The sequence below is a fragment of the Triticum urartu genome, chromosome 1, assembly GCF_003073215.2.
Source record: "Triticum urartu cultivar G1812 chromosome 1, Tu2.1, whole genome shotgun sequence".
Lineage (NCBI taxonomy): Eukaryota > Viridiplantae > Streptophyta > Magnoliopsida > Poales > Poaceae > Triticum > Triticum urartu.
Window position 1 is genome coordinate 465,476,868 of NC_053022.1, and position 144,179 is coordinate 465,621,046.

A 144,179-nucleotide genomic window follows, 5' to 3' on the forward strand; every position below is an offset into this window, starting at 1 on the left:
ATGGGAGGCATGATATAGGAAGTGGTAGGTATCGCGTCATAGCAATAGAACGAGCAACTAGCAAGCAAATATAGAAGTAATTTCGAGGGTATGGTCATCTTCCTGAGATCCCGCAAGGAAGAAGAACGAGTCCATGAAGAAGACAAACAGACGTAGTCGAACGGATCCTCACAAACACGACGTTATCAGAACTAACCTGAAGAAGCAACACCGGAAAGAAGCAAACAACATAGTAAACAACCACCACATAAGCATGGCATGATGCACAACCAAGTATGATGCATGTCCGGATTAATGAGGCATGGCATGGCAAGGTGCACAAGCCAAACTACAAATTAAGTGGAGCTCAATATGCAACGAGTTGCATATTGATGGAACACCACATGTCTTATTTAGTTCTCTCTCGTTTAGGTACCCAACAATATTAAAAGTTGTTAAACATGTCAAGAGATGAAGCATAATAAAACTACCTAACTCGGCAAGTTTAAATGAGGCTAGAAACAACAAGCAACAAGTCCGGAAAACCTCATGTGCATATATTAGGTTTGGTACTGTTCTGCCCTAAATCATATTTTAGGGTTGTTAAACAAGCAAGAAGAGTGCACCATGTTAAACTGGCATTTTTCTACCCCATTTACATATAAAGTTTATTAGATTTGGAGCTACAGTTAATTAGTTATGAATTAAAGCATTTTAACATGGCATAGGAGAAAATTTAACCAAACAACATTTTAAACATGTAAAACATTCATGAAAATTGCAAGTTATTAATCTACAAAAAATTCTAAGCATATTTCATACATAATGTTTTTACATATGATGCACGGTTGTTGAGTTTTAATATGCATGGAGTATGAGGGTTTTTCTGCAAAACTGGAAATCCTGGAATAAAAGATTAAAAACGCAGCGCAGGAAAAAAATCTATGGGCCGAAACTGGCAGGCCCAACTGCACAGGGGAAGGTGGGCAACTGCTCACCACTGGGCCAAGCCCAAGTTGGTGGAGAGGGGAGAGACCGGCAGGCTTCGGCTGGGCCTTGAGGCGCTGCAAGAGGAGGCCCACGCACGGTCAACGCGAGCGCTCTGGCAGCGCAGCTCGATGCAGAAAAGTACTCGCTCATCTTCAGCGGAGAGGAAGCAGGGGCGCAGCGGCTGGGAGCCGAACTCCAACGAGCGGGGCAAAGGGGCGGCGAGACGAGGGACTTGGCGACGGCGGCGGACTACAGGTGCGGCGGCCTGGAGCGGCATCGATCCAGTCATCGCAGCGGGCGTTGGAGCGGCGAGGCTCGATGCAGAGGAGGCGCGCCCTCTGCTCGACAGGAAGCGACGGCGGCAGCGAAAACTGGCAGCGGGCTTGACGCGAGAGGAACCGGGAAGCATGGCGGCGGCGCTCCTCGAGGAAGGGTCTTGCAGCGAAGAACTCCGGTGAAGAAAGGGAACGGGGTGGTTGCGCCATTGCGGGTGACGAACTTGGCGATAGGGACGACGCGGGGACGGCCTGATCCGGGCGGCGGCTCTGCGAGGGACTTGATGCGGGCTTCAACAGGGACGCAGGGTCGAAGACGAAGGCGCGAGCGAGCGAGGATCGAGCTCGTGCATCCGTGACGTCCTGCGGGGCAAAGACAACATAGAGAAATTTGAGCGACATAGAGAGAGAGAACTCGAGGAAGAGGGAAAGAAGCATGGGCACAACCTTGGTTCGGGAGGAGCTCGTCTCCATCAATGGAGGAAGCGAGAGGCGCGAATCCAGGGAGATGGTCGGAGGCGGGAGAGGATCTAGATCGGGTGCGGCTTCGGTTGGTCTGATGCTGCAAACAAGGGAAGGAGAGAGGCTGGCTGCGGGCTTGGATCCCGAGGGGGATTTGGTGGAGTGGCGGCGGCTGCGGGATGGAATGGAATAGATGGATTGGACAGGTAGGGGCTAGGGTTTAGACTGTTATAAATAGCACGTGGGTTTTTGGTTAGGGACTAAATAGGACCCTCCGATCTTAATCAGACAGTCCCGGATAAATAGGCTAGAGAGTCCAAATGAGAAACCGGTGATGTTTTGTAGATGTTTGGGGATGATCCGGACCCGTCGGTAACGACAGAGCGGGTCGGGTTCGGGATAGCTTTCGGACGCGTGCGCGAGGAGGGTCGCGGGCTAACGAGAGAGGTTAGATTGGACATGGCGGTAGGTAGTGGACTGTGCAGAAAGCCTTGGGCTGAGAGAAGAGAAGAGAGAGAGGCCCGGCGACTGTTTTCGGAGACCAAAAACGTCCGACGATAGACCGGCTATACTGCCGCTATAATTATCCGCTCGGTCGTCAAACAGACTCCAAATGCGATGAAACTTGACAGGCGGTCTATCTACGCTATAATAAGACCACACGTCAAATTTCATCCCATTCCGAGAACATTTCCCAGCCACTTATAAAATAAATATTTCGGACGTGCCGCGGGCGCGTGCAAGTGTGTATGGGCTCATAACGGACAACGGGGAGAACTGGGGGACCCGTACGGATGCAAGTTTTGAAAACATGATGATGCAATGCACATGATGACATGGCAAGATGCAACACACAAGCGAAAGACAAGGCAACAACAATGAATAACTGGAAGACACCTGGCACATCGGACTCGGGGCGTCATAGCCATCCTCAGTCTTGGGGGACACGAAGGTCTCTGGCGCTCCCTTAGGACTTCTTATTTGTACTTGGCCAAGTGGGCCCTTTGTAGACATCGAGGCCGGGCTCCCTTGAGAGAGCCACCCCCGGTGCAGGACACTGCCAACGGCCTAGATTGCATATCCTCCCTGTAGAACCCTAGCCTCCAACGCTTATATAAGGGGAGTCAGGGGAACACCTACGGATCCAATATAGAGAAGAACAATTGTTGGTAGCAAACCCGTACTCCATTGTAATTCCTCACACTAGGTTTTCCCATCACCATTAATAACAAGAAGTAGGATGTAGGATATTACTCTCCGAGGGACGGATCTGGGTAACTTGTGCGTGCGGGCACCGTCCCAGTGAAGGAAATATGCCCTAGAGGCAATAATAAAGTTATTATTTATTTCCTTATATCATGATAAATGTTTATTATTCATGCTAGAATTGTATTAACCGGAAACATGATACATGTGTGAATACATAGACAAACAGAGCGTCACTAGTATGCCTCTACTTGACTAGCTCATTAATCAAAGATGGTTATGTTTCCTAGCCATAGACAAAGAGTTGTCATTTGATTAACAGGATCACATCATTAGGAGAATGATGTGATTGACTTGACCCGTTCTGTTAGCTTAGCACTTGATCGTTTAAGTTTGTTGCTATTGCTTTCTTCATGACTTATGCATGTTCCTATGACTATGAGATTATGCAACTCCCGTTTACCGGAGGAACACTTTGTGTGCTACCAAACGTTACAACGTAACTGGGTGATTATAAAGGTGCTCTACAGGTGTCTCCGAAGGTACTTGTTGGGTTGGCGTATTTCGAGATTAGGATTTGTCACTCTGATTGTCAGAGAGGTATCTCTGGGCCCACTCGGTAATACACATCACTCAAGCCTTGCAAGCACTGCAACTAATGAGTTAGTTGCGGGATGATGTATTATGGAACGAGTAAAGAGACTTGCCGATAACGAGACTGAACTAGGTATTGAGATACCGACGATCAAATCTCGGGCAAGTAACATACCGATGACAAAAGGAACAATGTATGTTGTTATGCGGTTTGACCGATAAAGATCTTCGTAGAATATGTAGGAGCCAATGTGAGCATCCAGGTTCCGCTATTGGTTATTAACCGGAGACGTGTCTTGGTCATGTCTACATAGTTCTCGAACTCGTAGGGTCCGCACGCTTTAAAGTTCGATGACAGTTATATTATGAGTTTATGGTTTTTGATGTACCGAAGGTAGTTCGGAGTCCCGGATGTGATCATGGACATGACGAGGAGTCTCGAAATGTTCGATGTAAAGATCGATATATTGGACGACTATATTTGGATACCGGAATGGTTCCGGGTAAGATCGGGATAATACCGAAGCACCGGGAGGTTATCGGAACCCCCCGGGAGGTATATGGGCTTCAACTCCATCCGGGATCAAGTCCAGGTGGGAGACATAGAGATTTGCAAGATACATACGGATCTGAATGTTACAGACCCGTTGATTAAGCCTCTTCCACGAGCAAAACATGATCAGCACCAAGACTCCATGGGTGTTAGAATCATTACCGTGTAATCTAGATTATTGACTCTAGTGCAAGTGGGATACTGAAGGAAATATGCCCTAGAGGCAATAATAAAGTTATTATTTATTTACTTTTATCATGATAAATGTTTATTATTCATGCTAGAATTGTATTAACCGGAAACATGATACATGTGTGAATACATAGACAAACAGAGCGCCACTAGTATGCCTCTACTTGACTGGCTCATTAATCAAAGATGGTTATGTTTCCTAGCCATAGACAAAGAGTTGTCATTTGATTAACAGGATCACATCATTAGGAGAATGATGTGATTGACTTGACCCGTTCTGTTAGCTTAGCACTTGATCGTTTAAGTTTGTTGCTATTGCTTTCTTCATGACTTATGCATGTTCCTATGACTATGAGATTATGCAACTCCCGTTTACCGGAGGAACACTTTGTGTGCTACCAAACGTTACAACGTAACTGGGTGATTATAAAGGTGCTCTACAGGTGTCTCCGAAGGTACTTGTTGGGTTGGCGTATTTCGAGATTAGGATTTGTCACTCTGATTGTCGGAGAGGTATCTCTGGGCCCACTCGGTAATACACATCACTCAAGCCTTGCAAGCATTGCAACTAATGAGTTAGTTGCGGGATGATGTATTATGGAACGAGTAAAGAGACTTGCCGATAACGAGACTGAACTAGGTATTGAGATACCGACGATCAAATCTCGGGCAATGTATTGTGGTGGATTTGTTTTATATAAAATAATGATCTCTCATGCTTCACTTATATTATTTTAAGAATCTTAAATAGCATGGTAATTTGTGTAAATAATCCTAATATGCTAGGTATTCAAGATTAGTAAAAAAATATTATAGTGTTTTGAATACTAAGAGAAGTTTGATGCTTGATGATTGTTTTGAGATATGGAGGTAATAATATCAAAGTCATGCTTGTTGAGTAGTTGTGAATTTAAGAAATGCTTGTGTTTAAGTTTGCAAGTCCCGTAGCATGCACGTATGGTAAACGTTATGTAACAAATTTGAAACATGAGGTGTTCTTTGATTGTCCTCCTTATGAGTGGCGGTCGGGGACGAGCGATGGTATTTTCCTACCAATCTATCCCCCTAGGAGCATGCGCGTAGTGCTTGGTTTTTGATGACTTGTAGATTTTTGCAATAAGTATGTGAGTTCTTTATGACTAATGTTGAGTCCATGGATTATACGCACTCTCACCCTTCCATCATTGCTAGCCTCTTCGGTACCGTGCATTGCCCTTTCTCACATTGAGAGTTGGTGCAAACTTCACCGGTGCATCTAAACTCCGTGATATGATACGCTCTTTCACACATAAACCTCCTTATATCTTCCTCAAAACAGCCACCATACCTACCTATTATGGCATTTCCATAGCCATTCCGAGATATATTGCCATGCAACTTTCCACCATTCCGTTTATCATGACACATTCATCATTGTCATATTGCTTAGCATGATCATGTAGTTGACATAGTATTTGTGGCAAAGCCACCACTCATAATTCTTTCATACATGTCACTCTTGGTTCATTGCATATCCCGGTACACCGCCGGAGGCATTCATATAGAGTCATCTTTTGTTCTAGCATCGAGTTGTAATCATTGAGTTGTAAATAAATATAAGTGTGATGATCATCATTTTCTAGAGCATTGTCCCAAGTGAGGAATTTAAAAAAAGGAGGGAGATAAAGGCCATAAAAAAAGAAGGCCCAAAAGAGAGAGAGAGAGAGAGAAAGAGAGAAGGGACAATGCTACTATCCTTTTCCACGCTTGTGCTTCAAAGTAGCACCACAATCTTCATGATAGAGAGTCTTTTGTTTTGTCACTTTCATATACTAGTGGAAAATTTTCATTATAGAACTTGGCTTGTATATTCCAACAATGGGCCTCCTCAAGTGCCCTAGGTCTTTGTGAGCAAGCAAGTTGGATGCACACCCACTTAGTTTCTTTTGTTGAGCTTTCATACATTTATAGCTCTAGTGCATCTGTTGCATGGCAATCCCTACTCCTTGCATTAACATCAATCGATGGGCATCTCCATAGCCCATTGATTAGCCTCGTTGATGTGAGACTTTCTCCTTTTTTGTCTTCTCCACATAACCCTCATCATCATATTCTATTCCACCCATAGTGCTATGTCCATGGCTCGCGCTCATATATTGCGTGGAAGTTTATAGGTTTGAGATTACTAAAGTATGAAACAATTGCTTGGCTTGTCATCGGGGTTGTGCATGATGAGAGCATTCTTGTGTGAAGAAAATGGAGCATGACTAAACTATATGATTTTATAGGGATGAACTTTCTTTGGCCATGTTATTTTGAGAAGACATAATTTCTTAGTTAGTATGCTTGAAGTATTATTATTTTTATGTCAATATGAACTTTTATCTTGAATCTTTCGGATCTGAATATTCATACCGCAATTAAAAAAGAATTACATTAAAATTATGCCAAGTAGCACTCCGCATCAAGATTATCCTTTTTACCATTTACCTACTCGAGGACGAGCAGGAATTAAGCTTGGGGATGCTTGATACGTCTCCAACGTATCTATAATTTTTGATTGCTCCATGCTATATTATCTACTGTTTTGGACATTATTGGGCTTTATTATCCACTTTTCTATTATTTTTGGGACTAACCTATTAACCGGAGGCCCAGCCCAGAATTGTTGTTTTTGCCTATTTCAGAGTTTCGCAGAAAAGGAATATCAAACGGAGTCCAAAAGGAATGAAACCTTCGGGAACGTGATTTTTGGAACAAACATGATCCAGGAGACTTGGACCCTACGTCAAGAAATAAAGGAGGAAGCCACGAGGTAGGGGGCGCGCCTCCCTCCCTAGGCGCGCCCTCCACCCTCGTGGGCCCCCTGTTGCTCCACCGATGTACTCCTTCCTCCTATATATACCTACATACCCCCAAACGATCAGAGACGGAGCCAAAAACCTAATTCCACCGCCGCAACCTTCTGTATCCACGAGAACCCATATTGGGGCCTGTTCCGGAGCTCAGCCGGAGGAGGCATCCATCACGGAGGGCTTCTACATCAACACCATAGCCTCTCCGATGAAGTGTGAGTAGTTTACCTCAGACCTTCGGGTCCATAGTTATTAGCTAGATGGCTTCTTCTCTCTTTTTGGATCTCAATACAATGTTCTCCCCCTCTCTTGTGGAGATCTATTCGATGTAATCTTCTTTTTGCTGTGTGTTTGTTGAGACCGATGAATTGTGGGTTTATGATCAAGATTATCTATGAACAATATTTTAATCTTCTCTAAATTATTTCATGTATGATTAGTTATCTTTGCAAGTCTGTTCGAATTATCAGTTTGGTTTGGCATACTAGATTGATCTTTCTTGCAATGGGAGAAGTGTTTAGCTTTGGGTTCAATCTTGCGGTGTCCTTTCCCAGTGACAGTAGGGGCAGCAAGGCACGTATTGTATTGTTGCCATTGAGGATAACAAGATGGGGTTTTATCATATTGCATGAATTTATCCCTCTACATCATGTCATCTTGCTTAAGGCGTTACTCTGTTTTCATGAACATAATACTCTAGATGCATGCTGGATAGCGGTCAATGAGTGGAGTAATAGTAGTAGATGCAGGCAGGAGTCGTTCTACTTGTCTCGGACGTGATGCCTATATACATGATCATACCTAGATATTCTCATAACTATGCTCAATTCTGTCAATTGCTCAACAGTAATTCGTTCACCCACTGTAAAATACTTATGCTCTTGAGAGAAGCCACTAGCGAAACCTATGGCCCCCGGGTCTATCTTCATCATATTAATCTTCCAATACTTAGTTATTTCCTTTGCTTTTTTACTTTGTGTTTATTTTACTTTGCATCTTTATCACAAAAATACCAAAAATATTATTCTATCATATCTATCAGATCTCACTCTCGTAAGTGACCGTGAAGGGATTGACAACCCCTTATCGCGTTGGTTGCGAGGAGTTATTTGTTTGTGCAGGTACGAGGGACTCGCGCATAGCCTCCTACTAGATTGATACCTTGGTTCTCAAAAACTGAGGGAAATACTTACGCTACTTTGCTGCATCATCCTTTCCTCTTTAAGGAAATCCAACACAGTGCTCAAGAGGTAGCAAGCCGCTCATACTAGATCTTGTACCAGCTGGCGGCGCCACTGCTTCTTCTAGCCCTCCAACATTCGTGAAGGTACAGAGACATTAGACAGACGAGAGGTGAATAAAACATCACTAGAGCAGAAGAGAAGAGACGAGGGGAGATCCAGAAGGAATTGCTTCACTTGGATCAATCCCGAAGTCCTCTACTGATAAGATCACATAGTCCACCATCAAGAACTCATCAAGAGAGAGCTTCCATCCCGCGAGATTAGTGTTTTTGTAAATTTGATTCATATGTTGACTTGGATATCAAGGTCTAGACAATCGTACCTCTTGTTAGACGAACTACGATATTATAGATATAAAACTAATAATATAAAGATTAGGAGTGAAAAACTCGCTCTAGTATATTCGTTATACCAACTCTCTATCTTTATTTTTGAGTGCACTCCAAAAACTGGGGTGTAGCCTTCGTATTTTTTAGGTTTGGTGAGTGGGGGGTGCCCTCTAAACCCAATCATTTCGACGGAGGGAGCTTGTATATATGCCATCGGGAAACCCATCTATTCATGGCCGGCAACGATGCGTTCCCTACCCTGGCTCGCTTCCCACACGCGTCCGTTTCTGTTTCATAACCGCTAAGAGCATCTCCAGTCGCGCCCCCAACAGGCCCCCCCCAGGCCACTTTTTTGGTGCCGGCGCCAGAAAAACGCCCCAGTCGCGCCCCCAGGACATCGAAAAACACCGGTTCGGCCCTTTTTCCGCCCGGCGGTCACAGGCCGAACCCGGTGCACTTGGAGGCAATTGGGGGCTCCGGCGCAAGGGAAAAGCGCGGCTGGCCCACGCCGTCGGGGGAAAATTCAAGGTTTTCTTCCCCGACTCGCCTCCCACCCCCCGCGCCCTCGGCCGCCAGTAGCTATATCCCGACGCCGCCCGCCGCCTTTCACCGCTAGATAGCCATTCCACGCCGGAAATATAGCAGAGCTTCGCCGCGGCAGCCCCTCCAACAGCAGATGGGCGTTTCCGGCCGCCGTTTCCAGCCACGGAGGGGCGGTTTAGCGGCGGGTACACGCCCACCGGGCGCAAGGTGTTCGGCGATTTGCCTGCCTCGACGATGGACTCGGATGACGAGGAAGCACTCGTCGCGTTGCTGGAGGAGGAAGCCGAGGCCGACGTCCAGGAAGAAGAGCATCTCATGGTGCTCGCGCCCTCGCCCAGCTGCTGGCGAGCAATGAAAAGCAACGGCGAGGTGGCTCGGCACCGGGGCGGGTGAAAGCAAAGAACCGGCATCGTCTCGAAGGCTACTGCATGCTCTACTCTAACTACTTCGCTGATGCTTGATACGTCTCCAACGTATCTATAATTTTTTATTGCTCCATGCTATATTATCTACTGTTTTGGGCAATATTGGGCTTTATTATCCACTTTTATATTACTTTCGGGACTAACCTATTAACCGGAGGCCCAACCCAGATTTGCTGTTTTATGCCTATTTCAGTGTTTTGAAGAAAAGGAATATCAGACGGAGTCGAAATGGAACGAAATCAACTAGAGAAGTTATTTTTGGAACGAAAGCCACCCGATGGACTTGGACCCTACGTCAAGGAAGGAAGGAGGAGCTCACAAGGGTAGGGGGGGCGCCCCCCTGCCTCGTGGGGCCCTCGTGACTCCCCTGATGTACTTCTTCCGCCCATATAACTCCACGTACCCTAAAACTTCCAGAACAGACAATAGATCGGGAGTTCCGCCGCCAGAAGCCTCCGTAGCCACCAAAAACCAATCTAGACCTGTTCCGGCACCCTGCCGGAGGGGGGGAATCCTTCTTCGCTGGCCATCTTCATCATCCCGATGCTCTCCATGATGAGGAGGGAGTAGTTCTCCCTCAGGGCTGAGGGTATGTACCAGTAGCTATGTGTTTGATCTCTCTCTCTCTCATGTTCTTGAGATGATACGATCTTGATGTATCGCGAGCTTTGCTATTATAGTTGGATCCTATGATGTTTTCTTCCCCCTCTTCTCTCTTGTAATGAATCGAGTTTCCCCTTTGAAGTAATCTTATCAGATTGAGTCTTTAAAGATTTGAGAACACCTGATGTATGTCTTGCCGTGGATATCTGTGGTGACAATGGAATATCATGTGATTCACTTGATGTATGTTTTGGTGACCAACTTGCGGGTTTCGTGACATTGGGAACCTATGCATAGGGGTTGGCACACGTTTTCGTCGTGATTCTCCGATATAAACTTTGGGGCACTCTTTGAGGTCCTTTGTGTTGGTTGAATAGATGAATCTGAGATTGTGTGACGCATATCGTATAATCATACCCATGGATACTTGAGGTGACATTGGAGTATCTAGGTGACATTAGGGTTTTGGTTGATTTGTGTCTTAAGGTGTTATTCTAGTACGAACTCTAGGGCTGTTTGTGACACTTATAGGAATAGCCCAACGGATTGATTGGAAAGAATAACTTTGAGGTGGTTTCGTACCCTCCCATAATCTCTTCGTTCGTTTTCTGCTATTAGTGACTTTGGAGTGACTCTTTGTTGCATGTTGAGGGATAGTTTTATGATCCAATTATGTTAGTATTGTTGAGAGGACTTACACTAGTGAAAGTATGAACCCTAGGCCTTGTTTCAACGCATTGCAATACCGTTTACGCTCACTTTTATCATTAGTTACCTTGCTGTTTTTATAATTTCAGATTACAAATACCTTTAGCTACCATCCATATACCACTTGTATCACCATCTCTTCGCCGAACTAGTGCACCTATACAATTTACCATTGTATTGGGTGTGTTGGGGACACATGAGACTCTTTGTTATTTGGTTGCAGGGTTGCTTGAGAGAGACCATCTTCATCCTACGCCTCCTACGGATTGATAAACCTTAGGTCATCCACTTGAGGGAAATTTGCTACTGTCCTACAAACCTCTGCACTTGGAGGCCCAACAACGTCTACAAGAAGAAGGTTGTGTAGTAGACATCAAGCTCTTTTCTGGCGCCGTTGCCGGGGAGGTTAGCGCTTGAAGGTATATCTTTAGATCTTGCAATCGAGTCTTTTAGTTTCTTGTTTTATCACTAGTTTAGTTTATAAAAGAAAATTACAAAAAAAATGGAATTGAGTTTGTCTCATACGCTTCATCTTTTTAATATCTTTCCAGAGTATGATGGAAAGAATAATTGTGCTCAAGTGCTAAAAGAAGAAATATATAAAATGTTTGGCACTAAATATTTGAATGATGAGCATGATTGAAATGTTGTTAGTATGAATTCCTTGAATATCCATGATGCTAATGATATGCAAAGCCACAAGCTTGGGGAAGCTATGTTTGATGAGGATGATATTTTTTGTCCCCCAAGTTTTGATGAGCAAATTTATTATGATGAAAGCATGCCTCCTATCTATGATGATTATTGTGATGACATGTATGCTTTAAAGAATGATGATAACCATGAAACTTGTCATCTTGATCTTAATTTTCAATCACATGATAGTATTTTGTTGAGTTTGCTCCCACTATTATTCATGAGAAGAATTTTGCTTATGTGGAGAGTAATAAATTTTCTATGCTTGTAGATCATGAAAAGAATGCTTTAGGTACTGGTTATATTGTTGAATTCATTCATGATGCTACTTAAAATTATTATGAGGGAGGAACATATGCTTGTAGGAATTGCAATAATATCAAGTTTCCTCTCTATGTGCTTAAAATTTCGAAGTTATGCGTGTTTTACCTTCCTATGCAAGTTGATTCTTGTTCTCACAAGTTGTTTGCTCACAAAATGCATATGCATAGGAAGTGAGTTAGACTTAAATGTGCTAGTTATATTCTTCATGATGCTCTTTTTATGTTACAATTCTTATCTTTTATGTGAGCATCATTGAAATCGTCATGCCTAGCTAGGGGCATTAAACGATAGCGCTTGTTGGGAGGCAACCCAACTTTATTTTTATTCCTTGCTTTTTGTTCCTGTTTAGTAATAAATAATTAATCTAGCCTCTGTTTATATGTGGTTTTATGCTTTTAATTAGTGTTTGTGCCAAGTAGAACCTTTGGGAAGACTTGGGGAAAGTCTTGTTGATCATGCTGTAAAAAACAGAAACTTTAGCGCTCACGAGAATTGCTGTCATTTTTATTTGGAGAGTGCTATTTAGTTAATTCTTTTTGAAGATGATTAATAGATAAATCCTCAGGTCCAGCAATTTATTTGAGAATTTTATGAGTTCCAGAAGTATACGTTTGATCCAGATTACTACAGACTGTTCTGTTTTTGACAGATTCTGTTTTTCGTGTGTTGTTTGCTTATTTTGATGAATCTATGGCTAGTAAAAGAGTTTATAAACCATAGAGAAGTTGGAATACAGTAGGTTTAACACCAATATAAATAAATAATGAGTTCATTACAGTACCTTGAAGTGGTGATTTATTTTCTTATACTAACGGAGTTTACGAGTTCTCTATTAAGTTTTGTGTTGTGAAGTTTTCAAGTTTTAGGTAAGGATTCGATGGACTATGGAATAAGGAGTGGCAAGAGCCTAATCATGGGGATGCTCAAGTCACCCCAAGGTAATATTCAAGGATAGCCAAGAGCCTAAGCTTGGGGATGCCCCCGAAGGCATCCCCTCTTTCGTCTTCGTTCATCGGTAACTTTACTTGGAGCTATATTTTTATTCGCCACATGATATGTGTTTTGCTTGGAGCGTCAATTTATTTTGTTAGGATTTGCTTGCTGTTTGAATAAAATACCAAGATCTGAAATTATTAAATGTTAGAGAGTCTTCACATAGTTGCATAACTATTCAACTACTCATTGATCTTCACTTATATCTTTCGGAGTAGTTTGTCATTTGCTCTAGTGCTTCACTTATATCTTTTAGAGCATGGTGGTAGTTTTATTTTGAATAAATAGATGAACTCTCATGCTTCACTTAGATTATTTTGAGAGTCTTAATAGCATGGTAATTTGCTTAAAATCCTAATATGCTAGGTATTCAAGAATAATAAAATTCTCTTATGAGTGTGTTGAATACTATGAGAAGCTTGATACTTGATAATTGTTTTGAGATATGAAGATGGTGATATTAAAGTCATGCTAGTTGAGTAGTTGTGAATTTTATAAATACTTGTGTTGAAGTTTGTGATTCCCGTAGCATGCACGTATGGTGAACCGTTATGTGATGAAGTCGGAGCATGATTTATTTATTGATTGTCTTCCTTATGAGTGGCGGTCGGGGACGACCGATGGTCTTTTCCTACCAATCTATCCCCCTAGGAGCATGCGCGTAGTACTTTGTTTCGATAATTAATAGATTTTTGCAATAAGTATGTGAGTTCTTTATGACTAATGTTGAGTCCATGGATTATACACACTCTCACCCTTCCACCATTGCTAGCCTCTCTAGTACCGCACAACTTTCGCCGGTACCGTAAACCCACCATATACCTTCCTCAAAACAGCCACCATACCTACCTATTATGGCATTTCCATATCCATTCCGAGATATATTGACATGCAACTTTCCACCATTCCGTTTATTATGACGTGCTTCATCATTGTCATATTTCTTTGCATGATCATGTAGTTGACATCGTATTTGTGGCAAAGTCACCGTTCATAATTCTTTCATACATGTCACTCATGCATCATTGCACATCCCGGTACACCGCCGGAGGCATTCATATAGAGTCATCTTTATTCTAGTATCAAGTTGTATCATCGAGTTGTAAATAAATAGAAGTGTGATGATCATCATTCAGTAGAGCATTGTCCCCAAAAAAAGAAAGGCCAAATAAAAAAGAGAAAGGCAAAATAAAAAAAACAAGAAAAGCCAAATAAAAAAATAAAAAAAGGGACAATGCTACTATCCTTTTACCACACTTGTGCTTCAAAGTAGCACCATGATCTTCATGATAGAGAGTCTCCTATGTTGTCACTTTCATATACTAGTGGGAATCTTTCATTATAGAACTTGGCTTGTATATTCCAATGATGGGCTTCCTCAAAATGCCCTAGGTCTTCGTGAGCAAGCAAGTTGGATGCACACCCACTAGTTTCTTTTGTTGAGCCTTCATACATTTATAGCTCTAGTGCATCCGTTGCATGGCAATCCCTACTCACTCACATTGATATCTATTGATGGGCATCTCCATAGCCCGTTGATACGCCTAGTCGATGTGAGACTATCTTCTCCCTTTTTGTCTTCTCCACAACCACCATTCTATTCCACCCATAGTGCTATGTCCATGGCTCACGCTCATATATTGCGTGAAGATTGAAAAGGTTTGAGAACATCAAAAGTATGAAACAATTGCTTGGCTTGTCATAGGGGTTGTGCATGATTTAAATATTTTGTGTGGTGAAGATAGAGCATAGCTAGACTATATGATTTTGTAGGGATAACTTTCTTTGGCCATGATATTTTGAGAAGACATAATTGCTTAGTTAGTATGCTTGAAGTATTATTATTTTTATGTCAATATGAACTTTTGTCTTGAATCTTTCGGATATGAATATTCATATCACAAGTAAGAAGAATTACATTGAAATTATGCCAACTAGCATTCCACATCAAAAATTATCGTTTTTATCATTTACCTACTTGAGGACGAGCAGGAATTAAGCTTGGGGATGCTTGATACGTCTCCAACATATCAATAATTTTTGATTGCTCCATGCTATATTATCTACTGTTTTGGGCAACATTGGGCTTTATTATCCACTTTTATATTACTTCCGGGACTAACCTATTAACCGGAGGCCCAGCCCAGATTTGCTGTTTTATACCTAAGTGTTTTGAAGAAAAAGGAATATCAGACGGAGTCGAAACGGAACGAAATCAACTAGAGAAGTTATTTTTGGAACGAAATCCACCCGATGGACTTGGACCCTACGTCAAGGAAGGAAGGAGGAGCTCACGAGGGTAGGGGCGCGCCCACCCCCCTAGGGCGCGCCCCCTGCCTCGTGGGGCCCTCGTGACTCCCCTGATGTACTTCTTCCGCCCATATAACTCCACGTACCCTAAAACTTCCAGAACAGACAATAGATCGGGAGTTCCGCCGCCAGAAGCCTCCGTAGCCACCAAAAACCAATCTAGACCCGTTCCGGCACCCTGCCGGCGGGGGGAATCCTTCTCCGGTGGCCTTCTACGATCTTGATGTATCGCGAGCTTTGCTATTATTGTTGGATCCTATGATGTTTTCTTCCCCCTCTTCTCTCTTGTAATGAATCGAGTTTCCCCTTTGAAGTAATCTTATCGGATTGAGTCTTTAAAGATTTGAGAACACCTGATGTATGTCTTGCCGTGGATATCTGTGGTGACAATGGGATATCATGTGATTCACTTGATGTATGTTGTGGTGACCAACTTGCGGGTTTTGTGACATTGGGAACCTATGCATAGGGGTTGGCACACGTTTTCGTCGTGATTCTCCGATAGAAACTTTGGGGCACTCTTTGAGGTCCTTTGTGTTGGTTGAATAGATAAATCTGAGATTGTGTGACGCATATCGTATAATCATACCCACGGATACTTGAGGTGACATTGGAGTATCTAGGTGACATTAGGGTTTTGGTTGATTTGTGTCTTAAGGTGTTATTCTAGTACGAACTCTAGGGCTGTTTGTGACACTTATAGGAATAGCCCAACGGATTGATTGGAAAGAATAACTTTGAGGTGGTTTCATACCCTACCATAATCTCTTCGGTCGTTCTCCGCTATTAGTGACTTTGGAGTGACTCTTTGTTGCATGTTGAGGGATAGTTTTATGATCCAATTATGTTAGTATTGTTGAGAGGACTTACACTAGTGAAAGTATGAACCCTAGGCCTTGTTTCAACGCATTGCAATAACGTTTACACTCACTTTTATCATTAGTTACCTTGCTGTTTTTATAATTTCAGATTACAAATACCTTTATCTACCATCCATATACCACTTGTATCACCATCTCTTCGCCGAACTAGTGCACCTATACAATTTACCATTGTATTGGGTGTGTTGGGGACACAAGAGACTCTTTGTTATTTGGTTGCAGGGTTGCTTGCGAGAGACCATCTTCATCCTACGCCTCCTACGGATTGATAAACCTTAGGTCATCCACTTGAGGGAAATTTGCTACTGTCCTACAAACCTCTGCACTTGGAGGCCCAACAACGTCTACAAGAAGAAGGTTGTGTAGTAGACATCAATGCTCCACTTCACGGCGAGAAAACATTTCGGCACCGTTATCGGATGAGCCGAAAGCTCTTCCTCAGGATTGTGAATTCCATCCGGGAGTTCAACAACTACTTCAAGTGCAAGATGGATTGCAACGGCGCCCTTGGATTCACCTCCATCCAGAAGTGCACGACAGCGATGAGGATGCTTGCATACGAAGCTCCCGGTGATTCACTCAACGACTATGGGCGCATGACCGAGTCCACCAGCATAGAGTGTTTCTACAAGTTCTGTCGGGCAGTGGTGGTAGTGTTTGGACCGCAATACTTGAGAACACCCAATGCGGAAGACACTGCTCGAATCCTAGCACAGAATGCAGCAAGAGGATTTCCTGGGATGCTTGGAAGCATCGACTGCATGCATTGGAAATGGAAGAATTGCCCATTTGCTTGGCAGGGGATGTACAAAGGCGCCAAAGGCGGTTGAAGTGTGGTACTTGAGGCGGTGGCCACATAGGACCTCTGGATTTGGCACTCCTTCTTTGGTATGCCAGGAACTCACAATGACATCAACGTGCTGCAGTGCTCTCCTGTCTTTGCCAAGCTTGTTGAAGGTCATTCTCCTCCGGTGAACTTCGAGATCAATGGGCGGCATTACAACAAGGGGTACTATCTAGCTGATGGCATCTATCTGAGATGGTCGACATTTCTGAAGACGATCTCAAACCCTGTGCCAGGAGGCAAGAACGTCTGGTTTGCGAAGGTTCAGGAGGCTTGTAGGAAGGATGTCGAGCGGGCATTTGGTGTGCTCCAATCTCGATTTGTTGTTGTCTGGTACCCCGCTCAGACCTGGTCGAAAGATCAAATGTGGGAGATTATGACTTGATGTGTCATCTTGCACAACAACATCATCGAGAGCGAGCAAGAAGACCCAGTGTTTGACACTGAACCATACTACAGGTAGGGTCCTCTAGCCGAAGTTGATCACCAGCTACCAGCAACCTGCACTGCCTATCTCAGTATGCGTCAGGAGATCCGAGACCCACAGGTGCATCATCAACTGCAGCAAGATCTAATAGAGCATCTATGGAGGCTCAAGGGCGACGCCGGGCGCGACGTGTGATGAAATATGAGTTTTTATTTATTGAACTATATAACTTGTATCGAACTATTTGTTGTTGTACTATTTTGTTGAAGTGTTTGATATTTCTGTGATGAAATATGTGATAAAAAAATTTATGTGCATAATTGAACGCCGAACAACGACGAACCACGTCGAATATGGGCCTATTGTCACCCATATGGGCCCTTTATTCGTGGGGCTGAAAAGTGGGCCAATATCGATGCCTGCGGCGAGCTGGGGGCGACGACTGGGCGCGAGACCGCCCCCAACGCCGATTGTATCGCCGGCTCGCCCCATCGGGGTGATTTTTATGCGTCCTAGGGGGGCAAACGGCTGGAGATGCTCAAACATCTCTCCTTTCCCCACAGCTCTGCTTCCTTCCCCCTCTCACCCCTCGTCGCTAGATCTCTACCCTAGCCATGTCTCCAAAGGCTTGTTGTGTCGTTAGCCACATGGCCGCGTGATTCAACTGCGCTGTTGAGGCGAGCTCTTCCTCCCGCGATCCCTCTTCTCCTCCAACTGAGAATGAGATTTGGGTGCAACGGGATTGTGCCGCCGCCGCAGATGGCAATGATGACAACAACATGGATGAGGAGGTCGTCCTCCAACTCATTCTTGTTGGCTTAGCCTACGGGCACCGCGCCTAGAGGGACCTTGAGGAGAGGTGAGGATGGTGGCACTCATGATTGTAGAAGAATAGAGAGGAAGGATTGGTGGATTCGTTGTTGTACTATTTGAGCCTCCTGGGCATATATATCTCTACTCTTATAAAAGACTGAGTTGGTAATGATGGTGTGCCTGCCATCCTATAATATAGACCGTCCAATCTATATCTAACTGATAGAAAGCAAACTATGTCAATTTTGCAAAAAGATACCCGTACCTTTCTGCACATTTGCATATAAGGTCTTCCCTCGTTCATCCTTATCTCCCATAACCTCACTGTTGAGCAATTAAAAAAGGAAGCCTCTGGAACAATCTGGCATGGTGGCCGACTGGCCACTATCGGTGTCGTCCATCCCCATGCATCCGCTCAGTCTGAGCTGTTGGGACACGGACGACGCTATCGACGTGCTTGCAGAGCTCAGCATTGTAGAGGATCTGCATTAGCAGTGTACGTATTGAGTTATGTAAACCTGCAAATATCATTAGTTTTTAAACATGAGATTACTCCCGCATGGGTTAATTACAATAGATTTTTTGTAAAGTAAATGCATCTTGGTGTTCCGTGCAATGTACGGGCATCTTGCTAGTAGAAGTACATGATTAATTTGGAGTATAAGACAAGATAGAAATAAATTCTACGCTATCCTATGTTTCCTAAGGCTAGTCATAGTGGAAGTAACTTAGGTAGTAACATAGCGCACCTCGAGAATTTTTTTGCTTATGTGGCAAGTAGTTAATGAGAAGTAGTAACATAATATGTTACTGTAACATAGCGCTTTCCAAGACAACATGAGTCTACAAGCTATTAAATGAGGCCACATATGACATTAGTACTATGTTACTTTGCACTATGAAGGTAGTAACTTAGACTAGTGTCATGCATATGACACTAGTCTAAGTTACTCCCCATTATGACCAGCCTAACTAATCATGATACTCAACAATGATGATGGAGTCCCATGACTCGTTCTGCATTGCCGAGGCTGTATGTGCCTGTGCCCACACCACTGCGTGAGCTCAGGAGGACCACGAGCTCTAGCGGAACCTTGACGAATATCGCACCAAGCACTAGTGTAGAACCGGGCAATAGCACCGGTTCGTAAGGCCCTTTAGTGCCGGTTCGGTAACCGGCACTAAAGTGTGGGCACTAAAGGTCCCCCCTTTAGTACCGGTTCAGCATGAACCGGTGCTAAAGGGCAACCACGTGGCACGAGCCAGCTCCGGGGGCAGGGAGCCCTTTAGTACCGGTTGGTGACACCAACCGTTATTAAAAGGTTGGGTAGTTTTGGGTTTATGATTTCTTTTTCATTTAATTTTGTGTTTTCCATTTAATTCTTTTTCGTTTGCTGGTATTTTACGATACTATGTATTGTACACGTTATGCATATATATAAATAGAATTTCTAGTAGAACCGATCATATATGTATATATATATATATATCATCGAATGTCTCACAACCACCATTAATTAATTCACACATACACACACACACACATATATATATACAATTAGCTAGCTATATACAATTTCTCCTAATTGATGCCTTCGGAGCCAGTGGCATTAGCCTAATTGGTGCCTTCGGAGCACGATAACAATTGGAAGTGGTTCATGGGGGCGGTAGCGGGTAAAAGTATTCTCCTTTGGGATCTATGACCTGGTCGAGCAAAAATCCCGCTATTTCCTCTTGAATTGCTTCTATGTGGTCCTCTGGTAGGAGCTTCTCCCGCACCTCTTTGAACTGTGGATGACCCACAAGTATAGGGGCTCTATCGTAGTCCTTTCAATAAGTACGAGTGTCGAACCCAACGAGGAGCAGAAGGAAATGATAAGCGGTTTTCAGCAAGGTATTCTCTGCAAGTACTGAAATAAGTGGTAATAGATAGTTTTGTGGCAAGATAAATCATAACGAGCAACAAGTAACAAAAGTAAATAAAGTGCAGCAAGGTGGCCCAATCCTTTTTGTAGCAAAGGACAAGCCGGAACAAACTCTTATAATAGGAAAAGCGCTCCCGAGGACACATGGGAATATCGTTAAGCTAGTTTTCATCACGTTCATATGATTCGCGTTCGATACTTTGATAATTTGATATGTGGGTGGACCGGTGCTTGGGTGTTGTTCTTACTTGAACAAGCATCCCACTTATTATTAACCTCTATTGCAAGCATCCGCAACTATAACAAAAGTATTAAGGTAAACCTAACCATAGCATGAAACATGTGGATCCAAATCAGCCCCTTACGAAGCAACGCATAAACTACGGTTTAAGCTTCTATCACTCTAGCAACCCATCATCTACTTATTACTTCCCAATGCCTTCCTCTAGGCCCAATAATGGTGAAGTGTTATGTAGTCGACGTTCACATAACACCACTAGAGGCTAGACAACATACATCTTATCAAAATATCAAACGAATACCAAATTCACATGACTACTAATAGCAAGACTTCTCCCTTGTCCTCAGGAACAAACATAATTACTCACAAAGCATATTCATGTTCATAATCAGAGGGGTAATAATATGCATATAGGATCTGAACATATGATCTTCCACCAAATAAACCAACTAGCATCAACTACAAGGAGTAATCAACACTACTAGCAACCTACTAGCACCAATCCCGGACTTTGAGACAAGAATTGGATACAAGAGATGAACTAGGGTTTGGAGATGAGATGGTGCTGGTGAAGATGTTGATGGAGATTGCCCTCTCCCGATGAGAGGAGCGTTGGTGATGACGATGGTGATGATTTCCCCCTCCCGGAGGGAAGTATCCCCGGCAGGACAGCTCTGCCGGAGCTCTAGATTGGTTCCGCCAAGGTTCCGCCTCGTGGCGGTGGAGTCTCGTCCCGAGAAGTTCCTTCTGATTTTTTTCTCATCGAAAGACTTCATATAGGAGAAGATGGACGTCGGAGAGCCACCAGGGGGCCCACGAGGTAGGGGGCGCGCCCTAGGGGGGGCGCCCCCCACCCTCGTGAGCAGGGTGTGGGTCCCATGGCCTTCATCTTTGGCGTGGATTTCTCTTTATTTATTTTAAGATGTTCCGTGGAGTTTCAGAACTTTTGGAGTTGCGCAGAATAGGTCTCTAATATTTGCTCCTTTTCTAGCCCAGAATTCCAGCTGCCGGCATTCTCCCTCCTTATGTAAACCTTGTAAAATAAGAGAGAATAGCCATAAGTATTGTGACATAAAGTGAAATAACATTCCATAATGCAATAAATATCGATATAAAAGCATGATGCAAAATGGACGTATCAACTCCCCCAAGCTTAGACCTCGCTTGTCCTCAAGAGAAAAGCCGATAACAATAAATATGTCCTCATGTTTAGAGGTAGAGGCGTCGATAAAAATAAAGTATGGACATGAAGGCATCTTGATTATTCTCATAACAGCAACATATATAGCTTTTGTCATATGATTACTTATGTTCAAGTGATGATCTATTCACAATGCAAAAGTATAAATCATAAACCTTATTGGGCTCCGACAAACTATAATCTCAGTCATTGAAGCAATTGCAATTTATCATAACATCGGAAAGAGTCTATGTCAGAGCTAAAAAGCAAGTCCACATACTCAATTATCATTTAGTCCTCCATAATTGCTAACACTCACGCGATACTTGTGGTTACGGAGTTTTAATCGAACACAAAGAAAGATAGGGGCTTATAGTTTTGCCCCACAACCTTTTACCTCAAGGGTAATGTCAACAATAATGGTTCATGCTCCCCTGCATCCAATTAGATATATATATCATGTTCTTTCCAACATGCTAAGCTTGCCAAATGATAAAATGAAAAAGAAAAGGTGAATATCACCATGACTCTTGCATAAGGTAGAAGATAATAATAAAGGATAGGCCCTTCGCAGAGGGAAGCAGAGGTTGCCATGCGCTTTTATGGTTGGATGCATAAAATCTCAATGTGAAAGAACGTCACTTTATATTGCCCCTTGTGATATGAACCTTTATTATGCAGTCCGTCGCTTTTATTACTTCCACATCACAAGATCGTATAAAGTTTATTTCTCCCACACCAATCAATCATACATATTTAGAGCAATTTTTATTGCTTTGCACCGATGACAACTTACTTGAAGGATCTTACTCAATCCATGGGTTGATATGGTGGACTCTCATGGAAAAACTGGTTTAAGGGTATTTGGAAGCACAAGTAGTATTTCTACTTAGTGTTGAGAATTTGGCTAGCATGAGGGGGAAAGGCAGGCTCAACAAGTTAGAGGATCCATGACAACATACTTTATCTCAGATATAAGAAAGACATAACTCATTACGTTGTCTTCCTTGTCCAACATCAACCCTTTAGCATGTCATATTTTAATGAGTGCTCCCAGTCATAAAATATGTCAATGATAATATATCTATATGTGAAAACCTCTCTTTCCTTATTACTTCCTATTAATTGCAACAATGACCAAAGCTATGTCTGCCAACTCCCAACAACTTTTAATCATCATACTCTTTCTATGTGAAGTCATTACTCTCAATAAGATCAATATGAACTCTTTGTTTCTTTTTATTCTTTTTCTCTTTTCTTTTATTCACCCAAGATCATGGCAAAATAATCAAGCCCTTGACTCAACACTAATCTTTATTATATATAACTCATGGACTCGATTACATAGAGAGATAAAAATGCAAAACTCAAAACTAGATCATGCCATAAACTTTATTCCACTAGATCAAGATACTACTAATAGGATCGAACTAAGAAAAACGATAAAGATAGGAGTTGTGATGGTGATACGATACCGGGGCACCTCCCCCAAGCTTGGCAGTTGCCAAGGGGAGTGCCCATACCCATGTGATTATATCTCCTTTGTCGGTGAAGAAGGTGGTGGTGATGTTGGCTTAGTTGATGGCTTAGGCTTCTCCCTTAATTTGCGCTTGAGGACGGCATTTTGATCCCTCAGATCATCAATCTCCCACTCCAGGGTTAATATCTTTTTGCATAGGTCCTGCTTATTTTCCTGCAAGAGACGAAAAGGGATAAACTCGAACTTGGGTTTCTTTACCCTATCAGGGAGACTTGACTTTTTGAACTCCACGTGCATGTCCCCAAGTTGAGGTAATGGTGCTTCATCTTCATCTGAGCTCGTCTCCTCCTTCCCCTTGGGTTCATAGTCCTATTCTTCCTCCGTGGTCCATCCATCGTGTTCCACATCTCCATAGACCTTTGGATTTGCTAAGTAATCATCCACATAGCTTTCTCCTTCCGAATCCTGGGAAGACATGTTGATTTAATCTGCAACGGGACAGCTCGAAACAAAAATAGAGGATATTAGCGTGATACGGGAGTCAAAACCTTCGGGAGGTTATATAATGAATTTTTACCGACCAAAATACGTATCGTGCAAGAAAACGGAGTCCGGAAGGCACACGAGGTGCTCACGAGGTAGGGGGCGCGCCCACCACCCTCGTGGGGCCCTCGTGTCCTTCCCAGACTGCTACTTATTTTTCTATTTTTCTAAATATTCCAAAATGGAGAAATATTGCCTTAAAATTTGTTTTGGAGTCAGTTTACTTACCGTACCACATACCTATTCCTTTTCGGAGTCTGAAATGTTCTGGAAAGTGTCCCTTATGTATTCCTCCGGGGTTACGGTTTCAATAATATTGGTTTCAACATTTATGGGATTACCTGAGATATAATGTTTGATTCTTTGACCGTTTACCACCTTCTGATTTGTGCCCTCGAAGTTGTTGATCTTTATGGCACCGGAACAATAGACCTCTTCGATAACATAGGGGCCTTCCCATTTGGAGAGAAGTTTTCCTGCAAAAAATCTTAAACGAGAGGTGTATAGCAATACATAATCACCTACATTAAACTCACGCTTTTGTATCCTTTTGTCATGCCATCTTTTAACTTTTTCTTTAAACAACTTGGCATTTTCATAAGCTTGGGTTCTCCATTCATCAAGTGAGCTAATATCAAATAACCTCTTCTCACCGGCAAGTTTAAAATCATAGTTGAGCTCTTTAATAGCCCAATACGCCTTATGTTCTAGTTCGAGAGGTAAGTGACATGCTTTTCCATAAACCATTTTATACGGAGACATACCCATAGGATTTTTGTATGCAGTTCTATAAGCCCATAATGCATCATCAAGTTTGTTGGACCAATTCTTTCTAGACCTATTAACAGTCTTTTGCAAAAATAATTTGAGCTCTCTATTGCTCAACTCTACTTGACCACTAGACTGAGGGTGATAAGGAGATGCAATTCTATGATAAACATCATATTTAGCAAGCATTTTACGGAAAGCACCATGAATAAAGTGTGAACCACCATCAGTCATTAAATATCTAGGGACTCCAAACCTCGGGAAAATAACTTCTTTAAGCATTTTAATAGAAGTGTTATGATCAGCACTACTAGTTGGAATAGCTTCTACCCACTTAGTAACGTAATCAACACCAACTAAAATATGTGTGTATCCATTAGAGGCAGGAAAAGGTCCCATATAATCAAAGCCCCAAACATCAAACGGTTCAATAACAAGTGAATAATTCATACTCCCTCCGTCCGGGTTTATTGGGCCTCTTAGCAAACTAGCGACGGACTGTTTTTGTAAGGCCCCGATCGATGTGCGTGTTCACTTTCCTCGATCCCCTCTACTGAACGCGCGCCAGTTGGCTGCAGTTTTTTGTGAGTCGATGCATGCACACATAGAACCAGCTATACGCAATAACTACCGCCTGTGCAGGTGCGCTGATTCGTTGCACGCAAAAGCAAAACCAGCAACCAGCTGCCATGACGCTTGGAAATAACTGCAGACTAATCTAATTGGTTGCAGTTATGCTCAGAAATCATGGGTGCTTGTCAATAATATTCTCCCTTGGTACTCGAGCTTTGGCTAGCAGGCCCAATAAACCCGGACGGAGGGAGTAGGCATTTCTTGACGTCTACTAATATTACCAATTATTTGACATTCATCACAAGACAAGACAAACTTACGGGCGTCCTTGAAGAGAGTAGGCCAATAAAAACCAGATTGCAATACATTATGTGCAGTTCTATCTCCAGCGTGGTATCCTCCATAAGCCTCGGAGTGACACTTGCATAGGATCTGTTCCTGTTCATGCTCAGGTACACAACGTCTAATAACACCATCTACTCCTTCTTTATAAAGATGTGGGTCATCCCAAAAGTAATGTCTTAAATCATAGAAAAACTTTTTCTTTTGTTGGTATGTGAAGCTAGGTGGTATAAATTTAGCAACAATATAATTAGCATAATCAGCATACCAAGGGGTACTATGAGAGGTACTTATAACATTTAATTGTTCATCAGGAAAGGTATCATTAATAGGTAGTGGGTCATCAAGAATATTTTCTAACCTAGACAAGTTGTCTGCAACGGGGTTCTCAGCTCCCTTTCTATCAACAATATGCAAATCAAATTCTTGTACCAAGGGAACCCATCTAATAAGTCTAGGTTTAGCATCTTTCTTTTCCATAAGGTATTTAATAGCAGCATGATCAGTTTGAATAGTTACTTTAGAATCAACAATATAAGGTCTGAACTTATCACAAGAAAATACAATTGCTAAAAGCTCTTTTTTAGTAGTAGCATAATTTCTTTGAGCATTGTATAGAGTCTTACTAGCATAATGAATAACATTTAATTTCTTATCAACTCTTTGCCCTAGAACAGCACCTACAGCATAATCACTAGCATCACACATAATTTCAAAGGGTAAATTCCAATTAGGTGGCTGAACAACAGGTGCAGAGACTAATGCTTTCTTAAGTATTTCAAATGCTTCTACACAATCATCATCAAAGACAAATGGTATATCTTTCTGCAATAAATTAGTCAAAGGCCGAGAAATTTTTGAGAAGTCCTTAATGAACCTCCTGTAAAATCCGGCGTGACCAAGGAAACTTCTTATACCTTTGATGTCCTTGGGACATGGCATATTTTCAATAGCATCGACCTTGGCTTTATCAACTTCAATACCTCTTTCAGAAACTTTGTGCCCCAAGACAATACCTTCATTAACCATAAAGTGGCACTTTTCCCAATTCAAGTCAAGATTAGTTTCTTCACATCTCTACAAAACTCGATCAAGATTGCTCAAGCAATCATCAAAAGAGGAACCATAGACGGAAAAATCGTCCATGAAAACCTCACAAATCTTTTCACAAAAGTCAGAGAATATAGCCATCATGCATCTTTCAAAGGTAGCAGGTGCATTACATAAACCAAAAGGCATACGTCTATAAGAAAAAGTACCAAAAGGGCATGTAAAAGTAGTCTTTGATTGATCTCTAGCCGACACAGGTATTTGAGAGAAACCAGAATAACCATCTAGAAAGCAATAGTGTGTATGTTTGCATAATCTTTCTAGCATTTGATCAATAAAAGGTAAGGGGTAATGATCTTTCTTAGTAGCTTTATTTAATTTGCGGAAATCAATTACCATCCTATAACCTGTGATAATTCTTTGTGGAATCAATTCATCTTTATCATTAGGAACAACAGTAATACCTCCCTTCTTAGGGACACAGTGGACAGGACTTACCCACTCACTATCAGCAACGGGATAGATTATACCTGCCTCCAGAAGCTTGAGTATTTCTTTTCTTACCACTTCTTTCATTTTAGGATTCAGACATCGTTGAGGATCACAAACTGGTTTGGCATCTGCTTCCAAATTTATTTTATGTTGACATAGAGTGGGACTAATGCCCTTAAGATCATCAAGAGTATATCCAATAGCAGCATGATGCTTCTTCAGAGTTTTCAATAATCTTTCTTCTTCATGATCTGGAAGGTTAGCACTAATAATAACAGGATATATCTTCTTTTCATCAAGATAAGCATATTTAAGATTATTAGGCAAAGGTTTAAGCTCAAACACGGGATCACCCTTGGGTGGAGTAGGATCCCCTAAAATTTCAACAGGCAAATTGTGTTACAGAATAGGTTCCTGTTTAAAGAATACTTCATCTATTTTCCTTCTTTCATTCATGAACATATCATTTTCATGGTCTAGCAAATAGTGTTCTAAAGGATCACTAGGAGGTACGGCAATAGAAGCAAGACCAATAATTTCATCCTTACTAGGTAATTCTTCCTCACGATGTTGTTTACTAAATTTAGAGAAATTAAACTCATGAACCATATCATCCAAGCCAATAGTAACAACATTCTTTTTGCAATCTATCCTAGCATTAACAGTGTTCAAGAAGGGTCTACCAAATATAATGGGACAAAAGCTATCTTGTGGGGAACCAAGAACAAGAAAATCAGCAGGATATTTAGTTTTCCCACACAAGACTTCAACATCTCTAACAATTCCCATTGGTGAAATAGTATCTCTATTAGCAAGTTTAATAGTAACATCAATTTCTTCTAACTCAACAGGTGCAATGTCATGCATAATTTCTTTGTATAAGTCAATAGGTATTGCACTAGAACTAGCACCCATATCACATAAGTCATGATAACAATGATCTCCTATTTTAACAGAAATAACATGCATGCCTACCACAGGTCTATGTTTATCTTTAGCACAAGGTTTAGCAATTCTAGCAGTTTCACCTTCGAACTGAATAACATGCCCATCAATATTATCAGACAAGAGATCTTTAACAATAGAAATATTAGGTTCTACTTTAACTTGCTCAAGAGGTGTATAAGTTCTAATATTGCTTTTAGGAACAACAGTTGAAGCTTTAGCATGATCCTTTATTCTAACAGGGAAAGGTGGTTTCTCAACATAAGAAGTAGGAACAATAGGATCATTATAAGTGACAGTCTTTTCTTCAACTTTAATAGGTGCATCTACTTTTACTTCTATGGGAGGATGATATTTAAACCACTTCTCCTTAGGGAGATCAACATAAGTAGCAAAAGATTCACATAAATAAGCCACTATCTCAGAGTCAAGTCCATATTTAGTGCTAAACTTATGGAAAATATCAGTGTCCATAAAAGATTTAACACAATCAAACTTAGGTGTCATACCTGACTCCTTACCTTCGTCGAGGTCCCAATCTTCAGAGTTGCGTTTAATTCTATCCAATAAATTCCATCTGAATTCAATAGTCTTCATCATGAAAGAGCCAGCACAAGAAGTATCGAGTATGGTGCGATTGTTTTCAGAAAGCCGAGCATAAAAGCTTTGCATAATTATTTCTCTCGAGAGCTCATGATTGGGGCATGAATATAGCATTGATTTAAGCCTCCCCCAAGCTTGAGCGATGCTTTCTCCTTCGCGAGGCCAGAAATTGTATATATAATTGCGATCACGATGAACAAGATGCATAGGGTAATACTTTTGATGAAATTCCAACTTCAATCTTTTATAGTTCCATGATTTCATATCATCACATAGCCTATACCATATCAATGCGTCTCCCTTCAAAGATAAAGGGAAGACCTTCTTCTTAGCAACATCATCGGGTATACCTGCAAGCTTAAATAATCCACAAACTTCATCCACATATATTAAGTTCTCATCAGGATGCTTTGTTCCATCTCCTATAAAAGGGTTAGCTAGCAGTTTTGCCATCATACCTAAAGGAAATTCAAAAGGAGTTTCATTTTCAATAGGTTCAGTAGGTTGAGGAGTAACTCTTTGCTCTACTGGACGGGGTGAAGATACCCCGAACAAGCCCCTCAGAGAATTACTTTCCATAGTAGCAAGTGACAGTAAATTTCAGCACACTATATAAATTTTTCCTTACCAAATTCCACCTACCAAAGGCGCTACACTCCTTGGCAACGGCGCCAGAAAAGAGTCTTGATGACCCACAAGTATAGGGGATCTATCGTAGTCCTTTCGATAAGTAAGAGTGTTGAACCCAACGAGGAGCAGAAGGAAATGATAAGCGGTTTTCAGCAAGGTATACTCTGCAAGTACTGAAATAAGTGGTAACAGATAGTTTTGTGACAAGATAAATCGTAACGAGCAACAAGTAACAAAAGTAAATAAAGTGCAGCAAGGTGGCCCAGTCCTTTTTGTAGCAAAGGAAAAGCCGGAACAAACTCTTATAATAGGAAAAGCGCTCCCGAGGACACATGGGAATATCGTCAAGCTAGTTTTCATCACGTTCATATGATTCGCGTTTGATACTTTGATAATTTGATATGTAGGTGGACCGGTGCTTGGGTGCTGTTCTTACTTGAACAAGCATCCCACTTATGATTAACCTCTATTGCAAGCATCTGCAACTACAACAAAATTATTAAGGTAAACCTAACCATAGAATGAAACATGTGGATCCAAATCAGCCCCTTACGAAGCAACGCATAAACTAGGGTTTAAGCTTCTGTCACTCTAGCAACCCATCATCTACTTATTACTTCCCAATGCCTTCCTATAGGCCCAAATAATGGTGAAGTGTTATGTAGTCGACGTTCACATAACACCACTAGAGGCTAGACAACATACATCTTATCAAAATATCAAACGAATACCAAATTCACATGACTACTAATAGCAAGACTTCTCCCTTGTCCTCAGGAACAAACGTAATTACTCACAAAGCATATTCATGTTCATAATCAGAGGGGTAATAATATGCATATAGGATGTGAACATATGATCTTCCACCAAATAAACCAACTAGCATCAACTACAAGGAGTAATCAACACTACTAGCAACCTACTAGCACCAATCCCGGACTTTGAGACAAGAATTGGATACAAGAGATGAACTAGGGTTTGGAGATGAGATGGTGCTGGTGAAGATGTTGATGGAGATTGCCCTCTCCCGATGAGAGGAGCGTTGGTGATGACGATGGTGATGATTTCCCCCTCCCGGAGGGAAGTATCCCCAGCAGGACAGCTCTGCCGGAGCTCTAGATTGGTTCCGCCAAGGTTCCGCCTCGTGGCGGCGGAGTCTCATCCCGAAAAGTTCCTTCTGATTTTTTTCTCATCGAAAAACTTCATATAGGAGAATATGGACGTCAAAGAGCCACCAGGGGGCCCACGAGGTAGGGGCGCGCCCTAGGGGGGCGCGCCCCCCACCCTCATGAGCAGGGTGTGGGTCCCCTGGCCTTCATATTTGGCGTGGATTTCTCTTTATTTATTTTAAAATGTCCCGTGGAGCTTCAGGACTTTTGGAGTTGCGCAGTATAGGTCTCTAATATTTTCTCCTTTTCCAGCCCAGAATTCCAGCTGTTGGCATTCTCCCTCCTTATGTAAACCTTGTAAAATAAGAGAGAATAGCCATAAGTATTGTGACATAAAGTGAAATAACAGTCCATAATGCAATAAATATCGATATCAAAGCATGATGCAAAATGGACGTACCAACTGCTAAGAAGGAGATCAATATGCATGTGTATTAGTTGTGTGACTAGATATCGATAATGGTGTAAAAATTGTGAATAGTGTTCTGACAAACGTACCCACTCATGTCTTTGAGATCTGCTCCTTTCGGACGCCATCATGCGAATGTTCTCGCAAATGTAGTATGCACACAGATTATTCCCCGGCGCCTGCTTCGGGGCCTTTACGAGAATGGAATTTGATCGGATAATAATTAATCAAGCATGATAATTAAAGAGATGGCAGCTAGCTAGTACTACTTAATTACTTACCATGGGTTGATACCATTTCAGATTTCATTTCCATTGGCCTGGAGTGACGCTGATGAACTTTGCTCAAGCCCTGCCCGCCGACAAAGAAAATAAATAAATGGGTTATTAAATAGTTGTTATCAGGAAATGACGAACTAATTAAATAGGCCGAGATATAGTTAATAATGATTGAAATTACCTGTTGACTATCCCCTTCACGATGGTGTAGTCAGTTGGTTTCTTAAGTAGTGAGTCTAGTACTTCAACTGTTCCTTCATCAACTTTAATGATTAACAAGATCCAGTGAAATCTGCATGCACACACGTTTGCATGTCTTAATTAAGCGGGCATATGTAAGCAAAAACATGTAGCTAGCTAGTAGGCAAAAACAGAATTTGTAGTACAAGACAGTGTGACTCACTCGAAGTTGTAAGGAAGTAGTATATCTTCATTGTATTTGAGGCGCTTGAAGAACTCTAGCATGCTTTCCTCTACACTTTTTTCGTAATATGGATCTAATTTTCATGTGTATTCATTAATGGTATTTGGGTCAACGAACCCAATGCCATAGCGTCCACTTTTTTTCATTTCATAAATCTTCATCCTGCATAATACCACAGAAAAGAATATAGTGAGGATAATTGCAGGTAATGATTGATCAAAATGATCACTACAGCTAGCTTGAGACTTAAATTACACTAAGAAAACACTTACAGACAATAGAAACTGATGGTAGATTTGTCGAGTGCGTCTTGATTGTATAACTGAAATAGTTCTGAATACTCAACGGACACAGCTTTCTCATGGTAGTAATGATCCTTCTTGACATTCACCATGAGGGACTCTCGATTGAAAATCTTGGTAATGTCCATGTACCATTGATGCAATTCATACATTCTCGTTGGGAGCTTCTTGACCTCGTCTGGCTCGACCAAAGGTTGGCCCCGGACATATTTCCGTTTTATTTCCTCCTCTCTAGTCGGAGCCATGGGCTCGATATTGAGGAGTTGTCCAACAGTGATCATGAGGATTTTAGCCTGCTCAATATGCTCCTCGGTTATTACCACATCGCCCAACCCGGGAACATAAACGGTTTGCCCACAATAATATTGGGCGCGCCTACTCTCATGTGTTGTTGGCACAACAAGCGAGGGGCACTACAACAAAAATCCCTCTATAGCAACACATATCTAGCAACGGAGATGGCATATGCGTTGACGGGCCCTGGACTCCACCTCCCCACCTCCCCACGAATAGTTAACCTCCTCTCTTAAATCTAAAGAAAAAACCTCCTCTCTCTGCCCACCTCCTCCTTATTATCTACACCTTCTCCACATCACACGGCCAAGCATGTGAAAAAGGGGGGCAACATGAACTTATCTCATTGCGGGCCGCCACCACAAATCCTCCATCGATCTCACCTGATCCATCGCCGCCGCCACCACAAATCCTCCATCTATCTCACTTGATCCACCGTCCCGCCGCCGTTGGCTTGGCACTGCATCTAGGTTTTCCCACTTGATCCTTGAGTTTTCCCTGCCACGATGTGTAGATGAGTAGATCACGGCTGGACAAGAAAACTCTCAGGGCACCACCGGCCATGCCCACCGCCGGCACCATCACGCTCTCCCTAGAAGCCCCACTCCCCCTGCTCCATTTTTACAGTCACCGCCCAGAACAACTACAAGACGAATACACACAAGGTTCTTCTCGCCTTCTTCTGGATTTTCTCTTTGACTTTGTTGCCTTGGGGGCGTTTGTTAATTCCTTCTATGGTGTGTGTATGCGAAGGTGTCGGAGATGCGGTTCAGGGCGACGGGGATGTGGATAGGATGGGGAAGGTCATGCGACGCTATGCTGGGAGGCAGCATCTACTCCGCTAGAAGAACGCTAAGCAAAGTAAGAGGCTCTAAAAGATGATATATGCTTCTTCAGATTATGCACATTTTTTGTTCCTTTTTCAGCTAATCCTTGTTCAGTTATGAGAAGTCAATAAGAATTCAGTACTGCCAGAATTGTCCACGGTCATGCAGTTTGGTTGATGTCATGTTCTGAATGCTTGGTGAGATTTCCAGGGCTTCATTTGTGTTGTGCCTTTCTTTGTACCATCCAGGTTCCGCCAAAATATAGCTTCTCCTTTTTAGTTACTACAAGTTAGGCTTGCTTCTTTCAGTTTCGTATTTAGATCTCCTTGTGCAGGTTGTCACTAGTTGTCTTAATTAATTTAGATAAATGCCACTTTGTTTAGCTGTTGTTTGATAGAAATTTGGATCATATGTCAATAGTGCAAGGGGCAGGGCGCTACTTGATGGGCCGACAAAGCGGAGGTTCTGTTGTGGTTCCCAGATGCACAACAGCGGTGCGGTGACTTCCATATGCACAAGCCTGGGGTGACGACTACGAGATGTACAGAAGTGGCACGGCCGCTCTACAGCGATGTTTTGTAGTGCAGTACGGTCAGTTAGCCATCCACCTCATCCCATCCAATTCAGTACCATAGCTCAGTCACCTAGGCCAATATATGTGTTCATATTTCTAAAGCCACATTGATGCAGGCATCACTTACTGTAGTTTTTTATGGCTCTCTATGGTTTTGCGTTTCTTGTATGTCTATTGATTTATACTTCTTGATACGAACTTAGCCATATTCCTACAGTACAATGCAAGATGCAGCAGCTAGAAGTTTATATGAATATTACTAGGTGTAGTAGCATCTATTAATTTTGTACTAGTATAGTTGTTCAGCCAAGTAGGAAAAGTTAGATGCATGTACATGTATGAAAATGACTATGCAGTATTCAAGTTTCCAACAATTTTTTCGTTGAAAAAAACTAATCACTGTTGAAAAAGTACCTTTCAATTTTGACAGTAATCTTTTACTGGAAACTCTGAACCATCTCGCCTGACAAAAGTTTATCTATTATTAAATATATTGACAATACCAAAGTGCATAAATTTCTTTGTATTTTAGATTATCTTAAGAGAGTTCAAATTTAGAGAACCATTTGGTCTCGAGACCTTTGTGTTAGTAATGATGTTCTCTTGACTTATCCATTCTAACCATGGTATTGGCTTATGGAGATCTTAGTTTGTCTATGGAGTAACTTTAATGTCAGTATACATACATTTGAAATATTGGTTTGTGGTCTTCTAAATTATGAATACATATGTTGTATCTCCAGATTACAGAAACTAGATTATTCCAGGTAGTGACCATGTTACATAGTGACTATGACGTAAGGACAACACATGGTTCAGGTTTGCCACTTGTGTTTTACTACATTTTAGTGTAGGTCGTGTATGTGTAATTTAAATTTATAACTTTGAAACCACAGCTTGTGAATCCTAGCACCACTACTGGTTCGATGTCAATATGCCTGGGACTGAAACATAGAAGATCACTAGTGCCAGACTACAATGTAATTTGTAACTGTAGTTCTATTACTACAAAGGGAAATTGGACTACTAATTGCAATCCTAAATATTATTTCTTATCTACCATATATCTATCTTTGTTCCCACCTAAGTTGTACAAATAACACTTTTCTTGCATGTGAAATCCTCATACTGCTTCTGTGAGACAAGACTTATCATGGCTAGATTAGGTAAAATAATTCATCAAATACTTTGTGTGTAAACTATATTACCTCGCTTCCTATATATAAAACACTATTTCTATTAACATGATGAAACTTAATTATAGAATTAGGTGAGTTAGTTTAGTATGCTAATATCTACTTTTAGCCACAGACGTGTGATACTTTCCAAATCTGACTAGTCTCGGTTTTGTGAGTTTATTCGGTATCAATTAGATATGTATTTTAGTGTTTAAATTATAATTGAAATACGTGCTGCAATATGACATGATATCTAGTTATGGGAGCATATTCTATGTTATCAAGCAATCTCTAGTTAAAAAACTAATGGTAGTTTTTCTTCCTTAGAGTTGTACATGTAGTGCGAGTTGATGCTACATTAGCAAAATCTGACCAGTTGATACGACCACTAAAAAAGGTTCAAATTATTGGTTACGCAGCCGGATTAATTATCGCATAGCCTTCGACCTTTGTTTGTTGCTCTTCTAAATTTTGCTGCTCTATTAACCTTTTTTCTACCGTAAGTTGATCTCATTTCTTTACTTTTGTAGATTCCTGAGATATTTTGTCGATGCATGGCTCGGATGTTGATTACAAGGTCGAGAATGGTGTTGCTGCTAGATAGTCTTATCATCGGATTGCAAGGTCGAGAATGGTGTTGCTGCTAGATAGTCTTATTAAAAATTGTAATTTAGAATAGTTGAGATAATGATTGAAAGGTCCAGAATTGTGCTACAACTAATTGGTATCACAACTTGTAATCTTTCGATCATGTTGTTTGTAATACAACAGAGGAAATTTAATATATTATACCTTTCCCTTAATTATATGGTGCCTCCTAAGTACGATCCCCATTGACCTTATCACTATCAATGGCAATATTTAAATACATGTCATATCCATTTGAATATCCTTTTGTGCAGGGTAGATAGCAACGCATATGAATTGTTGTTAGGCTCTTACTCAATACGTTGCTATCTTGCAGAACTTATTCACATTGTTTACCAACGCGTGTGTATATGTTGTTGTAGACCTTTCCAATGCCACCAACGGCAACACATATTAATCCGTTGGTGTAGGCCGTAGTAACGATTATATGGACATGCAACAACGCATAGATGCGTTGCTGAAGGGGGGTTCTTGTTGTAGTGGGGATTGATTGCGCCGCCTGTTCTCCCAGCTGGGGAACGGTTTTACCGCTCCTTTTGCCAGCTGATTTGCTCGAGCTCGAGCTCGCCTCTTTCTGTAGACGTGCTCGATTTAACTTCCTGAGGTGGCGCTCATAGTCTGTGTCAACAGGCTTGGGAGTTGGTGCTCTAGCCATACGAATGAAGTGGTCAATCTTTTCCTCAGGCACTTTCTCCCTTGGCAGCGGTGGCGGTTTCGGTGCAAAATGGGCTACCACCTTGGCCTTCGATATGGCCGCGTTTTCCTCCTCGGACTCGTCGTAAGGCCTGTGCGGAAGGGGCGCGAGGCTGCTTGGACCATATTGAAATCGCTTGCCTCGGCCTGTACCTCCAGTACTACCTCGACTTGTACCGCTACGCACAATAGCTGAGGCGGCTCTCTTCCATGATTGCTGAGGCGGCGAAGATGGCTGACGTGGCTGAGTTGGAGGAGGAGGAGTGGCCTGAAGCTGTGCCGGACTTGGAGGAGGAGTGGCCTGATGCTTTGCCGGACTTGGAGGAGGAGGAGTGGCCTGAAGCTGTGCCGGACTTGGAGGAGGAGTGGCCTGACGCGTTGGTGGACTTGGAGGAGCGGGAGTCTGCTGACTCGGTGGCGGACTTCGACGAGGAGTCGGATGACGCGGTGTCGGTGGCCTTCGAAAGATGATGCAATCATTTCTCCATAGGATGATACGATGGTTGGCCTCTCCTAGTGTGTGCTCCTCGTCACCTCCAGGAATGTCAAGCTCTAGCCCCGAATATTGGTCCACCACCTCATCAACCAAGACACGAGCATAGCCCGCTGGAATCGGGTTGCAATGGAAGGTTGCCTCGAGGGGGTTTGTAAAAGCAACGGCGTCCGCCACCTTCATGGATATGTTCTTCATTTTGAAGTGTAGCTCACAGTTAGTGTTCTCCATGATGTCATCCACTGGGTAGCTATCCAGCAATGCGTCGCCCGGGGCGGAACCCATGCTGCTTCTCGGCATGGATGGGACAGTGCTATCCAATGCTGGATCATCCGCTAGCTGTTGTAGCTGTTGAGACCCCCTTTGCTGGCTAAGTGAGTCGATCTGCTCCTGCTGCCGCTGGAATTTGACTGCCAAATCCACGTGCACTGATTCTAGGCCTTGAAGGCGTTCATAGTCCAACTTCCTCTGCTCCTCCTCCATCTTCCTCTTCTTCTCCTCTGAAATCTTCTTTCTCGCACGGGTTATGTAGTCGGCGTTCCAGTCTGAAACCCCTCATACCACGGAATAGCGCCCTTGCCTCGTGTTCTTCCCGGGTGTTCAGGATTTCCCAGGGCACACGTAAGCTCGTCGTTCTCTCTGTTGGGCTGGAACACCCCCGATCGAGCATCTTCTATTGCAACAAGTAGCTTATCTTCGGCTCTGTCCAAACATGCCTTCTTCGAAACTTTGCCTGTCTTTGGGTCCAACTCCCCCCATGCGCATAGAACCAAGTCCTGCACCTGGGGGCCAGCTCAATGTTTATGGAGTGACACCTGCATCCTCCATCTCTTTCTCAGACTTATCCCACTTAGGCATTCCCACCACATAGCCACCTGGCCCTAGCTTATGGAACTTATCTTTTTTTGCGGCATTGGCCTTGTTTATTCTCAACCGTTCCTTAGATAATTCCGAATCCTTGAATTTCACGAAATCGTCCCAATGAGCACTTTGCTTGTCTAGTGTTCCCTCGAATACTGGAGTCTTCCTTCCTCCCTTGAAGTACTTGTCCCATTCAAGATTCTTGTGGTTGTTGAATGCAACCGCCATCTTCCTAAGAGCAGCGTCCTTGACTTTCTCCACATCTGCATCTGTGAAATGATCTGGTAGGGTGAAATGTTCCATGAGCGTTTCCCAAAGCAGAAGTTTTTGTCTCTCATCGACAAAAGTAACTCCTGGACGTGGCTTTGCTGGCTCTCTCCATTCTTGAAGGGAGATCGGGAGTTGGTCCTTCACAAGAACTCCGCACTGACGAATGAACTTGTCCGCAATCTTCTTAGGCGCTAATGGTTCGCCATTAGGTTTGATGGCCTCGATATTGTACTTTACGCCCTCCTTCAACTTTTTGGTCAGGCCTCGTTTCATGTTGCCTGAAGATTTGCTCGATCCGGATGGCTAAAATAAGAAAGATCGATTCGTTAATATATCTTCAAGTCATTTAAAACATGTGATGATCACCAGATGCCTGCTTATATAAATATATATACCTCGCCGGTCTTTGTTGTTTCAAGATCAACATTTTCTTCGTCATGTTCGTAGTTCATGACTTCATCAATTCGGTCGTCGCGATCGAATATCATATCACCCTCCCCGGTGTTGTTTAGATATTCGAAGCCGTCATAATCTTCTTCATCCTGATCATCATCTGGCTCGCGAGGATTGCGTATGATATTGAACAGGGCCTCTTCTCCCTCTCTGCCGGTATTGTCCGCCATAGGTTTTATTTAACTAATCCAAAAGAAATATATTCAAATTACAATGCATGGATGCAATCAATTAATAAGGAAAAACTGAATCAATCATAGTACATAATAAGCATCATCGAATATAATCTCGAATACATCATCTTGAATAATAGATATAATCTCGAATACATCGTCTCGAATAATATATATAATCTCGAATAAATCATATCAAATATTATATATCGAATACATCACTAGCTAGCTAGCTAGCTAATAAAGATCGAATACTAGAGAGTAATCTAGGCGGTGGACAACCAAAGTGAAGGAATCATCACTGGATCATAGCTCGGGTGATCTCCCCAAAGAACCTCCCAGGTATTGGAGAACCTGACGTCCATAGCAGCCATGTAGCGATGGACGTGCTCGTCCTCCTCCCTGACACGGCGACGTACCACCTCAGGCGGGGCCGGCTCCCTCCGCACCGAAAGTGGCCCACGCGAACGCCACCAAAGGAGATGAGGGTCGACGACGGGACCCGGGGCCGGGTTCCTCACCAAGCGTCGCGCCCCTGAAGGTAGCACCTCCCAGTGCCATCCCGGCGAAGCCCAGTCCCGAATATGGGTCCTTTGAAGCAGGACGTCGTCGCGAACGGGTCGACGGCGAGGATGCGGGCCGGGCATCGTCGACAACAAATACTATATGCCGCAAAAGTAAAGTAACATTTTTTAAATGATGGATTGTGATTTCATATATGGAAATTCTAAATTTTATAACAAAAACTAACATTTCTAGTATTTCTATAACTAAAACTAACATTTCTAGTATTTCTATAACTAAAACTAACATTTCTAATATTTCTATAACTAAAAAACATTTCTATATAACTAACATTTCTATATAACTAACATTTCTAATATAACTAACATTTCTATATAACTAACATTTCTAATTTTTCTATATAATTAACATTTCTATATAAATAACTTTCTAATATAACTAACATTTCTATATAACTAACATTTCTAATATTTCTATATAACTAACATTTCTATATAACTAACATTTCTAATATTTCTATAACTAAAAAACATTTCTATATAACTAACATTTCTAATAATTCTATAACTAAAAAACAGAAAGATTGCTAACATTTCTATAACAATGTGTGTGCGTGTGGTACATGGCGGCCGGGGCAGGAGCTCACCGGCGAGGCGCGACAATGGGGGTGGCGATGGGGACGGGGAAGGAGATGGAGACGGCGACGGGGACGGGGCGGCGACGATGGGGACGGGGCGGCGACGACGGGGACGGGGACGGGCCGGGCGGGGACGACAGGAGGACGGGGCGCGGCGCGGCAACGGGGACGGCGACGGCGACGGACGGCGACGGGGACGGTGACGAGGGGCGGCGGCGACGGGGCAGAGGAGAAAGAAGCAGAGGGAGAGATGAGAAACTGACAAATTTTTTGAAGTATTTTCTTATATAGAACAACCTTTAGTACCGGTTGGAGCCACAAACCGGTACTAAAGGTTTGTTTTGGCCAGGCCAAGCGGCGGGAACGGCACCCCTTTAGTACCGGGTGGTGGCTCCAACCGGTACTAAAGACCCCCCCCCTTTAGTACCAGTTTGAGCCACCACCCGGTACTAAAGGGGGTGCACTGGCGTGGGTGCGGTGCGTCATGTTTAATCCCACCTCGCTAGCCGAGGGGCGTCCGCACTGGTTTATAAGCCCCAGTGCGGTAGCTCCCTCGAGCTCCTCTCCAAAGCAGGCCTACTAGGCCTAAACGTTCTATGCTGCCCTGTGGGCCTACTGGGCCTTTGCGGGCCTGCATCCTGGCTCAACAACAGGTTGGGTTTCTAGTCGTATGCAGGCCGCTGTGGCGCAATAGGTGGGCTTTTTTTCTTATTTTTTGCTTTATTTATTTTTGTTTTATTTATTTTTGAGTTGTTTTTTGTTGTATTTAGAGTTTCTTTGTGAATATTTTTGCTTTAGGTACAAAAAATTACGAACTTTCTGTTAGTACCGATAGTTTACAAATTTGAATAGTTTAAATTTTGAATTATTTGAAATTTGTGTGAATCACTAGTTTATGAATAACTTAACTTTGAAAATAGATTTTTCAGTGATTCTTTTTTCTTATGTTTAATATTAGTGTGTTTTATAATTATATTCAATTTGGTAATGCTTAGGTTATTTAAAAAATGAAATGCCTTTGTAACGGATGAGTTTTCGTCCGAAACCCTGATACTTCGAAAGAGATTGTCCATTTTGTACACGAAGTGCATCCAATTTTTGCGGTAACCCTCTCTACTTTTTTGCACATGCTATGTGGGTGAAATTATGATACCATGCGAACTTTCAACCTTTTCTGAGTTCATTTGAAATGCTTTTCAATTTCAGGGCCATTTAGCTGAAAAAATCAGTAAATGCATGAAAGAATTTGCTTGCACATAAAATTTCTTCGTGTTTCAAATGCCAAAACACATAACTAGCTACCCTAACTATTGCAGAGATTCCCTCCTGGGTGTGAAACACAGAAGAAAGTGATGATAGTGAAGCCGATCACATCCCAGATCTTTGGGTGTGAAACTTTTTCTTCATGTGTGTCCCTTTGCGCCGTAGCCATGGAAAATCTTCATCATTTAACTGGATGCTCGGGTCAATATTAACTGTGAATGGAGCAATTTAATCAAACTTTTCATAATCTCCTGACATGTCTGTCTTGTCATCCACTCCCATGATGTTTCTCTTCCCAGAAAGAACTATGTGCCGCTTTGGCTCATCGTACGATGCATTCGCTTCCTTATCTTTTCTTTTTCTCGGCTTGGTAGACATGTCCTTCACATAGAAAACCTGTGACACATCATTGGCTAGGACGAATGGTTCCTCTGCATACGCAAGATTGTTGAGATCCACTGTTGTCATTCCGTACTGCGGGTCTTCTGTTACCCCGCCTCGTGTCATATTGACCCATTTGCACCGAAACAAAGGGACCTTCAAACCACGTCGATAGTCAAGTTCCCATATGTCTTGTATATAACCATAATATGTTTCCTTTCCCGTCTTGGTTTCTGCATCAAAGCGGACACCACTGTTTTGGTTGGTGCTCTTCTTATCTTGGGCGATCGTGTAAAATGTATTACCATTTATCTCGTACCCTTTGAAAGTCATTATATTTGAATATGGTAACTGGGACAGCAAGTACAGGTCATCTTCAATAGAGGCGTCATGCATGGTATGTGTCTGCAACCAGCTGGCAAAACTCCTGGTTTGTTCACGTGTAATCTAGTGATCAGACCGCTCTGGGTGTTTGGAGCGTAGCAAATTCTTGTGTTCATCCATATACGGAGCCACCAAGGCGGAATTCTGTAGAACTGTGTAGTGTGCTCCAGTGCGAGAATGTCCGTCCATACATATTATTTGTTCCCCTCCTAGCGTGTCTTTTCCATCCAGTCTGCCCTTATGCCGCGATTCAGGAACACCAACCGGCTTAAGGTCAGGAATAAAGTCAATACAAAACTCAATGACCTCCTCATTTTCATGGCCCTTGGAGATGCTTCCTTCTGGCCTAGCACGGTTATGAACATATTTCTTTAAGACTCCCATGAACCTCTCGAAGGGGAACATATTGTGTAGAAATACAGGACCCAAAACGTTAATCTCTTCGCATAGGTGAACTAGGACGTGCGTCATGATGTTGAAGAAGGATGGTGGGAACACCAACTTGAAACTGACAAGACATTGCACCAAATCATTCTCTAACCTTGGTATGATTTCTGGATCGATTACCTTCTGAGAGATTGCATTGAGGAATGCACATAGCTTCACAATGGCTAATCGAACGTTTTCCGGTAGAAGCCCCCTCAATGCAACCGGAAGCAGTTGCGTCATAATCATGTGGCAGTCATGAGACTTTAGGTTCTGGAACTTTTTCTCTGCCATGTTTATTATTCCCTTTATATTCGACGAGAAGCCAGACGATACCTTAATACTGAGCAGGCATTCAAAGAAGATTTCCTTCTCTTCTTTGGTAAGAGCGTAGCTTGCATGACCCTGATGTATGCCGTCTTTTCCGTGCATACGTTGCTGGTCCTCCCGTGCCTCAGGTGTATCTTTTGTCTTCCCATACACGCCCAAGAAGCCAAGCAGTGTCACACAAAGATTCTTCGTCACGTGCATCACGTCGATTGCGGAGCGGACCTCTAGGTCTTTCCAATAGAGCAGGTCCCAAAATATAAATTTCTTCTTCCACATGGGTGCGCGTCAGTCAGCGTCATTCGGAACAGGTTGTCCACCAGGACCCTTTCCAAAGACCACCTTCAAATCTTGACCATATCATGTACATCAGCACCAGTACGGTGGCGAGGCTTCGTCCGGTGATCCACCTCACCTTTGAAATGCTTGCCTTTCTTTCTTACGGGATGCCTGCTCGGAAGAAATCGACGATGTCCCAGGTGCACACTCTTCTTACAATTAGCCAAATATATATTGTCGGTATCGTCCAAACAGTGCGTGCATGCGCGGTATCCCTTGTTTGTCTGTCCTAAAAGGTTACTGAGAGCAGGCCAATCATTGATGATCACGAACAGCAACGCCTTTAGGTCAAATTCTTCCCCCATGTTCTCATCCCACACACGTACACCTGTTCCATTCCACAGTTGTAAGAGTTCTTCAACTAATGGCCTTAGGTACACATCAATGTCGTTGTCGGGTTGCTTAGGGCCTTGGATGAGCACTGGCATCATAATGAACTTCCGCTTCATGCATAATCAAGGAGGAAGGTTATACAAATATAGAGTCACAGGCCAGGTGCTATGGTTGCTGCTCTGCTCCCAAAAGGAATAATGCCATCTGCGCTTAGACCAAACCATACGTTCCTTGCATCATCTGCAAACTCCTTCCCGTACTTTCTTTCGATTTTTCTCCACTGCGACTCGTCAGCGGGTACTCTCAACTTTCCGTCTTTCTTACGGTCTTCTCTGTGCCATCGCATCGCCTTGGCATGCTCTTTGTTTTGGAACAAACATTTCAACCGTGGTATTATAGGAGCATACCACATCACCTTGGCAGGAATCTTCTTCCTGGGGCGCTCGCCCTCGACATCACCAGGGTCATCGCGGCTGATTTTATAGCGCAATGCACCGCATATCGGGCAAGCGTTCAAATCCTCGTACTCGCCGCGGTAGAGGATGCAATCATTAGGGCATGCATGTATCTTCTGCACCTCTAACCCTAGAGGGCAGAGAACCTTCTTTGCTTAGTACGTACTCTCAGGCAATTCGTTGTCCTTTGGAAGCATATTCTTTATCATTACCAGCAACTTTCCAAATCCCTTGTCAGATACACCATTCTCTGCCTTCCATTGTAGCAATTCCAGTGTGGTGCCCAGCTTTTTCTTGTCACCTACGCAATTCGGGTACAACAATTTTTTGTGATCCTCTAACGTGCGCTGCAACTTCTTCTCCAAATCACTTGCGCAGTTTCTCTTTGCATCGGCAATGGCCCGACCTAGATCATCAACAGGCTCATCCGATGCCTCTTCTTCAGCTTCTTCCCGCATTGCCGGCTCAGCTTCTTCCCGCATTACCGGCTCAGCTTCTTCCCTCATTGTTGTATCATTGTATTCAGGGAACCCATGGCCAGGATAGCTGTCGTCGTCCTCTTCTTCTTCATTGTCTTCCATCATAACCCTTCTTTCTCCATGCTTGGTCCAAACATTGTAGTGGGGCATGAAACCGGACTCAAATAGGTGGACGTGAATGGTTCTTGACATAGAGTAATTGTGACCATTCTTACAGCCGGCACATGGACAAGGCATAAAACCATCCGCCCGCTTGTTTGCCTCAGCCGCAAGCAGAAAAGTACGCACGCCATTAATGAACTCGGGAGAGCATCGGTCATCGTACATCCATTGTCGGCTCATCTTCAATACACAGCACCGAAAACACCAAATTAATACAATACATAAAGTTCATACATAAAGATCATACAACACTTAAATGCAACAAACAAATAACTCTCTAGCTAAAGAATTTAAATGCAACAACAAATGCGATCAAGATCGCAACTAAGGTAACAATTGATCCAACAGCATAATGATACCAAGCCTCACTATGAATGGCATATTTTCTAATCTTTCTAATCTTCAAGCGCATTTTGTCCATCTTAATCTTGTGATCATCGACGACATTGGCAACATGCAACTCCAATTCCATCTTCTCCCCCTCAATTCTTTTCAATTTTTCCTTCAAATCCTCGTTTTCTCTTTCAACTAAATTTAACCTCTTGACAATAGGGTCGGTTGGAATTTCCGGTTCAACTACCTCCTACATACAAATATCTATGTCAACTTGATGGGCATAATTTGTCATAAACACAAAATGCAATGAATAGTTTTAAAAGAGAATATACCACATCCGAATCATAACCCGAACGAGGGCCGACGGGGACGGATATCAAAACCATGGCACTATGTATAACAAACAACGTATGGGTAAGATAATTATACGAGTAACTATATATCCAAATCACAAAAACATCAATTTTTTATATAAAACTTCATGAACAAGAGGCTCACCACAAGGTGGTGCCGGCGACGGGACGTTGCGGGCGATTGACGGTGGTTACGACGGAGATTTAGAAGGCACTAAGTAAACTACACCTACATATGCAAACTAAGTGTTATTTTTGACCTCAAATTGCATATAAATCAAATACTAGCACATATATATAATTCCTCCCAAATTACTAAACTCGAAAATCAATCACTATTTAAAGCATTGCACGAGCTAATCTAGCAATAAGAGATGAAAGGACAAAGTTGCTAACCTTTGTGATCATTTGAATGGATGGGGGCCATCAAATCTTGACAAATTTTGGCCAAAATGTGTGATGAGCTTGAGAGGAAGAGGGAAAAGAATAGAGAGGAGAAGGGAAAGGGGAAGAACAGAGCGAGCTTGGGTGGACGAAGGGTCTATGTAGGACGACCTTTAGTACCGGTTCGTGATACGACCCGGTACTAAAGGTGCTGGAGGGGCCCCGGACTGACAACATCCTGCCACCACTCACTTTAGTACCGATTCGTGGCATGAACCGGTGCTAAAGGTTCACCACGAACTGGTACTAATGATGTCCGCCCGCCTAGCCATTGGAACCGGCACTAATGGACACATTATTGCTGGCTCAAATTCAAACTGGCACTAATGTGCTTCACATTTGACCCTTTTTCTACTAATGAAGGCCCGCCGCTATGCCATATAGGAGGAGGTTCCCTTCGACCTTGGATACTGCTGACTATGAACTAGTACTAGTGGTAGGGGCGCGCCCTGGGCGCGCCTCCTGTGCCGTCACTGTGCGCACCAACCTTGCTGGTGCAATTGTTAGCATGTAATGAGCAATAGTTGTTAAAAATAAAATATACCAAGTTATAAGTGCAACTATGTAGTATTCATTCATAAAACACATCTAGCAGAGCATTCATGTGGGCACATATCTGGCTTATACACATCGGCACTTATGTACAACAAAAGTGATTTGACTACAGGTGAATATGCTATATTCGTTGACTTTAACCTACCGAGGAGTTCCAGAAATACATCAGTATGGATTCTATCTATGTAGTTATCATAATTGCCTAGTTAAATCAAAATGGCCCAAATGATTCAGTCCTGAAATCCCATACTTAAAGTCGGGTCTTAACCTCCACTTCATTCACCCCTGAGATAAATACTGAATCAGGCTCATGGCTGGAAATTGCAAAACAAATGGTAGGTCAACTCTATGTTCTATTAGTAAGTGACAGAAAATTGGCATGCAAAGTTCAGTCTTACAGACTCTCTCCCTCTTCGTAAACATAGCTTGATGCCACAGCAAGCAGATGCCCGTCCGTACTGAATGACAGAGCAGCAATGTTTGACATGTACTTTGAGTACTGCGATCAAAGCATAAGATCATGAACACCCAGAACACTTTAGATAATCATACTCCCAAAGCAAAACTGCCCCCCCCCCAGTCACCTGTAACAATCTCTTCTTGTTTGTGCTATCCCACCATGAATCCATCATGGCCTCCGGTGGCAATTGTAGAGCATCTGCAGACAATACATAACAATTCAAGAAACTGAGAACAAATAAACCTATCAGAGATCAGCAAGAAAATTAAACACTAAAACTTTACATTGGCTGGAATGCAGCGGCATTGACAGGATAAGGCATTACATAAGTTTTACTCCATTGTACAAAGAATAAGTCCATTCCAACTTTGTACCTCCATGAATCAGCCATGCTTGGTACTACATCAACATCTTGTCATCAGTTGCCGATCTTCCGCATCTACACACTGGCAAAATAAAGAAAATTTCTTCAAAAGTGTTCAACTGAAATATAAGCAGATATACAATGTGGGGATTTCCCCCAGCCCTGGCCCCAAAATAGATTAAAATGCATGGGTGCTTAAATTGTTTGGAATGGATGTCAAGGGTATATGTACTATGAAAAGCAGGGGGTATTTTCTTTTAGTAATTTGAACAAACAAGCAAGGTGCATCTTTTGTATCACATATAAATGCAACCATCAGCACAAAAAGTTGTTAAGAGTGGGGATCAAAAGATCCATGAAAAGAATCTGGCGTTTGCTGCAATCATCTGCTTCAATTTATAGGTATAAGTACTTCAAATTTCTTAAATGGTTGGGAGACATATGAAATCTAGATTATAGTACTATTTCAATTACTGGATGGTTCTTTTCAATGTTATGTGTTCATTGCTGTATGTTACAGTAAAATCTATCTTGTACCATAGCACCCATAAATATAAGTACAAATAGCAATGAACAATGATTTCTCAGGCTAAAAAATGTCTGCTATGTCATTCAAGAGCAATAAATATGCCCACTGAAGACTGATAGAAAACAGTAACCTTACTTTGAACAGTGTATCTGACAATAACAACTCTCTTATCTTTTTACATGTTTTAAAAGTCTGCATATTTTCTTGGAATGATTTCAGTAACATAATGGAATGGCTCGGTATATGCTCTTACAAGCTACCATAAGGCATGTTTCAGACTGGTAGTGTATACTATATTGTTGACTCTGAGATTGGATTTTGTGTTAACTATAGAATCTTGAAAAAATAAATAGTGGGCTGATTAGATATAACAAGATTTAAAATAAAAAATAAATGATGAATAGCAAAAGAACATTTTTTAATCAAGGGCTAGAAGTCGTTGCACACTTATAAAAAAAGCTAATTTCATATCAGCTCCGTCTCGATTTAGTGCCACTTTAGAATTAGAAGAAATTTAGAGAGCCATATCATATTTTTTGTTTGTCTAATGCCAAATTTTAATAATGCACTATGAAGGCACAAAGTTGAGGCGTCCAATAGATTTCTGAATTTAATTAGTGTGACTACTTGTTGGAAAATCATCATCATATGACAAAACAAATACCCCAATATGTTCCCATCATATCACACAACCAAGATATGCAGTCAACCATGAGGTTGCAATTGAATGTAAGAACAAAGGATTACAGTCGGTTGGGTGGGTTGTGGTCACGTGACGAGGACAGTGAGCCCGGCAGCATCAACGCCGTTAGTTACCTACTCCTTCGTGGATGCTGACCAAAACACACTGGTGCCCGACTTGCCGGAGATGAGCGACAACATACCCATCTGGTCCTCGATCGACTCCCTAACTGAAACTGGTTCATGTCAGAAACCGGTTCCCTAATTTTCTGATGCTCCATCCACTGTAAATCTCGAGACTCGTGGTAAAGATATATCTGTAGCACAACAAATAGCTATGAAACTTGATAGAGGTTTACCAGGGGACAAATGGGCAATGTCTTTAGTTCTCTTGGCAGCATGAATATTCTTCGAATACATATGTCTGTTTTGGGTGCTTGCATCGTGGCTCCACCAATAGACACCCTACGGTTTACACCACCCATGAGTGTCTAGGCGCCTTCTTTATACTTTGAGGCTTGGATGGACTTGGTTTTGAACCGTAGAGAGTTGAACACCGACCGTCCTTCTGCCCACCCCTCTGCCTTAGGGTGGATGCCCACTGCCCCTCCATCCCTAGCCGATGAGAGACAGTGGAGATGAGGAGAAGCTGAGATGGGACGAAGGCGGTTTGAAGTCCTCCTTTAAAATTGTAAAGAAAAAGGACAGCCAAAAGTCAAATTACCCGCACTTTACCAAATTTGGCAAAATGCTCTTTGAAGTTCTCCCTTAAAACTGTTTCTTTATGAAGCTTGTATGAAGCAGAATCTACATGATTCTATTCTGCAAGAGACACAACTCTTAAGAAAAATATAAAATAGGAACTTGAGAGGTCATCAAGCAAGAAATAAGAAAATAATGGCTACAATGCAGCAAAAATAGCATCAAGACCAGGTGCAAGTTCACACGCCCTTATGATGATCTGGTATAGTTCCTAGAGCTGAAATTAGGGAGGAAATTGTAGTAACATTAAACCTAAGCATGCTTACCAATGAGGCGTTGATACAAACTGGATTCCGTCCTGGGCAGGGCATCTCACTCTTCCAATAAGAAACATAAAACCAACCTACAATAGCATATCCGCATAGTCAGGGTAAGACCGGAATCCAAATGCAAGAGGATCAGCACATAAATTTATGCCCAAAAACAAACATGTCATCATTCTATTGTTAGTATCAACTATGTACAGATTATTATACAAGATCTCCATTGCCTTGAACATTAGTACAAGAGCCCAAAAGGAAACCTATAAACTAATATTTCCAAAATAAACAGAAGAAGCTACTCATGTGCATCATATCCCACAATTAATCTATGATGCTAGCGAAGCTGTACAAAAACAGCTGGATACGCACAGGGTACAACCACAACATGGCTTGGGCATGCAGTGACCTAACCTACCTTAGCTAGTAGTTATGATGTTGCATAGTGTTAAGTGCAGACTTCATCTGAATAGCCTTGCTTGTTCAGTGTTCCTAATTACTGTGCAGACTTTAATCCTAATTTAACCGACCTCATCCGGGTCTCAAATCAAAGAGCAGCAGCTTTCTTTGCTTCAGCCTTCCGCCCTAAAATATCAAGCGCCCATTCAACCTACAGGTTGCAGTTTCAAGTAATCACAAGGCAAACAAGCACAAGAAAGTAGCCTGAACCCTGCAAGCCAATTGTTTTCCTCACTTCTGAACCCACACTATCTTGGAAAATGTTCCGCATCACCAGTGCAGGCGTATCAAACAAACCAGTCCAACTTCTAAGCATAAACAAATTTAGTTTTTCGTTGCTCCCCCCAGACTATACTGCCTTAATATCGACAGGGTTGCATAAACTAAGAAACGCAGAGACAAGATAGCAATGTGCAGTGTCAATACCTCTCGTCTTTGAGGTTGCCGTCAACGCCTCCGTCATCCCCGAGATCCTCCTTCGGCGTTCCGCTTGCTTCAAGCTCTGAAAACAACACAGACACCACAACACAAAACACACAGAGGAAACACAACATTAAACGGTCTCCATAAATACCATATACACATCGAATCCGATCCGACGGTAGCAGAAAGATTTGAAACCCACTCACTGTGTCGTGGTCGACCAGGAGTCCAGGAAGGCTTCCTTGAGCTGGCTTTGGCACGTGAGTGAATCCTGAACCAGAGAAACACTGAAGAAATAGATAGATCAGAATATAACAAATACACGTGACTTGCAGAATTTGTCTGTTGGAGTGAGAACACAACTTAAAGTTGCAGTCTCACTTACAGATAATTGCTAGGCATGGCCAGACTATAACTAATCATCGACACACTCTTAGGTGTTGCCTCTTCATGTCTATAGAGTAGCACTATTCTAATCCCAGGATTAGAATAACTATTTGGATCACGGAGCGCCCTATATAGGGCCCGAAGAGGCGTTCCCGAACTCCTGAGAAAACCCACCTGACCGGTCAAAGAAAAAAACCCACCCCACCCACTTCCCACGACTCCCTCCACTACCCTCTCCCGATCCCATCTGCACACTCCTCACGGCATCGCGCCGCCGCCGATGAACTTCTCCCGATCCACCACCGCCGCCCTACATCCCGCCGACGCGCCTAACTCCGGCCACCTACTGCCACCGCCGACGAGCGGATCCAGCGTCGCGCCAGGTTCGGCCGCCCCTTCTTCCCCAGCGCGCTCCCGCCACCAGAGCGCCCCCCGGCCCATGGGTCCCGCCGCCGGTCTCCTCCTATAACCCCGCCGCCACCGTCCCCCGGATCCAGCTGCAACTCCGCCACACGCCTCGGATCCGGCTGCGGCGCCGCCACCGTCCCCCGGATCCAGCTGCAACTCCGCCACATGCCTCGGATCCAGCTGCGGCGCCGCCCCCCACCGCAGGATCCAGCCGCCGCCCCAACCGCGAGATCCGTCCGCCGCCCCCATCCAGCCGCCGCGATCTCACCATCCATCGCCCGGTGGTGCAGTGCGGCGCGCCCTTCCCTCCCGTCCGGTGTGAACTTCCCTCTATGCCACCTCGACCTTCCCTCCCCTTCGGTGCAGCCTGCCCTCTGCTCCAGCGCGCCCTCCTACTCCTCCTCCACGTGCGGCATGAACCTGGCCTTCGACCGCGAGCTCATTGGCCCGCCCATATACTTCGGCCTCATGGGCGACGGCCAGCCCATCGGACGCTACGACGACATGTGGCCGACTGGTGCGTCAAGGTAACTATAACTAAACTAAACACACACATCGTCTTTGAGTTTGGTCCGGCTGTACTGAACTCTTACTGAATAATTTGTGTATGTGTGCAGGTGATCTGCGACCACCTTGGGCTAGGAGTCAAGACGGGGCTGCCCTACATCTGGCACAGCAAGGCCAGCAACCCGTTCGTGAACTTGAAGGAGTACAAGGGCATCTTCTAGCAGGAGGACATCATCCCCTTCTTCTAGGTCGCGAAGCTGACAAGGAATGCGACACCGTGCAGAAGTGCTACATCTCGCTCTCGCAGCAGGTCAAGGAGAAGCTCGGCAAGATCGACCCCTACTTCATCAAGCTCGCCGACGCCATGGTCATCTGGATCGAGGCCCGGGACATGCTCAACTCCAAGGACTCCAAGGAGACCCACGCCAACGGCAAGCTCAAGGGGAAGTAGATCGAGATCGAGGGAGAGAACTTTTTTTGCATTAGCATACTGAGCAGGCGGTGAGGCGGCGTATACTGGTTTCTTCAGTTCGTAGGTTCAATGCGTGCATCAGGAATTCAGGTTTAGGCTGTTGTGTACTACAAAACATTAGCTGCCTGTATGTGAGAAAACCATGCTGTTTCTTATTTTGTTTATGTGAGAAAACAAAAATGTATTTTAGAAGTTCATTTATTATTTCCCCAAAAGTTCATATATTACTACCTGTATGTATTTTGACATTTCACAACAACTGACAAGAATTGCGGCTGGGTAGAGCGGCAAAACGATGGTACGCCACTCAAGCAGTGCATCACCGGCAGCCGCGTCGTCTCCTCGGCAGCAAAAAGCAGCTTAACTGAAGTTCAATTCGTACGCTACTAGTAGGTCAACTACAGCAGCAGCAGAGTTCTTAGCGTCTTCTTCCTAATTTCCCCATGTGAAATTCTATAAAAAGGAAGGAACAGTCTCCTTCTGGCTCAGCCATCGGTGATCTCGTTCGTGCTTCTCCTAAAGACCAAGTCGAACTTCACCAAAAACTAGAAAAAAGATGAGCACGTTCGTGCTTCTGCTGCAGACGAAGTCGAACTTCACCAAAAACTAGAAAAAGATGAGCACGTTCATGCTTCTCCTGCAGACCAAGTCGAACTTCACCAAAAACTAGAAAAAAGATGAGCACGGATGCCTGTCGATGTTCGTTGTGTTATCCTGCTGACCAAGCAATTCAAAAGGAGTAGGTGGTTTCGTTTGCCTAAAGTACAAACATAAAAACATTCAGTTTTGATTCTCTGTAGTTATTCCTTCTAACTCGAGGGAGCACTGACCATCCAAATATGTGCTCTTATACCTTTTTCTGTTCAAAGTGTGGTGAGGAATGAGAGGTACAGTATGTCTTTTTTTATATGAAAAATGTTCGTATAGCAACAAGCAGGAAACAATTGAAACTATGTCCTTCTTTTGTTTGATTGTTTCTGTATTTGGCTTATGGAAAAATTTACTTGAGTTCCGTCTAGAAAATTTTGAAAATTTCAAATTGTAAAAAAGTTAAAACTTCAAATAGTTAAAAAAATCATATTTCCATGTTTCTAAAAAAATAAACGAAGACGTTGTAATAAAAAAAGAGTTTGATGTTCACGCGCGAGGCCCGGCCACGGCGTCGTCCTGCTCCGCCGCCGCGGTCGTGGAAGATGACCATAGTATTGTGTGTAATGCCTGCACATAGTGTACCAGCACATAGTGTTGTGTGTAATACGAATTGGTGTTGTACTGTGCATGTATATTCTTGTGTAATTTTTTGCTTTTCGAACATGAAGTTCATGTTTTAGAAAAAACTAAGTTCAAAGGTATCACATAACAAAAACTTTCATCCAAAAAAACCCAAAGGTCATTAGAAAAAGCATCTCAAACAATTTTGTAAAAAAGATTTCTCTGTTAAAATAAACCTAGAAGTTCAAATTTAAAAATGGAGTGGTTCGATGTCTATCAGAAAGTAGGATTTTTTCCATTACTAAAATAAATAAACTAGGAAGTCCATATTAAAAAGATGGAGAAGTTCAATGATTATAGGAAACTCAGATTTTCCTCGTTAGTAAAGAATGGAAACAAGAAGTTCAAAAGTAAGATAACAAGAATTTCAACTTTAAAAAATAGAGCGCTTCAAAATTTCATAAAAAAGATTAAGAAAAAAACCAGGAAGTCCATATTAAAAAGACGGAGAAGTTCGATGATTATAGAAAAATCTCATATTTCCCTCGTTATTAAAGAATGGAAACAAGAAGTTCAAAAATAAAATAACAAGAAGTTCAAAAATAAATTAACAAGAAGTCCAACTTTAAAAAAATAGAGCGCTTCAAAATTTCATAAAAAAGGATTAAGAAATAAAACCAGGAAGTCCATATTAAAAAGATGGAGAAGTTCGATGATTATAGAAAACTCAGATTTTCCTCGTTATTAAAGAATGGAAATAAGAAGTTCAAAAATAAAATAACAAGAAGTTCAACTATTAAAAATAGAGCGCTTCAAAATTCATAAAAAAATTAAGAAAAATAAGATTAAAAATTCATAAAAAAATTCAAATATTTTCATGTAACCGAGAGAAGTTCAGGTTGATAACTGCTAGAAGTTCATGTAATACATGGCGTGCATTTTATATTAAAAAAGAACAAAAAAGAAAAGGCAAAAAGTTTTGTTGTTATAAGTTCAAGTCCTTCGTCGAATAAAGTCAAATAATTTATTGTGAGAGAGATTTGTACAAAAGGAAATAACATTTGTGTAACACTGACGAATGGATGAGAAAATTACAAACGAAAATACGTCGCAGAAGTTCAACTGAAAACAGCAGGAAGTTCACCTACTACACTGAATGAATTTCAGATGAAAAACTTTTAAAATCGTCGCGAGTATGAAAAAACGATCAACACGGGAAAGTTAAGTGCTTACAGCAGCTTTCCACCGGTATATCACTTGCTCAATTCCGGTGAGTGGATGGAGAGCTATGAGCAGTGGATGAAGACCTACGAGCAAAAAAAATCACGTGAAAAATAGAGTGAAGTTCAGGTACACGCGCCGAGAAGTCCAGGTTCTTCACGCGGTGCATTTTCGAAGAATCTGTTTCACGATAAAGGCAGAACGCATGATCCGCCGTTTTCGAAATTACTTGAAAACGGCTAGGAATCAGAGAAAACCATCAACATGAAAAAGTTTCGCATTTTTCGTAGCTTTTCAGCGGTATATTATTTGCCCCATTCCGATAAAGTTTGTAGAAATTATGGCAAAAATACGTTTTTAACCATTTTCAAAACTGACATAAAACCATAGTGAATTAGGAGAAACAATATATACAAAAAAGTTTCGCATTTCTTCAAGCTTTCCAACGCCATATCATTTGCTGCATTTGGACGTACGGTTAAAAAATTAGCTCAAAAATATGAACTTGGTGGAACTTGTACCATTTTCTAAATTACTTTTAAACCATTCAAAATTAGAAAAAACTTTTAACATAAAAAAGTAGCGCATTTTCATAAGCTTTCCAACGCCATATTATTTGCCTCAATTGGATTAGCCGTTTAGAAATGGCGTCAAAAATACGAACTCGGGTGTTCGGTTTATGGAATTTTACGATTTTCTGAATTACTCTTTAACCGTAGGGAATTAGAGAAAACTTTCAACATGTGGAAGGAGAGGTTTTGCAGCAGCTTTCCAACGCCATATTATTTGCCTCATTCCAATAAACGGTTTAAAAATACGATCGAAAATACGATTCACGTTTTTTGTATGAAGAAAAAACGATTTTCAAAACTGCTCTTAAACCGCTTACATTTTGCCAAAATTTTCACTTGGGTCATGATACTGATGTCCATAGCTATCCAACGGTATATCGCAAGCCTCATTTGGACACCTTTTAGCTAAAGTTCAACCTAGTACTCGGGGAAGGTCAGGCGCGTTACTCGGGAAGTTCATGTTGTGATCAGAATATTATTCTGATCCCGTGATCAGAATAGTGTTTATGTATATATATATATATATATATATATATATATATATATATATATATATATATATATATATAAACATAAGGTTCACTAGCAGCAGAGGGTGCTATCGGAACCCTTCATTTGCATCAAGATCCGAACTTCTAGTTGGATAAGGTTCTGAATTATTACATTATTGGAGTTCACATTTATACAAGAGGAAAGCATGTGGGGGGGGTTTAGTGGGCTATGGATGGAAATGGCAAGCTATAGTCTATAATGGCAGATTTATAAGTGGAATGGGGGCAGTTGCTTTCCGGCATTGTTCAGCTAGCATGCCCTATTTAGAGAAGGCCTATGGTGTAGGTTTTGTTGCTTAGCTAGCAGTGAAAGGTTCCATACATCTCGGTTTATTTTTAGTAAGTTTTACGCCCAAAGGGTTCGACACCTTTTGCATTATATGAATGCATCAGGCATTGGATGTTTGCAAACGTTCCTTCCATTACGGGCAATAAACTCAGTCATAATCTACATGCATTACATTACATGAAAAACTAGGAGTTTGAGCCTAGAAGTAATCATCTAATGCAACAAAAATGATATCTCTAATAAATCTAGGGCATTTTGGACAAGTAAACCTGCCAGCTTCAAATTGCATTACACACCATGGTTTCTTTGTTCATTTAGTATGAAAAGTGCAAGCAGTCCTGCCGCATATAATGGAACCCAACGTATTGATAGTTAACATGCATTCATTCAATCCGTCTATTGACGCACTGGCATCTAATAAATCTAATCTGCGGGAGGTTATTGTGCTATGTGAACGCGTTATAAGAAGAGTGCGGCGTTTCGGTGCCCATGCTCATCTGCACCCGTTCAGGAAAAAAATAAAAAAAATAGTAAAAAAATTTAAAAATTCCAATTTTTTTGGTGTGGTAGGTAATTTGATGCGTCAGGTTCGCTATAATTTTTAGATCATTTGGACATCTGAGCTGCTCTAAGCTAAAAAGACAAATCGGGTCAGAACAGTGCATGAACAGTTAACATTTTTACGGACCCCGAATTTGTCTTTTTTGTCAAGAGCTGCCCAGACGTTCAAATGATTTGAAAATTGGAGCGAACCTCATGCAGCAAATTATCTATCACCCAAAAAAAATTTGGAATTTTTTGAATTTTTTTAGTATTTCTTTTGAATTTTTTTCGTCAACGCAGGTGCGGCTGAGCCTGGGCTCAGAAGTGGATTACCGAAAACTTCTTCTCTGTATATATAGCTTGCATCTTTCACACAAAGTTTTAGTACCTTCAGTGTAATGGTTTGGAGCTGGCTGTAGGTGCCTCGTGATGTACCAGGCCAAGTAAATATTATCTTATTGTGCTCCTTGATTACTCCCTCTAGTCCTTTTTACTCTGCATATAAAAATTGTCTGAAGTCAAACTTTACAAAGTTTGACCATATTTATATGAAAAAATATCAACATCTACCATGATAAAGTTATACAACATGAAACTTTAAGTCATGATGCATCTACTAGCATTGATTTCACATTATAAATATTGATATTTTTTCTATAAAGTTGGTCAAACTTTACAAGGCTTGACTTCAGACAAATTTAATATGCGAACTAAAAAGGATCGGAAGAAGTACTTACTCTCATTCTACATGTCTGGACGTAATTTTCCCTTTAAACACATGCAAGAATGGCGACGATAGCCAACGGTGGCATATGGACCCTAACTGCATGTACGTACATCTGTTTCTATTTCCTGGTTAGCTATAGAGAAATGTGGAGATAATGTGTGCTTAGCTATAGACAGACGCGGAAAGGAGCGCTGACAAAATACCTAGACAACCTACGATCCCAGGATTCGAGGAAGTAGGTCACATGCCATTCAGTTTGACATTCCGTACACAGGTGTAGTCACAGGTCTCTACTATTTTGCAATGGTAGGCCACACTTGATGCATGCGTCCAGATTTTGTTTTACCAAACACATTATATTAAACAGAAAAAATGAAATTCGGACAGTGCACCTTAACTCTTTGTACCTTGTTATTTAACAAGTACTCTCTATGTAAACTAATATAAAAGTGTTTAGATCATTAACATAGTAATCTAAACACTTTTATATTAGTTTACGGAGGGAATATTTCACATAATGATACAAGAAACCAATCATTTTTCCCAGCTTGCTTGCAATCATTTGGAAAATCTATTAGTGTTTCAGCAAAGTATACGAGCTGATGGTTGCACGCTTATGGGTTTTCTTTCACAATGAGCAAGTCAAGATATGTGCAAATGATTTCGCAAAATAAAAAGATATGTGCAACTGAGTGTGTTGCTCCCGCAGGTGGTCTGGGAGGGAACCCTAACCGCCTTCTCTCGTCTGGGTGGTGCAGGTCGATCGATTTTGCAAGGGGCTCGTGCTCAAGCAGACACGCAGGGAGTTGTGGTGGTTCGGCGAGCGCCGTGGTCATGCATGCGGAGGTCCGACGCGATGCGTCTGCATTGGATTTGGCAGCTCCGACGATGGCTTTGGGCGCCGCTGGTGTGTGGAGGTTCTTTGCATGTGGTGGTGAGGGAGGGGGTGATGAAGCCCGGGCAGCCTGGCTAGAAGGCCCGGGACCATGCTAGTTCGGCCTCATGGGTCAGAGCAGACAGGTGCGAGTGTGGTGGATCTGGTGTCTTCAGTCTTCAGCATCCATATAGTTTCCTGCGTCGACACGTCTCATGCAAGGCTGAGGCCAGGAACCACGACGGTTCTTAGAGCAACTCCAACGCGTCGACGCAAACTGTCCGCGAGTGTCCGTTTGGATAGAAAGGGATGAAAATGACGGGCCAACACACGGAAGCAAACGGACGAGTGTCCGTGTTTTGTCTGCACGACACCCGTTTCAAGCCCAAATTTGAGCTGGGTTTGCGTCGGAGCGAATGCGCGCGACGTCCACCCTTCTCCTCCCAATGGCCCGCCAGTCGGTGGCACATTTAGCCCCATTTCACCCCCTTTCCCAAATCCCTCCTGCCCGCTCACTCCCCCGCCCGCTCGCCATGGACGGCGCGTCGAACCCCGACGCCGCCGCTGGCCTCGCCTCCACCGTCGATAAGCCCCACATCGTCCGCTACATATAGTTGCCTCTCTTTTATCAAATACTAATTACACTCACTTAGTAGCTTCAGTGGGAGTTATGTGAGATGGTCATGGAAGTAATTCAAGGGGAAGCATTTTCATGAGTATTGTTAAGGTTGAAGATGGTTTTTCAGGCATCGTCATTAAGAAATCAGATGGTCTTTCCAAACGACCAGTGCTCAGAACATACTCTTTTTGGAGCAAACTGGAGGCCTTTGGACGTCATGATTGACTAGCAGACGAGACATACACATGCACAACACACATGATCCATGCACTGGCCCGTGATTGGCCCGTTTAAAGATTGATTCATCCATGCATGTTCAAGTACGTACCCATCACCTGCTACTAGACCGATTAGAGGGAAAGCATAAACGACAAGAGACTATATTTTTTATTCCTGCTAACAAATATTATCACACCTCACTGAGTATTACTCGGGTTATAAACATACTAACAATCAATGGATTTATGATTGGTTTTGAAAGATAATACGCAGGAGACGTACTAAAAAGCAGAGGAGCTACATGAAGCCGCGCGAGAGCTGGTCTGTGACGCGTAGCAGCCTTTGACTTGTGCGTATGCAATAAGTGATATGCTGAAAAATCCTTTCTGCCACAACTCCCCAAAAATACACATGAAATGATGACATCGATAACTTCTTGTGTTTGGAGAACAATACATATAGCACGGTGGATTAATAACAGGGCATGAGGTGTAAAAGATACTAGTGATAATTATCTTGATAAAATAACTTTCATGGTATTCTTGGTGAAAAAAAACAAAATCGACACGATATAAATGTTACTATTCACACTTTTTGTAACTGTTATTTTGTGTTTTTGGCCCTAAAGCCGATGAAGGATATTCCTTCTATAAAACTTTTTATACGAGTATAAAATTAGATTAAGTTTATTTTCAAAACGTTTTTGGAATTTTTGACTTCTTTTACAATTTCTACTTTTTTCCAAATCAGATACATTGTGCCCCGAGACCCACTGGGTATTTTTTTCAAAAAGTCAAAGAATGAGTAACACAGAGTATGTTCGATGGTCTCTGAGAGTAGCACCGATAGAGCAAAGGATTTTTGGCCCATGATTAACTGGTAGAGGGACACGTGCTCGTGTTGTTTTTATATGCAAAAACAAGTGGAAGACAAAATCATGTCATGGGCAGTCTCATTTGTTTCCCAATAGAAGTTAAAAAAATGTCTATTACACACTTTCCTCTGAGAAGATGAGTACAGAGAAACTTACAACCGTACCTTAGTTTTGCTCGGCATTATTCTATCACACCTGTCATCAAATTGTCATGCTCATCGTCTAAGGAACCGGGTTGCATGGAGAAAAGTGTCGGCTCAGATGCCATCTGTCGGACGAGATCGATGCCGCCCTCACCAATTAGGGCCGCCGCCCTGGCATACGAAGCCTCGACACCAGCTTCACCGGCAGACACGCAGCAGCACCAGTGAGTGCCTCGGGTGGCGGTTGGGAGGGGCGTGCTGGTGGGGCTAGGGTTCGGTCGCCCTTGTGTAGCCAGGTCCCCTAACTCACTTTCTAGAATATTGAAGGTGCCAAGTACAATAAAAAGAGTGCGCACATCCAATTGTGAAAAGATTTGCACAATGAAAAATAAAGGTTCATGTCATTATAACCATATAAGGATACTAGACCATTATGAGAGGTATAATTTGTATGTTTCACTTATACTCATAATTATTGTTTCCTCTTATGCCAACTCTATCAACTTATATTTTGAGGGGCCTTAACCACATCGAGTGCTGGCGCCTAAATTAATGCCTAATCAGTCTAGAGACCAACCAACACACACACACACACATGGATGAGAGAAAGAGAGACGGGAGTTCAAGGTATAAAAGGTGCCCGCTCCAATAAAAAGAGTGCACAAATAGGGTTGTGCAAGGTTTGGGCAATGGAAAGTCAACGTTCTCATGTCATTATGCAACTTTCATGTTTCACTTACACTTATTAGTTCATATTATTGTTTTCTCTTATGTCAACTCTATCGTCTTATATTTCAAGTGGCCTTAACCACATCAAGTGTTTGCATCTATATTAAATCTCTTGACCATCAAATACACACACAGGTGGAGAGAAAGAGAGATGGGATACCAACGTGGAAAGAGAGAAAGGTCAGGAGTTCATGGTATAAAAGGTGCCCAGTTCAATAAAAAGAGTGCACATACATGTTGTGCATGGTTTAGGCAATGACAAAAAAAGGGTTCTCGTACAATAAAAAGAGTGCGCACGTCCAATTGTGAAAAGGTTTGCACAATGAAAAATAAAGGTTCGTGTCATTATAACCATACAAGGATACTAGACCATTGTGAGACGTATAATTTGCATGTTTCACTTATACTCATAATTGTTGTTTCCTCTTAAGCCAACTCTAGCAACTTATATTTCGAGAAGCCTTAACCACATCAAGTGCTGGCGCCTAAGTTAATCCCTAATCAGTCTAGAGACCACACACACACACACGCACACACACACACACACACACACACACACACACACACAAAGGGATGAGAGAAAGAGAGACGGAAGGTCAAGGTATAAAAGGTGCCCGCTCAAATAAAAAGAGTGCACACATAGGGTTGTGCAACGTTAGGGCAATGGAAAACCAAGGTTCTAATGTCATTATTTAATTTTCATTTTTCACTTACACTTGTTAGTTCATAATGGTTGTTTCCTCTTATGCCACCCCTATCAACTTATATTTCAAGTGCCCTTAACCACACTAAGTGTTGGTGCCTAGATTAAATCCTAGTATCTCTATCTCTAGACCAACACACACACACACACACACAACCACTTCTTTTATGAGGTAGACAGCGTTGGAAGAATTAGCTGATCTTACTCAACAAACTATGTCCCCACACATATATGAGCATCAGTTGGTTTTATCAATACCAACAGCCAGCGGCACACCCACAATGTTAATTTTGTTTAGTATAAGCACACCCATGAACAAACTGTAAAAAAAATTGTCACTAAATTATACACACTATAGAAAGCATGCTAACTGACTTTCTTATGACTAAAAACAGATAAAAGAATGTGTTCAGTAACTCTAACCAGCTAGCGCTTACAAGATCCACATAAAAAGCACAAACTGCACGCGTCGAAGCAAAAGATTGATCTGAAAAATCAGTGGAGATATCAACCTCAACCTTAGAGAGGAGGATGTAGGAGGGAGGCAGGAGAGGAGGGTGGTGATGAATCCATCCATGAACATCTATTTATGGTAAAAAAAACTAGAGATGGGAGCAAGCATCAGTGCGGCAAGCTCTCCGAACCACCGCTCTTCACATTGATAAAAACTATACAATTTATACAAACTTGTCAGCAAGGCAACTTACACGGTTCATCAACTAAATTAGCAAGGCAAACAAAATATTCCTAATCAGGCCAATCCAATGATTACAAAAAAACAAGGAGAAACTGATAATGAAAAGCAACCACAAACTTGCCCACCCGTGGACATGCATCTACCATGTGCAAATCAAGCAGCCACAAGCCACAGCATCGACAAAAAGTCCATCACAAGTTCACAACCCGCACTTCACAATCTCACCATCTTCACATAACTATATAACAACACAATTCAAAGAACACAAATAAATTATTCAGAGAAGATAGTGCATACAATCAAACATTTATTCGGTTAAAAAGTTGCTTCGCTTTTTCACAAAACTGCACAACCGGATCTGAAAAGAATAAGAATAATCAAAATTGCAATACCGAATCTTCTACACACATTACCGGAAGTGGCAATCAAACCAAATGAATATTTACATGGAGCCCAGCTTCCGTACAAAACTGTTGAAATCAGTAAGGAAGAAAGGAAAGAAATATCCACAGAGGAGGAAGGGGAAGGGAGTCTGTCCAGCACCACGTCGTCCTTTCGCCGGCGCTGCCGCATAAGGAAGAGGAATAACAGCCACACCCCCAGCACGGCATCTGGCCGGAGCACATCAAGAGGACCGACAGGAGAGGAAACATCTGCAGCCCGCCTGCCTGACATGGAGACCTGCACCACGCAACCCGTAGAAATGAACCACTGGTCGAAACCACCGGCCATCTCGGCATCAGATAGGCAGAAAGATAGGGGGAAGACCCACTAGCACCAGCAGGCCACTCGGGAGGCCGCTGCCCAAGTCAGCTGCCGACCCCGCGCACACCAGTGCAGCATGCCACAGCCCCTAGCGCAGTCGTGCCGGTGCCCCATGCTCTCCACCACGGCAACCGCCCCGCCGGCGCGAGATCCAGCAGACCACGCGGGGGACCTCCGCCCCATCCAGTGGCCAACAGCGCTCACACCAGCGTTGTGCACCACGGCCTCGAGCACGGCCGTGCGCCGCATGGCACCATGCCGGAGCAACATGCGTCGCCGCCACCACCTCCACACGCGCTAGCCGGAGAAGCAACCCCGCCGCTTCCCGCCAGATAGAAAGACGCCCCGCCGTCTCCATCCCCGGAGACAGACAAGCTTCGTCGGCCGACGCCTCCGGCGACGGTGGGTCAGGGGAGGGAAGGGGAGGAGAAAGTGGCGCCGCTAGGTCTTCACCCCTCAAGTCGCCAGGGGTGGACGACGCGGGGGCCCAAGGGAGAAGGGTGAGATGTGTGGACGGCTGGGCTGCATGCACGGGTGACTACGGCCGATATGCAAAGAACCAAAAAACCAGCGAGGAAAAAAAAGCACGAACCTTTCCTGCTCATGGAACCTTTCGTGGGCTGGGAACCCTTCGCTCGCGGCCCGACGACTGGCGCGGTGCAGGAGGCATGCGGCCTACCTGCTGGGCCTAGTGTCCAAGCATATGTAAAAGTGGTCCAGCTTTATCTCAATGAGGAAATAAATTTCACACACACAAAATGAGAAAAATGTTTAGAGAGAAAGAAAGGGGACCAGATCCCAAGCAGACCATGTGGCTTAGATTGCCACCTCTAGAGAGAAACATAATAGGTTTGCTTTTCATCATCCAGGTTGCAAAAAAAATTATTCTTCACCCGAGGTAATCTTATGATTATTTTATAATTAAATTACGTTTGGAATTCAAATAGTTACATTCATATTGATTCACTACGTAAAATTTGGCACAAGAAAATAAAAATATAGGTCATAAGACAAGAAAATTTGCAATTTATGTGTATTTTACACTATGTTTGTATGTTTGTAATTTTACATAATATAAAATATTTTTTATGACGATTATATTTTTTTACAGTCTTTTTTTATGTCGGAAATAAGACAAAACTTACGGAACGTAAAATTACGATGCATAGATGGTAAAATAGAGAGGGGTGAAGAATAACTATTCCTCATCCAGGATGACGAATAGCGCGATATATATATATATAGGGTAACGCTATTCTAAGGGTGAGTGTAGAATAGCTTATTCTACACCCCCTAGTAACGTTATGTACAAAATCTAGTAAAACGGTGTATAAAATGTAGTAATTCAAAAAATATTTTTTTTATCATCTAAGTTTGTAAATTACTATATTTTTACGAAAATTACTATATTTTACATGGTGTGTTACTGTATTTTATATGTACCGTTACTGGGGTGTAGTAGGATAAGCTATTCTACACTCACGCTATATATATATATATATATATATATATATATATATATATATGAAAATGGGTTAGTACTCCTAGAAGTACATACTCCCATCACTAAACTAGTTCTTTTCAGTTTAACTGAAATTAGATAATTAAGTACCGCCCAAGTCCATTTGAATGGATAAGGTGGACTTTGAAAATTAGTTCCTTGAAAATAGGGATTCTTGCTGCACATTGTTTGCCCAACTATTAATACCAGGCCGGCGGCTACTTGTACACGGTTCTAACCAACATGATTTACGACGGCATGGACGAGAGCTGGCAGCGTGCACCTCGTCCGCCGGCCGGCAGCCGGCGGCAACTCATCCATGGTGCTCAGCAACACATCTCCGACGACATGGACGAGACCCAGCAGCCTGCGCATCATCCGGCGACTGGCGGGCGGCGACAACTCGTCCTGCTTGGTAGCACCATCTATCACGGCATCGACGGGACCCGGCAGCGTGCGCGTCATTCGGCGACCGACGGCTACTCGTCCATGGTGCTCGCCAACATGGTCTCTGATGGCATCGACGAGATTCGGCAGCGGCCGCCTCGACCGGCTGCATGTCCAGGGATCCGTCTCAATAGCATAATGAGTTGATTCGTTTGTTGCATGTTGTTACACTACGTGGACTAGAGTAGTCCTGGTGCGCGGAGGTTGTATGTGATTTTGTTAATTCTTTGAATTCGTATCCTTTTAATTCAACTTGTTCAGATCGCATTCGAGAGATGCCATGCGACCAGCGGTGGACGACGTTGACGGCATGCTGGCGAAGAGCTGACGACGGTTAGCCGGCAACACGCATGAAGCTGCACACCGATGTTCTGAACGAGCTTCCACTAACTCTCATGTCAATCAGGGTGGTGCATGGGCAGATGGGCTGGTGGCCAAGGTTTCAACCTGAAGCTCCGGCGGGCTAAAATACTTCATGCATGGCTAGTGATCCACCCATGGCGTGATACAATACATGCACATACTGATTTTTTTGGCAGCGTATAATTTTTTGAATTGGACAGCATATACTACTTCATTTTAGATGAAATATGTACTCCATAAAAAAAACTTCAGTATATACCATCTATTATTTCACTTGGATCTCAGATGGACATTTTTTTTCAAATAATTGGAAATAGCTGTAAACTCAGTATAAAAGGAGTAAATTCGTACTTTCGCCAGAAAAAAGAGTAAATACCTACTCGTTCATTCCGAGCTACCTGGCTAAAAAAAGGTACACACGCTCGAAAAAATGTATAGACCCAAAGGTTGAAAGTTGCATTTTTTATCAATAAAGTAGTATATACTCTTTTATTTTGAGGTAGTATATACTTTCCAATCTGTTCTAAAAGTAGTATATCAACCTTTTCATTGGAAAGGAGTATATACTCGCTCCAGTTGTAGTTGCCTGGCCGAAAAGTATAGTATATACATATACTCCAAGCTAGTAGCATATATACTACCATCCCGTAAAAATAATAGCATATATACTAGCACATATGCCATGTATGGCATATATATAGTGTTACTATACACACACACACAATCATAACCCTTGACAAGACGCATTGCTGCTGTCCTAGGGATCATCATGTGTTGTCTTTGTTTCTAGTCTCGCCACTTTCTTTTGTTTGTGGTGTGGTTACCCTCACAATCACGCATCCATAACTTTTCGGACTTTTCGGAAAGATCGGAATGGCAGTACCATTGCCAAGAGAAAATAGATCGGATGCCATAATCTTGGAGTACCACAATTCATTGTATTACTGAAGAACATTGAGATCACTATTAATTTTGGGATACCACAATCATACATACGTGCAGATGGCAAAGTTAGAAATATTGCTCTAACCAAGTTTCAAGTGGCAAGATTAACTGTTATTTTAATTTTCTGAAAGAACTTGAGATGACTTCTCTGAACTCTTCTTGATCATCTACATCCATATATCAGGAACTCTCCCAAAAGCAAATACGCAATGAGCAATGGTAGCGAGGCAACATATCCATACTGACATTGGTGCAGACACATAATCTAGAGAGGATGCGGTGGACGGTAGTACCTGAACATGGGAATCATAGTCGAGAGGCTGCTGCACGATGACGCGCTCCAGGGCCTGGATGCGGAGCTCGTCGTCGGCGTCCCCTTCCTCGTCCTCGTCCGAGGAGTCGGAGCCCGTCTTCCGCGCCTCCTCCAGCGACGTCCGTGGGCTGCGCCGCCGTCGCCTCCAGCAGGTCCGATTCCATCGAGGGGCACGATGCGGGCGGGCACTGTTATTTGGGGAACCGGATCCTCCTCCCTCGGCATCTTCCTACTGAGAACTTCACCATGGTCACCTGCTAGGCCAGGGGCGCGGCAGCTGACGAGGACGGGCAGCGGCGGAGCAGTTGAAGGAGAGGTACAAAGAGGGCGGGGGGCGCCCGGTGACCCAACCCCGGCGGCGTGCTCGCAGCCAAACGAGACGAGAGAGAGAGGGAGGTCGCGTGCTGGGCTGCTTAGTGACGAAGATAAGGAAAAAATTACGTGGGGAGGTGTTATCTAGGGTACCTGCGACAGTAAAAATCATTGACGTGGCCTAGCTGAGAGGGCGCTCTTTGCGCGACCCGTAAAGGGTTTTATTAATTCAGTCTGTAATATATGTACGTAGTATGGTTGAGTTTCGAAAGTTGGTTCATGTATACGCTAATGGTTTTTCATGTTGTTCAAGGGTGGCGCATTGGGGTGCTCAGGATACAATGAAGTTTTGGAGTTGAGTCGAAGGCGATACTTTTGGTCCTTGCTATGTACTTCCTCTATCAAAATTATTGTAGTGTTAAAAAACGTCTTACATTTTAAAATGGAGGAAGTATCACTTTGTCTTGTACTAAATGTGCGTCAATTGATATGAATCGAAAGGAGTAGCTTAAGTAGTTTACTCCGGTTAAACTCCTGTGGTAAGCAATGTTCCAAATGTTGCTTCCGTCACCCTGGTGCCTGCTGAAGCCATGTTGTTCTTCAGTTGGTCTTATCTTCAGGAGAAAATTCCTTATTTGATACTGTTTTAAAATTTGATTCCTTATTTGATACTGGAAAAGTTTTTCTTCCCTATTTGACACTAATCCTAAATTTTATTCCCTATACGACACTTTCATCCATTTTGAACCTAAATGACACCTGAAAAGACGATTTTGCCCCTCATGCGGTATGTGTGTGCGCGCGTGTGTGCTGTTGCGTGTGTGGGTGCACACGCACATGTGTGCTGCTGCTGCATGTGTGTGTGCATGTGTGCCGCTGCGTTTGTATGTGCGTGTGTGTGTGTGCTGTTGCGTGCCTATGTGCTGCCTGCGTGTGTGCTGCTGCTGCGTGTTTGTGTATATGTGTGTGTGCTGCGTGCGTGTGTGTTGCTGCGTGTGTGCGTGCGCGTGCATGTGTGTTGCTGTGTGTGTGTGTGCACGTGCGCGTGCGTGCGTGTGTGTTGATGCATGTGTATATGTTGCTGCGTGTGTGCTCTTGTCCTCGCACTGGTGCTGCGTGTGTGCGCTATTGCCCCCTACACACATAACACATGAGGGACAAAAGAGTTTTTAGGTGTCATTTAGGCTCAAAATGAATGGAAATATCATATAGGGAATAAAATTTAGAACTTGTGTCAAATAGTGAAGAATTTTTTTCAGTGTCAAATAAGGAAGCAGATTTTAAGATAGTGTTAAATAAGAAATTTTCTCTATCTTCAGCTTGCTAGTCTAGGCATTCTATAGCGATGCTATTTTTTACTTTTTTATTTTCTGCTTAGTAGTTTGTAAAGACATCATGGTTTATGATAAAAATGAAATCAGAGGGGGAGGCCTCTTTATCAAAAAAAAAAGTATACGCAAAAGTAATAAGAGGAACAATGTTTAGAAGCTGCACTTTGGGGAATCTGACTTTTCATTAAGGTCCGGAGCCTCTAATTTTCCTTTTGAATGCACTCAAAGCTATTCTGCAAATCCCAGTTATCGAGGATTTGCTATAGTTGCTCTTATGCCGTTCAAGTTCAGGAAACGCAACAGTCGGTAGGCAAGAGCACTAGAGAACTTGGCCAGATGGTGCCAAGAATAGGTGACGAACAGTGCCGTGGTACATTCTGCGGCCTGCATAGTGCATACTGTTCGACTCCATCGAGCATTATTGGTAGGCATCGGCCGGCCGCCAGCTGATCATGGTCTATACAAGTGCTCATCTCAAAAAAAAAAAAAAATCTATACAAGTGCTCACAGCATATCGGCTTCCGAAACAGTCGCAATCAGCGGCCAGCATCCTTAAACCTGACAAATGCACGTCTTGCGTTGCAAGTTGACTCTGCCATCACTAGCTTGTCAGGTAAAGTTAGGTGTCCTTTTATTTGGAAAAAGAAAAGAGTAAGGTGTCCTTTGATTAAGCAATCCGCGAAGGCTGCGTGCGCGCCACCCAACCTATCTTCTACCCCAAGACCAAGCATTGGCCTTCACCGTGAAGTGCTTCGCTAAAATATCTACCGGCGCTGCAAAATCGGAGCACGAATTCACGGCTAACAAGTCGTGAGCTTACGTACGTGTCCCCTTTGCTAGCCGATCAAGTTGGCATCAAAGTAACCGCGTCATTTTCATCACCGATCAGCCATGATATCAGACTTGTCGCGCGTTGATCTTTCCGCATACGACTACGTGTGATCGTCAGCGATCTTGACCTCGCTTTCCCCACCAGCCGGTGCCAGTAACAATGGTTGTTTATGGACAAAGAATACGCGTGAAGAAAAAACTAATCGCCTGACGAGACGACCTCATCGGCTTACTCTGCTAGGCATCAGCCCATTTGGTCACGCCTCTCAACTTGAGGTCTCAAGTCTTCGCCCATCCATCTCGCAGCCTCTCGGTCTGGGAGACATCGGCTGAAAGATTGCTGGAGAAATGGAGACGAGCGTGATCGTCGTGTCCGTCGTGGTGGGATTCTTTGGGGTCGGAAGCGCCGTGCTGGGGCTCATCGCCGAGGGCACCAAGCTCGAGGTAAGTATACGCTTGTGTTCATCCGTCTAAATCTCAAAGAAACTGAGCTGACATCGGGATGCTTGTGCTCGCGGCGCGCAGCCGAATGACATCTCGATGTCCAGGACCGAGTGCGTGTACCCCGCCAACCCGGCGTTCGCGCTGGGGCTGGTCGCGGCGCTCCTGCTGCTGGCGGCCCAGATCACCGTCTCGGCCGCCGGCCGCTGCTGCGGCTGCTGCAAGCCCCGGGGCGCCGCCTTCTCCGCGTCCAGGCGCAACATCGGCGTCGTCTTCGCCGTCCTCTCATGGTGAGCCTCCTTCCGCGCGCGCCGCGATTCGATCCAGGCGACGACCAAATCAACGGGGGATGAATATGCTGTGTAAATATGTGCGTGCAGGGTGGCGACGGTGATCGCGGAGATCTACTTCGTGCAGGGCGCGGCGTGGAACGCGCCGGTGACGCGCGAGGTCAACACGGGGTGCTACTTCGTCAGGGACGGCGTGTTCAGGAGGGCGGCCATCCTGAGCATCATCGCCACCGTGCTCGGGATCAAATCCTACTTCCTGCTTCGCGCCGCCGCGGCCACGGCCACGGCAACGGCAGCGGCTGCTGCGCCGGGATACCCGGGGGCCGTGGCGGGGCCGTCGTCGGCGGGCGAGCCCAAGTCCGACGGCATCGCGATGGGCCACCCTGCTCCGATGTACGGGCAGGCGCCGTACGCGCACTACCCTCCGCCTCCGAACGCGCAGGGATACGGGCAGTACCCTCCCCCTCCAAACGCGCAGGGGTATGGAGGACAGTACCCTCCTCCTGCTCAGGGGTACGGACAGTTCCACCCCGCTGCTCCCCCTCAGGGTCAAGGATACGGGCAAGCCGTGTAGATTGATCACTGGCTTATGTAGTTATGTGCAAGCATGTCTTGGTTCTTCATCTATGCCATGTTCTTCCGTCTTCCATAATTCAGCTGTGTAAATCACCACACGGGTCACAGCTCGTAGGCTGTTCCCGTTGTGGTGAATGATGATCGTCTCTGCTTGAAAGTGCAAACTGAGTTTTGAGATTTTGTGTAGTGTGCGCTGCCGATGATGCGACGAATTTTATCGGTCTCGTTTATTACAAACATTTCACCAAATTTACATCCACACAGGTTAGCACAACTTTCGCAGAACCAGAAGCTAACTGACAACTCTGCTGCACAACCCTAGTACTACTACTGTCTTGAGAGTTCAGAGAGAGAGAGAGGATCATCACCTCTGTTCCTCTCTGGGCCGTGGCCTGCAACGCGCATCCATCCATGGCGCGCTTCACAGCGCGGAGCCGCAGAAGGGGCAGAAGCGGAACTGCGGGTCGACGGCGCGGCTGCACGCGCCGCACTGCCCCGCCCCCGCGCGGGGGAGGAGCTCCCCGCCGCCGGCGCCGTGGGACCCCGGCGCGAGGAGGCCGCAGTCGCGGCAGAGGTAGGCGGGGTCCTTGCCCGGCCACCGCCACGCGGGGACGAAGAAGAGCTTGAGCACCTTCTCGGTCTCCACCAGGTCGGCCGCGCCGCCGCAGCGCACGCACCGCCCGGCCGCCTCCTTGAGCACCCGCCCCGCGCCCTGCTCCACGCCGCCTACGAAGAAGAAGAACATCGCCGGGCCTCTCGATCGCTGCCGATTTCCTCTGAATTTTTCTCGCGCGATCCCTCGTTGCCTCGGTTCTCGGCTCCGGTCGATCTGGCTCGGTTCGATCTGATGAAGTGTTGGTTTGATGGCTCGGTGTAGTGTGTGGATCGCTTCCTTGTGCTTTGTGCTTCTGGTGGAAGGGGGAAACGGGAAGAGAATTCTGGAGAGCTCGGAACGTCGGACTTGGGCCGGAATCCTGAGATGCCCTGGAGGGGGAGGGCCGGTTCTCAGCCCATGGGTAGATGGGCTGAACGACCAATTTGCGACGTGCCTTCCATGGACTTTTGTGTACTCTTTTTTTTTTGGCAACAGCAAACCTCAAAACCGCTCGGTTTGATTTGTCCACATTTCAACATTGAACTAACCAGTCGGTTTGATTTGTTTGATTTGTAACCATCATCGTCAAAACCGCTCGCATTAGAGCATCTCTAGCAGACCATGCAACCGGACGTCTCGCAAAACGCGTTCAAGGGGCTAGCAAAACTTTTTAAACGGTGCGCGCTCCGGTGGAACAGATCATGTAAACGCATCCCGCAAACTTATGGGATGACGCGTTTACGAGATCTGTTCCGCAGGAGCGCTTACGACACCGTAAATTTTACATAGCATCGAATAAATTACACATGTCAATAATATGGATCGAATGGAATCGTAATATAAATTCAACATACGAATATATGAATGGTCTGAAAAGCAATTCACAATACAACAATAGTTTTCATTAGAACAAATGTTCAAATTTAAATAATTATTACAACAACAAATTGTTCAAATCTCACACGAATAGAAATGAATAAAAATGGGGATCTATCCCCCCCCTCCCCCACATAGAGTTGCCATCGATGCTCAATAAGATCATGCTAGAGTTGGTTGTGCGAATCATGGTTCTCGATCTTCCGGATGGTCTCAAGAAATGCATGTTGAAAATATGCCCTAGAGGCAATAATAAATTGGTTATTATTATATTTCCTTGTTCATGATAATCATTTATTATCCATGCTAGAATTGTATTGATAGGAAACTCAGATACATGTGTGGATACATAGACAACACCATGTCCCTAGTAAGCCTCTAGTTGACTAGCTCGTTGATCAATAGATGGTTACGGTTTCCTGACCATGGACATTGGATGTCGTTGATAACGGGATCACATCATTAGGAGAATGATGTGATGGACAAGACCCAATCCTAAGCCTAGCACAAAGATCGTGTAGTTCGTATGCTAAAGCTTTTCTAATGTCAAGTATCATTTCCGTAGACCATGAGATTGTGCAACTCTCGGATACCGTAGGAGTGCTTTGGGTGTGCCAAAAGTCACAAGTAACTGGGTGGCTATAAAGGTACACTACAGGTATCTCCGAAAGTGTCTGTTGGGTTGGCACGAATCGAGACTGGGATTTGTCACTCCGTGTGAACGGAGAGGTATCTCTGGGCCCACTCGGTAGGACATCATCATAATATGCACAATGTGACCAAGGAGTTGATCACGGGATGATGTGTTACGGAACGAGTAAAGAGACTTGCCGGTAACGAGATTGAACAAGGTATCGGGATACCGACGATCGAATCTCGGGCAAGTATCGTACCGCTAGACAAAGGGAATTGTATACGGGATTGATTAAGTCCTTGACATCGTGGTTCATCCGATGAGATCATCGTGGAGCATGTGGGAGCTAACATGGGTATCCAGATCCCGCTGTTGGTTATTGACCAGAGAGTTGTCTCGGCCATGTCTGCATGACTCACGAACCCGTAGGGTCTACACACTTAAGGTTCGATGACGCTAGGGTTATAGGGAAAGTATGCACGCGGTTACCGAATGTTGTTCAGAGTCCCGGATGAGATCCCGGACGTCACGAGGAGTTACGGAATGGTCCGAAGGTAAAGATTAATATATAGGAAGTATTGTTTTGGCCACCGGAAGTGTTCCGGGCATCACCAGTAGTGTACCGGGACCACCGGAGGGGTCCGGGGGTCCACCAGGTGGGGCCATCAGCCCCGGAGGCCTACATGGGCCAATAGTGGGAAGGGACCAGCCCCTAGGTGGGCTGGGGCGCCTCCCACCAAGGCCCAAGGCGCCTCCAAGAGGGGAAGGGGGCAAACCCTAGGGCAGATGGGCCCTAAGGCCCACCCCAGGTGCGCCCCCCCCTCTCCCCCTTGTGGCCGCCACCCAGATGGGATCTGGGGGCTGCCGCCACCCCTAGGGAGGGAACCCTAGGTGGGGGCGCAGCCCCTTCCCTTCCCCTATATATACTTGAGCAAAGGGGCAGCCCAACACACGATTCAATCTTCCTATTGGCGCAGCCCTACCCCTCTCCCTCCTCGTCTCTCGTAGTGCTTGGCGAAGCTGCCGGAGTCCCGCGCTCCTCCACCACCACCATGCCGTCGTGCTTCTGCTGGATGGAGTCTTCCCCAACCTCTCCTTCTCCCCTTGCTGGATCAAGGCGTAGGAGACGTCACCGGGCTGTACGTGTGTTGAACGCGGAGGTGCCGTCCGTTCGGCACTAGGATCATCGGTGATTTGGATCACGACGAGTACGACTCCATCAACCCCGTTCACTTGAACGCTTCTGCTTAGCAATCTACAAGGGTATGTAGATGCACCCTCCTTCCCTCGTTGCTAGATTACTCCATAGATTGATCTTGGTGATGCGTAGAAAATTTTGAATTTCTGCTACGTTCCCCAACAGTGGCATCACGAGCTAGGTCTATGCGTAGTTTCTATGCACGAGTAGAACACAAGTTGTTGTGGGTGTCGATTTGTCAATTTGCTTGGCGTTACTAGTCTTATCTTAATTCGGCAGCATCGTGGGATGAAGCGGCCCGGACCGACCTTACACGTACTCTTACGTGAGACTGGTTCCACCGACTGACATGCACTAGTTGCATAAGGTGGCTAGCGGGTGTCTGTCTTTCTCACTTTATCGGATCGGATTCGATGAAAAGGGTCCTTATGAAGGGTAAATAGAAATTGGCATATCACGTTGTGGTTTTCACGTAGGTAAGAAACGTTCTTGCTAGAAACCTATAGGAGCCACGTTAAAACTTGCAACAACAATTAGAGGACGTCTAACTTGTTTTTGCAGCATATGCCTTGTGATGTGATATGGCCAAAAGGATGTGATGAATGATATATGTGATGTATGAGATTGATCATGTTCTTGTAATAGGACTCACGACTTGCATGTCGATGAGTATGACAACCGGCAGGAGCCATAGGAGTTGTCTTTATTTATTTATGACATGCGTGTCAACATAAACGTCATGTAATTACTTTACTTTATTGCTAAAGCGTTAGCCATAGTAGTAGAAGTAATAGATGACGAGTCAACTTCAAGAAGACACGATGATGGAGATCATGATGATGGAGATCATGGTGTCATGCCGGTGACAACGATAATCTTGGAGCCCCGAAGATGGAGATCAAAAGGAGCAAAATGATATTGGCCATATCATGTCACTATTTGATTGCATGTGATGTTTATCATGTTTTACATCTTATTTGCTTAGAACGACGGTAGATTAAATAAGATGATCCCTCACTAAAATTTCAAGAAAGGTGTTCCCCCTAATTGTGCACCGTTGCAAAGGTTCGTTGTTTCGAAGCACCACGTGATGATTGGGTGTGATAGATTCTAACGTTCGAATACAATGGGTGTAAGCCAGATTTACATAGCAGAAACACTTAGGTTGACTTGACGAGCCTAGCATGTACAGACATGGCCTCGGAACACGAAAGACCGAAAGGTCGAGCATGAGTCGTATAGAAGATACGATCAACATGAAGATGTTCACCGATGTTGACTAGTCCGTCTCACGTGATGATCGGACACGGCCTAGTTGACTCGGATCATTATTCACTTAGATGACTAGAGGGATGTCTATCTGAGTGGGAGTTCATTAAATGAACTCAATTATCATGAACATAGTCTAAATTGTCTTTGCAAATATGTTGTAGATAAATAGCTCACGTTGTAGCTCCCTGTTTCAATACGTTCCTAGAGAAAGACCAAGTTGAAAGATATTGTGAGCACTGATCCGGACTAGGTCCATAGTCCGAGGAGTGTCCTCACTGCTACACAGAAGGCGTACGTCTTTGATGCACCGCTCGATGTGCAAACCCCTACAACGTCTTCTGTGGATGTTGTGAACACCTGACAGACACATCCTGATGACTACTTGATAGTTTAGTGCACCATACTTTACGGCTTAGAATCGGGATTCCAATGACGTTTTGAACGCCATAGAACATATGAGATGTTCCAAGAGCTGAAATTGGAATTTCAGGCTCATGCCCGTGTTGAGAGGTGTGAGACCTCTGACAAGTTCTTTTGCCAACAAGATGGAGGAGAATAGCTCAGCTAGTGACATGTGCTCAGAATGTCTGGGTGCTACAATCACTTAAATCAAGTGGGAGTTAAACTTCCAGATAAGATAGTGATTGATTGAGTTCTCTAGCCACTATCACTAAGCTACTAGATCTTCGTGATGAACTATGACATGCAAGGGATGGAGTTGATCCCGGAGTTGTTCGCGGTGCTTAAGACCGCAAAAGGTAGAAATCAAGAAGGAGCATCAAGTGTTGATGGTTTAATAAGACCACTGGTTTCAAGAAGGGCAAGGGCTAGAAGGGAAACTTCATGGATGGCAAACCAGTTGCCGCTCCAGTGAAGGAACCCAAGGTTGAACCCAAACCCGAGACTAAATGCTTCTATTGTAAGGGGAACGGTCACTGGTAGCGGAACTACCCCAAATGCATGGTAGATAATAAGGCTGGCAACTTCAAAGTTTATACGTGTCATTAATGTGTACCTCACTAGTACTCCTGGTAGCACTTGGGTATTGGATACCGGTTCAGTTACTATTATTGGTGACTTGAAGCAAAAGCTACGGACTAAACGGAGACTGGCTGAGGGCGAGGTGATGATGTGTGTTGGAAGTGTTTCCAAAGTTGATGAGATCACCATCGCACGCTCCATCTGCCTTCGGGATTAGTATTGAACCTAGATAAATGTTATCAGGTGTCTGCGTTGAGCATGAATATGATTAGATCATGTTCATTGCAATACGGTTATTCATTTAAGTTAGAGAATAATGGTTATTCTGTTTACATGAATAATACCTTTCATGGTCATGCACCCTATGTGAATGGTTCATTGAATCTCGATCGTGGTAATACACATGTTCACGCCAAAAAAGATGTAGAGTTAATAATGATAGTACCACTTTCTCGTGGCACTGCCGCTTAGGTCATATTGGCGTAAGATGCATGAAGAAACTCCATGTCGATGGATGTTTGGAGTCACTTGATTTTGAATCGCTTGACACATGCGAGCCATGCCTCATGGGCAGGATGACTAAGACCCCGCTTTCAGGTACAATGAAACGGGCAAGTGACTTGTTGGAAATCATACATGCTGATGCGTGTGATCCAATGAGAATTGAAGCGTGCGGTGGATATCGCTATTTTCTCATCTTCACTGACGATTTGAGTAGATATAGGTATATTTACTTAATGAAGCACAAGTCTGAAACGTTTGAAAAGTTCAAGCGATTTCAGAGTGAAGTTAAGAATCATCATAACAAGAAGATCAAATTCCTACGATCTGATCAATGAGAATATCTGAGTTATGAGTTTGGCAAACACTTAAGACATTGTGGAATTGTTTCACAGTTGAAGCCACCTGGAACACCACTGGGTTATGGTGTGTCCGGACGTCGTAATCGAACCTTATGAGATATGGTGCGATCTATGATGTCTCTTATCAATCTACCGTTTTCATTTTGAGGTTATGCGTTAGAGACAGCTGCATTCACTTTAGATAGGACACCATCTAAGTCCGTTGAGACGACGTCATAAGAACATTGGTTTGGCAAGAAACCAAAGTTGTCGTTTCTTAACGTTTGGGGATGCGATGCTTAAGGCTTCAGCCGGAGAAGCTCGAACCCAAAGCGGACAAACACATCTTCATAGGATACCCAAAGGTGACAGTAGGGTATACCTTCTATCTCAAATCCGAGGGCAAATTGTTTGTCGCTAAGAACGGGTCCTTTCTCGAGAAGGAGTTTCTCTCGAAAGAATTGAGTGGGAGGAAGATAGAACTTGATGAGGTTGTCGAACCTTTATTTCAACCAGAGAATGATGCAACACAGAAAGATGTTTTCTGTGGCACCTACGTCTGTTGAATAGGAAGCTAATGATAGTGATCATGAAGCTTCGGATCAAGTTGCTATCGAACCCCGTAGGTCGACAAGGATATGTACTACTCCTGAGTGGTACGGTAATCCTGTCTTGGATATCATGTTGTTAGACAACAATGAACCTACGATCTATGGAGAAGCGATGGTGGGCCCGTATTCCGACAAATGGTTAGAAGTCATGAAATCCGAGATAGGATCCATATATCAGAACAAAGTATGGACTTTGGTGGACTTGCCCGATGATCGGCAAGCCATTGAGATAAATGGATCTTTAAGAAGAAGACGGACGTGAGCGGTAATGTTACCGTCTATGAAGCTCGACTTGTGGGAAAGAGTCTTTTCACAAGTTCAAGGAGTTGACTACGATGAGAATTTCTCACCCGTAGCGATGCTTAAATCCGTCGGAATCATGTTAGCATTAGCTGTATTTTTTGATTATGAAATCTTACAGATGGATGTCAAAACAAGTTTTCTTACCAAGTTTTCGTAAGAAAAGTTGTATGTGATACAATAAAAGGTTTTGTCGATCCTAAGGATGCTAAAAGGTATGCTGGCTCCAGCAATCCTTCTATGGACTAGAGAAAGCATCTCGGAATCGGAATATATGCTTTGATGGAGTGATCAAAGCTTTTAGGTTTATACAATGTTTGCTAGAAACTTGTATTTACAAGAAAGTGAGTGGGAGCACTACAAATTTTCTGATAAGTATATGTGGATGACATATTGTTGATTCGAAATGATGTAGAATTTCTGGAAAGCATAAACGGTTGTTTGAAGAGTGTTTTTCAAAGGAAGACCTGGATAAAGCTGCTTACATATTGGGCATCAAGATCTATAGAGATAGATCAAGACGCCTGATGATACTTTCAAAGAACGCACACCTTGACATGTTTTTGAAGGAGTTCAAAATAGATCAGTCAAAGAAGGGGTTCTTACCTGAGTTGTAAGGTGTGAAGTTGAGTAAGACTCAAAGCTTGACCACGGCAAAAGAAAGAGGAAGGACGAAGGTCGTCCCCTATGCTTTTGTCATAGGCTCTATACGGTATGCCATGCTGAAGTACCGCACCTGATGTGCGCCTTGCCACATGTCTGGCAAGAGGGTACAAAGGTGATCTAGGAGTAGATCACCAGATAGCGGTCAAAATTATCCTTAGAGGAATAAGTAAATGTTTCTCGGTTATGGAGGTGATAAAGAGTTCGACGTAAAGAGTTATGTCGATGCAAGCTTAACACCTATCCGGATAGCTCTGAGTAGAGATACCGGATACGTATAATGGAGCAACAATTTGGAATAGCTCCAAGTGGAACGTGGTAGCAGCATCTACGATATGACATAAAGTTTTGCAAAATACATAGGGATCTGAATATGGCAAGACCCGTTGACTAAAACCTCTCTCACAAGCATAACACAGTGTTTATCACATAGTGATGTGAACTAGATCATTGAGTCTAGTAGACTCTTGGATGTTGGTCACATGGCGATATGACCTGTGAGTGTTGATCACATGGCGATGTGAACTAGATTATTGACTCTAGTGCAAGTGGGAGACTGTTGGAAATATGCCCTAGAGGCAATAATAAATTGGTTATTATTATATTTCCTTGTTCATGATAATCGTTTATTATCCATGCTAGAATTGTATTGATAGGAAAATCAGATACATGTGTGGATACATAGACAACACCATGTCCCTAGTAAGCCTCTAGTTGACTAGCTCGTTGATCAATAGATGGTTACGGTTTCCTGACCATGGACATTGGATGTCGTTGATAACGGGATCACATCATTAGGAGAATGATGTGATGGACAAGACCCAATCCTAAGCCTAGCACAAAGATCGTGTAGTTCGTATGCTAAAGCTTTTCTAATGTCAAGTATCATTTCCTTAGACCATGAGATTGTGCAACTCCCGGATACCGTAGGAGTGCTTTGGGTGTGCCAAACGTCATAACGTAACTGGGTGGCTATAAAGGTACACTACAGGTATCTCCGAAAGTGTCTGTTGGGTTGGCACGAATCGAGACTGGGATTTGTCACTCCGTGTGAATGGAGAGGTATCTCTGGGCCCACTCGGTAGGACATCATCATAATGTGCACAATGTGACCAAGGAGTTGATCATGGGATGATGTGTTACGGAACGAGTAAAGAGACTTGCCGGTAAGGAGATTGAACAAGGTATCGGGATACCGACGATCGAATCTCGGGCAAGTATCGTACCGCTAGACAAAGGGAATTGTATATGGGATTGATCAAGTCCTTGACATCGTGGTTCATCCGATGAGATCATCGTGGAGCATGTGGGAGCTAACATGGGTATCCAGATCCCGTTGTTGGTTATTGACCGGAGAGTTGTCTCGGCCATGTCTGCATGACTCACAAACCCGTAGGGTCTACACACTTAAGGTTCGATGACGCTAGGGTTATAGGGAAAGTATGCACGCGGTTACCGAATGTTGTTCGGAGTCCCGGATGAGATCCCGGACGTCACGAGGAGTTCCGGAATGGTCCGGAGGTAAAGATTAATATATAGGAAGTATGGTTCTGGCCATCGAAAGTGTTCCGGGCATCACCGATAGTGTACCGAGACCACCGGAGGGGTCCGGGGGTCCACCAGGTGGGGCCACCAGCCCCGGAGGCCTACATGGGCTAATAGTGGGAAGGGACCAGCCCCTAGGTGGGCTGGGGCGCCTCCCACCAAGGCCCAAGGCGCCTCCAAGAGGGGAAGGGGGCAAACCCTAGGGCAGATGGGCCCTAAGGCCCACCCCAGGTGCGCCTCCCCCTCTCCCCCTTGTGGCCGCCACCCAGATGGGATCTGGGGGCTACCGCCATCCCTAGGGAGGGAACCCTAGGTGGGGGCGCAGCCCCTTCCCTTCCCCTATATATACTTGAGCAAAGGGGCAGCCCAACACACGATTCAATCTTCATGTTGGCGCAGCCCTACCCCTCTCCATCCTCGTCTCTCGTAGTGCTTGGCGAAGCCCTGCTGGAGTCCCGCGCTCCTCCACCACCACCACGCCGTCGTGCTGCTGCTGGATGGAGTCTTCCCCAACCTCTCCATCTCCCCTTGCTGGATCAAGGCGTAGGAGACCTCACTGGGCTGTACGTGTGTTGAACGCGGAGGAGCCGTCCGTTCGGCACTAGGATCATCGGTGATTTGGATCACGACGAGTACGACTCCATCAACCCCGTTCGCTTGAACGCTTCTGTTGGAAATATGCCCTAGAGGCAATAATAAAAGCATTATTATTATATTTCCTTGTTCATGATAATTGTGTTTATTCATGCTATAATTGTGTTATCCGGAAATCGTAATACATGTGTGAATAATAGACACCAACATGTCCCTAGTAAGCCTCTAGTTGACTAGCTCGTTGATCAACAGATAGTCATGGTTTCCTGACTATGGACATTGGATGTCATTGATAACGAGATCACATCATTAGGAGAATGATGTGATGGACAAGACCCAATCCTAAACATAGCATAAGATCGTATAGTTCGTTTGCTAGAGTTTTTCCAATGTCAAGTATCCTTTCCTTAGACCATGAGATCGTGTAACTCCCGGATACCGTAGGAGTGCTTTGGGTGTACCAAACGTCACAACGTAACTGGGTGACTATAAAGGTATACTACGGGTATCTCCAAAAGTGTCTGTTGGGTTGACACAGATCAAGACTGGGATTTGTCACTCCGTGTGACGGAGAGGTATCACTGGGCCCACTCGGTAATGCATCATCATTATGAGCTCAAAGTGACCAAGTGTCTGGTCACGGGATCATGCATTACGGTACGAGTAAAGTGACTTGCCGGTAACGAGATTGAACAAGGTATTGGGATACCGACGATCGAATCTCGGGCAAGTAGCATACCGATTGACAAAGGGAATTGTATACGGGGTTGCTTGAATCCTCGACATCGTGGTTCATCCGATGAGATCATCGAGGAGCATGTGGGAGCCAACATGGGTATCCAGATCCCGTTGTTGGTTATTGACCGGAGAGCGATCTCGGTCATGTCTACATGTCTCCCGAACCCGTAGGGTCTACACACTTAAGTTTCGGTGACGCTAGGGTTGTAGGGATATGTATATGCAGTAACCCGAATGTTGTTCGGAGTCCCGGATGAGATCCCGGACGTCACGAGGAGTTCCGGAATGGTCCGGAGGTAAAGAATTATATATAGGAAGTGCTATTTCGGCCGTCGGGACAAGTTTCGGGGTCACCGGTATTGTACCGGGACCACCGGAAGGGTCCCGGGGGTCCACCGGGTGGGGCCACCTATCCCGGAGGGCCCCATGGGCTGAAGTTGGAAGGGATCCAGCCCAAAGTGGGCTGGGGCGCCACTTCCCCTAGGGCCCATGCGCCTAGGGTGGGGGAAACCCTAAAGGGGGGGCGCCCCCTTGCTTGGGGGGCAAGCCCCCCACCCCTTGGCCGCTGCCCCCCTAGGAGATTGCATCTCCTAGGGCCGGCGCCCCCCCTAGGCCCCCCTATATATAGTGGGGAGGATGGAGGACCTCTTACCTTTGCCTTTGGTGCCTCCCTCTCCCTCTCCAACACATCCTCCTCCTCCATAGAGTTTGGCGAAGCCCTGCCGGAGTACTGCAGCTCCATCACCACCACGCCGTCGTGCTGCTGCTGGAGCCATCTTCCTCAACCTCTCCTTCCCCCTTGCTGGATCAAGAAGAAGGAGACGTCACGCTGACCGTACGTGTGTTGAACGCGGAGGTGCCGTCCGTTCGGCGCTAGGATCTCCGATGATTTGGATCACGTCGAGTACGACTCCCTCATCCCCGTTCTTCGAACGCTTCCACTCGCGATCTACAAAGGTATGTAGATGCATCCGATCACTCGTTGTTAGATGAACTCATAGATGGATCTTGGTGAAACTGTAGGAAAATTTTTGTTTTCTGCAACGTTCCCCAACAGCTTCCGCTTAGCGATCTACAAGGGTATGTAGATACACTCTCCTTCCCTCGTTGCTAGATTACTCCATAGATTGATCTTGGTGATGCGTAGAAAATTTTGAATTTCTGCTACGTTCCCCAACAATGCGGTGATCTCATCCGCGTCCCTGGCAGGCTTCATACGGCTACCAACATTGTCATAGTTGTACTCCAAGTCCAAATCCCTCTCGTCCTCGACGATCATGTTGTGTAAAATTACACAAGCAGTCATGATGTTTCTAAGGGATTTTTTTATCTCGGAAGTGAGATGGACCTCGAATAATGGCAAACCGAGCTTGCAACACACCAAATGCCTTCTCAATATCCTTTCAGCAAGTTTCTTGTACTTTGGCAAAAAAAATGTGTTCTTGATTTTGGGGTCACTAATGGTCTTCACAAATGTTGACCATGAAAGATAAACACCGTCGGGGAGATAGTACCCCATTGTATAGTCATGGCCATTGACGTTATAGTTGCAAGTTGGAGCTTTGCCACTAGCTAGCTCAGCAAATAGATGAGATCGCTGTAAAACATTGATATCATTGAGAGACCCTGGCAAACCAAAGAAGCAATTTCAAATCCATACATCATGCATGTGAAGGCACGGCTTCAAGCACGATGGTGGGTTTACGTTTGTGGCCGGTGTATTGCCCTACCCAAGCCACCGGGCAGTTCTTTCACCTTCAATGCATGCAATCAATACTACCTAACCTGCCTGTCCATCTCCTTGCTTCGTTCATTGCCACGAGCTTCTTTGTGTCTTCTTCGTTTGGAGCTCGAAGGTACTCGTGGTCAAAAACCTGGATCATTGTCTTCACAAAGACACAGACACATTTGGTGATGGTGTCTTCGCCAATGCGAAGATATTCATCCGCATAGTCGGCGGGAACACCATATGTAATCACTCTCATTGCCGCCAATTTTTTTTAATATGCACTAAAACCAATCATGGTCACTAATGCCATTACCTTGGCGAAGTAGTCTTTCATGAGCATCTTGTCACCGAGAGCTCGGTTGTGGGGAATGTTTAACCGGCTGAACGTCGATCCACGCCGCTTTCTCTTCGGCCAGCCTCAAATTCGTCCACGAGATGCAACAACACAAGGTTGTCGACATCGTCGTCGAGTATCATCTCTCCTATGTCCAAATCATCGAATGAAGACGACGAGGACGAACTCCAATCTATCTACAAAATGCACATAAAACACCCACAAATTTCACCCGAACCTACTCCGGGCCAAATCAAGCACGAAACCGCAGGTGTTGGACATGCCTCGCCGTCCAAAGCAAAGCCGTGCCACGCCCCGCTCTTCTTCTCCCCCACGGCCGAAGCAAACCAAAGCCGCGCCGCCCCTTTCTTCTCCCCGTTTGTGGTAAATGATGATTGTTTCTGTTTGAAAGTGCAAATTGAGCTTTGAGGTTTTGTTAGTGTCGTGTGCCGATGATGATGCGACGAATCTTATTGATTTGGTTTACAACCATTCCATCACATTTAGGGCTTCTTTGATTCAAAGGATTCTCAAAAGAATTTTGAAGGATTCTAATCCTTAGGATTTTTTTCCTATGTGGGTTGTTTGATTCGTAGGATTGTAAATCATAGGAATTTTTTCATAGGATTCATTTGCACTAGATTTTATAGGAAATTTTCCATCCACTCAAACCTCTTTGAAAAAATCCTACGTTTTTTTTGTGCATAATCAAACACTCATACAATCATGTAGGATTCAAGATGATATGCCAATCCAATCCCACGTTTTTCTTATTCCTGCATTTGGGAAATCCTACGAATCAAAGAGTCCCTTACATGTCACACACGGCACAAATTTCGCAAGACCAAAAGCTAACTGACAACGCTGCACAAATCCAGTATAGTACTGTACGTACTACAGTCTTCAGAGAAAGAACATCATCACCTCTGTTCCTCTCAGTGCATCCATCACTTCACAGCGCGGAGCCGCAGACCGCCCGGCAGCTACAACGTCCATCACGAAGTGCTAGACGTAGGATATGCAATTGAAATAAGTTCTTGCTAATGGAAAAAAATGGAGGGTTGAATGTAGGTGCTGTTCTTATTTTGCCCGAGGGATTTGAATTAGCGCCGCTCGATCATATTTCCCCTGAGTTAAAGAAAAGATAGAAAATCTTGCTTTTCAGAGTGCCCACGTCCAAGAACTCCCGAGAAAAATCAACGAGACGTACGATGATGTCAATCAAAAATAAAAAACAATCAACGAGACGTCCTAAAAACTCCTCGCATTCGCATCAGACTAGCGGAGGGAAGGGTTCCAAGATTCTGCCTACAACAACTGCAAGCTGAAACATCAATATTACCGTCTCGTACTCATTCATGCTTCTTTATTCATCAACACATAACGCACACCCCGTACATTTTTTCAAGCTAATGAGGAAATGTGGAGGAGGCGACCGTGAACCGAGGTCCTGAGCAGTGGGCTTGGCAGTCCTCCATTGTTTTGAAGCAGACATCTAGAGGGGGGCAGATAATGCATCCAGATGGACCCCTGTAGCACCCGTGATGGATGTCATGCGCGCCTAGCTCTCTACCTATGAAAACATCAAGAAAAACACAATATTAACTTATGATTATACACTGTGACATGTTGACAAGATTCTGGTAGTCAACTTTGAGATATGTTATAAATAAGGAACGAATCAAACAAAAACACAAGAAAAGATGCCACTTACATTGTGTTTGGGTCGCAAAGCATATAATAAGAACGAACAATAGTGCTTGGGCACGCTTCGGGCACTTCTCCATGTCCATGTCTATATAGATGACTAAGGCTTCAACGGTTGTTGGCAGGCTGGTCTTGGTTGAAACTAACTGACGGATGCTAACATATACTCCCTCCGTAGCAACATCCGGCTTCATATATAAGGGAGATCTATTAAGTGTCATAGAGCTTTTTGGAGTATTTTGAATGGTTACCCTTTGTTTATTGGGAAAGAAATTATTGCTGATTATTATTTGATATATATGGAAATAATTATTGCCGATTATTACTCAATATGGACACTTAATGCTCACATTAGACAAGATAGATAAAATCAGCCATTAATTAATTTTCCATATTTTAAGGACGCCGCCATTCGCTGGGAGAGCAAGTCAAATCCAACGAGCAAACGATTTTACGCTACGAACACCTGGCCACCAGCGGTTAAGCCCAAAATCGACATTTAATTATTACTTTTTAGACAAAAAATTGCCATTTAATTCAGAAAAAAATTGAGGAGAGAAAACATTCGAGGCTGCCCCCTTACTGGGCCACCAGCGGTCAAGCCCAAACATGTCATTTCCTTGAGAAAAAGAAGTGAAAACTGTTTGTACACTTAGTGCAATTTCTTTTATTTACCTATGTGTAGTATGGGCGAATCAACCTGTGGTTGAATGTTAGAGGTACGGTGGTATCCCGGCCCACTAGGGTTTCTGGCGCTCACATTATTTCTTAATTTCTGGCGATGCACTTAAGGGTAGGGTGTGCGTGTGTGCGTTCATAGTGATGAGTGTATGTGCGTATGTATGAGCGTTTGCGTCTATACTATGTTTAAAAAAACATATGTGTAGTAGGGGTAACTCAAAAAATAACTATGTGTAGTATCGGACAAAAAAACATTTTTTTAGAATACAATACAATTAAAGTACACTCACCCCTATGAACACACACGAATAGCTTACCCCTACGAGACAAAAACAAAAGTTGACATGTTAAAAATGCCTAAAACAAAGTGCTAGGTATGCCATCGCATGAAACACAAAAAAGGTTAATGATAGCTGTTGAGATAAGACTCCCATGCTATGTCCAAATAATTTGTGGTTGTATTAGAAATTAAATTTAGCATAGTTTGTTCATAAATTTCCAATAATGTGCAAAGATAAAATGACCATGGTCCAAACAATTAATTCACTGGATATGAATTTACCATGGTATAGAAAAAATGAAAATGATGAGGTGTGTACAAAACTAAGTTTGCCATGGTCTAAAATATATTTCAACATGTTACAAAAAATGATAATTGCATGGAAATAAAAATAAATTTTCCTATAGGAACAGTAAGGAAAAGGAAGAATTTGCCATGGTATAGTAGTATAATTTGCCATATTACAGAAATAAAAAATACCATGGTACTAACATAATTTTTTGATCATGAAAATTATGGAGAAAATATGAATTTCCCAAGATTCAGAATAAAATTAGCCATTGTACAAAAATAAAATTGCCATAATACTAATAAATTTGCCAACATGTAATTTTCTTTAAAAAAGCAATTTGCCATGGCCGAAACAAAATAAGTTGCCGTGGTACAAAAGATAAAATTGCCATGGTATAAAAATAACTTTGCCACCATGAAAAGTAAGAAAAATAAAAACAATTTGTTGTGGTCAAACAAATATTTTTTGTCATTTTTTATTGTACTTTGCAAAAAAAATCAAATTTTTTTTTTGCAATATGGTAGCCCGACGTGGGGTGGAGCTGCGTACCGTGAGCACGGAGGTGACCGTGAAGACAAAATGGACAAAATGGACCTATGGACGAAAGTATTTCACAAACTAAACCGTGTTTGAAAAAAATTCACTCAGGTGACCCTTTTGTGCAGCGCCCGGCAGCCAGTCGTTGCACCCTACTGAGCAGCGCCTTACTGACAGGAGATGCACTCCTGGCTAGCGTGGCACCCCTGGTCCAGGCCCGGCCCCACGCCTGGTTGTCCAGCGCCTAGCCGACAGGCGCTATGCTACGACGTGTGGCTCCTAGCCCAGAGGCGCTGCACTTGGACTTAGTAACCGCAGCGGGCTGACCCTCCCCCATCCCGACCCATTTGTTCCACTCGCAACAGAGAGTGGCGACGGGGGCGGCTATCTCCTCTCCCCCTCTCAATCCCCTCTCAAAAATCCAAGCGATTTGAAGATTTGGTCGGTGGATTTGTTCCCCACTACCACCTAGAAGTAATCTCCTCCGATCCCCTTCTTTCTATCCGAAAAACCTTCCCCATTCTTCATGTTTGTGGTGAAACCATAGTTTATGATTGATTTGAAATTTCTATGGGAAATAGAATGAATGTGTGTTGATTTAGAGTATGTATTAGTTGTAAACATTGGGGAACATTATTGATGTGGATTTGTATTGTAAATTGCATACATAGGAATTTGTATGTACATATAAATTAATAATCACGTATGAAATAATATCAGATGCTTGCTTATAGAATAATTGTTGAGGGTTGAGATTGTCTAGATGCTTAATGCTTACATATGAAGGTGATAAAACACTTCTTTTCACATGGTAGATTTTCATTCAAGTACATCGCAAATATTTGTCAGACCGATGTCAATTTTTTATCAAGCTTTTTAGTACCCATCGAAAGTTGTTGAGACGAATACATATGAAGTAATGCATAGGAAGTAGTTTGCTCGTATGTACTTAGCATAGGAAGTATGGTGAAAAATGTGAATATTTATCCTATGCATAGGATGGTCGTTTGCTCACATATCAAATAATGCTCATATGTGTTTATTGCTTGAAATATGTAGGATGGTTTGGCTTCTTGATGATTACTATGACGTTCAACACCGGGCCTACATAATGTCGGAGAAGAAGCAGGTAATAATCATACTAGTTGGTACTTTGAAATTTGTGTTTAGTTCAAACAGAGACTCCGTAAGTACTTGCTTGTTTGAAGTCGCTTTTACCTCTGAAGATTCGGTCTCACGGGGCATCGTCGAGTGCCATGCCCTATGATGAGTGGTACACACCGTACAGCAGACAGACATGACTCCCCCCGTTCATTGAGCTGGTCAGCGGTCGACGCTGAACCTCAATGCTGCAGGAATCACCTCACTTGTTGATCGGTGGAGGACGGAGACACACAATTTCCATCTTCTGACCGAGGAGATGACCGTGACGCTTCAGGATGTTTCCATGATCACCGCACTTCCTATTGAGGGGAAGTCTTTTTGTATGAGCACCAATTCTGATGGGTGGCGCCAGCAGATGGAGGCCCTTATTGGTATGGCTCCTGTAGAGGCTCCAGCAGATGGAGAGAAAAAGGAAAGAGTCGCAGTCGGTGCTCCTTTCACGTCGATTACAATGACCTTTGCGCATTGCCCTGAGGATGGTAATGATGATGTGATCCAGACATATGCTCGCGTGTACATGTGGTACGTTATCAGTAGGACTCTTTTTGTTGACGCCACTGGTAAGAACGCTCAATGGATGTGGCTTAAGGCGTTTACCGTCTTTGACAGCCAATGGAGCTGGGGTTAGGCGACACTGGGCTACTTGTACCGACAGTTGATCACTTGTGAGTTTTCACCTCCTTTCTACATTACCAATGCAATCTTGCCCTTAATTGAACCATGTTTTCCTTTATGTGTAGTTGGATGATGCTTGTTTTAGGATCTCAAAGGACGGATTTATTGGTGGTTGTATGCTCCTACCATCGGTATGGAGCTGGGACTGCCTGCCAGTTCGACGCCCGAAGGACGTATCGTTCAAGCCCTGGGATGAACAAGGCGACGACCTACGGCTCCCCATTTGGACTCCCAAGTGGGATGTGGTAACCGAGATGACGAGCAATGTCAATCTCATGTATAGGCAGTACACCAACGAGTTGGACACGCTTACGGCCGAGCAGGTAAACATTGACATTACATCACTCATTCTCATGTATTATGAAAACTCTACATCAATGTTGTGTTGTTGTGCTACGAGGTGGAATGGGAGTCATATGGTGCCAAGGATAGATTAGGTGATGCGGACGGGTTCGTCCTAAATCTGATGTGCATGCGGGATAGGGATCTTTGGCTAATGCGGTGCCCACTCATATGCAATTGGGCGGTTGAGCTTCACTTGTCACATCATGTGTACCGATAGTTTGGTTTGTTTCAGGGTCACCCGCCGGAGTGGGAGGACACGGACAAAGTACTTCACAGGTAAGATAGCATGAACCGTTTGCACTTAGCATCGTCTGCAGGTCCTTTTTGATGGTGCTAATATTTAGTTTTTTAACATGCAGGTTGGATAGGAAAAAGCAACGAAAGATCAAGAACTGGGATAAACATCATAAGAAGTATGTCACCATGTTCGAGCTTTGTGTGGAGCAAGCTAAGGCTAGAGCAGGATCCCAGCTATGTGAGTACTTCCCACTCGCCTTCAACAACTACCTTAAATGGTATCTTGAAAATACTCGTGTGGAGATATGCCCGCCAGCCTATGATGAGGAGATTTTGGAAGATCCCATCGTTTTTGATGAGCTTGCCCAGAGCAAATACAACAAATATGCTAGGGAAGGGAGCCGAGTCCCTTTTGCTCCAATGATAAACTTTGTGGTAAAGTGTTCCCCTCTGGGGTTTCCTATTGGCACTATTACACATCTTTGTTTGCCTAACATGTTAAAGTCGTTTCATCCACAACGCAAGGAGATCAAAAAGCAAGCTGACGAAAGCCAGACTATGCTAGACACAACCCCGATTGGAAAAAGCAAGGGTGAAGGTGCACTTCGAGCTTTCACTAAGGTACATATCTCATTCACTTGCCCATGTTACATATCTTGCTAAGTTACATATATCATTCACTTGTCCATGTTACAGCGTCAGGGCTAAAGGTTAAGGCGGTTATCCAACCTTATCTGTTGCCATGACCCCGAAATTCATAACCTTCGCAGTCCAAGTCTGCTACACCACTTGACCATAGGGCTCATCTGGAGTATGAGACTACCTCGACAGCTCATCTGGAGGATGAGGATGTAATCGCTGAAGAGGTATGACAATAGCACATATTCATTTCTTTGATGCATTCTTCACTTTATTATGATGCACGTACTTTACCATAGCATCTTCTTTTATGATAGGTTGATGATGACATGACATTGCAGGACTTTCAAGTTTGTTCCGCTTACATGTTGAAGCCTAGGAAGGGAATCAAACCCTCGAAGACTTCAGCGCCAGAGGAAGGAGGGCGGTCGGTGGGAGGTCACGGATGGCAACAGGCGTGGGGAGCATCAGGGGTATGGAGGACGGCGATGAGGACGAGGAGGAGGAAGAGGAGGAACCACAGCCGGTTGCTCCTAGGAGGAAGAAGATAGCCAGTAAGAGGGTAAGAGCTGGCAAGAGTACGCGCGAAAGGAATAATTAGTGGTGTCAGACTTATCGTTGTTTTCCTACTGAACTAGTTGTCAGTTTGTTATGTTCATGAACTTGTAGTGATATTGAGCTTATGGTTGGTGTTAACTCTTACTATTGTCTTGAGAGTTCAAAGAAAGAGCATCATCACCTATGTTCCTCTCTGGGCCGTCGCCTGCAACACGCATCCATGGCGCACTTCACAGTGCGAAGCCGCAGAAGGGGCAGAACCGGAACTGTCGGTCGGCAGCACTGCCCCACGCGGGGGAGGAGCAGGCCCGGGCTCGGCTTCCTGTTGCCGAGGGACCCTGGCGCGAGGAGGCCACAGTCACGACAGAGGTAGGCGGGGTCCTTGCCCGGCCACTGCCACGCCGACACGAAGAAGAGCTTGAGCACCTTCTCGGTCTCCACCAGATCGGTCACGCCGCCACAGCGCAGGCACCGCCCGGCCGCCTCCTTGAGGACCCGTCCTGCGCCCTGCTCCACGCCGCCCACGAAGAAGAACATCGTTGCGCCTCTCGCTCGTCCTCGATCGCTGCCGATTTCTTCTGAATTTTTCTCGCACGACCCCTCCTTGCCTCGGTTCTCAGCTCCGATCGATCTGATGAAGTGTTAGTTTGATGGCTCGGTGTAGTGTGTGGATCGCTTCCTTGCACTTTTGGAGGAAGGGAGAAACGGACTGACAATTCTGGAGAGCTCAGAATATTGGATCTGGACGGGAATCCTGAGATGGCCTGGAGGGGGAGGGCCGGTTCTCAGCACATGGGTAGATGGGCTGAACAACCAATTTGCGACGTGCTTTCCATGGGAAGCTCCTATCTGCCGCTCTCTAGGACCTGTTACTTCACAAGAAGTACTGCTACCACTCGACTTGGTAGCTACCTGATTTGTCATGCAACGCAAACAATTAAGAACCAAAGCAAGCACTGGTCCGAACATTTTTTAAATTTTGAACGCACAACATTATTTTGAAGAAAAACGTGAATGTTGTATGAAACCGAGAACACTTTTCGAAATTGTGAATAAAATTTGAAATAACTCAAATATTTTTAAAAATGTAAACAATATTTGAAAACAGGAAAAATTTAAACTCACCAAAAAAATGAAAAGCGGATATTTTTTCAAAAGCTGGAACATTTTTCAAACTCGAAAAAAATTGGATACGCGAACATTGTTGAAAAATGGGAAAAATATTAAACTCCCAAACAAAATTTGGAAACACGAACTTTCTTTTAGAAGTGATTATTTTTTGAAACACCCGAACAAAATTTGAAACACGGAGAACTTTTAAAATATGCGAAAAAATTAAAACCCCAGAACAAAATTTGAAACACGAATGTTCAGAAATATTTTTTAAGCACCCTAAGAAAATTTAAAAAGGAGATTTAAAAAAAATGCAAATGAAATTTGAAATCCTGAACAAAATTTGACAAGTTATGAAATTTTGAAAAAATACATAAATTAAAGAAAGAAACAGAAAAACAAAACGAACCAGAAAAAACCAGGCCAAAAATGGTTCAGGAACCTTCTAGAAGGATCCATAAACCAGTAGAAACCAGGACTAAAACCCTCCAAAAGGTTTCCAAAACCAAATGCAATTTACTAGTTAGCTATCTTAGATGGGCTGGCCCAGTCGGTCGCTTAGTGTAGTCGCTCTATGTGTTAGCTCGACAGTTAGACGCAGAGAGCGTCAAATAGGAAAGTCCCCTTCCATGGACTTTTGTGTATTTTTTTGGCAACAGCAACCCTCAAAGAGGGCTAGATATATTATTCATTTGTGTCCAAGAGAGAAAAGTCCACATTTCAACTCTGAAATAACCGGTCGGTTTGATTTGCAACCTTCATCTTCAAAACCGCTCGCATTACACTCTCAACTTATACCATATAGTTCAAAAGACAACCCTTTTCTTGGTTTTGGGCTGGTCAAACCGGTTTTGACCGAGTCAATTGTTATCTCATATTGACTTCGTTCCTCGTAGATATCACCACCTGTCACATTGAAGGTCACAGGTTCTCTAAACAATATGTGTTACATGCATAGGTCTTTGGATCATGTTGTCCGGGCCATTAAAATTGGATAACACACATTGCGCTCACCATAGAATAACAGCTTAAAACAATCATAAGACTATAAACACCAATGCCGACATATAGTATGGGCACAAATAAATCTTACCATTCACCTGCATCTCCCACACCTAGGAAAAAATTACTCACACATCATAAAAGAATAACCAATCATCTCAGAGAATGATCCATTGAAAACAGTATCAATAATAGCGTGAAGACACACAATAAGATGAATGATTAAATGAGTCTCAATCTCCAGATGAGTTGCAAATAGAGTTGCACATCCCAATCTTACAACTTGGAATTCCTCTTACAATGGTTATGATGAGATGGAATGCAGATGCAAAAACAAGACGGAGAAGATCTTCGATGGTTCTTCTTCTCCGGTCTCTTCTCCCTCTATTCCGAACGGAGTGGTGGCGGCTAGGTCTCTCTGATGCCAAATGCCCATTTACAAAGTCTATTCTTGTAGATGAGGAGAGGCCTCTGACATTTGGTAAGAGCATTGGTACGAGCGCTTGCGCTCATACCAATGTTGTCTTGCACTCTGTTGTCGCTGGTGCCAAATCTTCCAACATAGAAGTTGCTTCAAATGGATTGATTTGTATAATCTTGATTGTTTTCCTTCCATAAATGTATTTTCCTGTCAAACAATAGGAAAATGAGTTTTCTTCTCTCTCAAAGGATTAGCGTTATAAATAACCGAGAAATAACAAAAGAAAGATGAAAACCAATTCAAAACTCTTCATGAAAAGTGAGAAATTCTTGAACCATCAAATCCCCCAAGCTTAAGTTTTGCTCGTCTTCGAGGAACTAAGAAATTAAAAGAATGAAAGGGAGTTTGGCAAATGAGTGAAAGAAGTTTACCGACTTGCGAAGATATAATATTTCCATTTTCACAAGTCCTTAATTAAGAGAATACTTGCATTTGAATGATTGCACTCAAGCTCACTTCCTAGCCATGTGTATTTCTCAAGTTAAGTCTTTTATGGTTAACTAAGTGTGGAGCAAGTGAGAAATGTGTTCTCATAAGAGAATGGATTTAGTAGGCCATTTAAACACAAATTTAACCAAGGGGTTTTGAATGAGAAGAAAATTTCCCTGGCTTGGTTGAGCACCAGGGAGCTTTGGGTGCTTCCCTTGTTTGGTTCGGTGAGGGGCAAAGAGACGAACGAATCCCACCCACATGACACGGTAATTTTACCGAGGTTCGGGCTGCTGTGAAGCATAAAACCCTATGTCCTGCTTGGTTGATTGATGGTTGTGGTGAACAAAGGTTACATGTGTGGTTTCTGTAGCCAGGGCTAGCTGGGATGAGGAAACACACTATCAAATGTGGGTGTTCTTTCTAAGAGCTTTGCTGTTCTGGGTCCCACCTTGATCTAGGTAGCTCGGGCCTACTTTTATAGTTGCAAGGGGTTGCCATAGTAGCTATGATCAGTGCAAGCAAGTGGTTGCGTAGTAAATCTTCCATCACAGCAACTGAGAGGCACGTGACGACGATGGCGCGTAAGCGGGAGCAGACACACGTCCCATTAGACGCCTTTGTGACTTTGGGGCATGCCACTATAGCACGAGCGACAAGTGGCACACATGCGGGGGAAAGCATGCGGGAGACAGACAGACACGGATGGACTTTGGGGGGCATTATATACCCGAAATGGCGCCATGACATTGGGCACACCTATAGACCTGCGGACACAGACAGACTTTTTGTGTACCATCCAACCAGATAAAAAACTATATAGCACGTGTCCGTTTAGGTCTGCCCATTGGAGTTGTCCTAAGAGCATCTACAGCCGGGCACCTCAAACTGCACTTAAACGCCCGGGTGGGCCGCCCGGTTACTGATCGGTCAAAAAAAATCAACCCACTCGGGTGCCTCAAACCGGCCTCAAATGCTCGGTTGACCAGCACCCCTCATGTCCAGCCCAAATCTGGGGCGAATTTGGGGAGGGGGGCACACAAAATCGTCGAAAACCCAATGGTCTGGCAAGCGTCTCCTCCGGTGGGGGTGTGAAAATCGCGTGGTGCAGCTCCAACTCGCTGCCTGAGGCCAAAGTCCGGCTATTTAAGCAGGACGGTGTCCCCCAGCCCTAGCCACATCCTCTTCATCCTTCTTCGTGCCGCCGACATGAGACCATCCATTTCTCTTCATCTATGTCTCCTTCCCCCCTTGAAGTCCGCCTCTACCATGGCCCACAGAAGAGGACCACTTATGCTATGCGAACGCAGGAGCACCACTTCCAGATGCAGGACGAGATACGGGCAAGGCGCGCCACACGGATCACAACCTGCCTGCCTCCGATCTCGCCAGAGGAGGAGGAGGAGAAGGAAGAGGAGGGAACGCGCCAGAGCTCATGGAGGGAACGAGTCCGGAGGAGGAGGAGGCGGCGGAGCCGGAGGAGGAGCCGACGCCAGTTGCAGGCTACACCATGAAGGACGCCATGGCGGAGTTTGAGGTCGCCCGAGCAGCAGAGATGGCGGAGCAGACTGCCATCCTAGAGTCCATGCAAGATGAGGCGTATGTGGAGTCCATCCGGCGCTTCATCTAGTAAGAATAGACGAAGACCGAGGCACTTTTCGACGAGCTGGATGCGAAGGAGGAGACGGAGGCCGACGCAGAGCCGGAGTTGCGTCTACCGCCCATGTGCCCAGAGCCCGGAATGAAGATAGTGAATATCTCCGCAGTGTAGCGTAGGTTTTGTTGATCTACGTAATACATAGTTGTTTCCTTTTAAGGATGGCAATTTTATCCATGGACATGGATATCCATGGATATCCGACCCGAATGGATAGGGTTTGGATATACTTTTGTGTCCATGGACGGCGCCCAAATCCGACCCGATTATTCATGGATAGGGCATGGATATAATCTTGTACCCATGGATATATCCAAACTCGACCCGATAGTATGACTTAATGGGGAAAAATCTGCTATCCCTGCCCCACGGTCGTATGTCCCACAACAACTCTACACTTTTTTTTATCTAAAACATGCATAAGAAATTACACAATCCCCATTGTAACTTTTTTTAGTTGACATTCAATCCCCTCTGTAACATACTCCAACATCCCTTCCCTTATTTTTACCTCCTTCTTAAATGACTCGTCATTCTCATCTGTTAGAAAAATACTAAATGATCTTAGGTTGTTATGGATGTTGATTTACCATAAGTGAAGCCTAGCCTATCACGAGGTGAAGAATGGAAGAGTTTATGTTAATATTGTGTTATGTCTTATTTATATGTCTAAGAGGATCCAATGGATATCCAATAGGTATGGATATCCATCGGATTTGGACATGGACACAATTTTTCACCCATGGATTTTTTCATGGGCGGGCAAAGACTGTCTTCATGAATATGGATATGGATTTGAGATTGTTCAACCCGATTCAAATCCGACCCATTGCCATCCTTATTTCCTTTATATGGTTTGTATGGTTTTAAAGATTGATCTATGAGGTATTCGGATGCTGAGAAGAAAATTTAAGGGATGCCCGATCACTACTCAGGTGCGTTCACGTACGTCTGAGTGGTCAAATTTGGTGTACGTGGTTGTGAATGATCTAACCTACTTGTGCAGTTTTGCACGTGGACATGTGAAGTCGGAGGAACCAAACATAGCACTGGTCTAGAAAACCGGCTAGCCCGGCGTGCAGTTTTGCATGTGGCTATGTGGAGTCAGATGAATCTAGCAATAGGTGCCCACGTACAACGTCCCTTTGCATTTACATGAACATAATATACGGAGGGGAACAATTAAAAGAGCTGGACAATACAACGGGCCCCTTTGAGCTTTCTCACATGCGGATCACAGCGGGTTTTAGCTGTGGATGCAACGCGCTGTACGAAATCCGCGTTCCTCAAACATCCCGCAGGAAGGAGCCAGGATTCTAACATACGAACGAGATTTTGTCTTTTGCGTGTGAAGAATAACTGGCAAAATAAGTTTAAAGATGGTCGTAGTCTAGGTTAATGAGGCAAAATCTTCATCGAAGAAAAATAAACAGGTCCAAGTACTTGATGAACTTAATTTGTACTAAAAGTTGGCATGAAGCAAATGCAAAAGAGCAATTCAAATGTTAAATCTTCCTACTTGTGTGGAGACGATAAATGATGCAAAACGTCGTCTCGCAGGACACGAATATTCAGTTACTACAGTTCTAATTATCTAGTCCCTAAAGGCACTGATTAATATAGCACGTAATTGTCAATAACAAGACAAGATGAAGTAGGGAGAATGGGAAGCCAGAGTAAGCTAGCTCTTTTCCCTTGCCGATCATGCTAGCTATGCATGCGTGCAACCTCTGGATTGCCTTTTTTTTTTGGAAATGGATTGTTCTTGGCCTCTGCATCTAAAAGATGCATACAGCCATATTATTAACATGTGTCCAACAAGTACCAAGGTCTGCAATTCAAATACAGCTCGCAAGCGGAGCAAAGAGAGAAAAATAAAATAAAGTAATCTCAAAGCCACAACTGGCCGGAAAATAGGACAACGTGACTAAGCACCTATCCTGTTATGAGACCGCCATTCAAATTGGTTGAAGATAGCCCGTACTACCATCTCTTATTAGTTGGACCCAATAACCAAATGCTCCCTGGAGGCCATAGGAGTGAGTAACAACCACGTACGGATCCATACAGTAGCTCTAAAAATAACCTGCAAGAAATTTAGAGTATATTGTCTGTTAAAAATCTATATCGTTCCTCCAGTTCCATATAGCCCATAATAATACACATATCCCAATCCGAATACGTGATGCAATATCAGGTTGCACCCCGGCTAGCCACGTCCCAAACAATGCATCTAGACTAGCTGGAGGGGTGATGTTAACTGCCATATGGATGGTTCACCAAAGTAATTTTGCGAGAAGACAATCTATAAATAGGTGTTGAATTGTTTCGTTACGATCACAAAAGCAACATCGAACACTACCTACCCATCGTCACTTCAACAGATTGTCTTTAGTAAGGATCACCCGCTTGTAGACAAACCACATGAAAATTTTGATCCATTGGGGAACCTTTACTTTCCAAATATATATGGATCTTGGGATTGGGTCAGACTCACTTAGATCCAAGTACAAAGATTTAACAGTGAACACTCCATTTTCCGTTAACTTCCAGTGAAAGTGGTCCGATTGGTTTGAAAGTTGAACATCCATCAACCTCCTTACCAAGTGTAGCCAGGAATTCCAACGTTCCCCTACTAAGGACCTCCTGAACTGGATATTCAGAGATACTACATTTAATATTGTAGCTACGTATTCCTTCTTACGTTGCACAATATTATATAAAGAGGGATACTGAAGGGCTAGGGGGCGTCTCTCCTAACCATGTATCCTCCCAAAACCGTGTTGTCGTTCCATCACCAACAACGAATTTGGCCCTATGAAAGAAGGTCTCTTTTGTTCTCATGAACCCCTTCCAAAACGACGAATCATTAGGTCTTACGGTAGGGTTTTAGAATGAAGATATTTGTTGCGTAAAATCTTGGTTGCCCTTGGCCCCTTCGAAAATTTTGATCTCGGGTTAGAAGTTGTAGTGCGCTGGATAGATAATTGCCCGACCTCGGCGATAGACGCAAGGAAAATGAGAAAAGAAAATGAACGCTGATGACGTCCCTTTGTCTTCCAATAGATAGGTTAGTGACAGACAGCGAGAGAGATAAGGGAAAGTTGTCTCATCTCATTTTTATGAATTAAACTAAGGGTGTGGCTAGGTCTCAATCGACTGACATTTAACCAAGTCTCGGACAAGTTAATAATATATAGGAAGAAAAAAGGATAAAAAGAAAATTCTACACAGATCTTCACGCAAGATCAAACTAACATAGAATCTGAAAGATCGTGGATGTCGCCTAGAGGGGGGTGAATAGACGCTTTAAAATAATTACGGTTTAGGTTTGAACAAATGCGGAATAAACCTAGTGGTTAATTTGCCAAGCACAAAACCTAAAACAACTAGGCTCACCTATATGCACCAACAACTTATGATAAGCAAGATAAACTACTAGGTGATAGCAAGATATATGACAAGAAACAATATGGCTATCACAAAGTAAAGTGCATAAGTAAAGAGCTCGGGTAAGAGATAACCGAGGCACACGGAGACGATGATGTATCCCGAAGTTCACACCCTTGCGGATGCTAATCTCCGTTTGGAGCGGTGTGGAGGCACAATGCTCCCCAAGAAGCCACTAGGGCCACCGTAATCTCCTCACGCCCTCGCACAATGCAAGATGTCGTGATTCCACTAAGGGACCCTTGACGGCGGTCACCGAACCTGTACAAATGGCAACCCTTGGGGGCGGTCACCGAACCCGTACACTTTGGCAACCCTTGGGGGCGGTCACCGGTACCCGTCAAATTGCTCGGTGCGATCTCCACAACCTAATTGGAGACCCTGACGCTTGCGCGGAGCTTTACACCATAATGTTTGAGCTCCGAACACCACCAACCGTCTAGGGCGCCCAAGCACCCAAGAGGAACAAGCTCAAGGGTACCAAGCACCCAAGAGTAATAAGCTTCTCAATTTGTAACTTCCACGTATCACGTGGAGAACTCAAACCGATGCACCAAATGCAATGGCAAGGGCACACGGAGTGCCCAAGTCCTTCTCTCTCAAATCCCACCGAAGCAACTAATGCTAGGGAGGAAAATGAGAGGAAGAACAAGAAGGAGAACACCAAGAACTCCAAGATCTAGATCCAAGGGGCTCCCCTCACAAAGAGAAGAAAGTGATTGGTGGAAATGTGGATGTAGATCTCCTCTCTCTTTTCCCTCAAAAACTAGCAAGAATCCATGGAGGGATTGAGAGTTAGCAAGCTCAAAGAAGGTCAACAATGGGGGCAAAAATGAGCTCAAGAGATTGGTTTCATTGGGGAAGAAGACCCCCTTTTATAGGTGAGGAAAAATCCAACTGTTATGCTCATAGCCCGCACAGAGCGGTACTACTGCTCCAAGGAGCGGTACTACCGCTAGGGCGGAAGTACCCCTTTGAAAAACAACAGCGAGGAGGCAAAAGGCCAGTAGAACCGCCGGAGCGGTACTACCGCTCGTCCTCACGGTACTACCGCTCGACCTCACGGTACTACCGCAAATGGTAGCGGTACTACTGCTTGCGAGCGGTACAAAAAAAATACTTCCGTGCCTACTTCCACTGAGCAAAACACGAGATTTTGGACCGGAGCGGTAATACCGCTTAGGAGCCATGGTAGTACTGCTCTGGAGCGGTACAACCGCTCAGGAGCCGCGATAGTACTGCTCTGGAGCGGTAGTAAAAATTTACATCCGCTCTAGCCACGGTAGTACCGCTGCAGCCTTTACAAAAACAGCCATAACTTCTGCAAACAGACTCCGAATTCAACGAAACCAAGTTTGTTGAAAATCTAACGACATGGGCTAACACAATATTGATAGAATTATCAATAAGAAGCAAATGGGAAAAGGCCCATAAGAAAATGGTGAGAACCCTTCCTCGGAAAAGACCGGTAAAACCTCCAATACCGAAAACATCATAAAAGATGCATGCGAACTCCGTTTTCGATGAACTCAAGCTTGTCATCAAGATGACCATAAGCTCTAAGAATCACAAAGAGAACCAAACAAGAACCAAGAAAGATGATGGAAGGATGCAATGGTTTGAGCTCTCTACGAATGATACGATCAAGCTACTCATCGAGAGCCCCCCTTGATAGTACGGCAATCGATCCTATGACCCGGTCTCCCAACTACCATCATGAGACCGGTAAAATAGAAAAACTATCAAGGGCAAACCTTTGCCTTGCACATGGTCCACTTGAGCTAGATGATGACGATCTTGACTCCCTCAAGTTGTACCACCTTTCTTGATTGTGTTGGCTCGATGAAGACTAGTTGATTGCTCCCCCATACTCCACTATGGGTGAGCCACTCTTCCGCACATCTTCACAAGTCCATTGTCACCACAATGGACGGCAAGCTTCAAGCATTTGATCTCTTCGTGATGCTTCACTTGAATTTGCACACCGCAACCTAACCCCACAAAGAACTCTCACGAAGACCATGGGTTAGTACACAAAGCGTAATGGACAATACTTACCATACCATGGGATCACTTGATCCCTCTGTACGTCATGTACGCTTTATGTGTTGATCAACTTGATTCACTCTTGACTTAGTCTTGATCAACCTTGATTCTTTTCAACTCTCTTCATTTGGATGATGTCTTGAAGGTAAACATGAATGATCAAACAATCTTCTTCTTCAAGACATGCTTGCAATAAGCTCAACTCTCAAATGACCAATCTTTGGATAATTCCTTGAATAGCACCTTAGTCGATACAAACTCTCCTTGAAACCAACACATGTACTCCAAGAAAAGCCTATGGACAAAACCTTCAAATATAACTCAAGGCAACCATTAGTCCATAGAGATTGTCATCAATTACCAAAACCAAACATGGGGCACCGCATATTCTTTCAATCTCCCCCATTTTGGTAATTGATGACAATCATTTTCACGAGAGTTTATACAAGGAATTATGCATCACCAAGCAATGCAACAACCAATAATGCATGCGTATGAGATGCAAATGCTTAGGAACAAAACCAAAGCAAGGAGAAAACTCTGAAGACTTCTCCACAAAACTCTCTGAAACTTCTCCCCTTGAAGACATGCTTGCAATAAGCTCAACTCTCAAATGACCGGTCTTTGGATAATTCCTTGAATAGCACCTTGGTCAACACAAACTCTCCTTAAAACCAACACATATGCTGCAAGAAAAGCCTATGGACAAGACCTTCAAATATAACTCAAGGCCACCATTAGTCCATAGAGATTGTCATCAACTACCAAAACCAAACATGGGGGCACCGCATGTTCTTTCAGCAACGACCGAGACATAACTAAGTCTCAGTCATCTGAAACTTAACAAAACTATTGAACTAAACATCTAAGTATAGTGTATTGGTGCATGGTCAGTTGTTCGATCACAAGCTTTCACTTGCCTCATTGTCTCTCCCGATTACCTATGCAACATATTGATGTACATACTATAGTCATTTGTGCACATATCCTATAGCACAGGCGTCGTTGTCACCACGATGGGGCTTCTCACCGTGTACTTGCCGTTGTCGTCCACCCACGTCAACGATCCATGCAGCACTACCTCGGGCATTAGCTCATCCCGCACCTGAATCACGACCATGTATCTCTGTTTCTCGTGCTTCTTGCCGAACACCAACCTATTCGGCATGACGCTCATCTTCAGCCCGTCCAGTCCCTCCACCGTGGCACTGTACCTCGCCGGCCCATCACCCACGTTGGTCACGGTCCTGACGAACGTATTATCTCCGGTCGTGTCAAAGTACATGATGAAGGACGGGTAGTTAAGATCAAGCGATGCACCGACGCAGTCCACACGGGTCGACGACCGTGCCACGATCTTGATCTGCACCGTCATGTAGTTCATCGCGCACATGATCTTGATGTAGTCGTACGACCCAGCTTCGTAGACTAAGCCCAGGGCCTGGGCGTTGTTTCGTTGGGGCTGATGACTAGGCCATGACCCTGGCGAAATTAGCCATGCATTCGTTATTTTTTGTGGCAGCTTGATCGCTGGTAGGTACAAAAAAATTGTTGGGGTAGGGGGCCCTTGCCCCCCCCCTTCATCCCTGGAGTTAGGTTAGAGATGGACAGCGAGAGAGATAAGGGAAAGTTGTCTCATCTCATTTTTCGTAAAATTGAACTAAACATATAAGAATAGAGTAATGGCGAATGGTCATTTGTTCGATCGCAGAGCGGCGAAGCTGGCCCGTTCTAGTGGCCGCCAGACATGTCCTTGATGGGAGCAAAGGTGTTGTCCACCGCGCTAGCCGTCGTCATCATCGCCGACCGCACCGCCGCGGGCCTCCACTCCGGGTGGACGGCCTTGAGCAGCGCCGCCATGCCTGACGCGTGTGGGCACCACATGGATGTTTCGGAGATGATATTGAACTTTCCGAATAGTGGCTGCTGCTCAACATTCGCCACGCTGATGTTCTCCACCCACGATGCGAGGATGAGCGAGCCGGGCGCGAACAGGCCGAGCTTAAGCACCATCGAGCAGCTCGCCGCCGGGCCACGCGACGAGTAGGTCGCCACCAGCGGCGCGGGCTTCGTGTCCACCACGGTCACCGCGAACTTGATCGAGGCCTTGGGCGTGCGGCTCCTCTGGATGTAATGCATCAGCGTGGGGGCATCCTGCGGGCTCAAGATCATGCCCAAGAAGACGAAGCCCTCCGAGAGCTCCCTGAACAGGTCGCTCGACAGGAATAGCGCGGCGCGCACCCTCGCGCTCTGTGCCGCGGATATCGCGGACCCGAGGGAGTCTGTGCCCGTGGCGTTGCAGAGCACGACCTTGTCGCTGTTCATGGAGAGCAACGTGTCGTTGTTGCATGTGTAAGGAACACGAGCCCGACGTTCCTGGGGCTAGGGCACAGTTCCACGGGGGCTGACGACCGAGCCACGGCCCTGGCGAAATTAGCCATGCATTCGTTATTTTTTGTGGCTGCTTGAGCACTCGTAGGTACAAAAAATTGTTGGGGTAGGGGGCCCTTGCCCCCTACCCTCTTTGGGTTCGTCCTTGGAGTTAGTTAGAGATGGACAACAAGAGAGATAAGGGAAAGTGTCTCATATCATTTTCATAAATTGAACTAAACATATAAGCATAGTGTATTCATGAATGGTCATTGGTTGGATCGCAAGCTTTCACTTGCCTCATTGTCTCGCTCGATCACCTGTGCTTCAACAAAATGATGTACGTACGTATATTGATCTATGCACATATCCTATAGCACAAACGTCGTTGTCACCACGATGGGGCTCCTCACTGTGTACTTGCCGTTGTCGTCCACCCACGTCAATGATCCATACAGCACTACCTCGGGCATTAGCTCGTCCCGCACCTGAATCACGACCGTGTATCTCTGCTTCTCGTGCTTCCCGCCGAACATCAGCCTGTTGGGCACGACGCTCACCTTCAACCCGTCTAGTCCCTCCACCGTGGCGCTATACCTCGCCGGCCCATCGCCCACATTGGTCACGGTCCTGGCAAATGTCTTGTCTCCGATTGTGTCAAAGTACGCGATGAAGGACGGGTAGTTGAGATCGAGTGACGCATCGACGCAGTCCACGGGGGCCAACGACTGTGCCACGGTCTTGATCTGCGCGGTCGTGTAGTTCATGGCGCACATGAGCTTGATGTAGTCGCCCGGCCCGGCTTCATAGACCAGGCCCGGGGCCAGGGCGCGGTTCGGGTTGATGTGGCCGGACCCCATAGCGAGCGGTGAGGCTGGCCCATTCTGGTCGCCTCCGGACATGTCCTTGATGGGAGCGAAGGTGTTGTCCACCGTGTTAGCCGTCGTCATCATCGCCGACCGCACCGCCGCAGGGCTCCACTCCGGGTGGACGGCCTTGAGCAGCGCCGCCACGCCCGACGCATGTGGGCATGACATGGACGTGCCGGAGATGATGTTGAACTTGCCGAACAGTGGCTGCTGACCAACATTCGCGACGCTCACGTTCTCCGCCCATGATGCGAGGATGAGCGAGCCGGGTGCGAACAGGTCGGGCTTCAGCACCGTCGGGCAGCTCGCCGCCGGGCCGCGCGACGAGTAGGTCGCCACCAGCGGTGCGGGCTTCGTGTCCACCACAGTCACCGCGAACTTGATCGAGGCCTTGGGCATGCGGCTCCTTTCGATGTAATGCATCAGCGCGGGGGCGTCCTGGGGGCTTAGGATTACGCCCGGGAACACGAAGCTCTCCGAGAGCTCCCTGAACGGGTCGCTCGACAGGAACAGGGCGGCGCGCACCTTCGCGTTTTGTGCCGCGGATATCGCGGACCCGAGAGAGTCCGTGTCCGTGGCGTTGCAGAGCACGACCTTGTCGCGGTTCATGGAGAGCAACGTGTCGTTGTCGCACGTGTGGAGGAACATGAGCCCGGTGTTCCCGAGGCTGCTCGGGGTTCCTGGGTATAGCGATTCACCGACGAAGGTGGTGCCGTCGCCGAGCCTGACGACGCCGGAGAACTTCCGGTCCACCGTGCCCGACCCGACGGTGAGCACCCACGGCGAGCCGTTGTGGAGGTACCCGAGGTCCGGTCCATCGTTGCCCGCCGAAGTTGACACGAACACGCCGCGCTGCATCGCCGCGAACGCGCCAATGGCTACAGGGTCTTCGTATAACTGCCGGCCGTTCAGGCCAAGGGAGAGGGAGAGCACGTCGACGCCGTCGGCGATGGCCTGGTCCATGGCGGCGAGTATGTCGGAAGTGTACGAGCCTTCGTCCCACAGGGCCTTGTACACCGCCACCCTGGCGCGGGGCGCCATGCCGCGAGCGATGCCGCGAGCGTAGCCGAAGAAAGACGCGCCCGACACGGGCGAGCCGGCGGCCGTGGACGACGTGTGCGTGCCGTGGCCGTCCGTGTCCCGCGGGGAGTTGACAGCGACGGTCACGTTGTTGGCGATGAGGCCCTTGTTGAACTTGCGCGCGCCGACGAGCTTCCGGTTGCACACCTTGGCGGCGTCGAACGCCGTGCCGGACTCGCAGAAGCCCTTCCACCGCGCCGGCACCGGGGGGAGCCCGTCGTCGCGGAAGCTCGCGCTCTCGGGCCACACGCCCGTGTCCACCACACCGATGATGACGTTCTCACCGTAGTTGGACGCCTCCCATATCCCGCCGGCCGCGCTGACGCCGAGGAACTCGGGCGTGTGCGTCGTGTCGCGCACCACCCTCGCGTCGTCGCGGTAGCACGACACGAACCCCGGAGAGCGCCGGAGCCTGTCGAGCTCCTCCTCGGGTAGCCGCGCCGCGAAGCCGTGCATCGCGTGGTCGTAGACGTAGAACATTTCTGCCGCCGGAGCGGCCGCCGCGAGCGTGGACTCGTACCAGCGCAGGTGGCTCGAGAACCCGCTCGGCATGGCCGACTTGTCCATGTGCACAATATAGGACGCCGCCGCCACGGCATCGGCCGACGCGGCCGGCCGCACCGACAGCGCGACCAGCAGCAACGCCACCCATGGCAACATTGTGCGATGTAGCTACGTAAGTAGAGCGCCGGCGGCGATGGAGTACGACGGACGGCGTCGTAACGGATGAGGCGGCTGCGGCAATGGCGCGCATGGCTATTTATCCTGCATGGCCGGTGGTCTTGGGAGTCCGACCCGTTCGGTGGTTGCCGCGTCTCCGTTTGGACAAGCCACTGCAAGGCAAGCCAGCGGGCATGTGGCTCGTCGTTTGCTTCCTCCTGTGCGCCTCCCGGCTTGCGCATACGAGCCATGAGTGGTGCTGGACGCTGTCGTGTACCACAGGGAAAGAGCATTTTGGCGAATGCTTTCCAAGTGCATGATAGGGTATCATGCAGCTACCATTAATCATGTGCGGCCTCCCTGTGGCCGATTCGCGTTACGATTGCAAACATTTGGTTAGTTCAATGTTAGTGGAATACCCATAACTATTTGCTTGTGACGTGGGCAAGCTTTTAAATCTAGGCCGATGCGACCAATCTATATGCTGATATATCACTTTTGGGCTTCTACCGATATGAATATTTGTAAATATCATTTTCAAACATACCGTTTGATATGGACCGAAAAATCGACCGATATGGCCGATATCCAGCTCGATATATCCACCAATATAGAATGATACTAGAAAGCAGTAAAATAAAATCATGCATTTACAATTTTATCATATATTATCAAAGTCTTGCATAATGTTTCGTACAAATGCATATAATATCGTATTGTTTTTAATCACAGAGTAAGGATTTTGTGAATCTTTCCTTAATGGTTTTTTAACCAACAAGTTAATAAACTAGGAATCAAGAATTGATACCATACATTTTGTTTACTAAGAATACATGTTTTGAACAAGAATAGTAAAAAAAACTAGGCACGTTTTCTTCGACATATGTACATATATCACCCAATATCCGACATTTGATATGTTGAAGCCAAACCCATACAAGCCTGATATCCAATATTTTGAAGCTTGGACGTGGCCACGTGGGTGTTAGAGATACGACAATAAATAGAAACAACGAAGACAAATAAACACAGTCCACCACACCGATGATCATCGCTCTCGCCGTACTTGGACGCCCGCCATCTCCCGCCGACTACGCTGACGTCGAGGAACTCGGGCGTGTGCGTCGTGTCGCGCGCCACCCTCGCATCGTTGCGGTAGCACGACATGAATCCCGAAGATCGCAGGAGGCTGTCGAGCTCCACCTCAGGGACCCGCAGTGCGAAGCCGTGCATTGCGTGGTCATAGACGTAGAACATGTCTGCCCCCGGGGGCGGCCGTGGGTCAAAACAGGTATATATAGTAAGTCGAGGTGACCTAGATTGAAACAAATCCATACCGCGGGAGGCGGGCTCTGCCCCCCCACCACACGTAATGCCGTAAGAGTAGTTGTTTTATTAACCCGCATTGTGGGTCTGTGTTAAACCTTGTTTAAAAATGCCTTATTTCAAAAAAAAAAGTTCAATGTTAGTTGGTTTTGCTCGACATGGTTATGGGTATCTAGTACAACAAGGTACATAGAATTGCTAGGGTCATCATTGGGAAGTGTAGTGTCAAGCCATGGAAGTGTAGTGTCAAGCCATTTAAAAAAAAAGTGTAGTGTCAAGCCGATAAGTGACTATTTTAAGAGAACAAATCCAAAGGACAAGTCAGAGCAATTGAGCCTTTTGTTTCTTAGCGCACTCCCCCATGTTCCAATGCCTTGTGCATGGAATATCACATATGGTGATCACGAGGGAGAACAGATTCAGCACGGGCACACAATTATCGTTGCCGACTAGCAGCTTGCCATGATCAGCTCGAGCAGGCAGATGAATTCCGGGGCGAGTAACCGCAACGTGGCCTGTCTGTTCAATCATGCAATGATATGTCACGGAGCTCGGAATCAACCGGACAGCGATGGCTATCCAGCAGAAATGGATACATCCGTAGTCTCTATTTCTTTCCACGACTGTTCTCGCTGGCAGGCGTGCATATTGAACTGTTGGAAGACCACTCGTGCAAGTATACATGGACCACAAGTCCACAAACACACAGTAGACGACCCATGCAATAACGCACGCTACGTGAACGGTTTTTTTCTTCTTTTCTTTCCCATTCGATGTACAGCGCGACGGTACAGTGCATGAACAGCATATTTTTTTTTTCGGCTCTGGGTATGAATAACACTGATTAAAATACCCCAGCAGGCAAGGCCATGCATGCGTCTCCGTCGTCTACGTACGTGCGTGCCCATTGCCATCCTGAGTAGGGCGCCTTTGGTCTCGACGACGACGGGGTGGCGGCCGCTCTTTGGTCCTTGGCATGCACCCAGACACATCGTTCTCAGGGCGCACCGGTGGGTGAGTGGTGGTGGCTACGTACGGCTGTAACGCTTGAGCGTGACCGGCGATCGGCCGGTGACGCGCGCCCACGCGACAGGGGCGCCCGCATTCACCGGCTGTGGTGGATCGTGCATTCGTGCGTCGCGCGGCCATCATCGCCGGCGGAGACGGGCCGTCGAAATCGCCTGGCTTCGAAAGCGCGCATTCCTCCACCGGCCGCGCGCACACGGGACACCCGACGGTCAATGCATCCTGCACCGGTGCTCTTTCCAGTTTCCACTCTGGCGTTGGCTCGTGGGGCGGAAGTACGGCAGCCCCAATCGCGGCGCCTCGTCGTTCCGTGGCGTTGCGCAGCAGCGCAGGGGGCACTTTCAAAAAATAAAAATAAAAAAAGCAGCGCAGGGGGCCATCCGCCATGTACCGCCACATTGCTCCGTGCTTGCCATTTTAGTGCTAAGTAGATACGTTGCAAACAGGTTCGAGTATCTGTAACCGGACACCTCAAATTCAACCTATACGTCCGGGCAGATCCGGTCATGAAAATGCCATCCAACCAAACCCATCAAATCGGCCATATACGGCTGAGCTGTCCGGGACCCTTCATACCTAACATGTATGTGGGGTGAATATGAAACATGTCCGCGTCGGACCCAACAAGCCGGACCCATCCCAAATCCGTTCCAAAGTGATCAGGTCCACCAAATCGACCAATCCTCTCCTGCGTTTGTCTTTCATTTTCCGCGTCTGAGTCATCACCCTCCTTCACCCTTGCTCACTGTATGTCGCCGTTCTCATCCGGCGTCGTAGATGTCAACGTCGAGTACCCCGTCCCTACCGTAGCCATGGACGATGCCTCAGCGGAGTCCGCGTCACTCGCGACCGCTGTCTCTTGCAAAACGGAGAACATCGGTCGAAGGAATCGCCGCACCCGGCAGCACGTCCGGTAAGAGATGGAGAAGGCAACTACTGAGAGGGAAGATGTGGAGATGGCCGGTGATGAGGACATGCACTTGGACGCGTCCGGTCTAGCGATCGCTGGCGATTCGTCGGTCCTAGCCGTGGGAAGGAAGAACCCGTTGGCATCCTCCCATGCTTGATTGACTCACTTGTGTATAGCCTATCTACGTATGAATCGTTGAAAATTGTCTTGTGTTGAATTTTGGTTATTTTGCTTTGTCGAATTGTTGAATTTGTGATGAATTGATGTTATATGATGGATGTGCATGATTTTGCATGGAAATGAGGTTCAAATTTTAGGGGTGTGGTTGTGCGGAGGACAACTGAGGCACGGGCTAGCACTGTCCGCAGACATTTAGCCGGCTGAATTTGCCTAGTCCAATTGTAGATGCTCTTATAGATATTTCAATATGTTAGTCTGTGATTTATTAGTCCATATTAATGTGATTGTTTGAAAAAATATTTATCAAAATTACCTAACTAAATAAATCTTAGGATTTTATTTTGTAATCACTTATTACGATAAAGGGTTTCCGCCCGCTTTATATTATAAAGCAAACACCCGATACATCCAGCTGGCTGGGGCCGCAGCACAGATAAGCCCAAAAAAAAACAAGAAGAAGAAGAAGAAGAAAGAGAAATAAATACCGACACCGGTAGATCAACGAAGAGAGGAAGACCGGCAACCGCCGCACTCTTCGAAGAAGTACCACCACGCTCCCAGCATCTCGAAGCGTCGCGGCCCAAGCAACACCTTCAAGAAGGAACGCGATGCCGCCGCTGTTGCCTGAACAAGTTCTAGGGTTTCCCCCGATACGCGAGGGATAGTGGGGAAGGGGTATACCCGATGCCCCTCAGGAAGGTCCGACAGCGCCCGCAGGCGACATCGCATCGGTGCCGGACAGGCCGACAGGGGTTTCTCCCGACCCACAACCACCACCAACACCCCAGGCATTTCGAAATGCACCACCCTCGCACCCACCCACCAGCTTGTGCCACCACGATTACCGGACAACCCTCACCGCCTCACTGGAGCTGTCAACACGAGACCTGGAGATGGAGAGGAGACACCGGCCACGGGGGCGAACACAACTTGACTGGAGGGAGGGGACAGCCTCCACCGTCGCAGCGGAGCCGACCAGACGCGACAACGAGAACTAGCCGGGCCACGACGGCCCGGCCGGACCCACTGGACCCGGACAGTCCTGTCACCACGCTGCAGCACGCCGACCAACGGATTTCTCACCGCCCGAGACCACCGCCACCACGCCAACACCAGGGAACGTCGCTGCCGAACGCCGAGCCACCGGCCCGCCCCAACCCAGATGGGGCCCAAATGGGCCCAGATCTGGGCTGGGCGGGCGCCGCCAGCCACAGCGCCATCGCGCCGCCCCACGGCTAACAGCCGCACCGCCGCGTCGAGAGCCACCGGGCCCGCGGCACCTCTACCAACGGGCCGCACCGAAGCCGGCCGAGGAGCACTGCCGCCAGCAACCACCGTTCGAGCAGGGTGGTGCCACGCACGGGGAAAGGCAGGCCCGCCGCCGCGAGTTCCCCGCGTGCGAGGACCGACACGCTCACTGGCAGCGGCGGGAGGAGGCAGGGGCGAGTGCGGGGAGCTGGAGAGGAGCAGGGAAGAAGCCCCCAGTCGCCTCGCTCGGGAAGGTGACGCGGGGTACGGGGAAGGGAGGAGGGGGGGTAGGGGAGCGGGGGAGAGCTAGCTGCGACAGCGGGCTCCGGCCGCGGCGGAGCTCGACGCGGGGGAGCCGGCGGCGGCGCGGGAACCCTAGGAGCAGGCCGCGGGAGCGGGTCACGGGTTCCAGCGAACTTCTTTTGACTGTCCTACTATACTTCGGCGCTTCGACGAGTTCAGTCTTGTAATCACTTATTAGCTTACCAAAGATAACATGAGTTTATTTGAAAAGTCAACAAAAAGTGGGGCAGTTAAAGCGGTCTTCAAGGAATTAATGGTGCTCATGAAAAGTATGAAAGGTTAGGCGAAGCACTATGTCTGATAGAAAAATGAACGCTATTATGATTTTAGGTAGTAGACTAAGGTAGGTGGTACGGAGCACCCTACGGACATCACCATGTCATATGCTCCATTGCCAATGGGCACACTCATCATATCTACTAAGGTGAACATTTTCCTTTTCACGTGTTTACTTGTCCACTTCGAGGATGATATACTACTCGACTTTCCTCCCTCATGCATATAAATGTTTGAGTGGAGATTCACACAAGTCGAGGAGGAGAGGAAGCACAAGAGTATGCCTGCACCAACCGCGAGGGAATCTTGGAAGTGAAGACGAAAGAAAGAAGGGGAAGAAAGGATGTCGATGGTACAATAGTCGATTGTCGGGCCAGCAACCTGGACTCTTTGACCTAAGCCCTGACGACCAACCATCACCCCGGGCATCTAGCTTGAGGAGACCGCAGCATTAGTAGGTATTTCTGCAAAACCAGACGACCGACTTGCTACCAGGACGTACGACCCATGGAGCAACCCCCACTTCCAAGTTCCAACTAAAGAAGCTTGGGCGAAGTGACGTCCACCGGATGTCCGGTCTGCTACCCGGAAACCTAGCCTGCCTGCACGCAGATCTGTCCCATGGGCCATGTATCCCCTCCTCACTTACCCCTTTGTGTCGGAGACTATATATAGCCTTCTCCTACTTCCTCTCTAGGATTATATAAGATTAGAACTCAAACCATAAAGCTTATCACATGCATCCTGCTTGTGGGATTACTCTTTTATGAAGATGAAGACCTCCTGTGGAGGGGAAGAATCCATAGGAGTACCAAGACCTCCACTTGTGTGGAAGATTCCTCCATGGAATGCAAGCCCTCCATGTCTTAGAACTTCGGGAATAACCATGTCATGTTCCATCTCTCTCTTGTGGACAATTTGGTTCAAGGATTTATCTATTTATATATGCATTTGTACCTTTGAGTGTTGATTTGAGTGTTTCCTTTCATGGTCATCGTGTTATTCGCGTTCTTCCTCAAATGCACCTCCAATCCTGAAGATTGGGCCACCCTAGAGGCTTGCCCTATATCAGGATGCAATCAAATCAGCCACCCTTTTCTCAAGGTTGCCTGGACAAATAAAGGAAACATAAAAAAGAGCTAGAGAGAAGGAAATAAGAAAGAAAAAACTTAGTAATTTATTATCGGTCCATACATTATTATCTATTTATTTATTTTATGGAAAAAATCTAAGTAGCATTCGTGTGCATTCTTTCAATGGATTTTTCCTTAAACAAAGAGGACATGTAAACATGTCGGAATCTTCCCTCCAATGCTCACATCACCGTATTAATTGTTTTTTTTGAACAGTTTTATCTCACAAACCATTGATTAGCTTAGTTATTCGTCTTCACTGCTAAATTTTTCTCCATGAGGGCTTCGAAACAAGATCTCATGTTGACATGTTTTAACAGAAAAAAAACTTCGTCATTATCTACCAAATTATGTCTCCATAGTTGTTGTCTTAAAACTAAACATTTGTCACAATGGTTGTACATAGTTATCAGCCAATAATTCCATATGTTATTACACATTGCAGTGTTATGATAGCTAACTAGGGAGTATTCAAGTGTTAATAAATAAGTTAGAAGGGGCATCAACCAACACAAGTATCACAAAGCAAACATTTTTGCGGCTTATATCGATGTCCATAAATCTGACAACTAAGTTAAGTCAATCTAAGAACTAAGTAGCTAACAACATGGCAAGTAAGTGACACTAAAAGTATTGACATAAAAAAGTTCTTAAAACATGCTGACATGGGATCTGGTTTTAAAGTTCTCATTGTTAGGAAGCTGCCGTGAAAACAAATCGCCAATCCGTTTAACAGTTTCAGAGATAAAACTTTTTAAAAAATCAGGTGAATCTTTGGCAATGTAATGCTATTTAAATGCATGCATGAAACATAAGTGCAGCACCACTCCATAGTGTTATCCTTTACAAAACATTATTCTTTCAAATAACAGCAACAAATTTATGTGTTTGGTCCATATTTTATCTATAACATAAACCAAGTATCCCAAATAAATGCAACCGGATTTGGAACTCTCCTTTGGTTATTTCTCTAAACAATTCTGAACTTAGCACAATGTTAATAAAAAGTGTCAACGGTTTTGGAACTCTCACTCACTTATTTTCTTAAACATTTGTGTACTTAGCAATTTTTAATAATACTAAAAAGATATGGTAGTCAAAGTATTTTATGACAATATATCATGTTAAGGGGAAAATATATAAAGTCAACAACCATGGCATCATGACCAGAGACCATGAGAAATAGGTCATGCAGCTTTTGACTATTGGGAAAGCAGTTTTGCAAGGGGAAATTTGCATGTATGGTGTTCTTACATGGAAGCAAAAATTTGTTAATATGCTGGATGCAAACCGCCCCTAAGGTGGATGCATACTTCTTGTAAGGTGGATGCTATCATTCCTTCAAATAAGGCGGGTCCTTCAAGTGGTTCAGACCCATGTTAGCCATACATCCACCATGTTTAATGCCTACGTTGGTGTTGCTTCCAATATAGAAATAATATAGTCCAAACGAACAATAACATATGCCTTTTGTCATGCATCAGTTATGTCATTTTCCCTTGATTTATGGGATATACATCAGACGTGATTCAAGGGAGCAGTTATAAGGAAGCATAAAATTAGTGCAGGGAACCAACTAACTCTTTGGGTTCTTCTATACACAATAGCTTCATCGTCACCATCATGTTTCCCCATCCACATGTGAGTAATCTTCTGTAGGCATATGGGGTGGATGCAAAATGGATGTGATTCATCATGTAATAGTTGTCAAATTTATCGGGGATTTGATGCCTAGTGTCATTTAGGTGATGAGATTAAGGTCGATATGACTCTTATATGCTTAATGCTTGTCACTAGGACTCGAGTGATACGATTTGAGATCTGCACTATATTTGTTTCATGAATATTTATGTGTTTGAATCATATCTGCAAGTTGTATGCACATATTATAATGTTACACCGGAGACCCCCGAAGTGACAGTAATCAAGATATCAATGTGAATGACTATAATTTGAGGATTACATGTGTTCAGTAAGTGTTAACGCTTTGTAAAATGAGTATATCTCAATCCCCTTAATTTTTATTAGGATCCACAAGCTGCATGCAACTACATTTACGTATTCTCTATAAAAATAAGTATAATAAAAAAGTCAAGAAATAAGAAAATAAATTGATAAGAAAAAATAGATATGTAAGGAGAAGAAAAAACAAACAAATGTATATACGCTCAGCTATATGAGAGCTAGTCACATTTTTGGGGGTTCTTATTTTTATTTTTAAATTTTCATGAGTATTTATTCTTTTTTAATCCACATTTTTATTTTCAAATATATGAAAATTTTATTAAAATTTGCAATCTTGTAAATCCATTAATAATTTTTTTAAATCCACGCACTTTTTTGAAAATTCTCCGATATCTTTTAACATTCATGAATGCTTTAACTTTTTTGACCATTTAAAAATTAAAATAAATCCACCAATATTTTTAAAAAATCTATCAAACGCCAGTTTTCTTAAGGAGGATGAGCAATCGTTTTTAACTGGTTTTCTTAGCCAACAGAACAACGGGCGCGCCTATGTCTCACGTTCAGCGAGTGGAGCATATGGGCCGGCCCAGTTTGCAGTAGCGCACTGCCTAATTTTCTTTTCTGTTTTTTTCACGTTTTTATTTCGCTTTTTGATTCCACTCTTGTTTACACTTCCAAATATTCTAAACACATATGTTACAAAAATATACTTTAAATAATGTTTTGAAAAATGTTAATCATGCATTTGAAAAATGTTGAATGTGTCTACAAAAAATGTTGATCATGTATTAAAATAGAATGAAATATTTTGATCATGTAAATAAAAATATTAATCAAGCATCTGAAAAAATGTTGAACAAGTATTTCAAAAATGGAACCAAGAATTTGTAAATGCTAAATGTATATCGAAAAATGTTGACCAGACATTAAAAAGTAATAAAAAAATTTATCATTGTATATAAAAATGTTAATCAAGCATTTCAAAAATGTTAAATGTGTATAGAGAAAATGTTGACCATCCATTAAAAAAATGTTAATCTTTCATTTGAAAAAAATATAAAACATTTGAATAATGTTAAATCTGCATAGAAAAAATGTTGACCATGTATTAGAAAAATGTTAATCTTGTATTTGAAAAATGTTAATCAAGCATTTCAAATATGTTTAAAGTATGTATAAAACTGTTGATTATGCATTCATAAAATGTTAATCTTGTATTTAAAAATTTTAATCAAGCATCTATACTACTATTAAACAAGCGAACTGATGATAATGCTGCGAACGTACTCTCCTAGAGAATCGTCCACCAATTACGTTTTCCCTCAAAGCGTAATCAGCTGATCTCCTACGTCTGCAACTCCTAGGCTACAATCACGCATGCATCTTGCCTCCCCCGCGACGCCCTCGTGGGCAGGGCAGGCGCGCCCCTCCGCGCTCGACCCCCGCCACGACGCCCTCATGGGCAGGGCAGGCGCGCTCCTCCGCTCTCGGCCGCCACCCCTTCGTGCTCTCACGCCGTCGCCACGCGCATCCGGTGACCACTGAGGCTCCTGGCAACCAGCACGGAGCCCGATGCATCGACACCAATGCGGCATCCGTCCGCCCTCCTCGCTCGCCGTTGACTCTGCCATAGACGGAGATGTGCTGCTGCGGCATACGATCCGATGCCGAGACCACGGGAGAATTGCCGCTGCTGATCCCCACCTCCATCCCAACCCACACCCGTCCCATGGTCGCCGAGGCCAGCCGCGTCATAGATACACAACTTAGTAATTAGCAATCAGTCCCATGCTGGTTTTTGTTGGTTTGAGTGCTTTTTCTGTGGAATTTATTTGCCGATGAATCGATCTGGCCATATCCTGACAAACCATAAAAATTAGATGAATCTATCTGGCCACATCCTTCTAGGCTTATTGATTTAATTATCTGAGTAACCATTTTGCAATTTGTTGTACAAATCAACCTAGCTGATTTTTATAGTTGATCCCAGTAAGTGGAATATTAATCTCACAAGGTCTTTGACTAATTTTCGAGTTGATTTTTGAATCCCTAAAGGTTTGCAGCATCAAACGGAATTAGGTCATGCAGTGAAGTGCTTTAGGCCATAGCATGATGCACCTAGAAGTGTTTGCAAGCACGCATATTGCCGAGCACATGCTCACCTTAAGTGGGAATTGTATGCCGCGAAAACAGATTCATGCATCACTGTGGGAAACTTATCTATATACGCCTCGGGTTCTATCCTGCAACAGTCAACTATGTCCGTGTTATCTGTGGGAGGTCGGCTTAGTTGACTCTGTCACGGCAGATTGGAGAGGATTGGGATCTTGATCTCTTGCAGGGAGGTGAGGCCACACTCTTAGAAGTTAGAACAATAGATGTGTATTTATGGAAAAATTGAATGGATCGTGAATTTGATTGTCAGACTTGTTTATTTTGAAGTTGATCCATATTTCAATGTAATACTGTAATACTCAAGCTACTACCATCTGGATGCAGCGCAGGAGGTGTAATCTCATACTGATGCTGGTTGAAGTCCTCCATTGACTTGCAAGGACGAGGTCGAGCATCGTGGCCGCTGGAGTAGGAGAAGCAGCGGGCGGCGGGGCTGAGAGTGCCGGGGAGCGGAAAGAAGTGGGTGAGCGCATGTGGCAGGAAGGCAGCGGGCAGCGGGAACGCTGCGGCCGGATCGACATGGCAGTAGAAGAATAGGCGCTCCACAGGGTCCATGAAGACCCAGTCGTCGTCGTCGAAGAGGTGATGGGGAGCTCCGGAGATGGCATCCCCGTCGCCGACACCACACGGGATCTCGCTCCAGCACGTGTACCTCCGCTTTCGTCATGGATTCGCTGACTTTTCTGGTTTGGGTGGGTCGATTTGATCTTGTCTCTCTTCCCACCTACCACTATATGACTATCACTGTGCTCTGCTTGCTGGCCTGTGACTACGGACACACGAGGTAGGTTTGTCACTAATCTGCTGGAGTGGTTTAGCTCCCATGCTGTAGCGAACACGTTTCCTCCAGCCATCGCTCATATTTTAGGCATTCACAAGACCATCCAGACCGTCAAAACGAAGGTTCATGCATCCACGAATGCTTGTCACGTTTATGCAATTCTGTACATGAATGGGTATTTTAAGAATGACTTAAATCAAAGTCTGAAACATATCAAAAGTCGACAAAGCGTATGTTTTTGTAGCTTATATTTCTGGTAGGGTGTTATGTATTTCAGGTGTATTTGTATTAGTCGAGACGTGCAACAAAATTATCACTATCACACTAACAAATTATATGTATTGATGCTTCCTTGAGTCTACTACTAATAGGATTGCATTTTGTTTTTACTGGAAATCGGTAGGAGCCTATCCTTGATTCAAGTCGGAGAATTAAGTATGAACCCATTTTTATCCAGTTTACGTGGATTGGCTGCCCATAGAAGATACTATAAAACGTCAACTCTATATTCTAAGATTACCTTTCAATTGAGAATTACTATCTCTAATAAAAAAATGGTTGGCCAGTGCTAAAAAACACCAGACTTGATGCACTACAAATTCTAGCAATAGTACAGCTATGTCAACGTAATTGCTGCAGCAATAATGTCTTTGAGATTGCAATACTGTATTTACAATACTTAAGTGCGGATGTGAGAATGGTTGCTATTTTCACCATGGAAATCTTGATTAAAGTAGATCATCCAGAATTAAAGAAGCATGTGAGATCTGTGTAATAAATTGTGTTACCGTTAGAGATGTCTTAGTGAAGATGTATTCTGATTTAACTTCTCAACTCTCAATAATTATTTTATATATCTTTGTTGAATATCTTTTTCATGATGTTTATCTATAACCATTAAGGTCAGGAGCTTGTGGAACGCTTTAGTCGATGATTAATCGGTTCGAAGTACCATGTTCACGATCATGCAGAGTTGTCTACATTTTAACCGTTGTCTTCAACGGTCTCCCTAGCTGGACTCGAGGAGGTATGCACCACCACTGCCACTCCATCGCTTTCCTTATCCCTCCTCGGGATTGGGTTTTGACAATTTGTTCTCTGTGTCTTGTTCCCTGCAGTACATCGTGAGGGGCGGGCGGAACCTCTTCCCACTGCTTCCTAAAGCGTTCAAGGGCGTCAAGCAGATCGGAGTCATCGGATGGGGCTCCCAGGTTTAGTTTGCTCCCCTCGTTGCATTGTTTCTTTCCTAACTCCCGATATTTACATGTCTATCTACTCGAGACACTACCTGAATATACACATCAGTCGGTGTGTTCAAATTGACTGATGGATTCAACACATATTTGTTCTATTCTGCTACTTGGGTTTGAGTCTGTAAGTCTGTGCACTGGCTCACGGAATATTTTGGGGGTGCTTTTTCAGGGTCTAGCGCAGGCCATAACCTGAGAGATTATTTGGCTGAAGCCAAGTATGGCATCATCTTTAAGGTTTGTTATTCTTATGTATCTCCAGCTTTAGACATGGAAAGGAGTTTTCACCGTGTGTTGAGTGAAAATCTCTGAAGCTTTTGCTTGCAGTCCTGAGTGAACACCCACAACTAAAGTTTATTGTTTTCTTTACCTTTATAACTTGCACTGGGCACTGTTTATTACTTGTTCTTTGCTTAAATTGAGCATTTCATATTGTACAACTTGGAATATGGAAATCATGTGACAGCTGGTATTATGTCCCATTTGGTATGTACTTTGGACTATTATGTCAGATGTTCAATAAGCTATCTTTTCGCTTTCAAATCGGTCTCAGGAAAGGTTCTAAATCTTTTGAGGAAGCACGTGCATCTCGGCTCACTGCGGAGACCGGGACATTGGGAGACATACGGGAGACGGTTTTGGGCAGAGATCTTGTGCTTCTGCTCATCTCAGATTCTGCACAGGTGCGCATCATGGTAACTAGCTTTATGCACGATTTTAAGCTTTCCTTTGTCAAGTGTTTGTTTAGATTAGGCTCGGTTTCAGGATGATGTTTCCTTGCATCATGGTGGTTTAATTAATTAATTTAACTTGCATACTCTTTATGGAGCATACTATGAATCATTCACCGCATGATACATTTTTTGAGTCCCGCCATCACTTTATTCTATCCTTGTAACTGAAGTTATCATCGGTTCGAAACTAAAGAAAATGATTTGGGGTGAAGAGTTGAAGGCCTGAAGCCAAATGTTTCTAATCAGGAAGATGACCCGCACAACTGCTGTGAAACAAGGCCAATGCTATGTTCCAAGATTGTATTGCTTCATGAAGACACTATTTTTATTATCAAATCTCGACATGGTCGGCATAGATACTTCTATTACATGGATTCATCATTATTTTTCATGTTTTTTTGTAAACATAACTCCCTCTGTACTGATATATTTGTGAACAGGGAGTAGTATACATTAAGCTTCATTTCACGCAGGAGAGCTTCCACCACATTGAAGTTAATTAATCTCAATATGAATTCAGAATTCAATACTCACATGAATTTCATAGACTGCTTTGATCGAGACGTGCGTTGCACGTGCATACTTACTAGTTTTAAAAAATGTTACAAATACCTATAGAAAAATATGTTGACTATGTATTAAAAAATATAAATTTGCATTGGAAAAATGTTGAACAGGTATTAGAAAAATGTTGTTGACATATAAAAAAAAATGTAGAATGAAAACCCAAAAGAAAAAAGCAAACCAGAAAGATTAAAAGGATAAAAACCAAAGAATAAAAGGAGGACAATGGGAAAGAATGAAAAAGATAAAAACCATGGAAAAATCGAAGATAAACTAAAATAAAAACAAAATAAAAAAATAAGTATAATGACAAAAAACAAAACGGGAGAAAAATAATAAAACCAAACAAAGAAACAAAAAAACCGGAGAAATATAAAAAACACGGCCTTTTGCCTCAACTAGCGTGTGCCTCCTATGTAAACATGAATTCAATACTGGCACAAGCTAGCGGCTCTACGCACTATTGAAATGACCCGTGTTCGAATCCCTTCGTGCCCTCATTTTCTTCCTACGCTTATATTTTACTATGCGCTAGTGGGCCGACCCGATTAGTCGAGATGTTACGGCGAGAGAAACTTCGGTCTCGCTGAATGCGAGATATAGCGCTCGAGCAGAACAACCATTTTTTTTTGGTGACGGGCTGCATGGGCCTGGGCCATGTGCATGATTTCGTATGTGTAAGTACTAGGCCAGCACTCGTCCTGTATCCACCGTAAACTGCCGCAGGAACTTTTTCATTCATTCAATCTGTATTCTTTATTGTTATTGCATGTGACTACAATACAATGGTGGAGGATATTACAAAGGGCTGAGGTGGCTCCTATGAAGCTATTGTAAAAGAGTTTTTATTTAGATCTAGTTCTTTTTTCAGTTGCCTAGTTACTTTTGAAGGTAGAACTTCGAATACTGAAGCACATAATCTTGTCAAAAACGCTGCTATGCTTGATCGGGGTCGCCATGTGTGGCCTATTTCTCCTCATGACCCAACTTGTATTTCCTTAGACATCATCAGTGATCAATAAAGTGTTGGCAAATCTTTTAAAAAATAGCCCACAGTTTTCGAAGAAAAAAAGACACGGGTGACGGGCCGAGTTGTGCTTCTTGTGCAGTTGGTGGAACGTGCACATGGAATTCCTTATTGTCCGCTCATTGCATCAAACTGCCGGCGCTTCGCACAGAGCGAGCGACCGAGCAACGCTTTTGGGGCCGTCCCATTTATGTAGATAGCTTAGGAACTGCCCAACCCGGTTTTGTGAACCTTCTAGATGGTTCCCCGAACCGGGTTTTTGTTTCTTTTATCAGTTTGCTGCTTTTTTCACTTTTGTGTTTAGTTTTCTTTTTTTATTTCCATTTCTTTTTTGTTCCATTTCTTTTTCAAGTTTATTTTTCATTATCAAAACATATTCGAAGTTTTACAAAATGTTTAGGATTTTTGAAAAAAGCAAAGAAATGTTCGGATTTTTTCATATTTTTTTGACTTTTTAAAAATTGTTTCATAATTTGTAAAAATACATGAACGTTCCAAAAAATGTTTGTGTTTTTTAAAATTTGTTCAACTTTCAAATATGATCATGTTTTCATATATATATTTTCATAAATTCAAAAAATGTTTGGGAATTTCAAAAAATGATTGTGTTTTTAAAACTGTTCAGAATATTAAAAACTGTCCCTATTTTCAAATGATGTTCGCGTTCTCAAAAAATGTGCGAGAATTTCAAAAAATGTTTGTGCTTCTCAAAAATTGTTTAACAATATAAAAATTGTTCCACTATCAAAATTGTTCAGAATATTAAAAACTGTCTCACAAATACAATACTGTTCTTACTTTTCTAAAATTATTCAGCAGTTAAAAAGTGTTCTGATTATCAGATTTTGTTCTCAGAATCTATAATACCTAAATAGTTCGTCCCCACTATCCTATTTCTCTTGACATGCAGCCTATCCACATCAGCACCTTGCCACATCAGCAATTACTCCTATTTGTCCTGATCAAGCAGCTCACCACGTCAGCATTTTTTCCAGAACAAATTGGGTGGTTTGTGGTAGCCGAAGAGGCCTTTTTGGTCTTCCGAACCGATGAGTCTAAAGGCCCAAGAGAAGCCCAACGGCCAATCCCTTCGCATGTCTCTTACTCTTCCGTATCCCATCTCTCTTATTCTTCCATTTCGCATCAAGGGCGGCAGAGTGGACCGTCCCGTGCGACACCGTCAACCACCACCGAGTTGTTCGCCGCAACCCATCCCTCCGACATTCTCCTGGGTAGCAACCCCCTCGCCTGCCACCTCCGGAGACAAGGATCGAACTTCTCTGGTTGTCTTCAGGCGCGCAGCCCTCCGCCCTCCACGGATTCAGGCATACCGGCCAGATCCGCCACCGAGAAGTGCAGCGCTCACATTGCGACTATGCCGCCACCCTCCAGCCTCGAGGTGCCCAACCCCTGCCACCTCGACGATTCCGCCTCCTCAAGGATGACCTCCACCACTTCCCTACTACACAGGAGGGCCGTCACCGCCGCCTCTCGGCGACTTCCCCTGCCCGTGCTAAATCCCCCCTTTAAGCAATGGAGCGGCATCGCTCACATCATCTTCAATGATCAGGTTGTTGTTTGCGCCTCATGCCGGCCACGTAATATGTAGCAAACTGGCGTTCCCTCTTGCATTATCAATGTTCTCTTGCATTATTGATCTCAAAGCACATTATTGCCTGTATTATAGATTACTGATCCATGCCATTTTGATTATTTTACTATCGCTGCAGATCCGTTCTTTTTGTCCTGAATTGGCTGGGAACTTTCCACATGGTGACTTCCATTTAAAGTATCAAAGATAGAAATTAGTGGATTTGGTCTTCACACCACTCATGTTTCGGCACTGTACCGACAAACTTTGAGTCTATATTGCCATCCCAACAAGATATGAGTTACATATTAGAAGTGCATTCATGTTTTCTATTTTACACCATGTCGAGTTTATCATGACCTCAAATGGTTGCTTTCTGTTGGACAGTTACTTCATCTGATCGACATTTTAGCTATCCGTGCATCTGATACAGTCACCTGTGAAATCTTTTGTATTTTCTCAGTATATTTTATTGTTGGTTCTAGACATTATTTGTCAGGTAACAATTTCTTACACTTATTAAGTCAAACTTAGCTCACTGTCACCGACCTGACTTCATTTCGCTACACCAGCAAATTACATAAGCACGTTGACTCCTCCATAGATGTTAATCAATGTAATGTTGGCCTCTACCTGTTGATCGTGCCAGGGTTATGAAAAGGATAAGGTATCCCCTTATTAACACAATTTGTTTTCTTTTTGCTAAGAAAACTTCGTAGTTACAACACTGTTTTTATATTTGTAGTTGCGAACATTATGTTAGTATCTTTTGTTTCCTATGTTTTCCTATTCAGCATAGTGGTGCTTTAGATCATCCTTTAGAAAAATTAATCTAGAACGCCTATTTCAATGTTGTTTCCCAGTGGTTCATGTAAGACATTTTTTTTTGAGATAGCTCACCACTCATGTCAAGTGGTAGACATTTGATCAGGTTCGTTACATCTTTGTCTCCATGTATCTAGCCGCTTGACCTACCCAAGTGATCATGCACACATTATTTGATAATTCATCACTTTTTAGTCTATATAATAGGTTAATAGCATCTCCAGACGCACCCCCAATAGGCCCCTCCCCAGGCGACTTTTTCAGCGCTGGCGCCAAAAAACGCCCCAGTCGCGCCCCCAGGACGCCAAAATCCGCCGGCTCGGCCCGTTTTTGGGCCCGGCGATCGCAGGCCGAACCCGGCGCACTGGGGAGCGCTCGGGGGCTCCAACGCAAGGGAAAAGCACGCCTGGCCCACACTGTCAGGTGAAAAGTCAAGCCTATCGTCCAGATTCGCCTCCCGCCCCCCGCGCGCTCGGCCGCCACCCGACTGATCCCGGCATCGCCCACCGCCCACCACCGCTAGATAGGTCATCCCCCGCCGGAAAAAAGAGTAGAGGTTTCGCCGAGGCAGCCTCTCCACCACCGTTTGGGCGATTTTTTCGGCGTTCCGGCAGCGGAGGGGTGGTGTACCAGCGGGGTGTGCGCCCACTGCGCCCGCAAGGTGTTCGGCAATTTGCTTGCCTCGGCAATGGACTCGGACGACAAGGAGATGCTCGCCGCACTGCTGGAGAAGGAAGCCGATGCCGACGTTCAGGAAGAGGAACATCTCATTGTCCTCGCCGCCCTCGCCGGCCTGCTGGCGAGAAATGAAAAGCGGCGGCGAGGTGGCTCGACGCCGGGGCGGATGAAAGCAAAGAACCGGCATCGTCTCGAAGGCTACTGCATGCTCTACTCCGACTACTTCGCCGACACTTCACTGCATGGCGACAACGTATTTCGGCGCCGTTATCGGATGAGCCAAAAGCTTTTCCTCAGGATTGTGAATTCCATCCGGGAGTTCGACAGCTACTTCAAGTGCAAGAAGGATTGCACCGACAAACTTGGATTCACCTCAATCCAGAAGTGCATGACAGCGATGAGGTTGCTTGCATACAGAGCTCCCGGTGATTCACTCGACGACTATGGGCGCATGGCCGAGTCCACCACCATTGAGTGTTTCTAGAAGTTCTGCAGAGCAGTGGTGGCAGTGTTTGGACCGCAATACTTGCGAACACCCAATGCGAAAGACACTGCTCGGATCCTAGCATAGAATGCAGCAAGAGGATTTCCTGGGATGCTTGGAAGCATCGGCTGCAAGCATTGGAAATAGAAGAACTTCCCATTTGCTTGGCAGGGGATGTACAAAGGCGCCAAAGGCGGTTGCACTGTGGTACTTGAGGCGGTGGCCACACAGGACCTCTGGATTTGGCACTCCTTCTTTGGTATGCCAGGAACTCACAATGATATCAATGTGCTGCAGTGCTTCCCTGTCTTTGCCAAGCTTGTTGAAGGTCATTCTCCTCCGGTGAACTTCAAGGTCAATGGGCGGCACTACAACAAGGGGTACTACCTAGCTGATGGCATCTATCCGAGATGGTCTACATTTGTGAAGACTATCTCAAATGTTGTACCAGGAGGCAAGAAGTCCCACTTTGCCAAGGTGCAGGAGGCTTGCAGGAAGGATGACGAGCGGGCATTTGGTGTGCTCCAATCTCGATTTGTTATTGTCCGGTACCCTGCTCAAACCTGATCGAATGATCAAATGTGGGAGATCATGACTTGCTGTGTCATGTTGTACAACATGATCATTGAGAGCGAGTAGTAAGAGCCAGTGTTTGACACTGAACCATACTACAGGCAGGGTCCTCTTGCCTAAGTTGATCACCGCTACGGGCAACCTGGACTGTCTACCTCAATATGTGTTAGGAGATCCGAAACCCACAGGTGCATCAACAACTGCAGCAGGATCTGGTGGAGCACCTATGGAGGATCAAGGGCGACGCCTAGCTCGAAGTGTGATGAAATATGAGTTTTTATTTCCTGAACTATATAATTTGTATTGAACTATTTTGATTTTTATTCATTTGTTGCGATGAATATGTGACACAAAAACCACGCCGAATATGGTCCGATTCGCGCCGATATCGGGCCATTTTTCGCCGAAAAGCGGCCAGGAGTGGGCCGATATCGACGCCTGGGGGCGACCTAGGGACAATGGCTGGATGCCCAACCGCCCCCAGAGCCGATTCTACCGCCGACTCACCCCCAGGCGGCGATTTTTATGCCTCCTGGGGGGGCCAACGGCTGGAGATGCTCTAAGGAGATTTATGCTGCGACCCTATATGTAGTTCTTCAATGTTGAACCTTCTACATTGCAGAATTCTCTTTTTAAGGTATGACATTCCGAATGATTTTCTGATTTTACATGTACAATTATTTGTTCATTCCCCATTGTTGTGACCTCCATGGTACTCCCTCCTTTCCGGTTTATAGGGCTTATCTCAACTTTTCTGTTTTTCCAATTTATAGGGCTCATCTCCATCTCACTTTTAGTTTTTGAGACGCATTAAATCTTTGCATAAGAATTAAAAAGGAACACACCAATGCATGTAATGTTTCTACTTATCATGCATGCACTTCAATTAATCCAAGTTAATGCATGAGTTTGATTGGGGTAGTTTTGTAAAGTACGAGATACATTCCTCCACTCACAAAATGCCTTGATTGATAAGATTTCAGATTTGAGCCTAAGACTACCCATAGTAGGAATAACATAGGTGGTAACATCACACTTATCTAGGCAAAATAGATGATGTAGCATGTAATTAATGAAGAAAGAGAGGCATGTGGTAACATAGCTAGTTACTGTAACATCACACATATCAAGAAAAGATAAGTCTATAACCTAATAAATGAAGTGATGCATGACACAACACATATGTTACTACTCTAAGTTACTCCTCACTGTGACTAGTCTTATAAACCGGAAAAGAGGGAGTAATTGGCACCAAAATCTAGGCAGTCACCTCTTTCACTTGTGGCCTGGCAACAAAATCTAAGCAGACCTACATTTACAGGCCGTTTCCAATGTAGGTGCCATGAGCTCTGTGAACATATTTCTTTCTGTTTATTACTCTCACTCTTGATAATTTTGTGCTCTCTCACTTGTGGACTTGTGGTCTGGCAAGGGATGATCTTTTGCGTACTGTCTCTTGGCAGTACTTTTTCTAACTGTATAATTCATCTATGCTTAGAATAAATGTAAATAAACAAAAGTGGGCTGAGTTCTTGCCCGACTTTGCTACATGATGCATCTCTCTTCCTCCCATGGCATGACGTCAAGTGATCAATCTTTTTGTAGGGAACAGTAGTCCATTTATTGCTATGTCATATAACCGTGCATGCTTATTCTTAGTGATTAGCTTTGTCCCCTAACATCCACTGTTACTAAAGCGACAAGGCTCCTGCTGCCATGGTTTGTGTCTTCGATGGGCATACTAAAAATTGAAGTCTCTCCTGGTCGAACAAGTGGAGTGAATACGTTCTCTTTTTGCATATTGACAAACTACAAGCAGCTGATGGGCACCTCTCAAGTTCCTACCCATTTCAATTTACTTTGGATATCTTTTGCTGGCTCAAGTTCTCAGTTGCAAGATATTTTTCGGCAGCTCCTTCAAGTCAAAGTTAACACACAATATCTGGTCCATTGTAAAAAAAAAACCCTCCTAGATTACATTTGTGCCTTACGTCATGTTCGTGTAAAGGAATATAGCTAGCTGTACTTTTCTTTGATTTTTTTATTTGTCCTGCAATGCTGACACTTTATCCCGCCTTCATGAAGAAAATGCATGTAAATTATTGGAGGGATAGAGTTTGTTGAACAATAGATAAATAGACTATTTGCGATGGAAGTTGCTGTTTTGAGACCTGTTGCATTTGGAAAGTATGTAACGGAGAAGTCTTTGATAATGTACTTCCAAATGTTCCCGTTGTTAGTACACAGAACTAAATAGAAGAGAGTTAAAAGTAAGTTTCCCTTCCCCCAAACTCATAACATTATTCCAACCGAAAGAGTACCATGATCATCAAAACTATCATTTTATGTAATCACGAATGTTATTTTTTCACCATACAATCCCGCAGCAACGTGCGGGGAATCATCTAGTTAAATAAGTGTTTTAGTTTTCAAAAAATGTGTGGGAATTTTCAAAAAATGTTTGCACTTTTCAAAATTTGTTCCCATTATCAAACTTGTGTTCTGAAAATTCTGTAAATGTTCGCACTTTTAGCAAATTTTCAGGAATTTCAAATTTTGTTTCTGTGACAAAAATGTTCACGCCTTTTATTTTGTAATTTGTAATTTGAATTTTTTTCTGAGTTGTTCAAAAAATTATCAGATTGTCAAACATTGCTCGTTTTTAAGAAAAAATCACAATTTCCAAGGAAAGTTCAAAAAAAAAAAATATCCGGATTATGCCATGGAATTAGTTGCTATACTTGCGTGCTCCCATTTTTGCAGTTAGCTCCGCTGGTTAGCTGCTCTCCTACAGGAGATTGAGGTCCAAAAAAAAGAGTCCGCAAGGGCGAATAGGGTTTTTGCTGGCCCATCGCCGGCCGCCCTCGGCGGCGGCGCGGGTGCCGGCGAGCTTTGTCCCAGGACGGCGACTCAACGTCGGCGTGGCTGGTCTCTCCAATCTCTACTACAGATCTCCATGAACATTGGGGTCTAGTAGTAGATGTGTTTATCTGCTCCTTCGGTCTTTGGCTGTAGAAGCATATTTTGAAGCAGGCGGCGGCGGTACAGGGTCCGGCCAAGTGGCGGCGCAGGTACCGGCGAGTTTTGTCCCAGGACGGCGACTCTAGGTCGGCGTGGCTGGTCTCTCCAAAATCTATTACGGATCTCAATGAACGTTGGGTTCTAGTAGATGTGTTTGTATGCTCCTTCGGTCCAAGCAGGTTTTGAAGCAGGCAGCGGCAGTACGGGCGCTTCTGAAGGTCCCGAGTTATTAAGTGACGAAGCAACTGATTCATCGGCGACCTCACGTCTACTGGGAGCAATGAATCTCACCAGTTGGAACTGCTGGGGCGGGGAGAACTCTCGGACTGTTCGAGAAATTGCGACGCTCTCCCAGTCACACTCCCCCATGCTGGTTTTCCTTTGCGAGACCAGACACAAAGCAACAAAAATGAGAAGAATTCATGGACGCCTCGGATTGAAAGGTTTTGACGGGGTGGATAGTAATGGTTTGAGTGGTGGCCTAGCTCTTTTCTGGCATGAGTCTTTTGTGGTTGAAATCCTGGACAAGGAGGAACGGTATATCAATGCTCTAGTGAAGGTACATGCGGATGCAGAACAGTGGAGAGTCACCTTTGTTTATGGTGAACCACGAGTCGAGAATCGCCACATGTGGGCCAAATTACAGGGTCTAACGAGTGTGTGTGATAGGCCTTGGCTTGTTATTGGTGATTTTAATGAAGCTCTTTGGGATTTCTAACACCTGTTGGCTATCCCTAGACCGGAACAACAAATGATAGCCTTCCGAGATACTCTGGAAATTTGCAGTCTGATTGATCTTGGGTTCTCAGGGATTCCGTTTACTTATGATAACCTGTGTGTCGGGGCGAGTAATGTGAAGGTTCGTCTTGATAGATCTACTGCAACAAATGAATGGCGCAATCTTTTTCCATTTTATACAGTACAACATGTGGTGTCACCATGCTCGGATCATGTGGCGCTGGTTTTGAAGGGCGCTCCGGACACGGGCCAGCAAGTCCCCAAACCTAGACGCTATGAAGTTTTTTGGGAAAGAGACTCATCTCTACCGGCTGTTGTTAAGGAGGCATGGGAATCTGTTGGCAATGTGGACAATTTGGAGAAGCTCCAAACAGTGCTAAGGAAGACCTTGGCTACACTCAGTACTTGGGGCAGCAAGAAATTCGGCAATATAACAAGGGAACTAGCCAAGTCAAGAACACAACTGGAGGAACTTATGACCATGAATGCAGATAGACAAGAAATTAGGAACATCACTGATAAGATGAACGAGCTTTTGTACCAGGAGGAAATGATGTGGCTACAACGCTCAAGAATTACGTGGTTGAAGGAAGGCGACCGCAATACTAAATATTTTCAGAGTAAGGCTGTTTGGCGCGCTCGCAAAAATAAAATACGCAAGCTAACCGACAATATTGGTGTGGTTCATTCAAACTTTGAGGAAATGGCTAGTCTGGCAAATGAGTATTTTCAAGGGATTTTTGCTTCAGACTAGGCGTTGGATGCAACATGGGTTCTTGATTTGCTTGAAGCAAAAGTCACTGAGCAGGACAATGTGCGCTTGTGTGCTCCCTTTAGCGATAAGGAGATCTGTGATGCCCTGTTTCAGATTGGACCATTGAAGGCCCCAGGTCCAGATGGTCTACCCGCGAGGTTCTTTTAGCGGAATTGTGACGTGCTACAAAATAGTGTGATTGCAGCGGTCAGGGGATTTTTTGCTTCCGGGATTATGCCGGAAGGGGTAAATTCTACCTCCATAGTTCTTATTCCTAAAATTGCTAACCCCTCCAGCTTGTCTCACTACAGATCGATTAGTCTCTGTAATGTCATATACAAGGTCATCTCAAAGTGCATGGTGAATCGTTTAAGGCCATTATTGGATGGTATTGTTTCTCCAGAGCAAAGTGCCTTTATCCCAGGGCGTTTGATCACTGATAATGCTCTTGTGGCTTTTGAATGTATCCACCACATTAAGCAAGAAAAGGATCCTACAAAAAGCTTTTGTGCTTACAAAATCGATCTATGAAAGGCATATGATAGGGTGGATTAGAAGTTCTTGAAGCAGGTGATGGAAAAGCTGGGTTTCTCTCAACGATGGGTGGACTGAATAATGTCTTGTGTCACATCAGTGAGATACTCTGTCAAACTTAATGGGACCCTCTTGGATTCATTTACACCGTCGCGTGGGCTTCGGCAGGGCGATCCGCTATCCCCCTTCTTGTTCCTTTTTGTGGCTGATGGACTTTCTGCAATTCTGAAGCAGTATGTGTCTAGTGGTGATATTACCCCTGTCAAGGTATGTAGAAGAGCTCCAAGGATCTCACACCTATTGTTTGCTGATGATACTATGTTATTTTTCGAAGCAAATCGTGCTCAGGCCGAAACAATAAAGCTAGCATTGGATCAGTATGGAAAGGCAACGGGTCAAAGTTTGAATTTTGACAAGTGCTCTATTCTTTTTGGTGAGACTTGCCCTTATGTCAGACAGGAGGAAATCAGAGGAGTTCTCAATGTCACTAGTTTGGTTTTTGAGAAGAAGTACCTTGGACTCCCCACGCCTGATGGTCACATGTCTAAGGGAAGATTTCAGAATCTTCAGATGAGTTTAACTAAAAGATTGCTCCAGTGGGGAGATGGTCACCTTGCTCAACCAGGGAGGGAGACACTCATTAAGTCTGTTGCTCAGGTCCTTCCCACTTATATGATGGGGGTCTTTAAATTACCCTTTTCAGTGTGCGATGAACTTACTAGAATGGTAAGAGCCTTTTATTGGGGAGCTGAGAAGGGGAAGAGGAAAGTGCACTCCTATGGGTATGTCTCCATATAAAATGGTTTATGGAAAAGCATGTCACTTACCTCTCGAACTAGAACATAAAGCTTATTGGTCTATTAAAGAGCTCAATTATGATTCCAAACTTGCCGGTGAGAAGAGGTTATTTGACATTAGCTTACTTGATGAATGGAGAACCCAAGCCTATGAGAATGCCAAATTGTTTAAAGAAAAAATTAAAAGATGGCATGACAAAAGAATACAAAAGCATGAGTTTAATGTAGGTGATTATGTATTGCTATACAACTCTCGTTTAAGATTTTTTGCAAGAAAACTCCTCTCTAAATGGGAAGGTCCTTACGTTATCGAGGAGGTCTATCGTTCCCGTGCCATAAAAATCAACAACTTTGAAGGCACAAATCCGAAGGTGGTGAATGGTCAAAGAATTAAACATTATATCCCAGGTAATCCTATAAATGTTGAAACTAATGTTATTGAAACCGTGACCCCGGAGGAATACATAAGGGACACTTTCCGGAACGTTTCAGACTCCGAAAAGGAATAGGTATGTGGTACGGTAAGTAAACCGACTCCAAAATAGTTATAATGGCAATTTTCTTCCGTTTTGGAATATTTAGAAAAATAAAAAAAATAAGAAGCAGTCCGGGAAGGACACGAGGGCTCCATGAGGGTGGAGGGCGCGCCCTACCCCCCTGGGCGCGCCCCCTACCTTGTGGGCACCTCGTGTGCTCTCCGGACTCCGTTTTCTTACACGACATGTATTTTGGTCGGTAAAAATTCATTATATAACCTCCCGAAGGTTTTGACCACCGTATCACGCAAAAATCTCCTGTCTTTGTTTCGAGCTGTTTTTCTGACAGATTCAGGTCGTCATGTCGTCTTCAAGTGCCCCCAAGGACTAGTTCTTCGAGAAGGTCATCAACCCCTACCTCGCGGAAGTGCTGCAACACCTTCAAACCATTGAGATGCGTGAGGGGTTGTTGCACATCCGCGATGTTGAGGGACCAAGGAATACCAGAAGCACGGAGGCAAGGCTTGAGGCATTGGAGCAAGAAGTTTTCAAGTGTCAGGAGATGGTGGAGCGTGGACTCGATCCCAATCACATTATGATCACGGAGTTCACCAATAACCACAAGCTGGACGTCAAGGACATTGGGGAGGCCATCTTCAAACTTCATGAGAAAATCGAGCACCTCCAAGCCCAGATCTATGACCTGCAAAATCAAAACTGTGATTATGAATATAGATTCAAGAGGATGAGTTTGGCTGCAGATTTGAGGTTTCAGGAGACTCGATCATCCTTCTATGATGATGAGCCTATGCCTTGGAAGAAGGACGACAAGCCTACGCCATCAACAAAACCACCATCTTCTTCACCAACAAAGGAGACATAACCACATGGGTATGGGCACTCCCCTTGGCAACTGCCAAGCTTGGGGGAGTGCCCCGGTATCGTATCACCATCACTTCTATCTTTACCATTTTTTCCTTAGTTCGATCCTTTTGATAATATCTTGATCTAGTAGAGTAAAGTTTTAGAATGATCTAGTTGTGAGTTTTGCTTTATGATCCTTCTATGTAGTCGAGTCTGTGAGCTATATGTAATAAAAATTAGTGTGAGTCGAGGGCTTGATTATTTTGCCATGATCTTGAGGGAATAAAATAAAAGAGAAACAAAATAAAAGAGATCATATGGATCTTATGGAGAGTAATGAGCTCACATAGAAAGAGTATGATGAATAAAAGTTGTTGAGAGTTGACAAACATAGTTTTGATCATCGTTGCAATTAATAGGAAGTAATAAAGAAAGAGAGGTCTTCACATATAAATATACTATCTTAGACATCTTTTATGATTGTGAGCACTCATTAAAATATGACATGCTAAAGGGTTGACGTTGGACAAGGAAGACAACGTAATGGGTTATGTTTGCTTACATCTGAGATAAATTATATTGTCATGGATTATCCAACATGATTGAGCTTGCCTTTCCCCCTCATGCTAGCCAAATTCTTTGCACCAAGTAGAAAACCCTGCTTGATCGAATGCTCTTGATTTGTTTTCTTTTCTGCTGAAGCCTACTATTTTATGTTGTGCTTGTTTCCAAATTCCGTTTGACATACCTTTACAGTGCGCTGATTTCCATAGCTGCTAAACGTTTCCTGTAATATACCCTTATTATCCTCTAGGCTTGGTAAGATCGGATCTCAGCCTAATGCTAGAGCTCTCTTCAGATGGTTTCGACAATTGAGCCTGACTCGGGATATCAGTCCTGAATCTTTATTTTTTTCTCGTGAAATACTTACAACTTGGCAACTTGGCACGAGCCGCTATTGCCTTGCGCTCTTGAAGATAGTTGGTGATTTTTCACGTGGGGATTTCTAACAAGCAATGACTATGCCATCTGTATTTAAAGTTTCTATTTGTTTTCTAGATTTGTTTGTAATCCTGCTGCTGCTGCTGTCTCTCTAATTTCTAGACTTATGAGGTTGTTGTGAATGGTCTGATTACAAGGGATGCTACACTGCCTTATCAGTATGATGGTTTATGATATGTTGGCGAGGCTGTGCAAGGTCCATTGCATGGCCATCTAGCAAGGTAAACACCAACCACATATTTAGTATATTACTCCGAATACCTTGATAATTTGTGTAATGACCCTATGCCATTGCAGAAGTTCTTGTCAACATCCTGTTGGGAAGGAAATGCATAAAGAACCTAGTATTCGGTTGTCCGCATCAACTGGATGATTTTGTAACGGAGGACATTCCTTGCTATTTGGAGATGCTGCATCTTTAGCTTTCATTTTGTAAAACTGGATCTATGTCATGTCTTTTGACACTCAACCAATATGTGTAATGCACTTAATTATCTTTGTTTTTGTAGCAATCTAGGTGTAGTGAATCATTAGAACGAATGAACTATTTGTATGTGTGATGAGCTAATGTATGATGCTATCATTTTTTCCGCTGTGTCCTTCTAGATTTAAGATTATGCATGTTGGCAATTTATGGATTTAAATGTACATCTTATATAGCATGTAGAATGTCGATGTAGTGAGTGCACCATGCCGTTGTGGTTGTTTGGATGGCCCAACTGAATGTTGGTCGGAAAAGATTACCCTATCTGATAGTCCGTTGGGAAAGGCCCATGGCAACCCTGATGAATTGTTGGTTGGGAAAGATTATCATGTCTGATAGTTGGTCGGGAAAGGCCCATAGCAGCCCCAATGGACTGTTGGTCGGGAAAGGCCCATGGCAGGCCCAACAGAATGTTGGTTGGGAAAGATGCTCCATAGCCGACAAGCAGTAGGTCGGGAAAAGTATGTCGGTCGGGAAAGGGTTTTCCCGTCTGGACTTACCCCAATAGACATGATCGGTCGGCAATAGTTTTTCCCGACCGACTAGCAGTCGGCGGAAGCTGTTTTCCCATCTAACTTGGTTGTGGGGAATGCAGTGTCATGGTGTAGTGACTGGCGGGCATGGGATAATCTGATGCAACCAAAGAGTAAAGGAGGTTTTGGTTTTAGAGATTTTAGAATTTTTAACCAAGCACTATTAGCTAGGCAAGCATGGAGATTAATTACAAATCCTGACAGTCTGTGCGCACTAGTGTTAAAAGCAAGATACTATCCAGATGGTAAACTTGAGGATACTGTTTTCGCCGGAAATGCTACTTCTTCTTGGCAAGCTATTAGCTACGGTCTTGAACTCTTGAAGAAGGGTCTGATTTGGAGAGTTGGGAACGGAAGAAATATACGTGTTTGGCATGACAATTGGATACCCAGACCCTTCTCTTATAAACCTTTCACTTTACAAGGGAGGTGCAGAATTCTCTTCGTCTCAGATTTGCTGAATGAGAACGGCTCATGGAAGGCTGGCTTGTTACACAAATTCTTTATGCCAGCGGATGTTGTGGAGATTTTGAAAATCAGGGTGTCGCCAAGACAGGAGGATGATACGTTGGCGTGGGGCCCTGGCAAGTTTGGCGTCCTTTTCAATGAGGAGTGCGTACCAGTTCGGCTTTGAGGAAGCTCACAGAAGCACTTCGACGGGCTCCAGCTCACGTCCAGATGGGCGTCGGGACTGCTGGAAATTTATATGGTCGACTGATGTTCCTCCTTCAGTTCGTAATTTCGCATGGCGGGTCGCTATAAACTCTCTGCCTACATGGAGTAACAAGCATACAAGAGGGTTGGAAACTAGTGATTTGTGCCCTGTGTGTTCGATAGAGTCTGAGGACTGCTTCCATGCACTATGTCACTACACCCTTTCGAGAGTTCTCTGGGATGCTATGGCAGAAGTATGGACTCTTCCAAATATTACTACCGTGCAGAATACAAGTGTCGAGTGGCTGCTGCACGCTCTTACTCCTCTGCCAGATATTGAGCGTTTGATGCTTCTCATGACATTGTGGAGGGCTGGCACATACGCAATGAGACTGCCCATAATAAATCCCCGCCACCCATGGAGGCTTCTCGAAGGTTCTTGATGAGCTACTTGAATTCTCTAATTGGCATTAAAACTGATCTAATTGCTGATCCTAGCAAAGGGAAGTCAATCATAACATATACTTCAGTTCGGCCACATGCGGTAATGGTCGTAGCAGACCCCAACTGGGTTAAGTTGTGTACTGATGGTTCATTTGCTGTTGATGGATCGGCCGGTGCCAGAATGGTGTTAAGAGGCGACAAGGGAGCCATCATCTTCTCTTCCTGTAGGCAGTTATTTTCTTGCCGGGATGCACTTGAAGCTGAATCATGTGCATGCATGGAAGGTTTATCTTTCTCCATCCATAGAAGTGAGCTACCAGTGCAGATCGACATGGATTCTATAATTGCAGTGAAATTGATCCAGGCTTAAGAGATTGATAGATCGGTATATTCGTCCATCATCAAGGAGATCAGATATCTTATGTCTCCACGTGAAAATTGTATTACTCATGTAAGTTGTAGCCAAAATAAAGTTAGTGATAGCTTAGCTAAATTTGCTCGTAGTGAGGGTAGAACCATGACTTGGTTAGGTTCTGGTCCTCCTGAGACTTTGGAACTAGCTGCGATTGATTGTAAGGACTTTTGTGGATCAATAATACAAATTTCTATCCGCAAAAAAAAAGAGATTGAGGTCCAAAGTTTGAATCCTAGTGAGACTTTGCGCGCTAGCTTCCTTGTTGTTAACATCGTCGCGCGGTTGTACAGGCAAACAGGAGCGCCCCATGCACACGACGCGGTAGGTTTTGAACTTGCTTTACTTCTTTTTTTTGCGGGGACTTGCTTTACTTCCGTGCTCTGATCCCTCATAAAAAAAACTTGCGTGCTCCTGCATTACAAATACGTACAATCACGTCATCTGGATGGATCCGCGGCATACCGGCGATGCACACGGTTGGAAACAGCGAACCACGGCAGCCGACCGGAACACGATCATGATTTTATTCATATATACTTGCTTCATTTGTGCACTTAACTAGCTAAGTAAGGGGTTGTTTGTTTTCAAGAACTTTTTTGTGTAGGGATTAGAAAAAGTCCCTTTTAGAGACTTTTTTACCAAACGAAAGGGACTTTTTAGAGACTAAATTAGGCATTTGGGACTAAATGAAGAAGACTTTCAAGGAGAGTCTTTTTGGGACTTTTGGGAACTTTTCCAATAATGCCCCTCCATGCACCTATTGGCCTGCCACCCCATGGTGTTGTTTAATTGTTATTTTTCTAATACTAGGGGCAACATGGTCATTTAATAACCTCTAAGAAGGGACTAGGACTTTTTAGTCTCTGAAAACAAACAGAGAGAAACTTTTTAGGGACTAGAGACTTTTTAGTTGGGACTAGAAAAAGTCTTAGAACTAGAGAACCAAACACCACCTAAGAACTCCACGAGATTATCGGATCAAGTCACATAAGGAACGTTCCGGTGTCAAAACCCCACAATGGGTACCTTCTTGGGAATGGCGTGATCCCAGATCTTCTGGCACACAAAGGCCAAGCCTTCTTTAGCTCGGAGGCGGCGGCAGGGCCTTGGGTGGCCTCCTTGATGCTTTCAAGATCCGAAGAGTCGAGTAGTACCTATCGAACAGTTGTCTTCTCGGCTAGGCATAATAGTTGGTAATCAAGGAAAGGAACCATCCTCCCCCTTCCAGCCCCCGTGTCGTCCGCTCGGACGGCTGACCTCGCGCCGCCACCCCCACCCCTCCCCCTATCTCCCTCGCCGCCACCCGAGGAGGTCGCCGGGCAAGCCCACGTGGTCGCCGGTGACGGTGGTGGCGGGGATCTTGCCGCTCTGTTTTTCTCGCGGAGGGTAGCGGTCGTCGGGGTGGCGGCACTGGGTGGCGAGGCGTCGGCGTTCGGCTTGCGGCCTCCGTTGATGCTGGTGGACAGGTTCCTCGGCCGTTCGGGCGGCGAGGCCCCTGTTGGTTGGTGGTTGCGGCGTGAGGCCTTCTGCTTTGTCAGATCTGAAGGTATGACTCCTCCACCTCTCTTGCTCACTCCTCCCCCCCATCCATGGTGTCCGACGGCCTTGGCTGTCGGCGCGCTGGCTGGTGAAGTGCTGGTGGCTCTGGTCTGGGTCCGGGGGAAACCCTAGGCCGGTTGGTCCGGCCTCGGCGGCGGCGACACCCAAGGGTGCCGCTTTCCTTCCTGGAGGCTGTAACGCCCTCGATGCGGCTATATCTCCTACGTGTCGAAGCACAACTTAGAGGCATAACCGCATTGAAAGCAATGTCGCAAGTAAGGTAATCTTCACAACAACCCATGTAAATAGATAATAGGGGAAAAAGTACATAGTTGGCTTACACTCGCCACGTCACACAAATACATGAATAACATTACAATCATCCAATACACTCATGGTCCGACTACGGTACCAAAATAAAAGATCAACCCCAACATGCGACACGGTCCCGATCGCCCCAACTGGGCACCACTACTGATCATCAGGGAAGGACACATAGTAACGGCGTGAGTCTTCGTCGAACTCCCACTTGAGCTCAAGCGCATCATCTGGAACGGAATCATCGGTCCCTGCATCTGGTTTTGGAAGTAAACTGTGAGTCACGGGGACTCAACAATCTCGCACCCTCGCGATCAAGACTATTTAAGCTTATAGGTAAGGCAAGGTAATATGTGGAGCTGCAGCAAGCGACTAGCATATATGGTGGCTAACCTGTTCGCAAAAGAGAGCGAGAAGAGGAGGCAAAGCACGAGCGAAGAACTATGATCAAGAAGTGATCCTATAAAAACCTACGTCAAGCATTACTCCAACACCATGTTCACTTCCCGGATTCCGCCGAGAAGAGACCATCACGGTTACACACGCGGTTGATTCATTTTAATTAAGTTAAGTTTCATGTTATCTACAACTGGACATTAATAAATTCCCATCTGCCCATAACCGCGGGCACGGCTTTCGAAAGTTCAAATCCCTGCAGGGGAGTCCCAACTTAGCCCATCACAAGCTCTCACGGTCAACAAAGGATAATCCTTCTCCCGAGACATTCCGATCAGACTCGGTATCCCGGTTCTACAAGACATCTTCGACAATGGTAAAACAAGTCCAGCAACACCGACCGAATGTGCCGACAAATCCCGATAGGAGCTGCACATATCTCGTTCTTAGGGCACACTCGGATAAGCAATTCGTACAACTAAAACGAGCCCTCGAGTTTCCCCGAGGTGGCACTGCAAGGGGCTCTAGTTTGGACCAACACTCAGAGGAGCACTGGCCCGGGGGGTTTAAATAAAGATGACCCTTAGGCTCCGGAAAACCCAAGGGAAAAAGAGGCTAGGTGGCAAAAGGTAAAACCAAGGTTGGGCATTGCTGGAGGAGTTTTATTCAAGGCAAACTGTCAAGGGGTTCCCATTATCACCCAACCGCGTAAGGAACGCAAAATCCGGGAACATAACACCGATATGACGGAACTAGGGCGGCAAGAGTGGAACAAAACACTAGGCAAAAGGCCGAGCCTTCCACCCTTTACCAAGTATATAGATGCATTAAGATAACAAGATAATATGGTGATATCCCAACAATAAACAATGTTCCAACAAGGAACGATCTCCAATCTTCACATGCAACTAGCAACGCTGTAAGAGGGGCTGAGCAAAGCGGTAACATAGCCAATCAACGGTTTGCTAGGACATGGTGGGTTAGAGGTTTGACATGGCAATTTGGGAGGCATGATAAGCAAGTGGTAGGCATCGTAGCATAGGCATAGCAAAAGAGCGAGCATATAGCAAGCAAAGATAGAAGTGATTTCGAGGGTATGATCATCCCGCCTTCAAAGTTGTCAGAGTTGACTTGATACTCGTAAGCAAACTCAACGGCCTCCTCGTTAGAGAACTCGTCTCCCGGCTCTACCCAAACAAGACAAACAAGCAAAAGGAACACAATCAACCACGTGCAAGGTTCGAACAACAAGATGCAACCATGGTATGCTATGCGGGATGCGATATGTGATGCATATGCAAGATTTGACAAGGAATGATTGAACCTGGCCTCAACTTGGAAATCCAAGAGTGTCACTGGAAAGGTGAGGTGATTTCGGTTGAAATCGATATAAAGATCACCGGAATCGGATGCACGGTTTGGAAATGGCAAGCAAAACAAATATGGCAACGGTCTGCGATAAACAGCAAGTAGCCATATAAATGCATCAAGATAATTATGCTACAGCACTCAAACATGACAACAAAATACCTGGCAGAGATCCACTCATGATGCTTGACAAAATATGAACACTGAGCTACGACCAATTCATCCATTAACAGGTTCAAACAAGCATGGCAAAAGTGCAAATGATAACAGGTTTCAGACTTTGTGAAATTAACACAAGTCTGGAATTTAACATCGGGTAGCACACTTTGGAGCATGAAAACTACATGCTACAACAACTTAACATGGAAAAGCAAGGCATGACATGAAGCTACTCAAAGCACTTAACAAAAGTCCCTTAGTGACCTTGAGCCAAAAGGGATCAGAAAATACAATTGCAAGCATGTGAACATGGCAAAAACATAATCAGATCTCAGACTAAGCGAAAAACTGGAGCATGCAAATCTGTTAACGAGTAGACATGTTTACAAGCTCGATGCACTCACTACAAAGCATGGCATGATAAACTAAGCATACCCTCATCAAGAATACATATTATAGAAGCTAGACATGGCAAGAACAACAACATAGCATGCACAGATCAATAACAACATCCTCGGCAAAATCGCTAACAAGTCAACAATCTGCCAGGATTCACGAAATAGCAAAAGTAGAGCTCGACTGACTCAAGCTAGGGTGATCCATAATTGCAAACAAAAACAGGATGGATAGAGCACCACAATGTTAGCAAATCATACTTACTGATCATCCTCAAAAGAGGCACGAATCACTACGAAACCACATGAACATATGGCATAATGACAAAATCAGAACAAGGACTTCGAGAAATTCTAAGTCCCTGAAATCAGCATTACCGAATACGCTACTTTGCAAGCTTGTGCTAGTCACCACACATATCACAAAAATACATGGTAAGCACCTTTGTAAAGATGGCATGGCATATAACAAAACTCAAGTAGAACTCAGGAGTATATCATGCACACATTAATCATGGCAAAATGACAAATATCTATTTGATGAAACATATCTGACAATTTTATCATGTAGCCCTTTTCCAACAGCATTTCGGGCATCAAGATGAGCTCAAATGAAAATGATGCAATGAGATGAAATGTTGACTCTCTGAGGCGAACATTTTGATATGCTACACGCGCAAATCAGAGCTACGCATGCGGAGTTACGTCATGATGAAAAATGCACAAAATTAATGGGACATGGGAGAAAGTCAACTCTCTCAAATCTAGGGTTCTTCATGGGCGCGCGAACCGAGGAACTTCGGCGAGGGGATCTGCTCCGGCGAGGTAGGCAGGCGAGGGAGGGGGCCGGAGGAGGGCGGATCCGGCCCTCCCGAGGTGCGCCGGTGACGAGGGGGCACCGGACGGCGGGGGCGGCGTCTCCCGCGGCGGATCCGGCTGCGGTGGCGGCGAGGCGACGATGGCGGCCGCGATGGCCGGTGATGGCGGCGGCGGAGCCGGGCGGTGAGAGGCGCGGCGGCCTCGGGCGGTCTCGGTGGAGACGAGCGGCGACGGGGTACGGGCCCTCGGGGGCCGGCGCTGGGCCTGGTGGGCCGGCGCGTGGGTGGCGGCACGGTGAAGTGGGCGTGGGGTGGCGGCGAATGAGGGGCTGCCACGTGGCGACGGTGGCGCGGGTCGGACACGTCCGGCCCGGCGGTTTTCGTCCGGCGCTGCGAGGAGAGGGGGAGGTTAGGGTTTGACCCGTGATTTTCGGGGGAGATGCCTTTTTATAGGTAGAGGGAGCTAGGAGGCTCCAAATTGAGCATGGTTTTCGGCCACGCGATCGTGATCGAACGCTCTAGATGATGGAGAGGGTTTAGGTGGGTTTTGGGCCACTTTGGAGGGGTGTTAGGTGTAGGATCTAGAAGTAGATGTGTCTAGAGGGGGGGATTAGACACTTAATGCTAAAGTTGCAATTTTTAAGCTTTTTCGGTTTAAGTGGAGTTTAGGCACAATTTCAACACACACAATACATATCAAGCAAGCATGCAAAGAGTATATGAGCAGCGGAATGTAAAGCATGCAACTTGCAAGAATGTAAAGGGAAGGGTTTGGAGAGATCAAACGCAATTTGAGACACAGATGTTTTTCCCGTAGTTCGGATAGGTGGTGCTATCCTACATCCACGTTGATGGAGACTTCAACCCACAAAGGGTAACGGTTGCGAGAGTCCACACAGGGCTCCACCCATAAAGGGTAATGGTTGCGCGAGTCCACACAGGGCTCCACCCACGAAGGGTCTACGAAGAAGCAACCACCCACAAAGGGTCCACGAAGAAGCAACCTTGTCTATCCCACCATGGCCATCGCCCACACAGGACTTGCCTCACTAGCGGTAGATCTTCACGAAGTAGGCGATCTCCTTGCCCTTACAAACTTCTTGGTTCAACTCCACAATCTTGTCGGAGACTCCCAAGTGACACCTAGCCAATCTAGGAGACACCACTCTCCAAGAAGTAACAAATGGTGTGTAGGTAATGAACTCCTTGCTCTTGTGCTTCAAATGATAGTCTCCCCAACACTCAATTCTCTCTCATAGGATTTGGATTTGGTGGAAAGAAGATTTGAGTGGAAAGCAACTTGGGAAGGCTAGAGATCAAGATTCATATGGTAGGAATGGAATATCTTGGTCTCAACACATGAGTAGGTGGTTCTCTCTCAGAACATACGAGTTGGAATGGTGTATGTGTTCTGATAGCTCTCTTCTCGAATGAAGAGGAGGTGGAGGGGTATATATAGCCTCCACACAAAATCCAACCGTTACACACAGTTTTCCAATCTCGGTGGGACCGAATCAACAAACTCGGTCGGACCGGTAAACCTAGTGACCGTTAGAGATTTCGGTGGGACCGACTGGATCAACTCGGTGGGACCGATGTGCTAGGGTTAGGGTAAATCCAAAACTCGGTTTGACCGATTACTCAAACTCGGTGGGACCGATTTGGGTAATAAGTGAGACTGAGATTTGGCCAAGCAAAACTCGGTGGAACCGATTGCATATCTCGGTGGGACCGAGAATATTGCAATGGGTAACAGAGAGTTTGGAAGCCCATCTCGGTGAGACCGAGATCCCATCGGTGAGACCGAACTGATTAGGGTTTGGCAGTGGCTTATGACAAGTGAAACTCGGTGGCGCCGGATAGGAAGAATCGGTAGGACCGAGTTTGGCTTAGGGTTTAGGTCATATGTGGAAGTGGGAAAGTAGCTGAGGGTTTTGGAGCATATCACTAAGCACATGAAGCAAGAGGCTCATTAAGCAACACCTCATCCCTCCTTGATAGTATTGGCTTTTCCTAAAGACTCAATGTGATCTTGGATCACTAAAATGTAAAATGATGAGTCTTGAGCTTGAAGCTTTAACCAATCCTTTGTCCTTAGCATCTTGAAGGAGTTCCCACAACCTTTAGTCCATGCCACTCCATTGTTGAACTTATCTGAAACATGCTAGATCGAAATGTTAGTCCAACAAGAGATATGTTGTCATCAATTATCAAAACCACCTAGGGAGCACTTGTGCTTTCAATCTCCCCCTTTTTGGTAATTGATGGCAACATACATCAAAGCTTTAGATAAAGATATAAAGAACAGCAAGTAAAGCTTTGGAAGGACATGTAACAAGCATAGGCCCCCCTACATGTATGCACTCATGTAAATATGAAATATAGAGACATGTGAGAGCATAACCATGACAGAGTAGGCAATGTGTTACATGCATCTTGGCCATATGCATCAGAGCAAAAGATTATCAAGGAAAATACCTTCATGCTCATGAGTCCTTCTTGCAAACAGTATGTACATAAGCAAGAACTCCTCATACTCATGATTTTGATGCATATACTTACCTTGTGGTCTTGAGTTGGCTTAGGATGGAATGAACCTGCACAAACAAGGTTAGATAACACATGTACGTCCACTAGCCAGAGCAAACAAAAGAAACCACAAGAATACCAAGACTGGGATGACATGTAGAGAGTGAGTACAAGGTACCACATTGAATTCAACATGTCCCCAAGAATAAAGATATGCAATGAATTTGACTGATTTCTTTCCCTTAGGTGTCTTGCTCCCCCTGAATCGTACATGGGATATTGGGAGAAGATAGGAAATAGAAAATCAGAGCTGAAAGATATGAATAGAACTTAATTCAAATGAGTTCATATGAACATGTCTTTCCCCCAAAAAAGACATGTGGCATCTCTCCTCTTGAACATCAAGCATCTGGGATCCTTGAGTATTCTCTCCCCCTTGGAGATTTCTTTCTCCCCCTTAATATATGGGATCCTTGAGTATTCTCTCCCCCTTAGTACTTTCTCCTTTTTAGGTGATAAGCTTTTGATGTGATCTCTCTCTCCCTGATGATAAGCTTTGATGTGATCTCTCTCTCCCCCTTTGACATCAATTTCCAAGAAGGTTTTTCCTAAAATCCGTCGAATAGGTTTGGTCCTTGAGATTCAGTACAAAGCAGGGAATAAAACTGTGATGCTTGTAGAGGACAAGATTCATTGAGTGGAGCTGGATCAGAAGAAATATAGAATATGTGGCAAACTGTTTTTCCTGTTGCGAAATCGCTGGCACCGAGTGGCATGTTTCGGTAGTACCGAAGGGATTCGGTTGGACCGAAAATGGCAATTCGGTGAAACCGAGTTCATCACAGAGAAAAACACTTGTCACCTCAGCTCACTAGTCAAGTAAGATCTCACAAAGATTTGCAATGAATTAGCTGAAAGATTTGCAAGGAATTTGATGCAGAAATATGCAGAACAAAAACCAAAAAGAAAAGAGTGAAAGTTTCTAGATGAAGTTTTTTTTGTTTGAAAAAGAAGGAAACAAATATGCAAGGGACAAATGCAATAACTCAGAAAAGAACACAAGAGAACTTCATCTAGAATTGGGCGGTGACATAGTCACCTATGTTAGAGTATATTGACTTAGGAGTCAAGTGAGGACACTTGATCGTAGGTCATACTCATCGTTTTAAGCTCAAAATGGGGTTACCATTTTTTGTTTAAGCATCTTGATGTATTCTCACCTTGTTAAGTTGCTTTGACTCATGTCTTGGAGTAAAGCTTCTCTAAGATGGAATAACATACCTTGGGTGGTGGTGTGGTTCTTGCTCATGTAGTTGAACTTGTGTGGGTGCTCAAGGTTGATGTAGCTCATCAAGAGTTGGGAGCACCACTTGGAGTTTGAGTTCATCTACCTACATGGGTTAGTTCTTGCAAGGAAGAGCACTTGTGTATCCAAAAATGACAATCATGAAGCTTAACATAGAATTTGTCAAAGGATATGTTTGAGTGGTTTTGTGCTTCCTTGTCTTCAACCACTATTGTGTAGAGTCTTGGTCTTCTAGAGATTGCTCAAGATGTGAGTGAGTCGCAATCTCATGGAATTATATTCAACCAAGCACCTACATGGGTTAGGCAACATGCAAGGTGCAAATATATCCAAGACATAAGATAGTTATCATAAGAGATATATCATGGATTAGTCATAAGCTCATGTCTTGCATGTATTCAATGGAGTTTCTACTCCAAGTTCGAAGCATCAATGATGTTCAATTCTCCTCTCAACCTGCAAAACACTTTCTCATCAAGTGGTTTAGTGAATATATCCGCTAATTGCTTGTCGGTGCGAACATGCTTAAGATTGATGTCACCCTTAGCAACATGATCTCGAATGAAATGATGACGAACTTCAATATGCTTAGTTCGAGAATGTTGTACAGCATTATGACCAATTTTGATAGCACTTTCATTGTCACAAAGCAGTGGAACATGTTTCACATAAATCCCATAATCTTTAAGAGTTTGGCTCATCCAAAGTAATTGAGCACAACATGAACCAGCGGCAATGTATTCCGCTTCGGCGGTGGATAAGCATACCGAGTTTTGTTTCTTGGAAGATCAAGACACAAGAGATCTACCAAGAAATTGACAAGTACCCGAAGTGACTTTCTGTCAACCTTGTCTCCGGCATAATCCGAGTCAGAATAGCCAACAAGATCAAAAGAAGACCTCTTAGGATACCAAATGCCAAAATTTGGTGTATGGATTAAATATCTCACTATCCTTTTCACAGCCTTAAGATGACAATCTTTAGGAGCAGCTTGATATCGTGCACACATGCACACACTTAGCATAATATCGGGACGTGAAGCACATAGGTATAACAATGAACCAATCATAGAGCGATAAACCTTTTGATCAACCGGTTCACCATCTTTGGTTAAATCATTATGTCCACTAGTAGGCATGGGTGTAGACATACCTTTG

The 144,179-nt window shown here is 44.4% G+C and overlaps 3 protein-coding genes, 1 long non-coding RNA gene and 2 pseudogenes across 4 annotated transcripts; 1 reads left to right on the top strand and 5 right to left on the bottom strand.

Annotated features, from left to right (window-relative positions):
* Positions 1-61,414: 61,414 nt before the first annotated feature.
* On the bottom strand, positions 61,415-62,689 carry LOC125519623. Its single transcript, XR_007288265.1, has 2 exons — positions 61,900-62,689; positions 61,415-61,808 (listed from the first exon to the last, which is right to left on the bottom strand). It is a non-coding gene; the product is annotated as an uncharacterized LOC125519623 (long non-coding RNA).
* A 5,421-nt stretch (positions 62,690-68,110) lies between these two features.
* On the top strand, positions 68,111-69,422 carry LOC125519631. The gene is made up of 3 exons (XM_048684372.1): positions 68,111-68,379; positions 68,461-68,666; positions 68,757-69,422. The coding sequence occupies exons 1-3, from the start codon at positions 68,284-68,286 to the stop codon at positions 69,238-69,240; spliced, it is 786 nt and encodes a 261-aa protein (XP_048540329.1). The 5' UTR covers positions 68,111-68,283; the 3' UTR covers positions 69,241-69,422.
* A 20-nt stretch (positions 69,423-69,442) lies between these two features.
* On the bottom strand, positions 69,443-70,359 carry LOC125519642. Its single transcript, XM_048684380.1, has one exon. The coding sequence runs from the start codon at positions 69,985-69,987 to the stop codon at positions 69,664-69,666; it is 324 nt and encodes a 107-aa protein (XP_048540337.1). The 5' UTR covers positions 69,988-70,359; the 3' UTR covers positions 69,443-69,663.
* A 19,140-nt stretch (positions 70,360-89,499) lies between these two features.
* On the bottom strand, positions 89,500-89,806 carry LOC125532918 (annotated as a pseudogene).
* A 10,623-nt stretch (positions 89,807-100,429) lies between these two features.
* LOC125532919 lies at positions 100,430-101,888 on the bottom strand (annotated as a pseudogene).
* Positions 101,889-102,016: 128 nt separating this feature from the next.
* LOC125519653 (subtilisin-like protease SBT3) lies at positions 102,017-104,641 on the bottom strand. Its single transcript, XM_048684386.1, has one exon. The coding sequence runs from the start codon at positions 104,424-104,426 to the stop codon at positions 102,189-102,191; it is 2,238 nt and encodes a 745-aa protein (XP_048540343.1). The 5' UTR covers positions 104,427-104,641; the 3' UTR covers positions 102,017-102,188.
* Between the last annotated feature and the right edge of the window lie 39,538 nt (positions 104,642-144,179).

Excerpts from the sequence above, each read along its gene's own strand:
- LOC125519631 (XM_048684372.1), top strand. The coding sequence starts at position 68,284 with ATGGAGACGAGCGTGATCGTCGTGTCCGTCGTGGTGGGATTCTTTGGG. Across the intron at positions 68,380-68,460 it reads CCGAGGGCACCAAGCTCGAG|CCGAATGACATCTCGATGTC; the intron begins GTAAGTATACGC and ends CGCGGCGCGCAG. Across the intron at positions 68,667-68,756 it reads GTCTTCGCCGTCCTCTCATG|GGTGGCGACGGTGATCGCGG; the intron begins GTGAGCCTCCTT and ends ATGTGCGTGCAG.
- LOC125519642 (XM_048684380.1), bottom strand. The coding sequence starts at position 69,987 with ATGTTCTTCTTCTTCGTAGGCGGCGTGGAGCAGGGCGCGGGGCGGGTG.
- LOC125519653 (XM_048684386.1), bottom strand. The coding sequence starts at position 104,426 with ATGTTGCCATGGGTGGCGTTGCTGCTGGTCGCGCTGTCGGTGCGGCCG.